The sequence below is a fragment of the Carassius carassius genome, chromosome 32 (genome assembly GCF_963082965.1).
Source record: "Carassius carassius chromosome 32, fCarCar2.1, whole genome shotgun sequence".
NCBI lineage: Eukaryota > Metazoa > Chordata > Actinopteri > Cypriniformes > Cyprinidae > Carassius > Carassius carassius.
Genome location: NC_081786.1, coordinates 25527355 through 25671533, shown reverse-complemented (window position 1 = coordinate 25671533; position 144179 = coordinate 25527355). Strand labels below are relative to the sequence as shown.

At 37.7% G+C, this 144179-nt stretch overlaps 1 protein-coding gene across 3 annotated transcripts; it reads right to left on the bottom strand.

Moving 5' to 3' along the window:
- Positions 1-61912: 61912 nt before the first annotated feature.
- Positions 61913-143067, bottom strand: mthfd1b (methylenetetrahydrofolate dehydrogenase (NADP+ dependent) 1b). Of its 3 annotated transcripts, none has more exons than XM_059520833.1 (28): positions 142889-143067; positions 130688-130772; positions 122606-122665; positions 100075-100128; positions 99829-99965; positions 98992-99092; positions 97157-97293; positions 93903-94014; positions 93461-93588; positions 90946-91043; positions 90416-90589; positions 87614-87750; positions 87343-87389; positions 81875-81982; positions 77991-78065; positions 77760-77862; positions 77514-77590; positions 75594-75734; positions 75437-75505; positions 75121-75232; positions 74413-74552; positions 74249-74290; positions 73905-74005; positions 71298-71475; positions 71006-71113; positions 69887-70039; positions 62489-62588; positions 61913-62395 (listed from the first exon to the last, which is right to left on the bottom strand). In XM_059520833.1, the coding sequence occupies exons 1-27, from the start codon at positions 142924-142926 to the stop codon at positions 62499-62501; spliced, it is 2805 nt and encodes a 934-aa protein (XP_059376816.1). In that variant the 5' UTR covers positions 142927-143067; the 3' UTR covers positions 61913-62395; positions 62489-62498. The 3 variants fall into 3 exon arrangements, with proteins under 3 accessions (XP_059376816.1, XP_059376818.1, XP_059376819.1); XM_059520835.1 differs by having other exon boundaries at positions 61913-62388; XM_059520836.1 differs by lacking the exon at positions 130688-130772 and having other exon boundaries at positions 142889-143026.
- Between the last annotated feature and the right edge of the window lie 1112 nt (positions 143068-144179).

Sequence of the window (144179 nt, the reverse complement as noted above, 5' to 3'; positions counted from 1 at the left end):
GGTAGGAGGTTCCCCCATGTCTTCTCTGATGGGACTCTGTGGGATATGGTCGGCGATGTCTGGTTTGGCTGAGCTGTCACGGTTCAGAAGTTCTTGAAAGTGCTCCTTCCAACGTGCGTTGATGGAGTCATTGTCTTTTAAAAGAGTCTGTCCATCTTTTGGGCGCAGGGGATTTAAGCCACGGTGGCTAGGGCCATAGACAGCCTTAGTGGCACTAAAAAAGCCTCTGGTGTTACCTGAATCTGCCAGTCTCTGGAGTTCTAGAGACTTTTCTGTCCACCATTTGTTCTTGAGCTCCCTCGTTAATCTCTGAACATCAGACTTGGCTCTGGAGTGTGCTGCCCTTTTGGCCTCACATGTTAAGTCATTTTGCCACTCTCGGAAGGCTTTTCGTTTTCTGTAGATAAGTTGTTCTATCTCTGTGTCATTTTCATCAAACCAGTCCTGATGTTTTCTGGACTGATACCCAAGGGTGGATTTGCATGAGTCATGGATGGTGGATTTGAGAAGGCCCCAGTGCTCTTCAATGTTATCAGGATATTCTTGCTGAAGACTTTTCTCGAGAGAGTCCTGTAGTAGCTGCTGGATGGCAGTTTCATTCAGGCTGTCAAGGTTCAGTCTTCGCCGTGTCTGCTTCTTCTGAATCCTCCTCCTTTTCTTAAGTTTGATAGACATTGTGGATCGGATAAGGCGGTGGTCTGTCCAGCAGTTGTCAGAGTCTATCATGGCCCTTGTGATGTTCACATCACAGCGGTCCCTGGCCCTTACAATGACATAATCAATGAGGTGCCATTGCTTGGAGCGAGGGTGTCTCCAAGATGCCTTGAATTTGTTTTTCTGTCGATAAAGAGTGTTGGTGATGACGAGGTTGTGCTGAGCGCACTTACTCAGAAGCAGCACTCCGTTGGAGTTGATACTCCCGATGCCCTCCTTGCCAATAGTGCCCTTCCAGAGATGTTGGTCCCGGCCTACCCTAGCATTGAAGTCTCCAAGGAGGATGATCTTGTACTCCCTGTGGATTTTTGACAGGGTTTCTTCCAGGCAGGCATAGAAGGCTTCTTTTTCTTCCATGTCGGAGTCTAGGGTAGGGGCATAGGCGCTCACTACTGTCGCTGTCTGGTTGTTGGCCATCATCAGACGGATTGTCATGAGGCGCTCGCTGATCCCCACAGGAAGTTCGGAGAGGTGGTTGACAAGCTGGTTTTTGATGGCAAGTCCAACTCCATGGTTTCTAGCCTCATCGGCTGGCTTTCCTTTCCAGAAGAAAGTGTAGCCACCTTTCTCCTCCTTCAGCTGCCCTTCACCTGCCCGCCGGGTTTCGGAGAGAGCAGCTATATCAATCCGGCATCTCTGCAGTTCTTTTGCTATGATGGCGGTTCGTCTCTCAGGTCTGTCACTGGAGGTGCTGTCCATCAGAGTGCGCACATTCCAGGCTCCAAAATTAAATTTCTTTTGTTTCTGACCGCAAATGGGGTGTTCCCTCTGGACGCGGTAATCCAGTCGGGAGGTATGAGGCAGTCTATTTTTAGGGCAACTTTTCTAGCCCCTTCCCCATGTGGGGTAAGCAGAGCGGATCCTAAATAGGACTGCTTAGTCATGGGTGTAGCTGCCGAAGAGCTCTTCTGCCTCGTCCCGAGAGCCCAGCAACTGATTCTGACACCCATCGCCTGATGTGCCAGCTCATGACTAGGGGGTTCCAGACTACACAAACCTGCCCCCGTCGCCACTTGCTGGTCGCCATAGGACTTTATCCGGGGCGGTAGGGTGGATTCCCTTTTTTTGGAGGACGCCTGTGCGTGGCGTTGTTTAACGTGTGGAGGCTGGTGCACAGACAACCACCACACGGTCCTTGGATGGTCTGGGTCAGGATCCAGTGGCACGGAGTCCAAGACGACTGGGGACTCATCACTGCTGCAGCCTTCATCCGCCTTCCCAGCCGTTGTGATGCTCCACTTAAGTCAGCCATCATCCTCCGCCTGTTCCGTCATTGAGGTCTTTTGTCTTTTTTTCAGGGTTTTTCCCTTAGCCTTTGCCTCTATAGCAGTGGGACTATTTACCCATAGCTGGGGCTGTGGTTGGCGGGTGCCAGGGCATGTCCAGTGCTTGGTGGGCCTGCACACCGCGCCTCTGGGGCCCACTGCTGCTCCGAGATCCCCTACAGTTCAGCCTGGGTCCGCTAGGGCCCAGTTACCGTGTGTGGCCGCAAGGAGGCACTGTAGGAGTCTTGGCGGTGGAGAGGCTATGTACCAACAGGAGGAGACTTACGCACTTGGCTCCTCTTTTCGCCCTTGCACAAGGGCTAGTCGATGGCAGTAGCTGTAAGCAGAATGTAGCAAGCAGAAGCAGCATGCAATATCTACTAACCTACAGGCACTACTATCCCAGTACTACTGCACTGACGCATCACACACGCCCTGTGTGACAACACACACATCTGATTGGCTAAAGAGTACGACAGACCCACGTGGGAAGAGAGCTCTGCCAGGAAAGTCTCAAAAACACACACACACAAATCCGAGTGGATTCGTAGTAAATGACGATTTGTACATTCAGACACTCGTACATTTTAAACATTCAAAGGTTTTTGTGCACAGTTGTATATCTACAAATTGGTGTTTTGCATTTGTGAAATGTATTTTATAAATATATAATTTTATTTTGTGCTTGTGAATTGCTTTTTGTGAATATATATTTTTTTTCACGGACGTGAATTTTTTTTGTGTGTACATGAATTAGGTTTCATGCATGTGAAATTGTCTACGCATGTGTGAATCGTGTTTTTTGCGTGAATTATATTTGAGACTAATCTGCTTCTATAAAAAAGGGTTTTAAGCCAGTTATTTATATCTTTTGCTGTAGTGTGTCAGAAGGAATTATCACTTTGCAATTTTAATAATAATCTAGTGCGATTTTGAATGCACAAGCAGTCTGACAACGGCAAAATGAATGTTAGGAAATGTAAACTGATATTTTCTACTGACACACTTCAGCAAAATATATAAATTACTGACCAAACACCATTATTTTGGGTGAAAATACTAACGCGACTAAGACTTTTGCACAGTAGTCTATGTATAAAGTACGTATGATTAAATTAAGTATATTTAAATAAGTACAATTTAAGTATGCGTTCGTTCATATGTGTTAAGGGCTCGATTGTCGCTGGATGAAACAGCTGTTTGTGATGAGCGGTGAACAGCGAAAACTTTACAGTAGATGTGAAACCGATTGCTCCCTCGTGACCTTTTGTAAACTGTATTTGTGACAAAGAACTGCACAGATACAGATATTCTAACAATCTATCGATCAACACACTGCTTGTGTCCTCTGTTTGTGTTTAAGTGCGCTTGCGCTGCTCCGTTCGCGGTCTGCAGATTGAAGAGCGCGCTGAAAGACGGAGAGGAGACTGGTCTGATGCCTTTTTCATATGAAATTTAAGGGGACTTACTCTGAGGCGATCGCGAATTTGTATACAGTTTATGGATCTAAAAGCTATAGCCCAGCTAAAAAAGCCTAGCGATGCCCCTGCTTCTTGTGTACATTTCGGAGAACCAGGACAAACATTTCAATCGATTGCTCAGGCATTTATGAGGCACCGAAATGAGGCACCAAAATCTGCGTCCTTTTCGGTTGGGTCAGAGCCTGTCTACGGAGAGCCTTCCCACTCCGTATTAAGTCCTATTGTACCGAATTTTGGTTGCAGTACCACCAGAGTTCCACTGGGGGCGATCGCCATGAGTGCAAAATGAATGGGAGTCTATGGGGCTAGACGGCTAAATTTGACCCTTTCACCCGATTGCCATTGAGAAATCTCAGATCTGAATGTAGGTTTTGCAAGTTCACATCGGTTATAGGTCAAAAGTTGAATGAACGAGTACTTATGTCCTTTCGATTTCTTACAGGTTGTGTTGTTGTTGACTCTAAAAAATCTAACACCCAGCAATGTGTAATTTCTTTGCATCTCCTTTCGAATACAACATTCAAATTACTAGACAAAAAAATTATATCTTGAGAAAAGTGGATTTTGAGGGGTATACCGCCATTGACATCCATTCATTCTGCACTCCTCCTTTGAGCACCCTCATATGGAATCAGAGTGGAACTGCAACCAGTTCAGAAGCCGGAAGTGTAGTGAGAGTGAAAATTCTCGCCATATTAGACATTCTCTGGTTAGGTGTATACCGGTTCCATACCCAACCCTACTTTTAAGAAATATATTTTTTGATAAACGAACCCAACACTGGCTATGGTCAGAGACAATTTATAAGAGACTTGCCACTTCCTCCATCCTCAATACAACTATATAAGGAAAACCTTTTTTTTTTTTTATCCTTTATTAAATCTTTACGATACAAACAATAAGAACACACAAATAGAGTCATTAATACAGAAACAAAAATATATATAAAAGAACAGAGCCAGGGGAGTTACATAAATACATTAAAGATAGAGCATAACTGAATGGTTTTAGCAGCCTTCTTATTTTTTGAATCATGGATTGAATTGATGTACTGTTCCGTCTCCTTACCAAAAGCAATAAAAGAAGGTTTAGAATTACTAAATTTCGCTTTGTGAATATGATATTTCCCTAAAATGATCAATAGACTAACTAGGTATATTTCTTTCTGTTTTTTACTCTTGTTATCATGGACGCCAAACAGTAAATTTTTCCAAAACAAAGAAAAATCAGCAATAAGATTAACAGTAATGTATCGGGACAGATCTTTCCAGAATGTGATGGCATAGGGACATTGCCAGAACAGATGTACCATTGTTTCTGGACATATTCCACAAAAAGAACAGTTAACACATATGTCAAGCTTAAACCTAAGGAGATAATGCTTAGCAGGATAATACCTATGTATGATTTTGAAATAGACTTCTCTTACTTTATTCGTAAGGAGATATTTGTAAGGAAGGTTCCATATATTCCCCCAATTCAGGTTGTTAACAAAGTTAGACCAATAAGGAACAACATTAGGTATGCTGGTAACATCTTTCTGGAATAAAGAGCGAATATTACGATTATTATTCCTCATTGTGGTTGCGAAACATATTTTACCAACTGAGGTCAACTTAGGGTCCAAATCTGGTAGGCAATCTGGTTTTCCAGCCCCTTTTAAGAGAATTAAAATACCAGATGGGATGGCATCCATAACAATTGCAAACTCTCTTGGGGTAACTGGAATGCCAAAAGTGTTAAGGAATTCAGAATAAATCATCAATGATCCACTATCATTTATTAGTTGGGAAACTAGAATAATGTTGTTATTGAACCATGTCTTAAAAAAATAAGGATTTTTTCTTGAATTTAATATGCCGATTATTCCAGATGAAGCACCTATGTGGGGAGAAATTATGTTTGTAAATTAATGACCATGCTAAGAGCATTTGTTTATGGAATTTAGATAAAATTAAGGGAATTTTTTCTATTTTATAATCACATAAAAGTAAGAATTCTAGACCACCAACCTTAGAGAAGATATAGTTAGGTATAAAATTCCATGTAGATGTGGGATTTTTTTAGAAAATGCTTTATCCAATTAATTTTAAAAGTATTATTAAGGGTTGTAAAATCAAGAAAGTTAAGACCACCACGATCAAAGGTGTTCATGATAACAGATTTTTTCACATAATGAGTCTTGTTTTTCCAAATAAAATTGAAAAGTGACTTGTCAATAGAATTAGAGAGATTTTTGTTGACAAACAAGGGGATAGCTGCATATGTAAGACGGGATAAACCTTCTGCTTTTGTCAACAATACTCGTCCTTTCAAGGATAAATCCCTCTGCAGCCACTGATTTAGCTTTTTCTTTGTCTTATCACTAATCAAATTAAAGTTTACAGAGCATCTCTCCTCTTTTTCATTATAATAATCCCTAGATAAGTAATCTTATCTTTGATTGGGATGCCATAGATCTGGGAGGTGTCGCTTTCTTTAAGGGAAAAAAGTTCACACTTCTTCAGATTTAAGCAGACTCCAGAAGCTGCTGAAAATAATTCTATTGTTTTGATAGCGATTGGCACTTGGCTGGCATCTTTTAAAAATAGTGTAGTATCATCTGCTAGCTGGGTGAGGATAACTTCTCTTTCTGCAATTGAAATTCCTTTTAAAGTACTATTTTTAATATGGGTGGAAAGAAGTTGAGAACATAAAATGAATAGATATCAGGAGGCAGGGCAGCCCTGTCGGATGCCTCTTTGCAGCTCAAATCTAGGTGATGTCCCATTTTTAAGTCTGATAGAGCTATTGCCTTTGCAATACATTGTTCTAACAGCTTTACAGAAAAAAATCACCAAAACCAAATTTCTCAATAGTTTGAAATATAAAGTTATGTTCTACTTTGTCAAAGGCTTTATAGAAGTCCAAGAAAAATATATAACTATCATCAGGGCATAAAAATGAATAATCAATTATATCTAAGACAAGCCGAATATTGTTTGAGATGTGTCTTTTTCTCATGAATCCTGATTGGACTTAATCAATAATAGAGTCTAAAAAATTTTTTAATCGTTTTGCAATAATTGAGGCAAAAATTTTGTAGTCGGTGTTCAGTAATGAAATAGGTCGCCAATTATCTATAAACAGTGGATCTTTATTGGGTTTGGGGATTAACGTAATTAAACCTTGGGTCAGCGAAGGGGGTAAAGAACCCTTTTCAACACTTTCTAATATTACTTCAAGTAGAAAGGGAGCTAATTCTTGTGTAAAAGCCTGATAAAACTCTGCAGAGAGGCCATCAACACCAGGAGATTTGTTAGTTTTACAATGTTCAATTGCAAATGTAATTTCCTGCAAGGTAATAAGGTCATCACAGAGTTTCCTATCATCTTGAGAGATTGGAGTGATGATAAGAGAGTTCAAGAATGTAGTGGATGATTGATGGCAATATTGAGATTTGTATAAATTACTATAGAAGTCCGCACAGAAAACAGCTATGCTCTTCGGATTATCAGTTACAGTATTGTTGATATTAAGTTGCTGGATTAAATTACATTTCCCATTATATCTTTCTAAGCCAAAAAAATAGGCAGAGTTCTGCTCCCCTTCATCAATCCACCTTTTCCTTGACCTTATAAAGGCACCTTTTGCTTTGTTAGAGAAGATCTCATTTAGTTTAAGTTGTTCTGAAATTAAAGATAGTCGTTCCTCTTCTGATATATCAGCAGGGTCCTTCTGGTACAAGGAAATTATTTTAGAGACCACTCTTTCTTCCTCCAGTTTACGTTTTTTTGATAAGATACTACCATAATTCCTCAAATTAATCGGTTAATGGGGTTATGATGATTTTAACTGATATTTTATCAATATTCAAATTATCGGAAACTAACCAATAGTCCAATCGTGAACGTCTTGTGGCACTTCTATTACTCCAAGTAAAAGCACTTATGTTAGGGTTGTTAAATCTCCATACATCAATCAAGTTAAATTTTTCCATAAATAATGTTAAGTTATCATTTACTGCAGTGGAAACACGTGGAGGCCAACAGTCAATATTGTGATCCAGAATCATGTTAAAATCCCCACCTATTACAATACCTGAATTTGGAAAGTTATTAAGTGTATTTTGTATATGCTTCTCTAAGGTTTCAAGTAATATGTCGTTCTCATGGTAAGAATTATATCCATATATATTAATAACTATCAAAGTAAAATTTTCAATGGTTAATACTTGAAAAATAAAATGACCTGATGTATCACTGACAGATAAAAGAACAGTCCCTGAAAAATTATATTTTAGAGTCGCAACACCAACAGAATGTTCAGACCCGTGAGCCTGCCACAGATCATTCCCCCATTGGGATCTCCAAAATCTACCATCGTCCGGAACGGAGTGTGACTCTTGAATAAAACAGAAATCAGATTTGTGCTGCTTGACAAACAAAAATAACGCCTTGCGTTTAACAATATTCCTTATCCCCCTGGCATTGAGAGTAATGATAGATAAAGACGTATTAACAACAACTGATAGAACAATATGAGGTAAAGTTCGAGAGAGAAAAAATTAAATAAAATAAAATAGACTTTAACCTTACTGTAAGGAGCTGCACCAATAAACTTGAAGGTACATAGCAAAACTTAGTGAAACACTGAAAACTAATGAGATACCTAGGTTCTCAGTCGACAACTTAATAAATACCATATATTAGCAACTAATAGACATAAAATGCTATATAGAGCACTGCAAATAATTGAACAGGATGTAATAGACGTTGTCTTATAATCAGTTGAGTGTCATTAAAGAGCTCAACAACCTTTATTAAAACAGTTGAAAAATTAAGTGTATCTCAGAACAGAAAAATATACACCCATTGAATAATGAGCATTTAGGATATTATAGCTTAACTCAACTTAAGGCACATATTGACAGGTGTGACGTTTACCACAGTCAGGTCTCTGGAAACAGTTCAGCCCCGTTAGCAAAGGCTCGACCTCCAACGAAGTAAGCAGCTTTCCCTTGTTCTCGTGCTTTAGCCACCAGTGGCCACAGCTGCATCCTTCGCTCTCTGACTGCTGGGGACAAATCTTTGGCAAAACGTAGCTTGTTGCTTTGCAGGAAAGTAGACTTCTTTGCGGCCTTCCAAACAGCGTCGCAGTAAATACGAGCACTAATCTGCATAATTATCCCTCGAGGCTTGGTGGCACCTTTCTTTAATTGGCCAAGACGATGCACTGAGTCAATAACATCAGGGAGTTTGTCCTTGTGTTCAGGCAGGATGGACTGACAGATGTGTATAACCTCTTGGCCGACGTTCTGGTCTTTGTTTTCAGCCACACCGAAGAGTCGCAGGTTCCACCGTCGCGAATAGTTTTCCAGCTCAGTAATTCGTTGTTCCAGTAGGCTCGTCTTTTTCTCCGCCACGCTGACACGGTTATCAATGTGTGTCACTTTACCTTTCACTTCACTGATCTCAGCGCAGGCAAAATCAACAGTCTTCTTTAGCCCCTCAATCTTCAGTGTATTGTTGGAAATCATTTTCTCCACACTTTTTTCCAGGGAGTCAATTCTCGTGTTGAAGATGACTGAGATTCTCTGCACAATACCTTCACTGTCTATATCTACGGAGCGTTGCGGCTTCATTTTTTTGGTGCAGGAGGTTTGGAGGGAGTTGTGGAAGGAGTTATGGGGAGAGGGGGGAAATCAGAGTCCCCGAGGGAGATAACAGGAACATCTGCCATACAGTAGTCGTGTAGGTTGTTCACAAGCGGATTGTCCGTCGATACCTGCATGCTGCCATAGTTGTGAGATGCTAGCTAGTGATGCTGTTAGCCGAGGTAGTTCCCCACGTGCTTCGTTAAAAAGTGAAAATTCTATACAATACAAGCTTACCAATAAAATGACACGGTGCACTTAACTCTGCATTAAGGCATCTCCAAAATATACTTTACTTAACTATGAATCACTAGTATGCAAGTCTGAAGGTGAACAGCTCCGAAACTTACACGCGCTTACTCCGCCATCTTGTGCGAAAAAAAAAACTATAAGGAAAACCCGTAACGGCTGGACATCCAAGTGTGACGTCACAGACCACGCCCATGTCAAAATACGTCACATTCTCATTCATTTTGAAACAAGAAGCATCGATAAGAAGATATGTATTGTTTGCCAACCGCTAAAAAAGAAGCTGTTTGCAGGTCGGTAAGTAAAAAAAACAAAACAATCTTTGGTCTTTACTAACACTTAAAACGTTGAGAACTTTAAGAATGTGTGTGTCGTTGTGTGCATGTGCATAAACAACAGTATTTTTTAATTTCAACTTCACACAGGCACGTTATTGTTTTAGATTAGGGATGCACTAGTTGACCGGCCATAAATCGGAACCGGCCGGTTTTAGCTTAAAATACGCGATCGGTTTTTGGTCTTTTCTCGGCCGATTTTTCCAGAAGTGCGCCCGCGTGCACAGACTACATAGTAATCATTGTTATGTCATATGTGTGGAAGTATTTCGAAATCTGTGCGCAGGACACGGACAGCCGTTCAGCACTGGAAGGGCAGAGCTACATGTCTGAGCCGGTCTGAGAACAGATAGCAGGAAGCGATCAGCCGTTGGTGTACTGACGCACAAATAAGAGTCCCTTTCCTGCGCGCACTGAAGCTGCGCGAGCGTATACTGTACCGGTCCGAGCCTCGAACACGAGTAGACCGTGAAGAGATGTTCAGATCAACTTCTTGCGTGAGAAATGAAACGGACTAAACTGTGACAAAACTGAAATGTTTGAAAAGCCAGAACTATTTTTATTTTACCTTATAATTACATCGACTCAATTTGATTTAGAAAGCACCTGCTGTAGCACACTGAAAAAAAGTGTTTCACTCATCCAATTAAAAAATTTTAGGGTAATGATTCACATCTATATTTTTTTACTTAAGACAATAGTTATTTATTTTTCATTGTCTCAAGTAAAAAAAAAATATAGATTTGAATCATTACTCTCATTTTCTTTTTTAATTGGATGAATGAAACACTTTGCATCTTTGTTTTATTCGCACCAACATTATTTGATTTTAACATTTTGGAATAATGTATTTATATAGCATACTTTTATTTACTCTCACTGGTAAAGAGCTTTTTTTTTTTCATTTAAAACCAAATTTAAAAACTAAAACAAATACTGAATGCTGATTAAGAAACATCTTATTGAATGTGTGTTGATTGTGTTGTTTGGATTGTAGAAATATGCAGTTATTGCCTTTAATTTCACATGGTTACGTTAATCTTTTAATTTAAGGCCAGTTCTCTGTAGTTTCAACCCAATTCAAAAACAAAAGCTAAATGCTAATGTCTGTACAATCTATGTTTGTATTGAATGTAGGCTACTTACTGTGCAGTTACTGCTGTTAATTTCAGATGGTTGCAGTTATTATTTTCAATAGCCAAAAGCCACTTTGGCCTATTAAATACCAAATAAAATCTTGTTTATGCACATTTTCATTCTTTCTTGTTTGTTGTTAAAGAAAAAAGAAAAAAAGAAAAACAAAAACGGAAATCGGTATCGAAAAATCATGATCGTGCATCCCTAGTTTAGCTAGCAACAAATATACTTGTGTGTGTGTGTGGCGGGGGGGTGGGGGTGTGTGGGGTGTGTGAGATGAGTGCTTTTATGATGGCGGGGGGTCTATCTATCCACACATGCATGTATGTATGTATGTATGTATACATGTGTATATAGACAGACAGATAGATACATAGAAGGCAGAAGTCTTACAACATAAAATCAATTATGAATCAATGTGCAATATTTTTTTATACCCTGCCTCCCACACATAACACTTATCTCACCCACTCAGACACACACACTTCATCCCTCTCACACATATGTACTTACCTGGCCCACCCACCATCACACACACACACAAAACACTCACATACATATGACATCTTTAATGATATACCCTGATCACAGTACCCATGCACAGTAACTTGGTTGGGCAACCACATCATTTCACCATGTCTTGCTGGATAACTCTGTGTATGTCACAAATAATTTTTGTATTCTTCTATATTAACGGAAAGATCACATAATGTTTGTTTGTCATGTTTTACAGCATTCAACACATTTCAGTCCAAGCCTGATGCAGGGCAGTTCTCCCAGTTTCACCAGTAAAGAAAATTTCTTGTTACAATTCACTTGAAGGACCACATAAGCCATGCAGTGGTGCATGGAGGTATGGTTAGAGCATTTCTTTAGATATTGAGTGATTTTTGTAGTTTAAAATCATAAATATGTTTATGTAGAATGATGAGGTAAATAATTTTTTGTTGACACATAACCCCAACACGTATGTATTCCCTTTTTTTAACCAGGAGCGCCAAGAGGACATAAAGTGGAAGTTTGCAAGGGACATTGGTCCAACGTGGTACAGAGTCATCGTGGGTTATTCTGTGGGGAGGTGACAGGGCCTGCCTTTCTCACGATGGACAGTAAAAATCAACAGAGTGCCATCAAAAACTACCTGGAGGGAGGATATATTAAAGCAAGGAATCTCTCTGTGTAGTCTATGTATGTATGTGTGTGTACTGCATGTCAAGAACTGTTTATCTGATCATTCAGCTGTTCATTCAGCTGCTCAGACTTTATAATATTTGGAGCATACATTTTGTTAATCACAACCAGTCAAAAGTTTTTGAACAGTAAGATTTTTTGTTTTTAAAGAAATCTCTTTTGCTCATCAAGCCTGCATTTATTTAATCAGAAGTACAGCAAAAACAGTCCAATTTTAAAATATTTGAATAATATTTTTGCTATTTAAAATAAAAAATTGTCTATATTTCTATTCAAATGAAATTTACTCATGTGATTTCAAAGGTGACTTACTCCAGTCACATGATCCTTCACAAATCATTCTAATATGCTGATTTGATGCTCAAAAAAAAAACATTTTATTATTATTATGTTAATACACTGAAGACTGAGTAATGATGCAGAAAATTCAGCTTTGATCACTGAATATCACGGAATAAACTGCATTTTAAAATACATAAGTTGTAAAAATATTTCACATTACTGTTTTTTCTGTATTTTGCATCAAATAAATGCTGGCTTGGTGAGCAGAAGTGACTTCAAAAAGTAATACAAATCTTACTGTTCAAAAACTTTTGACTGGTGGTGTATATTATTTTTTTTGTAAAATTGTACATGTAATTATTTTTGTAAACTAGTAAATATAAAAATACCCAATGAAACAATGGATGCCTTTTTCATTCATCTTTAAGTATGTGTCCTGGACACGTTTCATATCAAGTTGTGATGAACAAGGCCTGAAGGTCAATGTCATGTTACTTATATAATCTATCAATGCAATCTTTATTCAGCCTAAGTATGTGTAGCCTACTGCATATGGGGAACTGTTGATTCTGTCATTCAAATGTTAACACTTTATGATAAGTGGAATACATTTTTAGAAAATTAAATGACAATTATACAATACCAATACCAGTCTTCTAATCGCTGTGCCAACAGAAATCTGAATCACCCGGGGAGGCCAAGATGGCAGCCGGTGCGGTCAAAGTTTTATGCAGCTGATTCAATTTTACTTTCCATCCCCTACATTTGAACGCTATTTAAACCCGGATGCATCAAAACATTCGAATATGCATTAGGGCACTTTTCTGTTTTGTTTAAGCGAAGTAACTTGTTATTTAAGTAAGTTTAATTTCCTCCTTTCGTTGGCGATCGTTAACTGATCTCAAACGCACATGGAAATCAAGGATAATACGATGAAACGCAAAGGAATAAATAAGAATTCTACTTCCAAGTTGCTTACAGAAGAAATGGAATTAGATGTTCCTGTTGCTGTTGTTGGGTGTGCTGCACAAATCGAGATAGACCATCAATACAGCAAAAAAAGTCCCCCTGTCACCCGGTCTGAAAGCCCAAGTCTCGAGATTGTCCATGACCTAGATACGCCTGTGAAACCTCAGCTAAAGAAATCTCGAGGTAAAATTTTTCTGACGGAATTGCAAGATAACGTCATTGAGGCATTGACATCCAGGATTAAAGAAAGTGCAAACGACCTCAGCAAAATGATTACCAGCAACACGGTGAGCATTTAGGGTCTTAAGAAATCAATTGACTTTGTGTTTGAAGAAGTAAACACTTTAAAAACAGATTTGAAAAGTTGCAAAACTACCGCCAACTCAAACAGCACCAAAATCCACGAACTTGAGCAGAGACTGAACGATGCCGAACGCTATCGGCGGAGATGGAACCTCCGTTTATATGGTATTCCTGAACATCATGAGGAAAACATCAAGCAAAAAGTCATCGCCGTTTGTGTCTCAGTTGTTCCTGACTCAAACATTTCTTTCAAAATGACATAGATGTAGTGCATCTAAAAAACACATTTTCGGGGGAAATTTTATTTTCAGAGCGTGATCCCTTTGGTCATTTCATCATTTTAGTTATTAAAGTATATCTGGTGACTGATTATTGTTAATTTTTATGGGTACAATTCTAAAATTGAAAATGATGCTTCATTCAAAACTTTAGAGAGTCGTATTACACATTTTTTTTTAAAAATTCCCAAATTCATCTGTTCTGATAGGAGGAGATTTTAATATCACTTTAGACAACTCCCTTGACCGATGGCCACCTCGCAGTGTAAATTATCATAACTCCACACTAAAGACCTTTATGCAGAAATTTAGTGTAATAGACATTTGGAGAGAGAAATTCCCTGGTATTCACTCTTTTACATGGAATAATAAGTCCTGTACCATTATGTCTCGTATTGACTACTGGTTAACACAGTGCAATTTACACAAAGAAGATATTTCTGTTAATATTCTTCCCACGCCATTAACAGGCCATTCGGCAGTTTCTGTTAACATTTCTTTACTTTCTTCTCCTTCCTCTAACTACCATAACTCTTATTGGAAGGCCAATAAGTCATTATTGGAACATGAATTTGTTAAGATGACCATTCGTAGTTTGATTGCACAATATTGGAATATAGCTCAGATTAGTAATAACTATTGCACTAATTAGGAGTTGTTTAAATTTGAAGCTTGTAAATTTCTTAGAAATTCTAAATTTGGTAGTTTATTATCTAAAGCTAGAAAGTTTGAAGAGGAGCTGATCATTTCTAAAATTATGTATTTTACTCATAAATCACCAAACTTGTCGGATAATGAATATCTTGAATTATTCACACTTCAAAGCCAATTAGATGATATTTATAAAAGGAGGGCAGAGGGTGCCTTCATTAGATCTAGACAGAGATGGTTGGAAAAAGGTGAACAGAATTCAGCATTTTTCTTTAATTTAGAAAAAATCCATGCAAAAACAAATACAATTGTGCAACTGAATATTAATGATACAATAACAAGTGATTCAAAGGATTCACCTTTTTTAGCACTCTCTACAACTCAGGATTTAATTAGGATAATTCTTCTGTTTTTATAGATAGTCTTACTAATTCGAAAACTATAAGTGAAGATCAAAAAGAACATTGTGATAGTCCTATATGTATAAATGAAGTCCTTCAAGCTATTACAGAACTCAAGTTGAATAAATCCCCTGGTATAGATGGTTTAAACTCTGAATTCTATAAAACCTTCTCAGAAGAACTTGCTCCTTTTCTTTTAAAACTCTTCTTACAGTCTATTGAGTATGGTAAGCTCCCGCCTACCCTGACACAAGGTCTAATTATCTTAATTCCCAAACCAAAAAAAGACACTTTAATTTTAGACAATTGGGGACCAATTTCCTTACTTAATAATGATTATAAAATTTTAGCCTCTATATTAGCTTCTAGAATTAAGACAACCCTGGATTCCATTATCGATGACACACAGTCAGGTTTTATGCGTAATAGACACATTTCAAATAACATTCGCTTGGTACTGGACCTCATCGATTACCCACATCTATATCCAGATGAGAGTTTCATTCTTTTTTTAGACTTCCATAAGGCCTTCGATACTATTGAACATCATTTCATATATTCGTCCCTAAAAAAAATTTGGTTTTGATGATTTCTTTATTAACTCCATTAAAACTTTATATTATGATGCAAATTGTTCAATCAAACTGCGTAATGGCACCTCACCCAGATTTAATCTCAGTCGTGGTATCAGACAGGGATGCCCTATTTCTCCATATTTATTTTTACTTTGTTCACAACTTCTTGCAGACCATGTTAAACAGAGCCCTTGAAGAGGAATCACTGCAGTTGGCAGAGAAATTACCATAAGTCAATTAGCAGACGACACTACCCTTTTTATAAAGGATGCAGGAGAAATACCTTTAGCCCTTAATGTTATCGACACGTTCTCTAAAGCTTCAGGGCTTTACTTGAATTTAAATAAGTGCAAATTAATGTCTCTTAAAAACAGTAATCTTCTGTCAATTTGTAATATTCCCATTAAAGATGAAATCACATATTTAGGCATTAAGATTGTAAAGAATGAAGAGGAACGATGTAAACTTAATTTTTCACCAGTCATTGACAAAAAGAAAAAGTTAAATCAGTGGTTACTAAGAGACCTATCCTTGAGGGGGAGAGTACTGATCACAAATGCAGAGGGCATATCGAGACTTACGTATGCAACGCTATCCCTAGCAGCAGAGCCGGATTATCCATAAGGGCACTTGGGCCAGTGCCTAGGGGCACCAACCATTCACAACAACTAGGGGGGCACCACTAGGGGGCACCACTTTTCGTAAATTGTTTTATTATTAATTTGAAATTCTTGAAAGACCATACATAACTCGTTTATGAACACTAACTTAACAATAATAATAATAATACATTATAAACAAATGAAGATAACATGACCACTATCAGTCCCCCCCTTCTGTCCCCAATCTGTCAGAGTTGAGTTGGTCCACAACAAGTACGCGCAAATGTGTAATTTTTTTAACGGCTACAGAAAATGAATCAAAATGGACAGATGTCAATTGAGTGGTTTTGCAAAAAGAAAGTTAAAGAAAGACAAGGAAGCTAGACGTTTAGCTACAAATCAAAATGTTCCAGGGATCTGAAGTTTTTTTTTTAAACGAGTGAAGAATGAGCTATGGACGACAATGACACAGAAGCGATTGACTGCACTCTCCCTGTTTACCATTGAAGTTAAATTTGAGGTATAGTGCCCAGGGGCACCACACTGTCTTAATACGGCCCTGCCTAGCAGTTAACGATAATACTTGTAAAATTATTGATAAAGTGCTATTTAACTTCTTATGGAAAAATAAAACCCACTATATAAAGAAATCTGTGGTTATGAACTCAACTGAAAATGGAGGCCTGAACTTCTTAGATTTTACCACCCTTAATCTGTCACGTTTGGTTAACCATGATCTCTGGGTTTTGCACTTCGTGGGTGTAGTCTGTATGTTACGTGTCAGCACTGATTAGTTTGTGGGCACTGATTAGTTTGTGGGCGTCTCCGTTAATTGTCATCAGCAACAGCTGTCACTCATTACTCATCCCTATATATTGGCTTGTCTAGTGTCTTGTGTTCGTGAGAGCGTTGTTTCATGTTTATGACCTATGCTTTGCTTTCTTGTGTGTTTCTGCGTTGGATGTCCGTCTCTCCCCGGAACCCCGTCAACTCTACGCAACCCACCACCAAGCAACACCACTTACCTTCGGCTCGCTTCCCCGCAGTTCCTGTGTCACCCTCTCCTGCTGCCTACTCCCCTCCACCTTCCGGAATCGTCACTCATCACCACCATCTTGGACTGTGCATTCCTTTAATTTAATTTAATTTAATTTAATTTAATTTAATTTATTTTAGGACAGTGCACATTAATCAACATTACTGTAAATGTGCCAGTGTTAGCCAGCAGGCTAATTTTCAACTGTAGTCCATTGGCAAGATGTTATACTAGGCACAAGATAACTAAAAAAGAACATATTAAGTCACACAACAATTGATATACAACAATAAAACATAATGCCATAGCACAGGCTACATTAAAATATAAAATCATAAAACATATAACCATACAGCCATACAACTGTTTGGAATTTATAAAGAACCATCTATCCATCTATCTATCATACATATACCATAGGTTACAGGACAGTTAAAGTTTAGAGTCAGACATACATTAATTATTATGAGAGGTGCTCACATTTTTGTATGCTCAAAAGCCAGTCCTTAAGATGGTGTGTAAATGTATGGTGTGAGGTGGAATTTCTAATGTCTACTGGCAATTGGTTCCATAATTTAGAGGCTCTCACAGAAAAGCATAATTGGCCAAAGGAACTGGACCTAAGAGGGACTACACAGTCCCCTCTAAAGGCAGACCTTGTGGTTCTGCTGCTAGATGACTTCTGTTGTACAAAAGTGCAGAGTGGTGGGGGAGCCTTTCCATTAATAATCTTAAAGATTAGGCATGCATCACTGTATTTTAAAATATTTTCCCAACTAAGGAGGTTATATTTGTTAAGAATGTTACAATGATGGTAAAGTTTGGGTTTTTTGTCCAATACTTTAAGTGCTTGTTTATGAAGTGATAAAATAGGCCTTAGTGTTGTGCTACATACCTGGGTCCAGCTTGTTATACAATATGTTAGGTGAGGAATTATCATAGTATTCATGTATAGCTTTGCTACAGGTGTTGTCAAACAGTTCCTTATATACCTAAAATTTGCTAGGTTATATTTGGTTATTTGCACTACCTTTCTCACTTGAGGTTTAAATGATAGAGTAGAGTCAAGAATAATGCCTAGATATTTAAAATGTGTAACTGTTTGAATGACCTCCCCAGACACACAGACATTGGACTCACAATGAGATACAGTGTTGCTTTTACTAAAAAACATACAGACTGAATTCTTAACATTGAGATCCAGCTTTGAGCCAGTAAGCCATTTATGTACATGTACCATTGTGTCACTGAGCTTGGCAGAAGCTTGAGCTTTAGTTTTCGCATGAACATATATGAATGTATCATCAGCATACATCTGCACTTGTGCAGTGCATGTACAGTTCTCTCTCCACCCTCAATACCACGACTTAGGTGCCCTTGAGCAAGGCACCGAACCCCCAACTGCTCCCCGGGCGCTGCAGCATAAATGGCTGCCCACTGCTCCGGGTGTGTGCTCACAGTGTGTGTGTGTGTTCACTGCTCTGTGTGTGTGCACTTCGGATGGGTTAAATGCAGAGCACAAATTCTGAGTATGGGTCACCATACTTGGCCGAATGTCACTTCACATCCAGTGCACACTAATGGCAGGTCATTTATGTAGATGCTGAACAGAATAGGACCCAGGACAGATCCCTGGGGTACACCCAGTTCGTTCCTCAGGGGTGGTGATGTCTCACCATTAACTCACATACTGAACTCTTTTTGACAGGTAAGATCTCATCCACTCAATAACATTGGTTGAGAAATTAAAATAAGACATTTTGTGAATGAGTATTTCATGGTTGACAGTGTCAAAAGCTTTTTTCAGATCTAAGAAAATTGCTTCAACTATGCCTCCTTTGTCCAATTTTGACTTGATATTTTCCACAAAGAAACAATTTGATGTCTCAGTGGAGTGATTGGCTCTAAAGCCAAATTGCATGGAGTGAAGTTTAAAAGGACTACTGTTAAGATGCTCAATCAATTGCTCAGCCACACATTTTTCAGAGATCTTAGTCAAGATGGGTAAAATACTAATTGGTCTATAATTATTCATATTAGTTGTATCTCCTGTCTTATGGACTGGTACAACAATGGCTGACTTCCAGGCATTTGGGAATTTTACCTCCTTAAAAGAGGTGTTTATGATTTTAGTAATAGGCCCTGTGAGGGAGGCAGCATGTTTCTTTAAAAACATACAGTCTAGTCCAAATATGTCTTTTGATTTGGAATTCTTAAAATAAGTAATTATAGACTTAACCTTAGGTTCAGAAATTTCAGTCAGAGTGAAGACTGGCTGTGATACATCAATTGGTAAGGAGTGTAGTGGACCACTTATGGGACTATGCACAGACAATCTCACAGAATTGACAAAATGGTTATTAAGGATAGTCACTATTTCAGCTGGTTCCTTATATAGGATACCATTATCTTTGCTGCATTGTTGCTTTATTATGTCCTTTCCCTGTTAGTTTATGCAGACTTGTTTATGATTACCCTTAGCGTCCCGTATGAGGTCAACAAAGAAGTTAGATTTAGCTGCCCTGATTTCCTTTATTACTCTATTCCTCAAGGACACAAATATATGCCTGTCAATCAATGAGTTGGACTTGAGAGAGAGCTTTAAAGCATTATCTCTCTCCTTCATTAATCTCCTTATGTCACTAGAGATCCAGGGGAGGGTATATGTACTATTCCCTTTAAATTTGCTTTTCTTGAGGAATCGCTTTGTTATGTTTTGGATTGTGGACATGAGTACATTTGTATCATTATCCACATCTACACCAGATTTGATCCCAGTTAATATTTTTGATTTCTCTGTCAAATTCATCAACATCACACTTGGGTATTCGTAACTGGCTAGATTTGATGTTAGGTTTTAAATGAAAACGGGATTTAGTGAGCTTTCTGGCTATAAGAGTGAGGTTATGGTCAGACAGACCAGTGACCATATTAAAAGATTTTGACACCCTTTCAGGTTTGTTGGTGAATATCAAGTCAATTTGAGTTTTTGAGGATGAGGTTATTCTAGTGGGCCCGTTAATTACTTGTGTGAAATCAAATTTATTAGAGACCCGTTGTAGTGCTTTACTAGTGCCTTTGTCCTCCCAATTAACATTGAAGTCACCCATTACTGGTATTTCCTGCCCTGACCTGCATTCCTTTAAAACAGATTCTAATTTGTCAAAGAAAATAGCTTTTGCAGATGGAGGTCTATACACTCCAATGAGAAAGAAGGACATTTGTGGTGAAAGGCTAATATTAAGGCAAATATACTCAAGCTCATTCACAACTGAGCCTTGAACCTCTTTACATGATATATGGTCTTTAATATATAACAGTAACCCACCACCTTTAACAAACTTTCTATCTTTCCTAAAAGCATTATAGCCAGGAATATGTAGGGCTGCAGATGGGGAGTTTTTATTCAACCAAGTTTCAGATAAGCATAAGTCCAAGTTAAAGTCCACAAGAATATTTTTTATCTCATCACTTTTAGAAATCAAACTACGGATATTCAAATGACCACCCAGTAGCACACTGGGTTTTGTTTGAAGGTCCCACAGAACTTTGGCATTGTTCACTGTTTGAAAAAGGTTAAATTTACGCAGCTTTAAAATTGCTGGATTTAGTCCTGCTACTCTCCGTTGAGTGGCGCGAACTCCTATTCTACGAGGATTCTTGATTGGCCCACGCTTACCTGGACCATGGAGAGTGTAGACGGGAAGAGTGGAGTTTGTTGGACAGAGGTCAGCTGTTGAGCGCTGCCCGAAGACTGACCAAGACGAGGGAACCCCTCCGGCCCCGTAGGAAGAGATGTAGTCATCCACGCGATGGATTTGCTGCCTTGCACCTTCCCCAGAGCTTTGCGAAGATGCACACCGCATTGATGAACGTCACCAGCTAAGAGCAGACAGAAAATTATGAGAAGCCGTCCCCATCTTTGATCCGTCTTGGTGAATTGTTTGTCAGAGCCCTGCATTCCCATGCCAGGGTGGATAAAGGTGTTAAACAATGCGAGGTGACCAAGTCCAAACTGCTTTTGCAATGTTTGACTATTTGTCAAAATTAGGTAATTTGGTTCATACAGATGATTAGCTCCCAGAAAGTTTGTTATAAGTGCGTAGAGCAGCCCCACTACCATCACTCCATGTCTGCACGCCATCTTGACTCCTGCCAGCGTTGTTTGTGTCTCAAGTACTGTCTGTATAATTGTCTTCATTAAATATCATTAATCTCGCACTTGCTTCCTGCCACTCCTTCACCCAGTCGTTACAGAACGCTCTCACCAAACATGGAAGCAGCGAGCACCACTTCACTGTCTGAATTCATTCACCACAGCGTCAACCGCATGGATCAGCAGCAGGAGAGCATCTTGAACACCGGACGCGCAATCCAAGCGCTGGTGACACAGGTGTCCAAGCTCACCCAGCGGATTCATCAACTCACCTCTCCCACTGCACCCACCGCGCCGCCTGTCACCCGGGAGACCTCCCAGGACCACTTCCGGCCAGAGCCGTGACTTCCGGCGCCAGAGAGTTACTCCAGTGAGCCAAACCTTTGCAAGACTTTCCTTAACAAATGTTCCATGCATTTTGCATTGCAGCCCCACACCTTCGCGACAGAGAAGTCCAAGGTTGCGTTTGCTCTTACCCTACTCTCTGGCAGGAACACCTTATGGCAGCTTTAAAATTGCTGGATTTAGTCCTGCGACTCTAACTCCTAACTCTAACTCTAACTTAGCGGCGCTAACTCCTATTCAGAGGTGGAAAGAGTACAAAAATATTCTACTCAAGTGAAAGTACCATTACATTAATGAAATTTTACTTAAGTACAAGTAAAAGTACCAGTCTAAAAATCTACTCAAGTAAAAGTAAAAAGTAGCTCATTTAAAATTTACTCAGAGTAAAAATTACTTAGTTACATTTTAACAGTGGGAGGGAGTCAAAAATGGGACAGGCCAAGTTTGCCTAACTCAGTTCCTGGAGGGCCACAGTCCTGCACAGTTTAGATATAACCCTAATTAAACACACCTGATCCAGCTAATCTAATCATTTAGGTTTATTTGAAAACTACATGATATGTGTGCTGGTGCAGGGTTAGAACGAAACTCTGCAGGGCTACGGCCCTCCAGGAACTGAGTTTGACACCCCTGGGATAGGTCTATTAATCTCAAACTACAACCCGAATTCCGGAAAAGTTGGGACGTTTTTTAAATTTTAATAAAATGAAAACTAAAGGAATTTCAAATCACATGAGCCAATATTTTATTCACAATAGAACATAGATAACGTAGCAAATGTTTAAACTGAGAAATTTTACACTTTTATCCACTTAATTAGCTCATTTAAAATTTAATGCCTGCTACAGGTCTCAAAAAAGTTGGCACGGGGGCAACAAATGGCTAAAAAAGCAAGCAGTTTTGAAAAATTCAGCTGGGAGAACATCTAGTGATTAATTAAGTTAATTGATATCAGGTCTGTAACATGATTAGCTATAAAAGCTTTGTCTTAGAGAAGCAGAGTCTCTCAGAAGTAAAGATGGGCAGAGGCTCTCCAATCTGTGAAAGACTGCGTAAAAAAATTGTGGAAAACTTTAAAAGCAATGTTCCTCAACGTCAAATTGCAAAGGCTTTGCAAATCTCATCATCTACAGTGCATAACATCATCAAAAGATTCACAGAAACTGGAGAAATCTCTGTGCGTAAGGGACAAGGCCGGAGACCTTTATTGGATGCCCGTGGTCTTCGGGCTCTCAGACGACACTGCATCACTCATCGCCATGATTATGTCAATGACATTACTAAATGGGCCCAGGAATACTTTCAGAAACCACTGTCGGTAAACACAATCCGCCGTGCCATCAGCAGATGCCAACTAAAACTCTATCATGCAAAAAGGAAGCCATATGTGAACATGGTCCAGAAGCGCCGTCATGTCCTGTGGGCCAAGGCTCATTTAAAATGGACTATTTCAAAGTGGAATAGTGTTTTATGGTCAGACGAGTCCAAATTTGACATTCTTGTTGGAAATCACGGACGCCGTGTCCTCCGGGCTAAAGAGGAGGGAGACCTTCCAGCATGTTATCAGCGTTCAGTTCAAAAGCCAGCATCTCTGATGGTATGGGGGTGCATAAGTGCATACGGTATGGGCAGCTTGCATGTTTTGGAAGGCTCTGTGAATGCTGAAAGGTATATAAAGGTTTTAGAGCAACATATGCTTCCCTCCAAACAACGTCTATTTCAGGGAAGGCCTTGTTTATTTCAGCAGGACAATGCAAAACCACATACTGCAGCTATAACAACAGCATGGCTTCGTCGTAGAAGAGTCCGGGTGCTAACCTGGCCTGCCTGCAGTCCAGATCTTTCACCTATAGAGAACATTTGGCACATCATTAAACGAAAAATACGTCAAAGACGACCACGAACTCTTCAGCAGCTGGAAATCTATATAAGGCAAGAATGGGACCAAATTCCAACAGCAAAACTCCAGCAACTCAATGCCTCAATGCCCAGACGTCTTGAAACTGTTTTGAAAAGAAAAGGAGATGCTACACCATGGTAAACATGCCCCGTCCCAACTATTTTGAGACCTGTAGCAGAAATCAAAATTGAAATGAGCTCATTTTGTGCATAAAATTGTAAACTTTCTCAGTTTAAACATTTGCTATGTTATCTATGTTCTATTGTGAATAAAATATTGGCTCATGTGATTTGAAGGTCCACCTTCAATACCATGACTTAGGTGCCCTTGAGCAAGGCACCGAACCCCAAACTGCTCCCCGGGCGCCGCAGCATAAATGGCTGCCCACTGCTCCGGGTGTGTGTGTGTTCACTGCTCTGTGTGTGTGCACTTTGGATGGGTTAAATGCAGAGCACAAATTCTGAGTATGGGTCACCATACTTGGCTGAATGTCACTTCACTTTCACTTTCACTTTCACTTTCACTTTGAAAGTCTTTTAGTTTTCATTTTATTAAAATTTAAAAAACGTCCCAACTTTTCCGGAATTCGGGTTGTAGTTGTTTTTAATTAAAGGAATCAGTTATTTAGAATAATAATACATTTGGGCTGTTGCCAGGGAAATCAGTATCAACAAACTCATCTTTTAATGTAGAGGAAATGCAGAAGATTCATTGGAAGTGGCATTTAGATGTATTACACTGTTTAGTGCAGGACAAGAATGCATTTAACCTGCAGTTACAAATGCATGAATAATGTTTTGATATACAAGACATAAAATGTTGAATACTCATTTGAAATGATAAGAAATTAATTATTTAAAAAAAATCAAAAGATACTTTAAATGTGAAATTAAAATGGCCAGTATGTGTCAGCAAGTCACTGTTAATAAGTGAGTCATTGCGATTGAACCGAATCATTTAAATGGTTGATTCATTCAGAAACGAAACACTGTCACGTTGCTCAGAGACGCAAAACTGTGCTTTGGTGGCTGTGTTTGGAATTATTTTCTGTTGTAGAAATAGAGCTAAAAAGGCAATATGGTGTCTAAAACGCAAGTCTCTTAATTAACTTGTTTACTGAACTGTTATATATATGTATGTATATATTCATGATGATTTTTGGAGGAAAAGATGACATTCTTTGTGTGATTTTGATTTAATATATGAAATTATATAAATATGTGAATTTTCTGCCCCTATATCTTCAATTTTGTGATCATTCTAAATGCATTTTAGGAGACTGAATCACAAAGTGAAAGAACGCACTATAAATGCGCGCGCACATCATTAAAACAAAAATAGCACACTCCTCACCACTGTCTTTTTGGCTAATTTGTGCAAAACCTCTTGCTAAAATGTCAAAGCTTCATTTTAACCACCAATGCAACGATGCAATTATTTAGCTTACCTCTTCTTGCGAAGGGTTGATGTCTTGTCGAGATTTTATAAGGTTTGGTCTTCCTAGGCAAGTACAGCTTACACTGCATAATAGAGCATACATATGGCCAGGGGTTCACTTCATTTCCTTCGGGTTCAACTTCAGAATATGACGGGGTTTCGTTTTCAGCGGTGTCTGCACCACTAACGCCTGTTTTGTCCGTCTGCATATTTCTTGTGATTTTAGCGCCTTTGCCCTCCTGCCCATTATTTACTGCCGTAGTTTACAGGGAGCGATTTTTTTATTTTATTTTATTTATTTTTTTTTACTCAGTAATTAATGTGTTTTAAAATGTAGCGAAGTACAATACTTCAATCAAAATATACTTAAGTAAAAGTAAAATTACAAATTAAAAAAATTACTTTAAAAAGTATTAGTACACAAAAAAGCTACTCAATTACAGTAACGCGAGTAAATGTAATTCGTTACTTTCCACCTCTGCTCCTATTCTACGAGGATTCTTGAGTGGCCCACGCTTACCTGGACCATGGAGAGTGTAGACGGGAAGAGTGGAGTTCGTTGGACAGAGGTCAGCTGTTGAGCGCTGCCCGAAGACTGACCAAGACGAGGGAACCCCTCCGGCCCCGTCGGAGGAGACGTTGTCATCCGCGCGATGGATTTGCTGCCTTGCGCCTTCCCCAGAGCTTTGCGAAGATGCACACCATATCAGCGATCGCGGCTCTCCCGCTTCCTCCATGCCAAACATCCCCCGCAATTCCGCCTGAGCGACGACTGCAGCCGATACACTCCTCGAACCATCAAAGGAACAAGCACGGCAATTAGGTGGGTAATCCAAACTTTTTTGTACAACGTTAACAGCAGATAGTATCTGTAGGCCAGATGACTGACTGGTTGTAGTCGTGTCAGGTTTTGGTGATTTGTTTGCAAATTCAGTGTGGAACATTGGGCCAGGGCATTGATGAACGTCACCAGCTAAGAGCAGACAGAAAATTATGAGAAGCCATCACCATCTTTGATCCGTTTTGGAGAATTGTTTGTCAGAGTCCTGCATTCCCATGCCAGGGCAGATAAAGGTGTTAAACAATGCGAGGTGACCAAATCCAAATTGCTTTTCAATGTTTGACTATTTGTCAAAATTAGGTAATTCGGTTCATACAGATGATTAACAGATGATTCACCACAGCGTCAACCGCATGGATCAGCAGCAGGAGAGCATCGTAAACACCGGACGCGCGATCCAAGCGCTGGTGATACAGGTGTCCGAGCTCACCCAGCGGATTCATCAACTCACCTCTCCCACTGTGCCCACCACGCCGCCCGTCCCCCGGGAGACCTCCCAGGACCACTTCCGGCCAGAGCCGTGACTTCCAGCGCCAGAGAGTTAATCCGGTGCGTCAAACTTTTGCAAGACTTTCCTTAACAAATGTTTCATGCATTTTGCATTGCAGCCCCGCACCTTTGCGACAGAGAAGTCCAAGGTTGCGTTTGCTCTTACCCTACTCTCTGGCAGGGCCGCCTTATGGGGGACTGCGGTGTGGGAGAATCAATATCCGTGTTGCGCCTAGTTCCACGCCATCTCCAAAGAGATGAAACGGGTGTTCGATCGAGCCGCGGCCGGCAGGGAGGCCGCTCACCATCTCTTGGACCTCAAACAAGGAGAATCATCGGTGGCAGACTATTCCATTCAGTTCCGCACCCTGGCGGCCGCGTGCCAGTGGAACGAGGCGGCGCAGTGGGATCGATTCCTGCATGGGCTGGCCGACCGTGTTCAGAAGGAGATCTACCTCCTCGAGCTGCCCCCAACGTTCAATGGTCTAATCGAACTGGCACTCCGGGTGGACGCTCGGATTAACCGCCTGGGTAGACAAGTCAGTCCTACATGCCATTACGTCTCTCCGGAAAGGGGCCGCTCGAGTCGAGAGAACATGGTCTGTCCCGTCGACAATCACGAACCATGCAGGTGGGTAGAGCTCGGCTTTCTCGGAGGGAGAGAGAGCGGCGGAGGTCCCAAGGACTATACTTATATTGCGGTGGCTCGGAGCATTCAATCCATTCCTGCCCGGTAAAAAGAGCCAGCCCGGTAGTAAGTTTGAGGCTACTATCGGGTGGGATCTCCGCCGGGAAGTCCTCAACAACATCTTCGACTCTCCTTCCGGTGAAACTGCGGTGGGAGAACCACACTCATGACTGTCACACCCTTCTGGACTCTACACTGAACCCATAACTCTGCTCACCTCAGGCAACCACAGTGAAACCATATCCTTTGACCTCATGGACTCCCCTGTAGCTCCCATTGTTTTAGGTCACCCCTGGTTAATCAAACATAATCCACGAGTGGATTGGGGTTCCAACACAGTCACCTTGTGGAGTGAAAGTTGTCATGAGTCTTGTCTGGTTTCTGCTTGTCCTGTTGTGCCTGTTTCTGTCTTTCAGAAAGAGACCATGGTGTTATCAAACGTGCCCGCAGAGTACTTGGACCTGAAGGAGGAGTTCAGTAAGTCTCGTGCTGCTTCTCTTCCTCCGCATCGTCCCTACGACTGTGCTATAGATTTAGTGCCAGGTAAGTCTCCGCCTAAAGGCAAGCTTTACTCTCTTTCTATTCCGGAGAGGGAGGCCATAGAGAAATACATTTCTGATTCCTTGGCATCGAGGTTCATCCACCCTTCCTCTTCTCCAGCGGGGGCGGGATTTTTTTTTTTGTGGGTAAGAAGGATGGTTCTCTGCGACCTTGTATTGACTACCGAGAGCTGAACAACATCACGATAAAGAACACCTATCCATTACCGTTGTTGTCTTCAGCTTTCGAGATGTTACAGGGAGCATCCGTAATTCACAAAATTTGATTTACGTAACGCTTATCATTTGGTCTGCATCAGGAAGGGGGATGAATGGAAAACCGCCTTTAACACCCCTAGAGGGCACTTTGAATATTTGGTGATGCCTTTCGGGCTCTCCAACTCACCAGTGTTTTTCCAAGCACTCGTTAATGACATGTTGAGAGACATGGTAGATCAGTTTATATATGTTTACCTGGATGACATACTGATTTTTTCTTCATCTCTCCAGGAACATGTTCAACACGTCAGACGAGTGCTCCAGAGGTTACTCGAGAATGGGCTTTTTGTCAAGGCGGAGAAATGCGTATTCCATGCACAGTCTGTCCCCTTCCTAGGGAATATCGTCTCATCCAAGGGAATACGTATGGATCCTGACAAGGTTAAGGCTGTGAAAGATTGGCCATCTCCAGATTCCCGTAAGGCCCTACAGCGGTTTCTGGGGTTCGCCAATTTTTATCGACGTTTCATTCGTAATTTCAGCCAACTAGTCTCACCTCTGACGGCCTTTACCTTCCCCAGTACTCCGTTCAGGTGGTCGGATGCAGCCGAAACTGCATTTACCAACCTCAAGAGCCGCTTTGTTTTGGCTCCCATCCTTGTAGCTCCTGATCCCACACGGCAGTTCATGGTGGAGGTCGACGCATCAGAGGTGCTTAACACTCAGACACCACAACACTTAACACTCAGACACCACATTTAACAGAACAAATTACTTCCAACCAATCTACAGTTAAACAACAACAACAAAAATAAATAATAATACCTATATAGAATATTCAGTAACAGATGCATATTCAGTACAGAATATTCAATAACAGAAGTAAATATAGAATATTCAGTAACATGTGAATATTCATAACACATTAAACCTTCTGATGGCCGCTGGTACAAAGGACTTCCTGGTACGTTCAGACTTGCACTTTTGTGCAATCAACCTATGGCTGAAGGTGCTCTTATTGATCAACCCCAGCACATGGATTGGATGTGAGGAATTGTCCATGATTGATTTTAGCTTAGATAACAATCTTTTCTCAGCCACGTGCTCGATCACATCAAATTCAGTCCCCACAACCGATCCTGATTTCTTAATCAATTTGTTAACTCGATTTAGATCTCCCATGCGAGCACCCTCTCCCCAGCACACCACAGCAAAGAACAGAGCACTTGCCATCACTGTCTGATAGACGTTGCACAATAGAGGACGGCAGATGTTAAATGACCTCAGCCTTCTTAGAAAATAAAGTCGGCTTTGACCCTTTTTATACACTGTCTCCATGTGGCTCTTCCAGTCCAGCTTGTTTGTATTGATTTCTGGGCTGCTGAGGATAGGAACAATAAATCTGTGGATGTCTTGGTAATCACAGATCATTTCACCAAGCTAGTGCATGCCTTTCCTTGTCATAACCAATCCGCTAAGAGTGTTGCTAGGAAACTATGGGATGGATTCTTCTGCATCTATGGCTTTCCTCAGCGTCTCCATTCAGATCAGGGAGCCAGTTTTGAGAGTGAGCTGATAGCAGAACTTCTCGATCTTGTCGGTGTAGACAAATCACGAACCTCCCCGTACCATCCAATGGGAAATGGAGGAACAGAGAGGTTCAACAGAATGTTAGGTAACATGCTACGATCCCTTCCTCCTAGATCAAAACAAAAGTGGCCACAGTTAGTGCAAACAATGACATTTGTGTATAACTGCACTGCCCATGAGACAACTGGGTTTGCCCCTTTTTACCTGATGTTCGGGAGGGTGCCGAGATTACCTGTTGACCTTATGTTTCAAAGTGTCCTTCGTGATGAGTCCATTTGTGATTTCTGCACTGAGTCCCTTTCTGCACTGTCTCTGCATGGGAGAGGTGGGTTTCTAATGAGCTCTAATGAATCCATTTACATCTTTTTGTTTTTAAATACTTTTGTATATATGGGATATTATTATTCATGTATATTTGATTATTTTCATATTTTCATCAAGTTTGAGCACTTTTCTGTCCGATGTGAACTCTAAGCACATGCAAATTGCATTGCATTCTACATTCATGTTACAGAAACGAAAGAGGATGAATTCACACGGTCTAAAAATAATATTGTGTCTTATCAGGTATGCTGTTTTGTTACCAATGTTTTCAAATACATTTAATTTCATAGTTTGAATGTTTTATTTCTCTCTTCTCCGCCCTTTCTGCACTGTCTCTGCATGGGAGAGAAACGAAAGAGGGTGAATTCACACAGTCTAAAAATAATATTGTGTCTTATCAGAGATTAAAGGAAAAGTTGAGCCGTCATCTGATGTCCGACTGGTCATTTCATAAAAAAGTACAACGCAGACTACACCGGTTACACACGCTCGCCTTCTCTGCAAGATACGGTGGGTGATTAAGATGGCACAGCGATTAGAAGACTTACAGGTTTCTCACGTGACATCTACGTCATCAAGCTCAGTTTGAGTCTGCGCAGTACGCCCGACCCCCAGGAAGTGCGTGCTTCTAATTGACTTCATTTTTCTCTGTTGAATCCAATGGGGTCGCTGTGTCCATTTCTTTTACTGTCTATGCCCTGGAGCCCTACTTGGCAAAGATGGCGGTTGTATGCACATGTCCTGCCCCTCCCGCTGAAAAGTAAATCATCTGCTTTTAACAGTCAAGCCGGGAAACATTTAAGCCTATCGTCTGGTTCCACTGACGTATGCGCACAGTTGAGGTTTTGTGACAGCGGAGACGATTTGGTGACAGCGAGTTGTGTTGTGTGCAAGATCTGATGGATTCCACATGGAAGAGGGTGATATCGCGTAGGCACTGGACTACCAGTTAAAGCATTTTATATCAACCACAAATATGTTACCTTACATTCTAAGTAAAAGACACTGGCATTCTGGATAGAAGTAGCTAAATGAAGTTGGTGTCGTGAACCCTTGCGCATTCGTAGTAAAAGTATTACCTGTGGGGGAAAAGGCGTTTTAAACCTTATTTTGGGGCAAAGTCATCAATCTTTTTCAGCGATTTTTATCATATTTCACTGCTGTTTCTGTACATGCAGTTTTTATGTCCCGGTGACCAGTGAAAGTACAGTTCTGACTCTCTGCCCATTCATATAGGAGCCTGGTCTTGTTAGTCTGAAATAGCTGCCCGGAGGCGTTGTCAAGATGACGGCCGAGTGGCACGACTTGCCTAAAAGGACTTTGATATGGTCAGAGCCTGTCTACAGAGAGCCTTCCAAATCCCTATCAAGTCCTATTGTACCGAATTTAGGTTGCAGTACCACCAGAGTTCCACTGGGGGCGTTCGCCATGAGTGCAAAAATGAATGGGAGTCTATGGGGCTAGACGGCTAAATTTGTCCCTTTCACCCGATTGCCGTTGAGAAATCTCAGATCTGATTGTAGGTTTTGCAAGTTCAACATGGATTATAGGTCGAAAATTGAATGAACGAGTACTTATGTCCTTTCGATTTCTTACAGGTTGAGTTGTTGCCCATAACATGCTAGCATTCTGCTAATGAATGTGAATGTGTATGACGTCATTGACAAAAGACTTTTTAAAGCAAATAAGTGACTCTAAAAAATCTAACACCCAGCAATATAATTTCTTTGCATCTCCTTTCGAATACAACATTCAAATTACTAGACAAAAAATTATATCTTGAGAAAAGTGGATTTTGAGGGGTATACCACCATTGACCTCCATTCATTCTGCACTCGTCCTGTGAGCGCCCTCATATGGATTCAGAGTGGAACTGCAACCAGTTCAGAAGCCGGAAGTGTAGTGAGAGTGAAACTTCTCGCCATATTAGACATTCTCTGCTATGGGCCTTGCAGGAGTGTGATGTGATTTGTGTCATGTGCAGGTGCGATGGATCACGTACAAACCAATTATGGAATCAGATTTGTGGCAAATAAAACGAACGCAACTTTGAACGAAAACGAACAAAAAATATACATTGATAAATGAGAAAAACACTCTGAAAATAAAAACGATAAACTAAATAGCAAAAAAGTAACAGCGTCTTCAAATAAACTGCATTCTTTGTTGATTTCACCTTCAGCTTCACATTTGCTGAACGCAGTTTTGAATGCGCTGCCAGTGTTTTCGTTTTCGCTTTCCAAGTTTTTGTTTTCGCTTCGCAGATTTACATTCGCCATTCTGACACAAAACTTATATATACCATACTCCTTTGTAGATATAACCTAAAAATCACATAATGTAAATAAGTTGTCATAAAATACAAATGTGAATAAATAAATTTGGACAAAAATGTGAAAGAAACCTTATAATTCCAAGGTGATGATGATACCTAATATATTCAAGGATGTCGCGTGTATTTTTTAGCAAAGATCTCAGACTCAGACTGATCATAACATCATAGAGCTGCTTAACACTCAGGGGTGTCAGGGTCAGGGGCTGCGCTTGCGACAGTGTCCACCTGTGGAACAAGTTTTTTTTACATGATTAAAATAGAAAACTTATTTGAAATTTAAATGAGACAATATATGTTTTTACTGTAAATGTACCCTTGGTGATAAGTGACTGATATCCAAAACATTAAATGTTTCCAACCTTTGACAGGTACTTTAATGTACAGGAAATGGAAAGAGGAAAAAGGTAAAGACACGGCTTTGTTAATACCATTTGTTCTAATGTTAACCTTATCTGTAAACTTCTGTAAACCAGCAGTTAGTTATAAACTAATTGTACATTTTCAAATGTCTTGAATGATTATTGTACTATATGATGTCATTAAATGTCTTAACCCTTGTGCGTTGTTGGGGACGTTTTCGTCCACTAGGGGGTAAAGTTGAGTCTTATTTTGGCCACAACTTTCTCTGTGTTTGAGCTAATGGAATGATTTTTGGTGACAAATCTTATTTTGACCCATATTTTGGGAAAATGCTTTGAAATTTTTCAAAAACTTAACAGAACACTGTAGGCAAATTCACTACCCTTTCGGGATGTTCGTGGATGAAAACATCCACTAAATTAAACTGCTGTAAAAATGTATCAGAAAAATATTTTTTTCAATTGTTTTTGCATAAATCTATTAATCAACCTCAGTCCTGATCAAAACTACCAAATTTAAAAAAAAATTCCAAGATTTTAACTTTTTAATTACCAAGTTCATAAATGATGTCACTGATTTGGGGGAAAAAACACACAAAATTACATATTTTCAATATAAAAAGTGATTGTGGACTGGATTTTTTTTTACCTTTTAATCACAGTCTTGGGCATGTCAAAGATAAGTAACAAGATTGGCTTTGATGCATTGTTAGTTTTTGTGCAGCATTAGATTTTAATTTTTCTCCCTAATTTGCTGTTGGTGGCTGTTTTTGCCCCATTGACTTCCATTATAACGACATTTTTTGATTGCAAAGCCATGACACCATATAATCATGCATTCTTGATTGTTTGTGGTTTTCACTTTTGGGAAGAGGTAAAAACATTTATTTTTACAGTTGATCACTAGGTGGGACCATTAACCCTTTAAATAGGCCTGTGCAAAAAAGGCTTGGTTTCTGGCTTGTATATGGAGTTATATGGAGTATAACAGTAAATTATAGTGTTTGTATGTGTGTGAGATTCTTGATTGTTGGTGGTTTTTCCCTGTTGGGAAGAGGTAACATTTGTTATTTTTTACAGTTGATCACTAGGTGGGACCATTAACCCTTTAGATAGGCCTGTGCAAAAAAAGGCATAGTTTCTGGCTTGTATGGAGTTATATGGAGTATAATAGCAAATTATAGTGTGTGTGTGTGTGTGTGTGTGATAGAGAGAGAGAGAGAAAGAGAGGGTGTGAGAGAGACCTTTGTGCACTTACCTTGGTGTAAAGTATTTGAAAAAATCAAAATATGCACCTCATGCTCTCAGAACTACATGGAGTAAACAATAAAAAAAGAAGTGTGTTTATGCACCTGCTTCCTTTTGATGGTGAAAAGTACAGATGGCCTATAAGTGAAATGCTCCTCTTTTCTTGATGGTAAAGCCAGTTTAAAACCTTAAAATCCTTTAAAAAAATCTACTTCGCATCAAATTTATGAACATAATGTACAGGTCCTTCTCAAAAAATTAGCATATTGTGATAAAGTTCATTATTTTCCATAATGTAATGATAAAAATTAAACTTTCATATATTTTAGATTCATTGCACACCAAATGAAATATTTCAGGTCTTTAATTGTTTTAATACTGATGATTTTGGCATACAGCTCATGAAAACCCAAAATGCCTGTCTCAAAAAATTAGCATATTTCATCCGACCAATAAAAGAAAAGTGTTTTTAATACAAAAAAAGTCAACCTTCAAATAATTATGTTCAGTTATGCACTCAATACTTGGTCGGGAATCCTTTTGCAGAAATGACTGCTTCAATGCGGCGTGGCATGGAGGCAATCAGCCTGTGGCACTGCTGAGGTGTTATGGAGGCCCAGGATGCTTCGATAGTGGCCTTAAGCTCATCCAGAGTGTTGGGTCTTGTGTCTCTCAACTTTCTCTTCACAATATCCCACAGATTCTCTATGGGGTTCAGGTCAGGAGAGTTGGCAGGCCAATTGAGCACAGTAATACCATGGTCAGTAAACCATTTACCAGTGGTTTTGGCACTGTGAGCAGGTGCCAGGTCGTGCTGAAAAATGAAATCTTCATCTCCATAAAGCTTTTCAGCTGATGGAAGCATGAAGTGCTCCAAAATCTCCTGATAACTAGCTGCATTGACCCTGCCCTTGATAAAACACAGTGGACCAACACCAGCAGCTCACTGACTGTGGGTACTTGACACTGGACTTCAGGTATTTTGGCATTTCCTTCTCCCCAGTCTTCCTCCAGACTCTGGCACCTTGATTTCCGAATGACATGCAAAATTTGTCCAAAAGTCCAGTGCTGCTTCTCTGTAGCCCAGGTCAGGCGCTTCTGCCGCTGTTTCTGGTTCAAAAGTGGCTTGACCTGGGGAATGCGGCACCTGTAGCCCATTTCCTGCACACGCCTGTGCACGGTGGCTCTGGATGTTTCTACTCCAGACTCAGTCCACTGCTTCCGCAGGTCCCCCAAGGTCTGGAATCGGTCCTTCTCCACAATCTTCCTCAGGGTCCGGTCCCCTCTTTTCGTTGTGCAGCGTTTTTTGCCACACTTTTTCCTTCCCACAGACTTCCCACTGAGGTGCCTTGATACAGCACTCTTGGAACAGCCTGTTCGTTCAGAAATTTCTTTCTGTGTCTTACCCTCTTGCTTGAGGGTGTCAATGATGGCCTTCTGGTCAGCAGTCTTACCCATGATTGCGGTTTTGTGTAATGAACCAGGCTGGGAGTTTTTAAAAGCCTCAGGAATCTTTTGCAGGTGTTTAGAGTTAATTCGTTGATTCAGATTATTAGGTTAATAGCTCGTTTAGGGAACCTCTTCATGATATGCTAATTTTTTGAGATAGGAATTTTGGGTTTTCATGAGCTGTTTGCCCAAATCATCAGTATTAAAACAATAAAAGACCTGAAATATTTCAGTTGGTGTGCAATGAATCTAAAATATATGAAAGTTTAATTTTTATCATTACATTATGGAAAATAATGAACTTTATCACAATATGCTAATTTTTTGAGAAGGACCTGTATTATGAACCAAAATGCAATACCAACTTCAAATAAGCTGCAGCTCACTGGAGGGGTCACGCTACATAATAATTTCTAAAACTTTGGTTCAAGTCAAGCCCTTTCTCGTGTTGCTTGTTGCTCTTGTCACCATTAAATATCCAGCATGATGGCATGCAAGTGTTTAAATCCATGTACTTTGCTTTTGTTTAGTCTATTCACTTGTTAAGTCTGACGTCACGTAGCAGCGCTTCCGTGTCCAAACGCTCTATCAGTTAACAGGAGAACACAACAAAAGGTGCTAATATAAACTCACAATGTGATAGAATACTAGCGAAAAAGTTATAATATTAACCTTTAACTCCATACCGAAATACCAGATAGCCAGACAATGAAAAAATATCTAAAAATTATTTGTGTTTGGGACGCTGTGAGCACGGAGACTGTAGTGTATATCGTAAGTTTGAAAGCGTTTAACTTAAATTATCAATATGAATAAACCGTGCTCATAAACGGCTGCTGAGGTCATATTCTCAAGTGAAGCGAGTTGAGGCCTGGACCCGGAAACAGTGCTTCTTACGTCATCACTTAACAACCGAATACTTTCACCACCATTAAAAGGCAGCAGGTGCATAAATACACTGTTGTTTACTCCATGTAGTTCTAAGAGCTGAGGTGTACATTGTGATTTTCTGAAATACATTAAGGTAAGTGCGCAAAGGTCTCTCTCACACACACTCTCTCTCCCTTTCTCACACACACACACACACACTCAATATAATATGCTGTTATACTCCATATAGCTTCATATACAAGTCAGAAACTAAGCTTTTTTTGCACAGGAGTAGTAATTATACTATTGCTTCTGTCAAGATGATTTATGACTTTGACCTTTGACCTTTTGACAGGTTGAACTTCCGGTGACCTTATGATGGATGGGTTGAACTTCCGGAATGAGTTCATGGGCTAACCATGACCCTTTCCCACGCATCGATCATGTGGTTTTGACAGAAGCTTTTACCCTATTGACCTAGTTAGTTCTAAATTATATTTTTTGACGGCTAGTTTTAACGCTATAGGAAACACTCCCCACGCATCGATCATGTGGTTTTGACAGAAGCTTTTACCCTATTGCCCTAGTTAGTTCTAAATCATGGTTTTAGGAAACCCTCCCCTACGCTGTTTTAACTTTGTGTCAGTTAGCTTGTTTGAAGTCTGTGCCAGTTAGCTTGTTTGAAGTTTGTGTCAGTTAGCTTGTTTGAACTTCATCCCAGTTATACGGTTAAGTGTGTGTGTGTGTGTGTGTGTGTGTGTGTGTGTGTGTGTGTGTCTCCCCGTCCCATTACATTCCTGAGCAGTGTATAAATGGGATCGGTGTGTTCTACATTTATATAAAACATTCATATATAAAACATAATCTAAAACAATTAAAGGTTGAAAAACATTTCTGTTATATAATTTAATTAATAATATAATTAATTATCATGCTAAAGTTGAAAAAACATTTTAGTTATTTCATATGTGACATTCAGTTATTTCACATTTATATATAAAACATTCTATAATTTATATAATATTTATATAATTTATATAATATAATTAATTATCATGCTAAAGGTTGAAAAACATTCTGTTCTTTTAAAAAATATACTGAAACCGACTGTTTCAGATAAAACAAGATCCATCTCCAACATTTTTTTTTTTTTTTAAGAGAGCTTAAGGAGCTGTTTTCACATCGCCTTTGATCCTGACCCACAGTGCTCCCAGCGTCTGCGTCTGCACGCTACAGTGCACACTCGTCGGAATTTACTAACCAATCATAATATCTTTAAAGCCATTTTTTAATTAAAACCAAACGTATCTCACGCGGGAGTACCATGTTTTTGGCAGTTTTCTGACGGTTCACCTATGAATTACGGTTGGTGCGCGGCTACCATCTCCTGTAACGTTACCCCTCTCTCTCCCTCTCCCTCTCATTCATTCATTCGTCTCCAAGTCTTATTTTCTTCTTTTAATGAATATAAACACATTATACATTCGCAAACAATATAAAACAAAACATTTACATTAGTTTTAGTCATCGCTAAAAATATACATTTTATCAGGATCGGGGAAAAAATATATAATTGAACAGAATGACGAATATGGTCTAATTTTTACAGTCTATGTCACGGTGTCTTTAAACCATATTACATGTCATTCCTGTAATTTTCTTTATCTTATGCAGATTATGCAGTCATCTGCTGATAGAGATATTTTTTAACACAATATTCATAAAGTATGTGTTATTTGACTTAATATCAACGCGTCTAATGTCCCAACCACCGCAACAGTGTTTGTATGAAAAAATACTTTTATTTTGAAAATATGACGACGTCCTGTGAAAATACTTTTATTTTGAAAATATGACGATGTCCTGTTGACACGTGCTTAGCTTTAGCTTGACAAATTCAGTTTGCTATGTATTTCAGAAAAAACAATTCTCGACATTTTGCCACCACGTTATCCGTTTGTCATCTATGAACACGACATCGCGGGGGTGTAAGCGCTCCCGGTTAGGAATGCACGGTTCTACCGGTCTTAGTGAAACGGCTTCCTCCTGTGGAATTCATACGCACGACATATTAATGATTATTGTATCAGCCCTAAACACTGTATTCTGATAAACCATATAAACAAGCGGACATACGCATGAACATATCAAGTTAAAAAGAGACGTATCTCTATTTTAAACAATATGAAAAAAAATAAAATATAAAATTATATATGACAACGTGTTATTAAACCAGAACATACGTTTTAAACAAGTATTTATCATGTTTATAAAACACATTGCAGTAACAGACATGTTACTAAACCAAACCAAATCATTTATCATACATTTTTAATCATGTATTCAACATATACTTATACAACATATACAAACACGTTTTAAACATATTTTAAACAAAAACTTATCATAAACGCCGCCTTCTCAAAATTACAGTCATGTACAATCATGCTGATCACATATTATGGATATTCAGACTTTTAGCCGTTAATACGTTTTAGGATAATGAAAAAACACCAATGTCTGGGGGCTGCCAAAATATCTTCAGTCCCCCAAAACCCACTCAGACTCCAGGGGTTAAAGAATATGGAAATAAATAATTATATAATGACATCATCATCCTAAAGCAATTCATTAAACAAAAAAAAGTATAACTAAAAAAAAAAAGATAACTTATTTTAAATGTGATAGCATAGTATATAAAATAAACATTTCTGATGATACATATAAAAAAATATTCCTTACATTTTTTTAGACCGGTGAGAGATGTCCAAACATGAATGAAATATCCCCAAAATAAAATAATACGACTTAAAAAATAAAGTAAAATGTTTAAATCATAAACAGAATCTCACAGGCCCTAGTCCGGGTATTCTCCTGTATGTGAGTCCTGAGGGGGTGCTTCACACACCCCCGCGCGCGGCGAGGGTGGAGTTCCAGACCCCATGATCTAAGCCAGAGGGGTACATTATTTCAAAGCTAACATTAATGTAATGTTTGAATAATCAGTACCCTCACTACATCTGATGTAATTCATTACATCTGTTTAAATGTTTCTTAATTCAACAAAATGATGATATATATTACCTAAAATATTTATATTTTTATATAATATTATATAATTAATTATTATTTATATCATATCATATATATAATTATATTATATTAGATGCGTTATGCATTAATCACTTTAGATTCTTTAAAGTTCTTATTTTTTGCACGATCTTCAAAGTTTTTAATACATCTCTCACTCTCCCCCTCTCTCTCTCTCCCTCTCTCTCTCACACACACACACACACACACACACACACAATGAAACATGATGCCAAAGTCTTTCTGTATGTTTTAAAAATAAAGGTAAAAATATTGATTTTGCTTTAAATGTATGCTACATTTGTTTGTCACAGCATAGACTGTGAAGTTTAGATGAAGTTGATTTATCTTTTAGAAGAATTCTTTCAGAGAAAGACCCTCGATCGTATTCACCCATTAAAGATGGTTCAGGACAGATGGGGGTTTGCGGACCCGCGCATCCTAGAGATGTAATTTATGCGCGTTGCTACGGTCGTAAACCTTTCACATTTCTACAGTACTTTCAGACACAGAACAGGAAAGACATTTGCAAGGCCTCTGTTTAACCGTTCCAAAATACCTCCACTTAAAAGCAAAATTAAAATCTAAAAATGACCGCCTGTACATCTAACGGCTGTAGTTCTATTTTATATTAAAAGTATCCTTACTATCCATATTATATTCTTTATTTAAAACGATATATTTAACCGGCAGTATCCCCCCAACATGTGTTTTCCATCAGTTGTTTGGCCTTTGGGCTTTTTACGTAGTGCTTTTCAGTTACTGTAAGATCGCTTTACACTAGTGTAATGAAAGTTAACTTTTCTTAAAGTTTATAGTTGTATTTTACTGTATCCGCATCCTTCTATCCTGTAGATTGTATGCGTACTGTAAAATAACAAATATACATTTTGCTTAAAGTCAGTAAAATAATTACACCTACAATTTTAAACATGTTTAAACACATTGTGTGTCACTAAACCAAGGCACGCCGTCTATCGTCTTATTTTTTTTTAAATAACCTGATGAGCAGCATTGTTTCTGCATATAATTTATGCACCCGAGTGCTTTTCTCACACGAGTAGAAAACCCTTTCTCTTTGGATGTGTTTGGCAGAAAGAATTTCTACATCAGAAATTTTTTTTAAATGTACGACTGAACTTCTCTCATTCGACAGAAATACTATTTTCAAATTATTTACCTGGCCTATGACACCCGGTGTAAATGTTCTTACCTAGAACAGAAAAGATACGCTTTGACTATTTTGTAGGCATTGTGTAATGTTAAATGGTTTACTAAAAAAATTAAAGCACCGGCAGCTGTGATTTTCAAAATGAAAGAAATGTACGAGCTAAGGATGTGTCAACTATTATCATCATTTCCTTTTGACCCAGATAAACCGGTGATTAATTTTCTATGCGAGTGACACAATATACAGTTCTCATACTATTGGTGTAAATAGCCGTGCTAAAACATTTATGACTATTTTTGCAGGCCAGCAGATCATGTCAAGGGTGTTTCACATCTAAGAATCACAATGTTTTGTAAATTACATTTTTCTTACACCTCGAGATTTAACCGTATCAAGATTTTGGACAACCGTTCGCAATTTGTTTTTCGGGCCGTACGTTTTTAGGTGATCTTTGTGTGGCGTCATCGTAATAGGAATAAATGAAAATTAAGAAATGAAGTTACAGTTTTTCTCTTCGAGATATTTCTTTTAGCGCAACTTTGTGTCTGTCCAAAAAGTGTGATCGCATGAAGCATCGACGCAAAAATGAAGTCTAGCTGTTTTACACTTAAAACTATTACAACATCAAACGTTACACTCATTTAAGTTTCCACACTCTTGTTGAGATACATTTTTTATCCATAACCTTTCGTGTATTCGAGCGACCAAATCACTAAGAAAGACAGTATAGCAAGAAAACTAACGTTTACAACGCATATAGAATTCAGAATACAATTGTTAAAGTTTTTTTTTTTTTTTTTTTTTGATTTGTAAATGATATTTTTATTACTCCGTTAGTTCATGACTCCTGTAAGTTCATGCTAACTCTCGCATGGGAAAGAGAGCGGGGTGAGCGCATTCTATTCATTTAAGAAAAATTATACATTTGCCCGAACTTTTTTATTATTTTGACAAAACACAACAACATTAAAGAATGTTATCAGTTCCTACGGCCATCTTCTTTGATTCAAATAAAGCAACATCTCTGGTGTACGTGTGTATGTGCTAAACATCTTTGCTTCTCCACTTCTGACAGATTTGTTAGATGGGCTACCGTTGTAATACAAACACATTTGAGAACTACGATGTTCTCACTTTTGTAACGGTTATAGAAAAATGCCGTACACACTTTTGCATTTCATAATTCAGTGATTTTAGCTGTAATGAGCACATGAGACAAAAATTGTCAATGTGTGACTCGTAAACATGAATAATTTTATTTATTTTTACCAGAGATAGTCGACTGAACTGTTGACACGTTGTTTTGCAGTTTTCTCTGACTTAGTCGACCGATCTGTTGACACGTTGTTTTGCAGTTTTCTCTGACTGTAGTCAAAGAGTTTTCTCTGACTGCGGTCAAACATACAGTCCCTGTTCATAGGAATTTTTACAGCATAACTACGGCATAAAAATATTGCCCCTACATCTAGAGCTCTTGTTGTACTCCCCTTCGGTCGTAAGCATTAGCATCTACCGTGTGCTGAGATTTTTCTGCTTTGTCCACTTTTGACGGATTTGCTAGAGGGACTATGTCAATGTCAATGTCAATGTGAAAGCTAACACCATGTTTCCTGATGATATCTCCCAAGGGTAACATATAAAGCGTGAAGAGTAGCGGCCCTAGTACTGAGCCTTGAGGTACTCCATACTGCACTTGTGATCGATAGGATACATCTTCATTCACTGCTACGAACTGATGGCGGTCATATAAGTACGATTTAAACCATGCTAATGCACTTCCACTGATGCCAACAAAGTATTCAAGTCTATGCAAAAGAATGTTGTGGTCAATTGTGTCAAACGCAGCACTAAGATCCAATAAAACTAATAGAGAGATACACCCACGATCAGATGATAAGAGCAGATCATTTGTAACTCTAAGAAGAGCAGTCTCAATTACTATGATACGGTCTAAATCCTGACTGGAAATCCTCACATATACCATTTTTCTCTAAGAAGGAATATAATTGTGTGGATACCACCTTTTCTAGTATCTTGGACAGAAAAGGGAGATTCGAGATTGGTCTATAATTAACTAGTTCTTTGGGGTCAAGTTGTGGTTTTTTGATGAGAGGCTTAATAACAGCCAGTTTGAAGGTTTTGGGAACATGTCCTAATGACAATGAGGAATTAATAATAGTCAGAAGAGGATCTATGACCTCTGGAAGCACCTCTTTCAGGAGCTTAGATGGTATAGGGTCTAACATACATGTTGTTGGTTTAGATGATTTAACAAGTTTATACAATTCTTCCTCTCCTATAGTAGAGAATGAGTGGAACTGTTCCTCAGGGGATCTATAGTGCACTGTCTGATGTGATACTGTAGCTGACGGCTGAATGGTTGCAATTTTATCTCTAATAGTATTGATTTTAGAAGTAAAGTAGTTCATAAAGTCATTACTGCTGTGGTGTTGGGAAATGTCAACACTTGTTGAGGCTTTATTTTTCGTTAATTTAGCCACTGTATTGAATAAATACCTGGGGTTATGTTTGTTTTCTTCTAAAAGAGAAGAAAAGTAATCGGATCTAGCAGTTTTTAATGCTTTTCTGTAGGATATGTTACTTTCCCGCCAAGCAATACGAAATACCTCTAGTTTTGTTTTCCTCCAGCTGCGCTCCATTTTTCGGGCTGCTCTCTTTAGGGTGCGAGTATGCTCATTATACCATGGTGTCAAACTGTTTTACTTAACCTTCCTTAAGCGTAAAGGAGCAACTTTATTTAAAGTGCTAGAAAAGAGAGAGTCCATAGTTTCTGTTACATCATCAAGTTGTTCTGAGGTTTTGGATATGCTAAGGAATTTGGATACATCAGGAAGATAACTTAAAAAGCAGTCTTTTGTGTTAGAAGTGATGGTTCTTCCATACTTGTAACAAGAAGTAGAATTTACAATTTTGGCTATATGAATTTTGCAAAGAACTAAATAATGATCTGAGATATCATCACTTGGCTGAATAATTTCAACACCATCAACATCAATTCCATGTGACAGTATTAAATCTAGAGTATGATTTCGACAATGAGTAGGTCCTGAAACGTGTTGTCTAACACCAATAGAGTTCAGAATGTCTATAAATGCTGATCCCAATGCATCGTTTTCATTATCAACATGGATATTAAAATCACCAACTATTAAAACTTTATCTGCAGCCAGAACTAACTCGGATGTAAAATCACCAAACTCTTTAATAAAGTCTGTATGGTGCCCTGGTGGCCTGTATACAGTAGCCAGTACAAACATAACAGGGGATTTATCATTAACATTTGTTTCTTTGGATAATGTTATATGAAGTACCATTACTTCAAATGAATTATACTCGAAGCCTGCCCTCTGAGAAATCCTGAAAACGTTGTTATAAATTGAAGCAACACCTCCACCTTTGCCTTTTAGACGTGGCTCATGTTTATAACAGTAATCTTGGGGGGTGGACTCATTTAAAATAATGTAATCATCAGGTTTTAGCCAGGTTTCTGTCACACAGAGTACATCTATATTATGATCAGTGATCATATTATTTACAAAAAGTGTTTTCGTAGAAAGGGATCTGATATTCAATAAGCCAAGCTTTATCATTTGTTTATCCATATTGCTTCTGTTTTTTATTTGTTGAACCTCAATTAAATTGTTAATCTTAACTTGGTTTGGACATTTTTGTATTTTCTAGTTCGGGGAACAGACACAGTCTCTATAGTGTGATATCTAGGTGAAAAAGTCTCTATGTGCTGAGAATTAGCTGACCTCTGTGACGGGAGGCAGCTAGCAGACGGTCGGTTTAGCCAGTCTGTCTGCTTCCTGACCTGGGCCCCAGTTAGTCAAGTATAAACACTAAGACTATTTGCCATATTTCTAGAGAGAAGAGTGGCGCCACCCCAGGAGGGATGAAGACCATCTCTTTTCAACAGGTCAGGTCTGCCCCAAAAGCTCGTCCAATTGTCTATGAAACCTATGTTATTCTGTGGGCACCACTTAGACATCCAGCCATTGAGTGATGACAATCTGCTATGCATCTCATCACCACGGTAAGCAGGGAGGGGACCAGAGCATATTACAGTGTCTGACATCGTGCTTGCAAGTTCACACACCTCTTTAATGTTATTTTTAGTGATCTCCGACTGGCGAAGTCGAACATCATTAGCGCCGGCATGAATAACAATCTTACTGTATTTACGTTTAGCATTAGCCAGCACTTTTAAATTTGCCAAGATGTCAGGCGCTCTGGCTCCCGGTAAACATTTGACTATGGAGGCTGGTGTCTCTGTATTCACGTTCCGTACAATAGAATCACCAATAACTAGAGCACTTTCATCAGGTTTCTCAGTGGGTGCATCACTGAGTGGGGAGAACCTGTTTAATGTTTTGATCGGAACAGAAGAGCGGTGTTTTGACCCACGACTACGCTGCCTCACCGTCACCCAGTTGCCCTGCTGCAGGGGCTCTGTTTCCTGAACCGAACAATGTACAGGAATCCCTGAGCTAAATGCATCCAAAGTTGTATCTAGAGCCCTAACATTCTTACTGTCCTCAATTAAAGTTTGGATGCGTGTCTCTAATTCTGAAATCTTCTCTGTCAGCCTAACTATTTCCCTGCATTTATCACATGTGAATCCCTCATCAGCGACAGAGATAGATAAACTGTACATGTGGCAAGAGGTGCAAGAAACAATGATAGGAGAATCCATTACTCACCGTGCTTGATGAAAATTCTTACTGCGGTTGTTTGATGAACTTGTGAAAAACTGGAGCGAGGGAGAGGAGAAAAGAAAACAGCGATAGGTTCGAATGAAAACGCTAATGACAAGCTAACGAGTGCTAACCAATAAGTATAAACACTAAGACTATTTGCCATATTTCTAGAGAGAAGAGTGGCGCCACCCCAGGAGGGATGAAGACCATCTCTTTTCAACAGGTCAGGTCTATGTCACCTCGTTGTAACGTGATTACGTTTAAGATCCATAAGATTGCTCTACATTCACCTGAAAAGGTTATAGACATACTCTTATACAGGAAATGTCTATCAGAATAACAAATACCTAATAGTGAAATCCACTCTTCTAAACTATTGTGAAAGTTTTAATGCAACTCTGTAAATAGATTTTTTTTTCTACTACTGTATACATTATTGTTTGGTTGTCTTTGTACAGTATTTCAATCAATAAACCGCTGTTGATAAGTCGCTCATTTAAGTGAGAGGCGGGATGATTTTGACTGTTTTAGTCATTCATCGTGCTTAAGGTTTGATTCGGGAAACCGCACTACAACTGGAACTGCGCTTTGTCACGTCTAAATAACCCGTTGTTCTTTAAGAAAACACGAGGCGAGCAGTTTCTGACATCTATTAATTCACTTCATTTTTTCACAACCGCAAATGTTTTGTTTAGCATACATATTAGTTTTAGTCAGTTACATAGGCCTCACGCATGAATTTTATAGTTATTTCAAATAATTATGATAGAGTTACAGGTTTAGGTTAGTGGGGTGGCTGTAAGCGGTGAAAACTTCAAGCATCGTAGACGACTGTGTTACTCAAACAGCCCATAGCATTATCTTTTAACAAACTATTGTATTGCGCGTTACTAAGACAAAATCTGTAACAGCGTTCATTAATATGTTGAAATGAAAATAAACATACAAAACTTTATAATGATCGTGAGTTTAATATAGCCTAACACTGCATAGACAAATGTTTGTTCTAACGCTTTTTCGCCCTAAAATTGCGAGATTTCTTGACTTTGCCGTGTTTAACGGACGCTAGATCTCATCACGCCGCAGCGAACTGTAAACCACACACTTTCTCATCGCATTACGCTAAGAAACTGCACATGGTTAAAGCTATTACACCATAAACTGTCTAAAGTTGTTAATGTACAAGCACAGTAAACTATTTCTACAAAAAATATCATTGCACTACTGTTTTTTTTTTTTTTTGGCGTATAATACATCGTTCAACAATACATTTGCACACTCATTCGACTGTATTTATTACCGCCGTTCTCACGTTCCTGCTGTTCATTATGTATATATAATCCTTCATTGCTCTGTTCATAATGTACATACAATCCCTACATTGCATTCATATTTATATTCTGTATACACTCTGATCGATATTGTACGTATATAGCAACTACACTGTACTTTCTGTATATCATAGCTTTACTTACTCTGCACTTTTATGTATATAAAACACTATATTCTTGCGCTTCTGGTTAGATGCTAACTGCATTTCATTAGCTCTGTACTTGTACTCTGCATAATGACCATAAAGTTGAATCTAATCTAATCTTAACAAGTACAATCGTACGCTTCGAGGACTTTTCTCATTCTTTCTGTTTAAATTTGTTTAAACGGACTTTCACATTCTTATTTTCACCAACTAAGTGTAATTTCCTAGGCCTCGCGGATTGTTTTTCTAGTTTTGCCGTCAACCTCTTTGTTCATACGCCGCAATATCTCTGTGATTTCAGAAAATATTTGATCTTTTACGTTATATCATTATACTATCCTAGTTTATATCAGATACAAGTTTGTTTCTTCATATTTCTCACAGGTCAAACCCTAACCAGGGCCCTTCACCCTCCTCTGCTTTTTGAGTGCAACGCCTCCAACCCATTTTTATTTTTTTTGTTCGAATGTACAGAAGATCCACCACTACTTCCTCGTGACTATGGCTAGTCTTTATCCCCTGTGAACGGCTGACCTCATAAACTCTGCAGTTATTGCAGGTTTTCTTATGATCTGCGAACAAGGGTTTTACAGCACGGTCGACGGAGCTACTGCAACATCTTTTCAATCAAAACATTATCTACGTGGACTGACAGAATCGGCTTCAACGATCAAATTTGTCTGAAACTGACACACTCTCTAATTTTTCAAATAATAAGGCTTCGACGGATCTGAACCATAAACCAGAAATTGAAACTGAAAATGCGCAAGGCCTGGACCGTCGTGGATTTTAAAAACACTCAGTTTACGTCTTGGAATAAATTCTGAAAAGGATGTCTGCCACTACCAGCGCTGCTGCGGATGAGCGAGTGGAGTGCGGCTGTCCCGAAGGAAAGATGTGTACGATGGATTCCAAGCGCGTAACAAATCTCAAGAAAGAAATGGACGTTGTAAGAAGCCTGAAAAATAATCCATGGCCCGATTTGACGAGCTTGTATACGACCAGCAAGGCGCCATTTTGTGTAACGACCAGAAAAATTCTGTATGTGACGGCCGAATGTAGCGACGAGATGTACATTAACGAGACTCTCTGTCTGTGTACGTGCATAACGGATTTGTGTGTGATGTTAGTCGCTAAACATTATGGTTTCGCGATACATGAAATTATTGAAACCGTCGTCAATTTCATAATAGAACAAAACATGAGGGCCTGCCGAGATTTTCTTTTCTGGTTAGATAACCTGTGATGTCATCCCTATTGTTTGTAGCGGCAATTTGATCATTTTCTTCGCTACTTCAATGTATGCATGTAAATTCAACACTGTTTTGTTGAAATAAAAGTTTGAATCCCTTCACTGGATATTCTTTCTCAGAGTTCATTTTTTGGATTTTAATGATTTAGCATACGTCTTTATCCAAAGTGACCTACAATGAGTATGACAGAAGCATAAAAGTCGTGGATACTCTAACGGGGTAGAATGGACGGGAGTAGATGTAAGAGAAATATGAAGAAACAAACTTGTATCTGATATAAACTAGGATAGTATAATGATATAACGTAAGAGATAAAATATTTTATGAAATTAACAAAGAGGTTGACGGCCAAAACTAGAAAACAATCCGCGAGGCCTAGGAATTACACTTAGTTGGTGAAAATAAGATAAGAATGTGAAAGTCCGTTTAAACAAATTTAAACAGAAAGAATGAGCAAAGTCCTCGAAGCGTACGATTGTGCTTGTTTAGATTTAGATTAGATTCAACTTTATGGTCATTATGCAGAGTACAAGTACAGAGCTAATGAAATGCAGTTAGCATCTAACCAGAAGTGCAAGAATATGTGTTTTATATACATAAAAGTGCAGAGTAAGTAAAGCTATAATATACAGAAAGTACAGTGGAGTTGCTATATACGTACAATATCGATCAGAGTATATACAGAATATAAATATGAATGCAATGTAAGGATTGTATGTACATTATGAACAGAGCAATGAAGGATTATATATACATTATGAACAGCAGGAACGTGAGAACGGCGGTAATAAATACAGTCGAATGAGTGTGCAAAAGTATTGTTGAACGATGTATTATACGCAAAAAAAAAAAAAACAGTAGAGCGATGATATTTTTTGTAAAAATAGTTTACTGTGCTTGTACATTAACAACTTTAGACAGTTTATGGTGTAATAGCTTTAACCATGTGCTGTTTTCTTAGCGTAATGCGATGAGAAAGTGTGTGGTTTACAGTTCGCTACGGCGCGATGAGATCTAGAGTCCGTTAAACACGGCAAAGTCAAGAAATCTCGCAATTTTAGGGCAAAAGAGTTAGAACAAACATTTGTCTATGCAGTGTTAGGCTATATTGAACTCACGATCATTATAAAGTTTTGTATGTTTATTTTCATGTCAACATATTAATGAACGCTGTTACAGATTTTGTCTTAGTAACGCGCAATACAATAGTTTGTTAAAAGATAATGCTATGGGCTGTTTGAGTAACACAGTCGTCTACGATGCTTGAAGTTTTCACCGCTTACAGCCACCCCACTAACCTAAACCTGTAACTCTATCATAATTATTTGAAATAACTATAAAATTCATGCGTGACGCCTATGTAACTGACTAAAACTAATATGTATGCTAAACAAAACATTTGCGGTTGTGAAAAAATGAAGTGAATTAATAGCCTCATGTTTTCTTAAAGAACAACGGGTTATTTAGACGTGACAAAGCGCAGTTCCAGTTGTAGCGCGGTTTCCGGATCAGACCTTAAGCACGATGAATGACTAAAACAGTCAAAATCATCCGCCTCTCACTTAAATGAACGACTTAACACCGGTTTATTGATTGAAATACTGTACAAAGACAACCAAACAATAATGTATGCAGTAGTAGAAAAAAAAAAGCTATTTACAGAGTTGCATTAAAAGTTTTCACAATAGTTTAGAAGACAGGATTTCACTATTAGGTATTTGTTATTCTGATACACATTTCCTGTATAAAAGAGTATGTCTATAACCTTTTCAGGTGAATGTAGTGCAATCTTATGGATCTTAAACGTAATCACGTTACAACAAGGTGACATAGTCCCTCTAGCAAATCCGTCAAAAGTGGACAAAGCAGAAAAATCTCAGCACACGGTAGATGATAATGCTTACGACCGAAGGGGAGTACGCATAGGTCTACTCTTTAATGTCAAGTGGAAATGTTGAAACAAGTACGACGAGTAAAATGTGAACGTCGTCATCGGCTATATGAACAAGAGCTCTAGATGTAGGGGCGATATTTTTATGCCGTAAAATTCCTATGAACAGGCAGTGTATGTTTGACCACAGTCAGAGAAAACTGCTAAACAACGTGTCAACTGATCGGTCGACTATCTCTGGTAAAAAATAAATAAATAAAATTATACATGTTTACGAGTCACACATTGACAATTTTTGTCTTATGTGATCATTACTGCTAAAATCACTGAATTATGAAATGCGAAAGTGTGTACGGCATTTTTCTATAACCGTTACAAAAGTGAGAACATCGTAGTTCTCAGATGTGTTTGTATTACAACGGTAGCCCATCTAACAAATCTGTCAGAAGTGGAGAAGCAAAGATGTTTAGCACATACACACGTACACCAGAGATGTTGCTTTATTTGAATCAAAGAAGATGGCCGTAGGAACTGATAACATTCTTTAATGTCGTTGTGTTGTGTTTTGTGAAAATAATAAAAAAAGTTCGGAGCAAATGTTTAATAATTTTTCTTAAATGAATAGAATGCGCTCACCCCGCTCTCTTTCCCATGCGAGAGTTAGCATGAACTTACAGGAGTCTTAAAACAAAATGTGAATTGTGTCATCGGCTATCCGAACACGATGACTAAATCTAACGGAGTAATAAAAATATAATGTACAAAATCAAAATTTAACAAAAAAAAAAAAATACTTTTACATTTGTATTGTGAATTCTATATGTTATTCTATAACGTTAGTTTTCTTGCTATACTCTCTTTCTTAGTGATTTGGTCGCTCAAATACACGAAAGGTTATGGATAAAAAATGTATCTCAACAAGAGTGTGGAAACTTTAACACGCTCAAACTTAAACGAGTGTAGTTTGATTTGTTTAGGTTGTAATACAACCCGAATTCCGGAAAAGTTGGGACGTTTTTTAAATTTTAATCAAATGAAAACTAAAGGAATTTCAAATCACATGAGCCAATATTTTATTCACAATAGAACATAGATAACGTAGCAAATGTTTAAACTGAGAAATGTTACACTTTTATCCACTTAATTAGCTCATTTAAAATTTAATGCCTGCTACAGGTCTCAAAAAAGTTGGCACGGGGGCAACAAATGGCTAAAAAAGCAAGCAGTTTTGAAAAGATTCAGCTGGGAGAACATCTAGTGATTAATTAAGTTAATTGATATCAGGTCTGTAACATGATTAGCTATAAAAGCTTTGTCTTAGAGAAGCAGAGTCTCTCAGAAGTAAAGATGGGAAGAGGCTCTCCAATCTGTGAAAGACTGCGTAAAAAAATTGTGGAAAACTTTAAAAACAATGTTCCTCAACGTCAAATTGCAAAGGCTTTGCAAATCTCATCATCTACAGTGCATAACATCATCAAAAGATTCAGAGAAACTGGAGAAATCTCTGTGCGTAAGGGACAAGGCCGGAGACCTTTATTGGATGCCCGTGGTCTTCGGGCTCTCAGACGACACTGCATCACTCATCGGCATGATTGTGTCAATGACATTACTAAATGGGCCCAGGAATACTTTCAGAAACCACTGTCGGTAAACACAATCCGCCGTGCCATCAGCAGATGCCAACTAAAGCTCTATCATGCAAAAAGGAAGCCATATGTGATCATGGTCCAGAAGCGCCCTCGTGTCCTGTGGGCCAAGGCTCATTTAAAATGGACTATTTCAAAGTGGAATAGTGTTTTATGGTCAGACGAGTCCAAATTTGACATTGTTGGAAATCACGGACGCCGTGTCCTCCGTGCTAAAGAGGAGGGAGACCTTCCAGCATGTTATCAGCGTTCAGTTCAAAAGCCAGCATCTCTGATGGTATGGGGGTGCATAAGTGCATACGGTATGGGCGGCTTGCATGTTTTGGAAGGCTCTGTGAATGCTGAAAGGTATATAAAGGTTTTAGAGCAACATATGCTTCCCTCCAAACAACGTCTATTTCAGTGAAGGCCTTGTTTATTTCAGCAGGACAATGCAAAACCACATACTGCAGCTATAACAACAGCATGGCTTCGTCGTAGAAGAGTCCGGGTGCTAACCTGGCCTGCCTGCAGTCCAGATCTTTCACCTATAGAGAACATTTGGCGCATCATTAAACGAAAAATACGTCAAAGATGACCACGAACTCTTCAGCAGCTGGAAATCTATATAAGGCAAGAATGGGACCAAATTCCAACAGCAAAACTCCAGCAACTCATAGCCTCAATGCCCAGACGTCTTCAAACTGTTTTGAAAAGAAAAGGAGATGCTACACCATGGTAAACATGCCCCGTCCCAACTATTTTGAGACCTGTAGCAGAAATCAAAATTGAAATGAGCTCATTTTGTGCATAAAATTGTAAACTTTCTCAGTTTAAACATTTGCTATGTTATCTATGTTCTATTGTGAATAAAATATTGGCTCATGTGATTTGAAAGTCTTTTAGTTTTCATTTTATTAAAATTTAAAAAACGTCCCAACTTTTCCGGAGTTCGGGTTGTAGTTTTAAGTGTAAAACAGCTAGACTTCATTTTTGCGTCGATGCTTCATGCAATCACACTTTTTGGACAGACACAAAGTTGCGCTAAAAGAAATATCTCGAAGAGAAAAACTGTAACTTAATTTCTTAATTTTCATTTATTCCTATTACGATGACGCCACACAAAGATCACCTAAAAACGTACGGCCCGAAAAACAAATTGCGAACAGCCGTCCAAAATCTTGATACGGTTAAATCTCGAGGTGTAAGAAAAATGTAATTTACAAAACATTGTGATTCTTAGATGTGAAACACCCTTGACATGATCTGCTGGCCTGCAAAATAGTCATAAATGTTTTAGCACGGCTATTTACACAAATAGTATGAGAACTGTATATTGTGTCACTTGCATAGAAAATTAATCACCGGTTTATCTGGGTCAAAAGGAAATGATGATAATAGTTGACACATCCTTAGCTCGTACATTTCTTTCATTTTGAAAATCACAGCTGCCGGTGCTTTAATTTTTTTAGTAAACCATTTAACATTACACAATGCCTACAAAATAGTCAAAGCGTATGTTTTCTGTTCTAGGTAAGAACATTTACACCGGGTGTCATAGGCCGGGTAAATAATTTGAAAATAGTATTTCTGTCGAATGAGAAAAGTTCAGTCGTACATTAAAAAAAAAAAAAAAATTCTGATGTAGAAATTATGTTTCTGCCAAACACATCCAAAGAGAAAGGGTTTTCTACTCGTGTTAGAAAAGCAATCGGGTGCATAAATTATATGAAGAGACGATGCCGGTCATCAGGTTATTTAAAAAATAAGCCGATAGACGGTGTGCCTTGCTTTAGTGACACACAATGTGTTTAAACAGGGTTCAAATTGTAGGTGTAATTATTTTACTGACTTTAAGCAAAATGTATATTTGTTATTTTACAGTACACATAACAATCTACAGGATAGAAGGATGCGGATACAGTAAAATACAGCTATAAACTAAGAAAAGTTAACTTTCATTACACTAGTGTAAAGCGATCTTACAGTAACTGAAAAGCACTACGTAAAAAGCCAGAAGGCCAAAAAACTGATGGAAAACACACGTTGGGGGGATACTGCCGGTTAAATATATCGTTTTAAATAAAGAATATAATATGGATAGTAAGGATACTTTTAATATAAAATAGAACTACAGCCGTTAGATGTACAGGCGGTCATTTTTAGATTTTAATTTTGCTTTTAAGTGGAGGTATTTTGGAACGGTTAAACAGAGGCCTTGCAAATGTCTTTCCTGTTCTGTGTCTGAAAGTACCGTAGAAATGTGAAAGGTTTACGACCGTGGCAACGCGCATAAATTACATCTCTAGGATGCGCGGGTCCGCAAACCCCCATCTGTCCTGAACCATCTTTAATGGGTGAATACGATCGAGGGTCTTTCTCTGAAAGAATCCTTCTAAAAGATAAATCAACTTCATCTAAACTTCACAGTCTATGCTGTGACAAACAAATGTAGCATACATTTAAAGCAAAATCAATATTTTTACCTTTATTTTTAAAACATACAGAAAGACTTTGGCATCATGTTTCATTGTGTGTGTGTGTGTGTGTGTGTGTGTGTGTGTGTGTGTGTGTGAGAGAGAGAGGGAGAGAGAGAGAGGGGGAGAGAGAATGATGGTATTAAAAACTTTGAAGATCGTGCAAAAAATAAGAACTTTAAAGAATCTAAAGTGATTAATGCATAACGCATCTAATATAATATAATTATATATATGATATGATATAAATAATTTATTATATAATATTATATAAAAATATAAATATTTTAGGTAATATATATCATCATTTTGTTGAATTAAGAAACAATTAAACAGATGTAATGAATTACATCAGATGTAGTGAGGGTACTGATTATTCAAACATTACATTAATGTTAGCTTTGAAATAATGTACCCCTCTGGCTTAGATCATGGGGTCTGGAACTCCACCCTCGCCGCGCGCGGGGGTGTGTGAAGCACCCCCTCAGGACTCACATACAGGAGAATACCCGGACTAGGGCCTGTGAGATTCTGTTTATGATTTAAACATTTTACTTTATTTTTTAAGTCGTATTGTTTTATTTTGGGGATATTTCATTCATGTTTGGACATCTCTCACCGGTCTAAAAAAATGTAAGGGATATTTTTTTATATGTATCATCAGAAATGTTTATTTTATATACTATGCTATCACATTTAAAATAAGTTATCTTTTTTTTTTTTAGTTATACTTTTTTTTGTTTAATGAATTGCTTTAGGATGATGATGTCATTATATAATTATTTATTTCCATATTCTTTAACCCCTGGAGTCTGAGTGGGTTTTGGGGGACTGAAGATATTTTGGCAGCCCCCAGACGTTGGTGTTTTTTCATTATCCTAAAACGTATTAACGGCTAAAAGTCTGAATATCCATAATATGTGATCAGCATGATTGTACATGTCTGTAATTTTGAGAAGGTGGCGTTTATGATTAGTTTTTGTTTAAAATATGTTTAAAACATGTTTGTATATGTGGTATAAGTATATGTTGAATACATGATTAAAAATGTATGATAAATGATTTGGTTTGGTTTAGTAACATGTCTGTTACTGCAATGTGTTTTATAAACATGATGAATACTTGTTTAAAACGTATGTTCTGGGTTAATAACACGTTGTCATATATAATTTTATTTTTTTCATATTGTTTAAAATAGAGATAAGTCTCTTTTTAACTTCATATGTTCATGCGTATGTCCGCTTGTTTATATGGTTTATCAGAATACAGTGTTTAGGGCTGATACAATAATCATTAATATGTCGTGCGTATGAATTCCACAGGAGGAAGCCGTTTCACTAAGACCGGTAGAACCGTGCATTCCTAACCGGGAGCGCTTACACCCCCGCGATGTCATGTTCATAGATGACAAACGGATAACGCGGTGGCAAAACGTCGATTTAACGGACCAGAATTGTTTTTTCTGAAATGCTATACATAGCAAACTGAATTTGTCAAGCTAAAGCTAAGCACGTGTCAACAGGAAATCGTCATATTTTCAAAATAAAAGTATTTTCACAGGACGTCGTCATATTTTCAAAATAAAAGTATTTTTTCATACAAACACTGTTGCGGTGGTTGGGACATTAGACGCGTTGATATTAAGTCAAATAACACATACTTTATGAATATAGTGTTAAAAAATATCTCTCAGCAGAAGACTGCATAATCTGCATAAGATGAAGAAAATTACAGGAATGACATGTAATATGGTTTAAAGACACCATAACATAGACTGTAAAAAATTAGACCATATTCTTCATTCTGTTCAATTATATATTTTTTCCCCGATCCTGATAAAATGTATATTTTTAGTGATGGCTAAAACTAATGTAAATGTTTTGTTTTATATTGTTTGCGAATGTATAATGTGTTTATATTCATTAAAAGAAGAAAATAAGACTTGAAGACGAATGAATGAATGAGAGGGAGAGGGAGAGAGAGGGGTAACGTTACAGGAGATGGTAGCCGCGCACCAACCGTAATTCATAGGTGAACCGTCAGAAAACTGCCAAAAACATGGTACTCCCGCGTGAGATACGTTTGGTTTTAATTAAAAAATGGCTTTAAAGATATTATGATTGGTTAGTAAATTCCGACGAGTGTGCACTGTAGCGTGCAGACGAAGACGCTGGGAGCACTGTGGGTCAGGATCAAAGGCGATGTGAAAACAGCTCCTTCAGCTCTCTAAAAAAAAGAAAAAAAAAATGTTGGAGATGGATCTTGTTTTATCTGAAACAGTCGGTTTCAGTATATTTTTTAAAAGAACAAATGTTTTTCAACCTTTAGCATGATAATTAATTATATTATATAAATTATAGAATGTTTTATATATAAATGTGAAATAACTGAAATGTTTTTCCACCTTTAGCATGATAATTATTATATTATAGAAATCATAGAATGTTTTATATATAAATGTGAAATAACTGAAATGTTTTTTCAACTTTATCATGATAATTATTATATTATATAAATTATAGGATGTTTTATATATAAATGTAGAACACACCGATCCCATTTATACACTGCTCAGGAATGTAATGGGAGGGGGAGACACACACACACACACACACACACACACACACATAACCGTTTAACTGGGATGAAGTTCAAACAAGCTAACTGGCACAAACTTCAAACAAGCTAACTGGCACAGACTTCAAACAAGCTAACTGACACAAAGTTCAAACAGCGTAGGGGAGGGTTTCCTAAAACCATGATTTAGAACTAACTAGGGCAATAGGGTAAAAGCTTCTGTCAAAACCACATGATCGATGCATGGGGAGGGTTTCCTATAGCGTTAAAACTAGCCATCAAAAAATATAATTTAGAACTAACTAGGTCAATAGGGTAAAAGCTTCTGTCAAAACCACATGATCGATGCGTGGGAAAGGGTCATAGGTTAGCCCATGAACTCATTCCGGAAGTTCAACCCATCCATCATAAGGTCACCGGAAGTTCAACCTGTCAAAAGGTCAAAGTCATAAATCATCTTGACAGAAGCTAAAGTATAATTACTACTCACAGGCTACTCACTACTCTAAATGGTTAATGGTCCCACCTAGTGATCAACTGTAAAAATAACAAATGTTACCTCTTCCCAACAGGGAAAACCACCAACAATCAAGAATCTCTCACACACACAAACACTGTAATTTGCTGTTATACTCCATATAACTCCATATACAAGCCAGAAACTAAGCCTTTTTTTGCACAGGCCTATCTAAAGGGTTAATGGTCCCACCTAGTGATCAACTGTAAAATTAACAAATTTTAGCTCTTCCCAAAAGGGAAAACCACAATCAAGAATGCATGATTACATGGTGTCATGGCTTTGCAATCAAAAAATGTCGTTATAATGGAAGTCAATGGGGCAAAAACAGCCATCAACAGCAAATTAGGGAGAAAAAAAATTAAATCTAATGTTGCACAAAAACTAAAAATGCATCAAAGCCAATGTTGCTACTAATCTTTGACATGCCCAAGACTGTTATAAAAAGTAAAAAAAAAAAAATCCAGCCACAATTACTTTTATATTGAAAAGTCATTTTGTGTGTTTTTTTCCCCCAAATCAGTGACATCATTTATGAACTTGGCAATTAAAGAGTTAAAATCTTGGATTTTTAAAAAAAACATTTGGTAGTTTCGATCAGGACTGAGGTTGATTAACAGATTTATGCAAAAAAAAAAAAAAATGAATCTGATACATTTTTACAGCAGTTTAATTGAGTGGATGTTTTCATCCCGAACAACTCGAATGGGTAGTGAATTTGAACAATCCACAAGGGTTAAATACATATTGTATATTTCACTGCCTTAGATGGCGATACTCGGGATGAGGAGGCACTCTCTGTCCCACGGGTGATGCAGTGGCTGACTCGTCAAGCACATAGGCACCTGCTTCTGTCAAAGACAAGCCTTTAAAATAACTGTTGAGTTTGATCACACATGCACCCAAACCATTACATTTCTCACTGCACATCTGTCAGATTTTAATGAATTTTAAGAAAGCAACATGGTGCTTGCTTTTAGTGTGGATTTCAAAACGAACTTGAATGTCTAGACCATGTTCTTCCCAAAAGTTTTAATTTCTTTTTTTAAATTCATAGATACTGTTCAAAAACACTTGTTAATGATTTTACATGCTTTTGAATGGTTTACAAAGTCTTAAATACTTTTGTTACAGTATTTCACAAAAAACATTATTGTTCAAAATAAATGAATGGCAATTTAAAGTGATTTTCTAGTGAATTATTATACACCAGAAAATAAAAGATGGTAAAATGTCTTGGTCATGTGACTCCTTGGCAAAAGAAGATGTTTAAACACCAACAGATAGATAGTGGTTTCTAATCTAAATCATTCATGTGCCGATAACATGCGCAACATCTTGCATTGCACTTGTCCATAACATTAAGTTACGTTGACTCTTCAAAGCACAGGCTGACAGACACAGTGAGAAGGCACAAGATATCAAGATAAGTTGGCAGCATAACGTTATCAAGTGTTGTCCTGAACAACCCCGTAGATGCATCTGAACACAATGAGAGGGGAAGCCCAGCAGTCAGAGCTGCCTCCATTGTGATTTCAGGTTGGAGATTGTTTCAAAGAAAGAATTCAGCTGTGAACCAACTTCTGCCTTCTTTAACCCGTATGACTTTCACAAGTCAAATGTTAAATAGAGCACAATCTTTGGATGACATCAAGTGTCTGTAGATATAGAGCCCGGTCATTGATGCCAAAGGATTCATCATTCCTTGCAGGACAGTAAGTTTTTGGTCTGATAAAGGACAGTAGATCTCTGGCACAACCACACCATCATCCTCTGGGTCATTGTCAATAGTTTCCTCTTGAAAAAGTTGCTCCACCATCTAAAAAGAAACAATTAGGTAGTTTTACAATACTAACTGCGCTGATCTCACAAAAGATAAGCATGAACTATGTTTAGTTTGATAAATTGCTAAAGGATCTTACATAATCCCAAAGTAACTATATTCAAGTACATGAATAGGTCACGAATGAAAATCCTGAACTTTACTTCACATCGTTCCAATCTCATGTAACATAGGCCCTATTTACACATAGCATTGAAATGAGTCTGAGATCACTTTTACTTTAAGGGAAAGGGGACATCATACTACCCTTGCTATGACAAGGAGTAGCTTCATGACGATAGTGCAAAAAGTGGCAAAGAAAGAAAGAATTATATATTAAAGTGTTTGTTTATTAATAGTTCAGAACCAAGCCAGCTACCCAGTCTATAATCATGAATAAAAATAAAAGATGAAAAATTATCTATTATTTGTTGGTAGTTTATATACACAGAACATGAATTGGTAGAGTGCCTACCTAGAGAAGGGACATCTTCGGTCCTGATAAGTAATATATATATATATATAAAAAGAGTATTAGATATTTGTTTTTGTATGAAAAAACAAAGATAGAATTGTTTTCTTAACCAGATTAATGACGGCGTTAAATACAAAATAAGACTATTTCCAATTAAAGAAATATCAAGAAACGTTGTGTTTCACATATCCATTTTAAACCTAAAAAATATGCCCAAGTAACATTATAACAACTTACTTTGGCACCAATGGTTTCTAACGTAACAATCTTAGCTTGCGATGCTTTTGAGAAACACAGTTAAGTTCATATAAGTAACAAACAATGTAAATAAAGAACAACTGTTGCATTCTGCACAGGAATAACACTTGTTATATCTCGATTTCTCTATTTATTAACGTTATATTAGTTACAACAAACTTACCTCAGGCTGCCTCGAATTTCCTGCCAAGGAGGATGTTGACGACGCTCTGTGAGCCTCCCGATTTCTCATCTCGAATAAGCCTATACTTCTTCCGATGTGGAAAATATCCGTGTTTTATCATTGATGTTCTTTAATATCCTCTCATTACATCTCCCCACACGCGCCCGCGCCACTAAAACACTACTTCCGGTTCAATGAGCCGCCGATCAAAATCTCACGAGCCAATCAGAGCGAGCTGCTAAGCCCGCCCTCACGAAAGGTTTGTGTCAGAATGGCGAACGTAAATCTGCGAAGCGAAAACAAAAACTTGGAAAGCGAAAACGAAAACACTGGCAGCGCATTCAAAACTGCGTTTAGCAAACGTGAAGCTGAAAGTGAAATCAACAAAGAATGCAGTTTATTTAAAGACGCTGTTACTTTTTTGCTATTTAGTTTATCGTTTTTATTTTCAGAGTGTTTATCTCATTTATCAATGTATATTTTTTGTTCGTTTTCGCAAAAGTTGCGTTCGTTTTATTTGGCACAAATCTGATTCCATAACCAATAGGGTGTCGGAATGGTACATGTTCTTCTCATCCAATCACAATCCAATTCAATTCATCCGGATGGTGCGATTTATCTGGATAGTTTTTTTTTTTTTGAATGATGACAAGCTGGAATGAAAACAAGCCAAAATTAAATAGCAGAAACGAACCTATTTTTAAACTGTAAGGAGTAGAAAGTACAGATACTTGCGTGAAAATGTTAAGGAATAAAAGTAAAAAGTCGGCTGAAAAATAATTACTCAAGTAAAGTATAGATACCCAAAATTTCTACTTAAGGTAACAAAGTATTTGTACTTCGTTACTTGACTCCTCTGGTTTTTGAATGGAATTAGTGAAATAAATCAATTTTTTGATGATAATCCAATTACATGACAAGCACCTGTATCTCGAATCCAAGATACACTGCAGCGATCTACAGCAGCCATCCATGTCACAGTTCATTGTGCCCCAGACTACTACATATCCATTCAACCACCCTTAACGAAAAGCCATTACAGAATAGTGATGGGTCGTTCGCGAAGAGCCAGCTCTTGTAGGTGAACGACGGAAGCTGGCTCGCATATCTGAAGAGCCGACTCTATTTAAAAAAAATAATATAGCCTATAGAAATGAAATCATTATGTAATAATGAAATAATGGATGCATTTTATTTTATTTAAAATAATTGACTAATTCAAAGAACAAAAAAAATATATATATATTTCGACTGTCTGATCAGCTTCACATTCTGTTCCTGTCAATCATACACGAGGTGTCAACCAATTATACGGTATGAGGGAGGGGCCAAGACATCACACACACACACACACACATGCAGTGTCAAACTCGGAGAAGAGGAGAGGAAAAACACAACAGCTTTTGAAAACAAAACAAAAGCAGGAAAGTGAGTCAGAAGCACAGCAGCATTTGGAATCATTTTAATGATCTTCAGCCCCTTGCATTTCTGAATGCAAATCTCTCATAAAATTAAAATATGATCAGCATTGTGTGTGTGTTCATGCTAGTTATACAAAACATAACTATTGAGATAGTTCATGCTGACTATATAACATGCCAAAAAAGAGGGACCAGTTTAATCCTCAGTTTAATTCAGTTATTTATTTTTCTTTAATATGGGTTCTATTATGTTGTTCAGATTCAGATTGTATTTGTTTTGTAATGTTGTTTTCTATACATTCAAAAGTTGTAATTTAAATGCAAATGTTTAATAGTATTCTTTTTTCATAACAAGGGGTTATTATGCTTATTATTATTAGTGCCATTGCCTTGGCAAACCTTAGTTTCTGTAAATGCAACACATTTTAGACCGTTTCAGTTCAAATGAATTAGACAGGTTGGATTATAGATCTTAGACTCAAAACATTTAGTGTAACAATTTAATTTTATTTTCAGATATTAATGTAGCACAGATATGCATATGATTCATATATAGCAAATGTATAATAAGATACATAATTGTAAACAAGTTCATCTTTTCTGTGCAAAAATAAATATGTATCGAACTAAATTTAACTACTTATTTTAGTACTGTGACTTGACTTGAAACTGATCAGGAATTGACTTGCTTAGGGTGAACCCTTAACTTGACTTGCTTGATTTATATGAACTGTGACTTGAGACTTGACTCGAGACTTGATGGTTAAGGCTTGAGACTTGCTTGGACTTGACCCCACCTCTGGGCTGTATAAATACGTAAGATAAACTGAACGTTAGATCCTTCAACTATATTTTTTGTGTGCGTGTCAAACGTAAGTTTATTGAATCTCAAATGATCTTAGCACTTAATTTAGGTAACTACAAGTACTAAAGTGAAAAATTAAAAACAGGAATGAAATCTCTTCCATGAATGTTTCTCCTAGATGATAACGAGACTAAATAGAAAGTAAATGGAGACTTTTTGTAAAACGATTTCTTTTCAGATTTTTATTGTAAGGAAAACATCCCAAATCAGAAACCGTCGTTACAAACACAGATTAAGTATACTGTATCTGAGGCTCAGAAACAATTTGTTTGAATTTTGTATTCACAAGGTAAATGCATTCAAACAGAATCAAAAATATGTATCTGACAAATGTTAGTATAGACTTAGGTTTTTTTCTCAAAGTCAGTTTTTACTCTCGTTTGGCACTTGACAAGTGAAAAAGAAATGTTAATAGAAACCCTATAAATTGAAAACCGTTATTAACAAATAGCACAAAATTAGTTCAGAAATGACAATTAATAAAGAAAAAAAAATTTACTTTTGGAATTATTTTTTTTGCTCGGTGTAGTGTAGTGTAGTTTAATACAAATATTCAGACAAAGGAAAATAGACAAATGTTATAGATCAGAATATCAAAAGTTATGACAGCACATCTGTTCTGTTAGAAATAACAACCTCTGATCGAAGAGGAAATTAAAGAGGGTCTTTAATCCAGTGTGGACTGCCACAACCTGTAATCTTAAATGAGAAAATAATTAATTACAGCTGTATTAAAATATGTAAAAGATACAGGCACAATGAATTACATTTAAAAAACAGATTAATACATACCCCAAAAAACTTAAAAAAGTCCATGAACCTCTCCACTCTCAGTGTCGAGATCTATGTCATAAAAACATGGACGAGTAGGAAGGCCAGGAATCGTTGGCATCTGCAAAAAATAAAAATAATAATAATGAAAGTAAGAACTTTAATATTAAATGGTATTAATCACAGTTACTACTCTCTTTTTTATGTTCAGGTGCTGGTCATATTAATTAGAATATCAAAAAGTTGATTTCACTAATTCCATTCAAAAAGTGAAACTTGTATATTATATTAATTCATTACACACAGACTGATATATTTTTAATGTTTATTTCTTTTAATTTTGATTATTATAATTGACAACTAAGGAAAATCCCAAATTCAGTATCTCAGAAAATTAGAATATTGTGAAAAGGTTCAATATTGAAGGCACCTGGTGCCACACTCTAATCAGCTAATTAACTTAAAACACCTACAAAGGCCTTTAAATGGTCTCAGTCTAGTTCTATAGGCTACACAATAATGGGGAAGACTGCTGACTTGACAGTTGTCCAAAAGATGACCATTGACGCCTTGCCCAAGGTGGACAAGACATAAAAGGTCATTGCAAAAGACGCTGACTGTTTACAGAGCTCTGTGTCCAAGCACATTAATAGAGAGGCGAAGGGAAGGAAAAGACGTGGTAGAAAAAAAATCAGGGTTCCCACGAGTCCTGGAAAACCTGGAAATCCTGGAATATTAATGACCAATTTTCCAGTCCTGGAAAACACATGGAAAATGGGAGAAAACCTAGATTGTCCTGGAAAAAATTTTGTTGTCCTGGAAAATTATTACTTTTAAATGTTCTTGATGATTAAAGAATTGGCCGACAACTGGTTGAAACAATTAATGTAACAGAAAGCGCTCTGTTCAGGGATGCTGAGTTTTGACACGTGAGCTCACGCTGTTTAAGCCCCCTGTGACGTATGATGCGGTCTCGTGTTGGCGGTTTTCAGGTGCTAGAAATTAAGTGCTCGAATGTTTGCAGCAAATGTTCACTGGAATGCAGGTAATATTTAATTATATGTTAATATTATTGTAAAGTAATTATTTTAATACGCATGTGCAAGGGGTCTGCATGGCGAATTACAGCATGAGTGACGGCATTTGCCTGAGAAAAGGTTATCTTATGGCTTGACTGGTTCACGTTTGCGTGAACAACCAATGAACGTCTGCGATCTGAAGCGGGAAAAACGTTCCTTTGTCTCTGGGGAACCACCCCCTCGCGTGAGTTATAGCTGACAGAATTGAACATTTTTCTTAAGATTGTATTTCTGAAACGATGCATCTTTTTGTAATTTGTCGTCGAGATTCGACACAGTCGGATTTTTACGATTATAAAGATACCAGAACTGACATATATAACTGATAGAAACACGACGTTACATTCATATGCAGAATTACACACATTTAAAGTTTGATTAACACCATAAAACTGCAGATACTCCAATTTATATGGGGAAACATCTACTGCACAATACTCAATACATTTAGAATACATTGAGAAGATAAAAGGGTACTATTCTCTTTTCTAAGAGTTAGCTTTCCTGTCCTGTTTCCCATAGGTCGTAAAGTTTTATGATCTGGTCAGGAGTAGGGTTACAGAATCATGACTCTTATTTGAGAACATTAAATTAGGAGAAGCATTTCCAATTTACAAGTCAGCAACTTATAATCCTCGCATAACAGGATTAACCATTCTATGCAACACACAAACCTATTCAAAATACATATTATTAAGGACTTACATAAAGAGCGTAAAGAAAAGTTTGTGTGTGTGTTTAGGAATGTGGGTGTTTTGTTTCTCCTTTGAGGCTGCTCACGTGACTGTGGAATTTCTCGTCCAGAGTGTCGTAAATAATTTAAATCCAGCCAGACTGGCGCCAGGCATTTAGTTTAGAGAGAGTTGGGTTTATATGCCTGAATTCAAAATCTAGAAGCTTTGGGTTTGCATTGTTTTAGATTCAACGAACCGTTATTCATTAGTTCAGAACCAATTAATCGATGAACTGCAAATCCGTTACAGAGGTATCAGGAGATGTGCAAAGGACATATTGCAAGTTTTGCAAGAAATCCTTTGATGTTGGTAACCTGGGTCTCTCGGCACTCAAAGAGTCATGAACGAGGACAAGGCCATGTAAAGGTTGCTACACAAATGAAAAAGGAGACAAAAATTACACATTTTCTCAGAGAAATTACTTCTGAAGGCAGAGGACAGGACATTTGCAGACAAAGCAAAGACTTACAGGTAACCACTGTAGATGTAGAAAGTGGCTGTCAACAAGGCAGCTCAACACGGTCAAAGTTCTTTTCAAGCCAAGCTGTGCTTGAAGCTGAGATTCGTTGGGTAATCAAAATGGTCAGGTCACACTACTCATTCAACTCCAGCTCTGATGTGTCAGTCATTTTTAGTCAAATGTTCCCAGACAGTGAAATTGCCAAACGGTTTGCATGTGGTGCAACAAAATCTGCTTACCTTTTATCCTTTGGCTTGTGCCCATATTTCAAAGTGGATCAAAAGATGTTAGGAAGGCACAATGTTATGTTGTGTCATTTGATGAATGCTTGAATAAAGTGACACAGAAGGAACCGATGGATATTCTTGTCCGTTACTGGTGTGATCGTGAAGAGAAAGTAGCTGTGCGCTATTTTGATTCAGAGTTTATGGGACATACTCAGGCAGAGAAACTTTTGGAGAAAATTAAGAAAACCCTCTCACCACTTGATCCCAAGAAGCTCCTGCAGATCTCAATGGATGGCCCTATGGTCAATTGGAAATTCTTGAAGCCGTTTCAAGAAGACAAGAGCCAATCAGACCCTGATGCATCAAAGTTGCTAAATTTGGGAAGCTGTGCTTTGCATGTTGTGCATAGAAGCTTTCAAAGTGGAGAGAAAGAAACAGGTTGGAAGGTGGGAGATGTTCTGAGGCCTCTTTGGCAGTTGTTCCATGACTCACCAGCCAGACGTGAGGATTTCATTGAGATGGCCAAAACATCAACATTTCCTTTGAAGTTCTGTGCTCATCGATGGGTAGAAGACTTGGCAGTTGCAGAGAGAGCAATCGAAATTTGGCCCGCAGTGCAGACGTACATCAACAGCCACAGGAAACTTCCGAAAAGTAAAGTTCCATCATCAGCATCATACTGCACAGTAAAGGAGGCTACTGCAGACCCTCTTTTTGTTGCCAAGCTCCATTTTTTTGCATTTGTTGCTAGACCGCTGTAGCCATTTTTGGAAAAATTTCAGACCGATGCTCCAATGGTCCCTTTTTTAGCAAAGGAGCTACAGTCAACCATGAGAGACTTGCTATCATGCTATATCAAAAGGGAAGAACTGGAAAAGTTAAAGACACCTCTCGACCTGCTGAAACTAGATCTTCAAGACAAAGCAAACCATGTATCACTCAAACAGCTTGACATTGGATTTGGTACAAAGCAAGCTTTAGAAAAAGCATCTGAAAACCTCAAGGAACATCCTGTGAAAATTCAGCTGTTCAAAAAATAATGTGTCTCCTTCCTTTACAGTACAAAATGTTTTTAATACACGTCTACACACACCATAAAGCAGAATTCCAAAATTTTGCTTATACTTCCAGGCTGCACAAGTTTCTTGGAAATCTTGTCAGTGGCAGAACAGAATATACAGCCTTGTGGGACATGATTAAACATCTGCTCACACTCTCTCATGGACAAGGAGCAGTGGAACGAGGATACTCTATCAACAAAGACATGTTAGTTGAAAACCTTAAGGAGAGGTCTCTCGTAGCACTGTGCATGGTTCAGGATGCAATGGCAGGACAGCCACTAGATGAAGTCCTGCCAAGAGTTATTGATGCACACTGCAAAGGAGCAAGGATGAGATATGTGCAGTACTTGGAGGATGAAAAGAAAAAGAAAGACCAAACTTGCAATGAGAGGAAAAGAAAAGACCTGCTCCAAGAAATTGCAAATGTCAATGCAAAAAGACAAAAAATAATACATAGCATTGAAACCATGCAGAAAGAGGCAGATGAAATGGCCGTCAGGGCAGAGAGAAAGCATGACTTCACCTTACTGTCAAAATCAAATGCCTATCGCAAAAGTGTCGCAGACAAAAGTGAGGAGTTAACAGCTCTAAAACAAAGCTTGGAAAAGTTGCAAGAGAGTTTGAGCCAACTCAAACAGTAAAAAAAATTCACAAGGATACTGTGGAGCTTAATGCAGTAAACATTTTGGACAGACATTTATTTGTTGTTTAGTCTGTTTGGGACAGATGCTTTTTGCAAAAACATTTTTTATAATGCCTTTTATTTCTTTGGAGACTGCAGTTGGGGGAAGAGGGAAGGGGAAGCTTAACAGGAAGGGCCTAGGCAGTCGTTATAATGTGTTCATTAAATTAAAGTGTAGAGTTTACCTTCAGAAGCTCTGTGAGTGTGAGCGTGTGTGACCAAATGGTCCCCACAAGGATAGTATAACCTGAGATAATCTACATTGTGGGGACCAGCCAGCAGTCCCCATGGGGCAATTGGATTAATAAACATACTAAATGTTTTTTTTGAAAATGTAAAAATGTCAAAGGTTTTCTGTGATAGTGTAGGGGGATAGAATATACAGTTTGTACAGTATAAAAACCATTATGTCTAAGGAGATTCTCTAGCAGGATAGTGAACCAGACGTGTGTGTGTGTGTGTGTTTATTTGGTGCATTTCTGATTTTATAGTTGGGTTATAGCCATAAATTGTATGCTTTTTTTAAGAGAGGAGAGAGGAATATATTACTTTAGGCTGTGATTATGTGATTCTTATATTTTATTCCCATCATTATGAAATTTGAAATGTCCTGGAAAAGTCCTGGTAAATGATCTGTGAAAAAGAGTGTGAACCCTGAAAAAGTGCACAAGCAATAGGGATAACTGCACCCTGGAGAGGATTGTGAAACCAAACCCATTCAAAAATGTGGGGGAGATTCACAAAGAGTGGACTGTAGCTGGAGTCAGTGCTTCAAGAACCACTATGCACAGACATATGCAAGACATGTGTTTCAGCTGTCGCATTCCTTGTGTCAAGCCACTCTTGAACAACAGACAGCGTCAGAAGCATCTAAACACAAAAAGGACTGGACTCCTGCTGAGTGGTCCAAAGTTATGTTCTCTGATGAAAGTAAATTTTGCATTTCCTTTGGAAATCAGGGTCCCAGAGTCTGGAGGAAGAGAGGAGAGACACACAATCCACTAGTGCTGGGCGGTTTGAGCAAAATTGTATCTCGTGTTTTTTTTCAAAATTATACCGGTTTTCCGGTTTATGACGTTTTTTTTGTTTTTTTTTCATGCATAACAAGGTGTACAATACATTTTCTGCTGGTTGATATTCCAAGACGTGCTTGTGGCTAAGGTGCTGGAGCAAATTGCTCGTGTTGCCGCCTTTGGCGACAATTTTAGCCCGACAGCACTTGCATAAAATGGATGTTTGGTCGACGTCGGATTTTTGGAAACCAAAAACCTCCAAACAACAGACCAGGCTCCTCTTTTTGGCTGTAACGCCTGTTTCACACATAATCTGGCTGCAGTGCATATGCAGTCCACAGAACGGACTCATGCTTTCATACAGGACGCGTTTGCAGGTCCGCTACTGATCTGTGTCAGTTTAGTCCACAAATACAAAATTTCTTCATTGTTTTGATTTCATATGTAAAAAAACCAAAAAAAAACAATGATATATATATATATACATATATTTTTTTTTCTTTTTTTTTCTGCATTGTAAGTCTCATCACAGATCAGTAACAATCTTTCATATAGACATTAGTTTAAACTCAATAAATATAAACAACGCATTCATGCATTTTACTTCTAGGTTTGTATAATAAGCTGCTCAAGCAAGCGGCAAAACATTTAAACAATAAATAGCCTACTTTTCTTGTTAAAATATTTAAAATTAAAACACCACAGACAGAAACAGTCTCGTGCATTTTGCATTTAAATCTTTATCACAAGCAATCCCACGGGTCTTAATGAACTTTGTTTTTCTGCTTCCATAAGTGAACATATATATAGTTTTCCTCCTTTATCTAAAAGTGCTCTTTTTCTTGTTTTAAACCTAGCCAAAAACCCATGTGACTGTGTTTCCATGTCAATCTACGTTCACTTTTCCCGCGAACAATGTGCTTTCACTTTAATTCGGCGCCTGCAGCACAGCAAAAATAGACTCTGTACATTAACAATCGCTGCACTGATGCAGACGACGCACCGCTCCTTGAACGCGCTGATGGACCGCAACCTCGTGCAGCTGAAATCCCATAATACGCACTGCAGGGTCCGTCTGAAACAGTGTCGCTCGGCCACGGCGCAGCATAACGTTCATTCCGAATGCGGAGTAATTAAATACACCGGTATGGCGGTATATTCCAAATTAACATCATAACGAAAATATACACCAGTTTTCGGTATGAACCGGTTTACCGCCCAGCACTACAATCCACGTTGCTTGAGGTCCAGTGTAAAGTTTCCACAGTCAGTTATGGTTTGGGGTGCCATGTCATCTGCTGGTGTTGATCCACTGGGTTTTCTGAGGTCCAAGGTCAACGCAGCCATATACCAGGAAGTTTTAGAGCACTTCATGCTTCCTGCTGCTGACCAACTTTATGGAGATGCAGATTTCATTTTCCAACAGGACTTGGAACCTGCACACAGTGCCAAAGCTACCAGTACCTGGTTTAAGGACCATGGTATCCCTGTTTTTAATTGGCCAGCAAACTTAACCTTAATAACAGACCCTAACGCCATAGAAAATCTTGTATTGTGAAGAGGAAGATGTGATATGACAGACTCAACAATGCAGAAGAGCTAAAGGCCACTATCAGAGCAACCTGGGCTCTCATAACACCAGAGCAGTGCCACAGACTGATTGACTCCATGCCATGCCGCATTGCTGCAGTAATTCAGGCAAAAGGAGCCCCAACTAAGTATTGAGTGCTCATACTTTTCATGTTCATACTTTTCAGTCGGCCAAGATTTCTAAAAATCCTTTCTCTGTATTGGTCTTAAGTAATATTATAATTTTCTGAGATAATGAATTTGGGATTTTCCTTAGTTGTCAGTTATAATCCAAATTAAAAGAAATAAACATTTGAAATATATCTGTCTGTGTGTAATGAATGAATATAATATACAAGTTACACTTTTTGAACGGAATTAGTAAAATAAATGAACTTTTTGATGATATTCTAATTATATGACCAGCACCTGTAATTGCTGATTCTTTCTGGAATGAAATGATGAAAACAAGTTATTTCAACAATCAGAAAAAATCATTTGGTGGTACTTTTTTTCCAATTATTATTTTTAATTCAAAGAAATGGCAGTATACTTAATAGGTAAAAATGTGAATGTTCATATTACGCTACTTACTGTGCCAACCAGTGGGTAGAGAAAGCCTGCCCCAACACTGGCACGAATGTCACGAATTGGAAGAACAAATCCAGTAGGCACACCTTTCTTTTCAGCATCATGTGACAGAGACAGATGAGTTTTTGCCATGCATATGGGTAGACTTGCAAAACCCTTGATGGAGACAAAAAAGCTTTATAAACAATGGCAACCTTATATTTAAGGATCTGTAATGAGAAAAAAATACACCCACACCATTCCTACTTCCACTATCCAACCCGTTTATTAGCCATGATGGGGGTACAAAATGGGATATAATAAATCCTTAAAAACTAAAGAAAAATTGTAGTGCTCCAAATAGGATAAAAGCAATCCTTTTACTTCAGGTGCATAGAGTCAAAGGAATACCTGAAAATGAACAAGGAAGGACTGACTTCTGACTGAGCATGTGAGTGAGAAGACACATTTGAAGTTAGCTTCCGAGCACTTTGTCGTTCTATTATATCTCTCAGGCTGCTTGAAACTTTAGGCACCCTTGGTGGTTTATTTTTCAAACTACTTATTCGACGATTGTAGCTAGGAAGGATTTATGGCTTCTGAAAGGCAACGGAAACTTAAATCTTCAGCTACCATGACAGAGAGTCAATGGGACAAGCTGAATCTGGAAAATCTCTGTCACTCTGATCTCCGAGCTATCATCTACCATCGCAGAACAGGTGAAATCAGCCATTGACTTTGCTCTTGCCCCGGTTGTTGTGTCCTTTGAGAGTTTTAAATCGAGCATTAAGAGGAGGGAAGCATTTTCAACTGTGAGAAACAACCTGCGTGAAAAGAAAGTGACATTTTTTCCTTAAATCCCCCGCTCGCCTGCTGATAGACCTTGGCGATGAGAATTTTAAATTTGACCGTCCAAAAGAAGCACAGCAATGGTTCAACGAACGGTATTCAACTTCCTATGTATTCTGTAGAGATAAATATGCAAAGGAGACTATTTTATAAGCAGTTGTACTCTGATAATTGATAACGGTTAACCAGGTGTGTTTAGATAAATGTTTTTAGGTTGCCTGAAATAACTGTTCTTGTTGCTTCATATGTTCGGGAGTGACTTCATACAACATGGGTGTGATAATCAACTCATACCTGTTTGCTGTACAGGTCCACCTTATGTTGGGCCTCTGGAAGAAGTTCAATGTCATCTGCACCATAGATCTTCTGTGCAATGATTCTGATCTTGTCTACAATAGGTAACTGTAAGATAGATAATAGTTAACTGTAACAAATGAATTGTATGAATGTGTACATCTGTAAAATATTACTGCAGAGTAAACCCTCTATTATTGTGTGAAACATTTCTCTGCAAATTAAAACCAATAAATGTATTATAGAAATGACAATGCAACCCCACTAACATTCATTTTTTTATTTTTTGTACCTCAATGTCATAAAGAAATCTGAAGCTGTTAGGCAAGTCTGCTGCTTTTTGCACTGCTCTAGCCAGATCTGCAGCACCAGCGCCTCCATCAGCCCAGTGAGAACAATGCACAGCATCAAACGCTCCTGCCTCTTTGGCTAGTTTACAAATCAGATCCAGTTCAGCCTTTGTGTCTGTCCTGTATACATGAGATGGCAAGATTCAGTTTGAATGGCACATGAGCTAAACGGCAGTTTGATTAACATGGTCTAGAGTTCGCAAATGATACTCTATATCTCTCCCGAGCACTTTACTCAAATGAATCTAGACACAGAATAAAACATGTTGTTGGCTAAGTGATAGGGCTATCAATGGATTACAAATTTTAACATCACGTGGCCTTCAATCACATATTTACTGAGAAAATATTCCATAAAATAATTAAAAGGACATTATATTATTGCGGCATTATTCTATCTGTCAGTCTGTCCAAGGTAGAATGGAGCATTTGCATGACACTTTCTTGTCTGCAATTTTTATATTTTTGCATATGTCTCATTGGCCATCATGTCTTGACATCCACCCATCTTGATAGCTCTCCTTGAAGCATTTATAGGAGTAACAATGTCCATTTAATGACTTTTGTTTTGACTCCAGGTTGATTGGTTCACCAAAACCATCTGAACGATTCAACTTATGAATCAGACAGATATGATTCTAAATGACCCAATGATCCCAGTGCAGTGGTTAATGGCCTACCGACAGTATAAAATCAACAACTTATTTTTATAGTTTTTTTTTTTTAATTGGGGAACAAATTCACTATTAAAAGAGTTTTCCCTCAATAAATTCCTAATTATGTTATGTTTAGGTTGTAATATGCATGTTAATAAGCAACTAGTTAATAGTAAATAGTGTTCACTAATCTAAAGTGTTACTAATTTATTTTCCTCACAATTTATTGTAAGTTTTTAGAAGACTTCATATTGGCTTACATGTAAATACTCTTGAAGTAGTTAAAAAAACTGTACTCAACAAAACTATCTTGAGACCACTACATTTTATACTAGACAACCACTGTGGTTTGAATGCAAGAACATGCCCTGTGGGAATGGCTCTATAGTTATTCTGTTGCCCAATTTCCTTATGTGTTTAAAGGGGCGTAGTGCCTGTGGTAGCAACTGACGTTGTCCTGACATGCATCACAAAGGTTGTCATTTAAAGGGCACCTTTTACAAGATGTAAATCTCAGGTGTCCTCAGAATGTGTTGTGACTTGCTGCAGACGACGCACCGCTCCTTGAACGCGCTGACGGACTGCAACCTTGTGCAGCTGAAATCCGTTAATACGCACTGCAGACGGATTGTGTGTGTAACAGGCATTATAACGAAACACCAGAGCACTGCTTAGTTTACCCTCACAACGCCTCGCAGTCGCTGCTTAGAAGTGCAACATTGTAAAGGGTCCGTCTGAAACAGTGGCCGACCCATTAAATATAACTATAAAAAATGAATAGTTATATTATTGCACTTTATTTATTTAGTTTTTTTAAATAAAATGATAGTAAATAAACTAAAAAATAGTGTGTGATAATATTATTAAAAATAAAAGGCAGTCCTAGTATTAAATACAAATACATTTATTTTATAGTAAACTTAAAAATAAAATGCTAATATTTACTACTACTTTTTGTTCGCCTCTAAGAAGAATTGCTTTATGTATTCCCCAATTTTAAGAAGCTTTGGATAAAAGTGTCTAAAAATAAATAAATAAAAGCGTTTTCATCATATTCAAACGTAAAATCAGCAGGTTTTTATTTTGGCAGGTTGCCGGCAAGTATACGCGCTTCCGGATTTAGCGCTGCTGCTGATTAAAGAGCGTTAGTGGAAAGTCACAGTTTTGCATTGTGCTTTAAAAACGACATGGCATAGCCCAGATTTATGTCTTCAGGTTGAAAATAAAACGTATATAGTACAGTTTGTGATCTAAAATGGTAATTGTGTATTAACAGCTGTCAACCATGTCGGTACTCAAATGTGCTTTCAGAACATTTATACAGTATAACGCATTTTTTATTTTGGTCGAACATGCGGTCCTGCAGACCACTTATGTGCACCCCTGCCTATACTGACTGCTATACTGTTAACAAGACCCAAACAATAAAATAAAAGCAGAAAAATCACTCACTGCTCTGGAACAAACAACTTCTATAGCTCTAATAAAAGGACATTTCTTCCTTGAATGCTGCTTTTAAATGCTCTGGCATGAAAATAAACATGGCAGACAGTGTGTGTGGATCATTTAGGGCAGGGTCACAGCTAAAACAGCCGTGTCAGTCAACTATCGTGGGTGGGGTCACATTTTACATATTCTGTGAACAGTAAGCTCTGGGACACTGCTCATGATTTATCGACCACCACCCCCGCAAATTACTTACAATACTTTTTTTTTTACTACTGCTGTCTATCAAACACTATTGTATAATAGTAATAGTTAGTACACAAAGCTTTAGGAATTTTGATAGACATTATAAACCCTTAACTTGCCCTACTCTGCATAAAGCTGATGTATTTTTATTTATTTTTTTAATCTGTATTGTGCAGGTTTAATCAGCAGGTGCCGTCTTACTTGAAAGCATTGACAGCCACAACTACTGGAACCCCAAAAAGCTGAGCATTCTCCACTTGCTTCCTCATGTTACTACAGCCGGCTTCCAGCAGTGCCAGATTCTGCAAGAGTTCAAAACAACATTATCAGTACTACATTGAGTTTTGGGAATGTTTCTGGAGTGACTCCTGTGATTCACTTTTAGTTAAATGCAGCTGCAACTCCCAAAACTTTATTTATACCTATAGCAATACCAGTGAAAAAGTTTTAGAACACTACATTTTTAGCTACTCGCATCACTAGACTACATTATCTATATAAAATCACAGACTAGCAAGAAAAACTACTAAACGATCTTAGAGTACCTCTTCAATATATTCTTTTGGCAGAGGTGTGCCTGCAGTGACCTAAAGAAAAGATGCAATGCATATTTAATCAACTCCCTGTACAAATTTGTGTGTTTAAGTGGAAGAAAATGACAATCTACATGAAAAAGTAAATAAATTACTGGCTGTATTCTCAGACTCACCGTTGGACCACCTCCATGCATCTTAAGTGCTCGAACTGTGGCAACCAAGACCACAACATGAGGCTTGAGACCAGAGTATCGACACTTTATATTGAAAAATTTCTCCATTCCAATATCTGCTCCAAAACCTGCTTCAGTGACTGGCAGAAAACAAAAATAAACCCTTTAGGAATTTACACTGATGGGATCAAAGACAATCAAACTATTAAGTTTTGCACAATTTTGTAAATATTAATGTCCCACAAGCACTTTAACTCCCTGTCTCTACCAGTTGTGAGTGGCACTGCACCGTGAGTCACTGACAGTAAACAGATACCTCAGTAAATTTCTGACTTGTGCTTGCACTAGTTCCATCAGGACAAATAGATTTGAAAGATTTGCTTTATACAAATGTGGTGTAAAAAACAACTCAAGCATGTGTATACTTGCATACAATATACTTAAGTCTCTAAACTGTTTTGAAGTCATGTGGGTGTTTATTTGCATGTTTTTTTTGTAAAATGTTTTTTTTTTATATAAACAAATTATAGAATTATGAAAATCAATAAACAAATAATTTTCATAAATTAATTAATTTTGAAACAAAATCGTTATCTTTTTAGTTAAACAAAATTAGTTACTGTAGTCTAAATTATACTGGCACTTCACTTTACACATAGATGTAAATTATGCCAATAACAAAAATGTGTCTTTAATCGTTTAACTTACCCACAAATCCCTGAGGTCCAACTAGTTTCAGAGCAATTTTATCGGCCAAGATTGAAGAGTTTCCATGTGCAATGTTTGCAAACGGTCCAGCATGAACAAACACAGGGTTTCCCTAAACAATTTTCCATACAAAGACTTAAGACAGACATCTAACGCACCAAAGAAAGAAGTGACAAGAAAACCGCTGGGAAACTGATTTAAGCAAGTTGTGGAGCTGGTCATGAATAAGGAATAATTTATCTATGAAGGTCTATTTAATATCTAGGTGATTTGCAAATTAACTTGAATATACACATCCCAGGACAATTCCTCTCACCTCAAGTGTCTGCATGAGGTTTGGCTTGATAGCATCTCGCATGAGTACTGCCAGAGCTCCACACACTCCCTAAGACACAAACACTACAGAATCAACACAGGATGAACACCTAGATATTTTCATTTGAGATAAAATGAGACATATGACAGCAGCACACCAAATCCTCAGTGGTGACAGGCTGACCACTGCGACTGGTGGCCACCACCATTTTTGCAAGTCTCTCCTTCATGTCAGCCAGACTGGTGGTGAGAGCTAAAACTGCCATAATCTCACTGGCTACAGTGATGTCAAACTGGGCCTGCAAAAAAAATAAATACATAAATAAATAAATAAATAATAATAATTCAATAAATAAAAAATGTTGCTGGGCATTGCCTGCTAACAGAATAACATAAAATGCTTTGGTTTCCTTGTCATTACAGCTTATTAAATATGCCATGTTTTGTCTGTCCCAACGGTCAACTCTGTTTTATTTATACCATCAGGGAACACAGAATAGCAAGGTAAAAGATTCCTGAAAGTTCAATGATAAGTTACCAATGACTGGTAACATCTGATACCGCACTGTAATTCAGAAAGACAAGACATTTTCCCATGTCCCACATGGGAAAGAAATAAACGTTAACTTGTAACTCCTGAGCCATTCAAAAGATAATAAGCAGGGCATAAAGGATTTCCAATGTGCAGCTTTTGGCTGTGGAAAAAAATTATCCTACATTTAAATAAAAATTTAATATCTTATCACTTTCGAATTCATGAGTTCGCTAACATTACTAGCCAATCAGAATGTTTTGCTCTTATAAACACGAGATGCGCATAATAGTATCCAACTGCAGAGGCGCAGCCCTGATGAATGGAGAAGCGCGACAAAAGGCTGCGAGGCGCAATGGTCAAAGATGTCCATCTAGTGAATATTTACATAGAAAAGCTAATTATAAAGCAGCGGAGCTTTGTAAAAAGCTCAGAGTAATCATGCCATCTCCATAAGAATGATATGATTGCCAGAACAAATTTACCAGAATTTTTGAAAGGTCCTGTTCACAAATGAACTATTAATTGTAACTTACCGGTAATTTACCAGTAAAGACTGTATGAAAGGGGCTAAACTCTTCCACTGTATATTCCATGAATTTGAATTAATGTTCATCTGGAAAAACAGTGTGCAGTATTTCACTAGATTTATAATGCAAATCATTTATAAACCTATGCCAACACAGGAAAATACATCAACTCAATTATGCCATGTATTGTACATCGCGATAAAAGTTTCTGCATGTGGCCAAATATCACAATTTAATGGATTTAAACATTGTTTAATCACACTATAAAGTGAAATGTCATCAGGCCATTGGCGCCCTCTGCAGGTATTTGTTTTAATACATAATGTGCTTAAGTTGGTTGTGTTCATATGTTTAGGTATTAAATATTTGAACAGTGTTGTTCAATACAATCAATACAATCATGTTTTTCTTGGTTTTGATATTTTATTTGAGCTAACTATTATTGCCTCATCGTTAGTTTATATATATAGTCATACTAAAGCCTGGTTTTCACTTACGTGTTATTGTATTACTAAAAAATATAAGATTACTCAGTTGTCAAAATAATCAGTAGACCAGTGATATAGCCCTTAATTTTCCAAGTGTATGATACAGCTTTTATTTTTTATTTCAACCATATATTCATTTTTATTTAGCTTTAACCCCTGAATAAGTGCTATGAACAAGAACACAAAAACATTTCTTCTGCTGCATATGGTAATCAGGTGGACATCTTTGGCCATTGCAGTCTTGTGGCACGAGTGCCATGTCTAGCTAGACAAACATAACATTTGAACAAACAATATTTGAACAATGTTTGTGCATAAAGTAATTTACTTCTAACAACAACAAAAAAAATGTTATAATGGCCTGAATCATTTGCCTATTAGAAGCTACATCCATATCTGGCATTATAAATGGTATCCAGTTCATTTTTGGACATGCTTCATAAAATTAAATAATCAAGTCTCTTGAGTCTACTTATTCATAAGTATGTAAAGCATTTAGTAATATATGGTAATGTGTGTGATGCTTACAGTTCTGGTGAATCCCTTCTCAGTTGGTGATTGGCCAATGGTGATTTTTCTCAAAAAACGATCATTTGTGTCCAGCACTATAAAAAAAAATATATAAGATTTACATTGCATCCAAATGTGTATATACTGTACAAATGTACCATTATATTATCTAGTATTAAAGATTCACTTTGCTTTTACTTAATTTTTTATTTCAGATAATTCATCACTGTAGTATAATAATAATGAAAACAACAATACACATGCCTCGCTGCCAAGTTATGGACTCAGGGTCAATATCCAACCTGACGAAGCATGCAATCTCCTCTTCTGTTAATGCGCTGGGGTCCACTTTCTTTATACCTAGTTTCTATCAGTACAAGGAACATAAAAAATATAAAATTGCAGGAATCATGACAATGCAAGAGCAAAACTAATGTAAATCTGCGAAAAGAGTATATAAAATTACAAAAACAAACAAACAAACATCATTCTTACTTCAAGTCTGTAGATCTGAACTGGGGAAAACTTCCTCTGACCTCCAATCAAGGGTACCAACCGATTAAATAGAGCCTAGTGTAGTGATAGAATGCTATCATTATGATATCATTAAAAGAAAAAAATTCAAACACATACACATTGAAAAAACTGATTTGGAGTTTTACAACTGTATTTGTTGTTTTCCAGAAAAATGAAAAAAAAAAAAAGCAAGTTTCTAGTCTCTTACTTGTTCTGCTTTTGCAGTAAGACAAAATACTAACATCATTTCACTGATTCTTGAGCAGTGTTGGGCAAGCTACTCTGAAAATGTACTCCAGTTACTGATTGCTCCTTTTAAAAAGTAATCATGTTACTGTTCTGATTACTTAATTTATAAAGTAATTAGTAATTAACGTATTTTTCGGACTATAAGTGAAAATGAGTATAAGTCGCATCAGTCCAAAAATACGTCATGACGATGAAAAAAAACATAAGTTGCACTGGACTATAAGTCACATTTATTTAGAACCAAGCACCAAGAGAAAACATTACCGTCTACAGCCGCAAAAGGGCGCTCTATGCTGCTATGTGGTAGACTACAGGAGCATTGAGCAGCATAGAGCGCCCTCTCGGGGCTGTGGATGGTAATGTTTTCTCTTGGTTCATTTCTCTCGGTTCACGTCAAAATAATTTTGATAAATAAGTCGCACCTGACTATACAGTAAGTCGCAGGACCAGCCAAACTATGAAAAAAAGTGCGACTTATAGTCAGGAAAATACGGTAGTTACATTACTAGTTATGCAACCTTTTAGTTAGTTTCATGCCACAAAGCTTCTCTTAAAACCACAGACAGTTGACAGACTTGTGTTCTTAGCTTAAAAACTTTAAATAAAATACTTATCCCAGTTGCATAGTTTAAATTGTGAATTGCATGCACTAAAAAGTTGACAGAATGCACTTTCTGTAACTGTTACTTAATTTGCACTGCTTCAGTTACATATAGGCCTACATGTATTCATTTAATAAAAAGCAGTAAGTGATCTCTTGGTCTAGATTTTTTAACTGCTTAAATTAGCAGTTTAATCTATATGTTTTTTTTTTTTTTAATGGGCAAAAGAAAATCATGTTTTATTTTTTATTATTTAAATGCAAATGCAAACATATCGAGATATATATCGAATATCGTAAAAAATTTGACAATGTCGAGATATCATTTTTTTTTGTATATCGCCCAGCCCTAATTTGGATTCCATAAATTTTGGTCAGCACTGCCTGAAGATGATCTGGTTAAATTTTCGTGTAAATCGGACAAACCGTCTAGAACTAGTTCGAAAAAGTAGGTTTTAAAAAAACATCAAAATGGCAGCCATATTTCTATGACGGAAAATGATTTCATAGGGTGCAATCGAATCGTCATGAGCTCAAAAAAAATAAATTTGGTGATTGGCCTTACGGTTCAAAAGTTATTAACAAAATATAAGCGAAACTTTCGACAGTTGGTGGCGCTAGAGGCAATGACTTAGACACACCAAAATTGGTGTACTAAATGTTCGCACTTTCCTCTATCAGAATGTCAAACCATTACAACTTTCCCGCAATTGGTTCTATGGGCTGCCATAGACTCCTAGTCGGAAGAAGGAAGAATAATAATAAGAACGGGAACAAATACAATAGGTGCCTACTGTACGCACCTTCGGTGCTTGGCCCCTAATAAATTCAGGGTTTATCAGGGGTAGCTGTCCTGTCACTCTAAATGACCCCTTTGCCAAATTCCACCTTTGCAGAGTACATCATTGTCAGACAGGCTCTGGTAAGAATATCGTTTTTTAATATTGTAAATCCTAATGTGAATATTTCCTGTGTCACAATTATGATGTGTTAACACCATCCTCCAATTTCTCAGGAAACTATTTGAAATATTTAGATAATTTTACTCTCCTGAAGCAGGTTACAGTATATTAGCATCTAGCAACAACAGAAAAAACTGAATGGCTACTACATGAAAAACAAAAAACTTTTGACTTTCAAGTAATTTTTATTGATATTAAATAAAAGCGTAAAATTTTTCTAATAATGTACAAATCCTGAGGCTGAGGCAACAACACTGGATAAAACATTTATACATAATAGAGCTTTAATCGGGCCTTAAAAGTTAGGCCTGACAGGACCCGAGCCCGACAGGTTTCGGCTCGAGCCCGACAAGTACATTTTGATTGACAGCTTTTTAGAAGCCCGAACCCCGTTTACAGCCCGACATTATTCAAATGTGCGCGCACACACAGCTCTTTTTCCTTGTCAAAAATTAGTCATTTATACATGTTTTAACAATTTATTCATAACTAACGTAGACTAGGCCACTTGGAAGTTGGAATAAAGAAATAAAATAAATCCAGTAACATCGTAACATCTCAGCACTCTAAATAGACATAGGCTCATTTAGCCTATAAATAGACTAACGCACCAATAAAAACAAGTTTTTTAAACAAATTAAATTAATATAAATTTTAAATTAAGATTTGTATATGGCAATAACGAAATTAAGATAAAGGCTCCGCCGGATTTGATTCGCCACTAGCAACTGACATTTAATAAAACAATAATGCCAACATTATTGTATATACTCTGTCCACATTATGCATGTAAGACTCAATGAATATTTATTTATCATTTGGAAACCTTTTCTCACAGAGATTAGACTAAGCCTACATGTGTTTACGGAGGAAAATGATTGAATCCATTGTAGATGGCTTCAGCGCGTTCCTGCGCTCACTGACGGTGCGTCATTATTCACTCATTATTCTCATTATAAACATGGTCAAAACTTTTCCACACCTCAGACTTTGCTTTAGTTGCTGGTGCAACCAAAACGTAAATCACCAGAGGCAAGCCTCATTTCACCTACTCTGCATCCATTTTCTTTCTCTATCTATTTCTTTTCTATCTTTCTCGCGCTAATCGAAACACATCACATGACCGCTCATTTACCTCGCAAACCGGAGCGCAAGCCCGAGCCCGACCCCGCGTAAGATGATATAAATTAAGCCCGAACCCGTCGGGTCCCATCGGGTCCCGTCGGGTTCGGGCAAAGATCTTCAGCTCTAATACATAATACAGTTTTGTTTGTATTTAGATCATATGAGTTCTGATAGTTTTTGGATCATTTGTTAAGTTGCTTAAATCTTAATTTTAAGATCCTGTTAAATGTAAATGGACAGAGGTAACAACTAATTGTTTTATTTGTTCATTTAACTGTTTTTAAGTTAACCTTAGCAGATGCACTGCAGACATACTGTTCTGAGATGAGAGAAAATAGATCATTTGTGTTCCAGTGTGTTTTGAAATGTTAAAAAGCATCTTGATTGCTGTTAAAGTAAAAATTATATTACACAGTTCAAGGTATAACGAAAAATTTTAATAAAAAGAGAAAAAAGTTGGGATGTTTTTTAAATTTTGCACCGTTTTGTCCCACTTCCCAGGAATCAGTGATTTATTAGTATAATAATATTTTAATAGCATTAAAGATTCTCTGAAAACTAACCATCATATCCAGTATCTAAAGTAAATGTATCCTGTTTAAAAATTAATCAAAAAACTCTCATTAGGAATATAATTCTTTGCAGCATACTGACTTTGCATTGTTGCAGACAGAAATGCTTTTGTCTGCAAAAATGTAGTATTATTGATTTATTTTTTCAGAGCATGAGTTTTATCTGTAAATATACACACACACACACACACACACACACACAATTAATAAGATTAATGTTTTGTCTAAATAATTATATGCTAATTAACTGACAACCTGACAGTAATTTTTTTATTAAAAAAAATAAAAAAAATTCCCTGATCACATCAGAATGCAATATCAGTGATCCAATAAATGAATGGACATAGACAATACCTTATCAGACTGTGTGGCTTCATGGAACATACGAGCATCAATTGCAGCAGCTACCAGGTTATTGGCTGCTGTGATGGCGTGAATGTCACCAGTTAGATGGAGATTGAACTGAGAAGAGAAGACAATCACTAAATATATGTTCTCTTACGAGAGTTCTCTCGTACTGCGTCTTCGCTATGACGATGCGGGAAAAGTCTCTTTTCACGATACACTGAAGCAAAAAATTATCCTTAATTTTGAATTATTGTAAAGCGCATTTGCAGCAGCACACAGCCATAGGCGAGACGGCTCGCTCGCTCATTGGCTGCTCTGCGGCAACTGCATAAGCCTATCGAGCACAGGCTGATGCAACATCAGACCAATGAGGGCGCTCGAGCCCTCCATGCCACTTCCCGCCGAAACGGGTGTGGCCTAGCCCTATAAAGGGAGCTCGAAAAGGCTGACTCACCTGATTTTTCATCTCTTCAGCGAACCTCACGCATCATTGGATCACGAGAGGAAGCAAGCGTCGTCCGATAGCATCTCAGCGGGATTAGCTATTCCTGAAGCCGCTGGCCAACGCCGCCTTCCACTGCCGTTCCTGCTGTGCTTTCCGGTGCCTATATCCTTTTCATTCGTTATCCTCGTGTGTGTGTTCGCCCTGCGACACACACTCGTAAAAGAGCTGCGTCTTTTTAAAGATGCCTTCTTGCGGCTCATGCAGAGCCCCACTCAGCGAGGGAGACAGTCACGTCATCTGTGTCTCCTGCCTGGGTGAAGATCATGCAGCGCTCGTGCTCGCTGACGGCGGCTGCCCTCACTGCGAGCTGTTGCCAATGGTGACTCTGAGGACTCGCTGGGCATTTTTCTCCGAGCCTGCATTCCCCGCTGCGCTGCAGCGCCGTATAAAGCGCCGCTCCCAGCAGATTCCGGAACCTTCTCCAGCTCGACCGAGCTCGCCGGTTCGCCCTGCTTCACCGGCCTCCCCTGCATCACTTCCCGATGGTCAGCGCCCACTGTCTGCCGCCGTGTCTTCCGAGGAAGTTGATTTTAGGGCCGCGTCGGGGGAAGAGGACACGTGCTCACTGCTAGCTTCGGGCAGCGAAGGCTAGGCGAGCTCCGGGGATCTCGCGCTTTCTGCTCAGAAGCCCAGCAGTCGAGCTGACATAGAGAAGGAGTTTATGCGAGTGCTCACGCTGGCCGCTGCGAGCCTCGGCCTCGAGTGGTCTGCACCAGCGCCCCCCTCTCGTTCCCGGCTGGATGGTAGTTTTCTTCCGGGTGTGCGTACTTCTTAGAACTCAAAGCCCGCCCCATTTCTTCCTGAGCTTCACGAAGAGGTGGCAAAGGCTTGGAATGCTCCATATTCAGCACGAACTCGTTCGTCTGTCTCACCAGCATTCTCCACACTGGATGATGCTAAAAACAGAGGCTACCAGTCACTTCCGCCGGTGGAACAAGCGATAGCGACGCACCTTTGCCCGCCCTCTGCTGGACGGCGGACGAAAGCGGTGTTGCCATCTAAAGCCTGCCGCATGACGTCATCTCTGCTTGCGCGGATCTTTTCTGCTGCTGGGCAGGCAGCATCTGCATTACACACCATGGCCACGCTGCAGATATTCCAGGGTGATCTCCTCCGTAAGTTGGACGAGATGGAACCTGAGGCTATCTGTCTCGCGGATTTGAGGAGCGCTTCGGATCGCTCTCTTCGCGCTACTAAGTCCGCTGGCACAGGCCATGGGACGAGTTATGGCTTCCGCTACTGTGGCTGAGAGGCATCCCTGGCTGACGCTTTCAGACATGGCAGAGTCTGAACGCACTGCGTTCCTCGACGCCCCGCTGACTCCCGCTGGCCTCTTCGGATCTTCTGTCAACGAGTTCGTTGAGAGATTCGTCGAGGACCAGAAAGCGTCTCAAGCATTTAAGCACTTCCTCCCGAAGTGCTCCGGTTCTGCAGCGAGTAGTGCTAGACCGGCTCCGCAAAGCTCTCAGTCACACTGAGGCCGGAAGCCCTGAAGTCATCTTAGCAGTCCTAGGAAAGCGCCGGTGTACGAGTCCCGCTGCGGCCGAACTCTCACCCAAGCGCGCCGCTGTTTCAGTTCCAGGAATTGTGACTGTCTCAGCGTCTTCTGCAACGCGCAAGCCTGTACAGTTGCCCGCTTGCCTGCACACAAAAGCCGTTATCACGGCTACCCAGATATTTCCCGAAAAGAGTGTTATTTCTGGTGTCCCGGCCACGGCCGATGGTGCTATAAATGTAGTGACGATGCCCACTGCTCAGTGCCCATCTCCACATATAAGCACAGCCCTTCACACAGGGCTCGCGCCCATAAAAGCGACTCATGTCAATCGCGCACACTACATAGTAAACGTGCCCACTCCTCAGTGCCCACAAACACTATGTCACACACGTCATGTGGTTTCTGTAAAAACGAAACCCGTGCACGTTCGTTCTGCCCAGGCAGACAGCGAGTCAAAAGCAGTAAATGTGCATGCTTACAGCCCACAGTTACTCACAGACAGCACGAGTCCCACGGGACTCGCTCAGCCCTCCCTCACTCGGTTAAGCAACGTGGCGGGGTCGAGGACGAGCGATCTGCCCGCTGTGGTCAGCGCGCTCCCCGCCTCAAATGTCACTGGCATAACGCCCAGGTTACAGCACATCGAAGCACTGCCGTTGCCCAGCCAACAGAGCGCGCTTCGCATCCAACCCTTAGCCATTCATGCAGACGCATGGTCAGCGCTTCCAGGGGTTTCGGATTGGGAGCTAGACATTATAAGCAGAGGCTACTCGCTACAGTTTTTTCGACGCCCTCCGCGCATTTTAGCGCGCGTCGAAACTACGGTCAAGACAGAAGTAGCACACCTACTTCGGGCCGAAATATCAAAACTGTTGAGCAAAGGGGCTGTGGAGCCTGTATCTCAAGCTCAAAGCGAAGGGGGGCTGTACAGCAGATACTTTCTGGTGCCCAAGAAAGACGGGGGTTTCAGACCCATACTGGATCTAAGACATATTCGTAGAGGAGACTGGTTCATGTCGATAGATCTGAAGGACGTGTATTTTCAAATACAGAAAGCGTCACGTCACAGGCGATACTTGAGATTCGCCTTCGAGGGCCAGACATACCGGTATACAGTCCTGCCGTTTGGCTTGTCCCTGGCTCCTCGTACATTTACAAGGTGCATGGACGCAGCGCTAGCTCCTCTCAGACTCAGAGGCATGCGAGTGCTGAACTATTTGGACGACTGGCTGATTCTGGCTCAATCACGATCAGAGCTCGTGGAGCACAGGGCCATCTAACGCGATCACCTCGAGAAACTCTGTCTCAGTGTCAACTGGACGAAGAGTTCGCTGAACCCCAGTCAAACGATACTGTTTTTGGGTATAGCTCTGGACTCACAGTCCATGACGGCGCGGCTGTCGCCACAGCGCGCGTTGGGCATTCAGCGCGCAGCGAGCTCTCTACGCTGCGGCGCGACCGTCTCGCTCAGAGGTGCTAGGTCTCATGCCTTCAGCGTCACCAGTTCTTCAGTTGGGCCTGCTACGCATGTGCCCCTTGCAGTTCTGGCTGAAAGCGCGAGTACCGCGCAGAGCGTGGATATCCGGCCGGTTGCGTCTCAAGGTCAATCAGAGCTGTGTTACAGCCTTGAAACCCTGGACAGCAAACGACTGGTACCAATCAGGTGTAAGCCTGGGGACTTCCTCGAAAGTGAAAGTGGTGTCGACGGACGCCTCCACTTCGGGATGGGGAGCGCTGCTCGAGGGCAGACCGTTCTTTGGCCTGTGGGCAGAACAGGAAAAGTTCCAACATATCAACTGTCTGGAAATGCTGGCAGTGGAGAACGCGCTGACGCGCTTTTGTCCCCGAATCAAGGGCCACCACGTCTTAGTCTGTTCGGACAACATGTCTGTGGTGTCCTACATAAATCGCCAGGGCGGTCTCAGGTCCCGAAACCTGTACAGGTTTCCCCCCGTCTCCCTCCTTCCGCAGGTGATAGAACGGGTGAGGGAAACGAAATGCTCAGTACTGCTTGTAGCACCACTTTGGAAGATCCAACCATGGTTTCCAGATTTGATGCAGTTAGCAGACACTGCCCCGTGGCCAGTGCCGTTGAGGAGGGACCTCCTCTCGCAGGCCAGGGGCTCGATTTGGCACCCTCAACCGGAGTTGTGGTCCCTCCATGTGTGGGCGCTCAACAGTTACCCGCTGATCTCTCAGTGGGAGTGCTAAGTACTATCACTCAGGCTAGAGCTCCGTCGACTCGGCGGCTGCACAGCTCGGGGGGGTGAATCCACAGCTAGGAGGCTGAATCCTCCCAGACCTCCTTCAGTCCCTGTATGGGACCTCTCGACGGTTTTGGAGGCAATGAAAGGTTCCCCTTTCGAGCCTATCCAAACGATTAGCCTCAAACATCTGTCATTCAAGACAGTGTTCTTGTTGGCTCACGCTTCAGTGAAGCGTGTGGGTGACCTGCACGCGCTCTCGGTGAGCCCGACGTGCTTGGAGTTTGGGCCTAATGACTCAAGAGTTATTGTCAGAAGAGGATGGAGACTCAAGTCTTCTTTGCCCCGTTAGGGTTTTAAGAACTTATGTGTCTCGCTCTGCTGTCTTCAGACAGACTGAGCAGCTGTTTGTCTCGTTCAGTGGACGTTCCAAGGGAATGGCTGTTTCGAAACAGAGCCTATCCAGATGGATAGTTGACGCCATAGCGTTAGCTTACACTTCCAGGGGCCTTCAGTGCCCACTGGGTGTCAGAGCACACTCCACAAGGCGTGAGGCGTCGCCTCATCGTGGGCGTGGTCTAGTGGGATTTCCTTACAGGATATATGTATGGCGGCAGGATGGGCCTCGCCGTCTACATTTATCAGGTTCTATAACCTAGAGGTTCCCGCCCTGCAAGCAAAGCTGTTGTCGGTATAGTTGAATCAGTGTCCTGATTGGAACTCCGAGATCGCAAGCGCGATGCGCTGCCGACTGTTATATGGGAAGTATTGCGTAAGACCCACATTCCCATATTGGTCAGGCCTTGCCTTGAATATGTGATGTCATATTGTTGCATTGTGGGTACGATTCACTCTGGTTCGCTTCGGCGATGAAATAAATCAGGTGAGTCAGCCTTTGAGCTCCCTTTATAGGGCTAGGCCACACCCGCTTTGGTGGGAAGTGGCATGGAGGGCGCGAGCGCCCTCATTGGTCTGATGTTGCATCAGCCTGCGCTCGATAGGCTTATGCAGTTGCCGCAGAGCAGCCAATGAGCGAGCGAGCCGTCTCGCCTATGGCTGTGTGCTGCTGCAAATGCGCTTTACAATAATTCAAAATTAAGTATAATTTTTTGCTTCAGTGTATCGTGAAAAGAGACTTTTCCCGCAGCGTCTTAGCTAAGACGCAGTACTCGTTCCCTCTTCTAGAGAGAACCGAGGTTACGTTAGTAACCTCGTACGTTTTATACAGCTTTATTAATCAAACTAAAATCTGATGTAAAAAGAATACCTCTTCCATGGGAATAACTTGCGAGTAGCCCCCACCAGCAGCACCACCTATATATAGAGATAAGGTAGTAACTTAATTTTCTGTAGTTGCTCTCATTGCTATGAAAATTGGCAAAAAAAGAGAAAAAAAAGATCACAATTATACTTCCTTTGCAAAAGTTTAGTAAACAAAACTTGTTATTCCATACTTTTTTTTACACACTGTTTGATATAACATCACTTTAGAGGTAACCAATCACATATGGTATTACTATTGTCTTAGTATTACTTACCTTTGATGCCAAATGTTGGACCTTGTGATGGTTGGCGCACACAGGCAAACGCATTAAGTTTCAGATGAGCCCCAAGTGCTTGAACCAACCCTATTGTAGTTGTACTCTTTCCTTCACCCAGAGGAGTTGGAGTGATTCTACATTTAACAAAATGTTTCTTAGCACAAGTATCAATAGCTTACAAGGTGTTAATTTCATTTTCATCTACCGGTGCATCTCAATAAATTAGAATGTTGTGGAAAAGTTAATTTCAGTAATTCACTCATGTATTAAATAAATTCAGTGCACACTGACTGAAGTAGTTTAAGTCTTTGGTTCTTTTAAATGTGATGATTTTGGCTGACATTTAACAACAACAATTCACTATTTCAACATATTAGAATATGGTGACATGCCAATCAGCTAATCAACTCAAAACTAGGGCTGTGCGATATTGAAGAAAAATGCGATATGCAATATCTTGCTAAATAATGCGATATTCGATATGCGATACGATATTTATTTTTCTAAAATCAATTAAAATTGTATTAAGAGAAATAATATAATCAGAATTTCAAATTATTTAGGGGAAAGAAATCACTACAACTTTTGAAAGTGAACAACAGCAGTTTTTTTATGTTGCATTAACACAAATTACATTTTAACATTACATTTAAATGTTAAAATTACATTTTAACAATGTAAACAAACAGAAAATAAAAATATCACTAATAATTTGCTCCACTATATAGTTAGGCCTACATCAACCTGAAAACATGAACATTCAAGTAAACAAAAACACTTGAGAAACAGTGGAGTTACTTCTTAGCTCTCTTTTTGTTTTGTTTTTGCCAAGTCAGATTTTAACATTCATGCTAAAATTGTTAAAGATTTTTGGACAAGAAAACCAGCATGTCCACTTTGCTTGGTTTCAGGGATGCACGCTGACATGTAACTACATTGCCTGATGTGCTGAAAAGTCTTTCAGATTGTGTGCTAGTGGCAGGCACACAAAGCACGTCACTCACTGCGTGCTGGTTTGTTGATGGTCAGACGTCAGAGCAGTGAGCAGCTATGCGCATGCACACACACAACTAACGTCCGCGTGTCAGATGATCTGTGTCGTAAAACTATATAGCTTTGTATTACTTTGTTCATTTATCGCAAATCATTACGATGTGCATATCGCGATATGCAAATTTGCGATATTTCGATATATCGCACAGCCCTACTCAAAACACCTACAAAGGTTTCCTGAGCCTTCAAAATGGTCTCTCAGTTTGGTTCACTAGGCTACACAATCACGAGGAAGACTGCTGATCTGACAGTTGTCCAGAAGACAATCATTGACACCCTTCACAAGGAGGCTAAGCCACAAATATTCATTGCCAATTAAGCTGGCTGTTCAAAAAATGCTGTATCCTAACATGTTAACAAAGTTGAGAGGGAAAAGTGTGGAAGATGCACAACCAAATGAGAGAACTGCAGGCTTATGAGGATTGTCAAGCAAAATCAATTCAAGAAATAGAGTGAACTTCACAAGGAATGGACTGAGGCTGGGGTCAAGGCATCAAGAGGTACCACACACTGACATGTCAAGGAATTTGGCTACAGTTGTCATATTCCTCTTGTTAAGCCACTCCTGATACACAGTTTTGTATTTCATTTAGAAACCAAGGTCCTAGAGTCTGGAGGAAGGGTGGAGAAGCTCATTGCCCAAGTTGCTTGAAGTCCAGTGTTAGGTTTCCACAGTCTGTGATGATTTGGGGTGCAATGTCATCTGCTGGTGTTGGTCCATCATGTTTTTTGAAAACCAGAGTACTGTATTTTACTTCAAAGTAAAAAGAAACATAAGTCGCACTGGACTATAAGACGCATTCATTTAGAACCAAGAGAAAACATTAACGTCTACAGCCACAAGAGGGCACTCTATGCTGCTCAGTGCTCCTGTAGCCTACACTGAAAACATAGAGCACCCTCTCGCGGCAGTAGATGGTAATGTTTTCTCTTGGTTCTAAATAAATGCGTCTTATAGTCCGGTGTGACTTATGTTTTTTTTTACTCATGACGTATTTTTGAACTGATGTGACTTATACTTAGGTGCGACTTATAGTCCGAAAAACTTCACCCGTTTACCAAGAAATTTTGAAGCACTACATGCTTCCTTCTGCTGACCAGCTTTTTGAAGATGCTGATTTCATTTTCCAGCAGGATTTGGCATCTGCACACACTGCCAAAAACACCAAAAGTTGGTTAAATGACCATGGTGTTGGTGTGCTTGACTGGCCAGCAAACTCACCAGACCTGAACCCCATAGAGAATCTATAGGGTATTGTCAAGAGGAAAATGAGAAGAGACCAAAAAATGCAGATGGGCTGAAGGCTACAGTCAAAGAAATCTGGGTTTCCATACCACCTCAGCAGTGCCATAAACTGATCGCCTCCATGCCACGCCAAATTGAGACAGTAATTAAAGCAAAGTAACAGTAAATTAACATACTTTGCAGAAGGCCAACAATTCACTAAAAAAATGTTTTTATTGGTCTTATGAAGTACAGTATTCTAATTTGTTGTGATTGATGAGAGATGAATTAGTGGGTTTTTGTTAAATGTGAGACAAAATCATCACAATAAAAAGAACCAAAGATTTAAACTACTTCTGTCTGTGTGCAACGAATTTAATACACAAATTTCACAATTTGAGTTGAATTACTGAAATAAATTAAATTTTCCATGACATTCTAATTTATTGAGATGCACCTGTATATGAAATAGAACACTTGATGGAGACAGAAAAAGAGATACAAGGAGGGGAAAAAAATACCCAGTAACAACTACATATTTGCCATCAGGTTGAGCCTGCAGTCGATCAATCGTTTTCAGTTGGATTTTGGCTTTAGTCCTGCCATAGAGCTCAACCTCATCCGAGAAAAGACCAACTTCCTTAGCAAGGCATTCAATGGGTTTAGGTACACAGGAGCGAGAGATAGTGACATCACTGGATAATGAAAAGTGAAAAAAAACAAGCCATTACAATTGCAAGAACAAAAATTATACTATTGAAACAGCTGTTTACTTTTAAGAACTGGTCATAATTGAAAATCCATGCCAAAAATAATCAGAACGTAGAGCATACAATTTATGAACCACTTATGAGTCTTCTGAGGCCATGCAACTGATTAGTCTGAGGAGCTAATATATGGTTTTAGTAAACCTTTTTTTTTCTGAGCTTGACAGTGCACGGTGACTGTAAACTATTATCAGATGTCATGACACTTACTGAACCACATTGGCTGCGGTTCCAATTTTTTGTTTTTTTATTTTGCATAGCTAAAAAGAAAAAAATAATCTAACCTTGGAACAGGCCGTTGCAGGTTGAGTTTGGTGTAAATTATATTCCACTTCCCAGGTTCTTGTGCTTGAAGGAAATGCTTGGCACTCAGAACTGTGTTCTGAGAAATTAAAAGCAAACATTGAATTGCCTAGGAATTGCTAATTTAAAATATTTCAGATTATTTTGTGTAAAATCTCCTGAGAACTCAAAAGTAAATAATATGAGGACAATTTAATGATGAATGGTTTGTGGGGATTACCCCTTCCAGAAATAGAATTTTATTCATATATATATATATATATATATATATATATATACAACCCGAATTCCAGAAAAGTTGGGACGTTTTTTAAATTTTAATAAAATGAAAACTAAAGGAATTTCAAATCACATGAGCCAATATTTTATTCACAATAGAACATAGATAACGTAGCAAATGTTTAAACTGAGAAATTTTACACTTTTATCCACTTAATTAGCTCATTTAAAATTTAATGCCTGCTACAGGTCTCAAAAAAGTTGGCACAGGGGCAACAAATGGCTAAAAAAGCAAGCAGTTTTGAAAAGATTCAGTTGGGAGAACATCTAGTGATTAATTAAGTTAATTGATATCAGGTCTGTAACATGATTAGCTATAAAAGCTTTGTCTTAGAGAAGCAGAGTCTCTCAGAAGTAAAGATGGGCAGAGGCTCTCCAATCTGTGAAAGACTGCGTAAAAAAATTGTGGAAAACTTTAAAAACAATGTTCCTCAACGTCAAATTGCAAAGGCTTTGCAAATCTCATCATCTACAGTGCATAACATCATCAAAAGATTCAGAGAAACTGGAGAAATCTCTGTGCGTAAGGGACAAGGCCGGAGACCTTTATTGGATGCCCGTGGTCTTCGGGCTCTAAGACACTGCATCACTCATCGGCATGATTGTGTCAATGACATTACTAAATGGGCCCAGGAATACTTTCAGAAACCACTGTCGGTAAACACAATCCGCCGTGCCATCAGCAGATGCCAACTAAAGCTCTATCATGCAAAAAGGAAGCCATATGTGAACATGGTCCAGAAGCGCCGTCGTGTCCTGTGGGCCAAGGCTCATTTAAAATGGACTATTTCAAAGTGGAATAGTGTTTTATGGTCAGACGAGTCCAAATTTGACATTCTTGTTGGAAATCACGGACGCCGTGTCCTCCGGGCTAAAGAGGAGGGAGACCTTCCAGCATGTTATCAGCGTTCAGTTCAAAAGCCAGCATCTCTGATGGTATGGGGGTGCATAAGTGTATACGGTATGGGCAGCTTGCATGTTTTGGAAGGCTCTGTGAATGCTGAAAGGTATACAAAGGTTTTAGAGCAACATATGCTTCCCTCCAAACAACGTCTATTTCAGGGAAGGCCTTGTTTATTTCAGCAGGACAATGCAAAACCACATACTGCAGCTATAACAACAGCATGGCTTCGTCGTAGAAGAGTCCGGGTGCTAACCTGGCCTGCCTGCAGTCCAGATCTTTCACCTATAGAGAACATTTGGCGCATCATTAAACGAAAAATACGTCAAAGACGACCACGAACTCTTCAGCAGCTGGAAATCTATATAAGGCAAGAATGGGACCAAATTCCAACAGCAAAACTCCAGCAACTCATAGCCTCAATGCCCAGACGTCTTCAAACTGTTTTGAAAAGAAAAGGAGATGCTACACCATGGTAAACATGCCCCGTCCCAACTATTTTGAGACCTGTAGCAGAAATCAAAATTGAAATGAGCTCATTTTGTGCATAAAATTGTAAACTTTCTCAGTTTAAACATTTGCTATGTTATCTATGTTCTATTGTGAATAAAATATTGGCTCATGTGATTTGAAAGTCTTTTAGTTTTCATTTTATTAAAATTTAAAAAACGTCCCAACTTTTCCGGAATTCGGGTTGTATATATATATATATATATATATATATATATATACACACACACACACACACACACACACACACACACACACAGCTTGATTGTGCCATCCCAAAAAAGCACAGTCACTTTTACGGACTTTTAAATTAAATGTTCCCTTCTGGTGAAATGACCTCCCCAACTCAATCGAAGTCCTTAGCCATCTTCATCTCTTCCATCTTTATTTAACATTAGCACTCACCATTCTAATTCTATTCTTAAAGAAAAAAAATATATAAAATCTATCTACCTTTCTAATCTTTTTTTATTCTATTTTTTTCTAAAAAAAAAAGACCTCTAACACTAGCTTGCTCTATACTTTTTTTATTCTATCATTTTTTTTTGTATTTATTATATTATTTAAAAGCCCTTGCTATGTGTACTGCATTTTAAGGTAACAGAGACCTGCTATAGCACTTAAATATCATTGCACTTTTGTTGTTTTTGATTGCTTCCATTGTCCTCATTTGTAAGTCACTTTGGATAAAAGCATCTGCTAAATGACTAGATGTAAAATGTAAATATATAAAGTAAACATTACAAGAAACAAAACAAAAACAACAACAACAAGCATCACTTCCATTAGAAACAGGAATAATGTACCTGCATGAGCATGGCTACAGTCATTGGACCGACTCCTCCAGGCACAGGTGTAATAAATGCAGCCTTATCTTTAGCAGAGTCATAGTGAACGTCTCCAACAATTCTCTTCCCACTTGGCCTGCTGCTGTCTGAGATGAAATTTAAGTGACTGAATGACTGTGTTTCTGGACCATGGAGCTTTGCTTTGGATGTACATTATCCCGTTACATATCATTGTGTTTACCATACCGAAAGTCTTGTATTCGTTCTCAACATGTATTATGCAGTATTAACATAAAAATTAAGTCAATTAATCGTTTAAACATTTTAAGAAAATTATTATTTCTTCCTTAATATTCCTGTAAACTGACATTGCAAAAGCAGGAAACATCTAACCGAAAAAATAATATCTTTGTAAATTAAGTTGTAATCATGGCATACTCCTACTAAAAAACCTACATACCTGTGATGGTGTTAATACCACAGTCAATGACAATGGCATTATCCTTCAGCCACTCTCCGCGAACCATCTCTGGTTTACCAATCCCAGTCACCAATATGTCTGCCTTTCCCACCTACAACACAAATCAGGGCTCTAAACAGATTCAAGGAACAAAAACTAATTTTTTTTTTTTACAGGAACAGAACCAGAAACAAAATCAAAAATTTTAAATGGCCCTTAATCGGTTAATGTTATTTTATTGTTTCATTTAATATTTGAAATTTGCTGTCAACCAATCAGGAATTGGTTATAAAATACAAGTAGTAGGCTATGGCCTACAAACATGCATCCAGCGAGTGAAATGCCAGCCCGTGCGCTCAGCTGTGAACTCATCATGTATATCACAAGAGTTTATCCGAGGATTGTGTAAGATGGATTCAACAGATCACACGCACCTGCAGCGATTCTGTGAACGATAGGCTTACATAAAAACGAACATATAGGCATATAAACGAAATATTTCACTTAAAACATTGACAGATTAACAAAACAAAAGAAAAAATTTTTTTCAGTTCATTGACGCTATTCAAAGTGAAATACAATTTTTTTCTGTATAAAATCCAGAAACGTCAGAAATACATTAAAGAAACGTATTAAAAAATGACACTGTTGTACAATCTTGTTAATAACAAGAAGCGTTTAAAAATGCAGCAAACATTTTTAATCTTAAACAATACTTAAAAAAAATCTAACACTTTCAATTTATTAGTTTTGTTTAGTAGCCTACATTTGGCCAAACTCTAGATAAGATGATGCTTTATTTGCTATGACTAAGCAAAGCGGGTTAAGATACCAGATAGTGGTGGGCCGTTATTGGCGTTAACGTGCCGCGTTAACGGGAGACTCTTATCGGGCGATAAAAAAAATATCGCCATTAATCTATTCTCAAAGTTGGGTTGGGAGCTACGCGAGCTATGATGACTTTCACCTAGATATTTTATATAACCGACTGGCTGAGGCCAGCCTAAAAAGATGCTCAGGACAGTTGACGGGCCACTGCTGCGCATCGTCACGGAAGCTTATCTTTTTCACGTGTTTTTAAGCCTTACCGCTTGTCGATTTAAACATTAAAGCATCCAAACACAAGACGCGGAAAAGCTGAGAGTAGCTGGTTACTCGCGCACTGTGTTCGGTGCGCGCGCGGAGAGAGAGCCGCGCATCACAGACACCAAGCTCTCTTCTGCAAAGTTCTCCTCAAAGTCCCTCCTGCAACGAACAAATACAAATCGCAGTTTGAACAAACAAAAAGATGTGAAAGAGCCCACTTCAGCACCACGGTGTTCTGGTGTTCAGGGCTCACGCAGAGAAAGGCGTCTCAAAACACTTGAACATCGAATTTGCTTATTTTTGCTCTTGTGCCGACAAATACATACAAAATATGTCAAAATATCCACCTTGGAAATTATGCTCGAAAAAAACTCAGTTATTTCTTAAGTGAAAGTAAACAGTTGAGGAAATAATGGGATGTGTATTATATTGGATGTGTTCATCGTCTCTTAAAGTGACCGCGCTTAATTTAGCTACTAGCTGCTGTAATGTTAATCCAAGAAAATGAAAATCACTCACTGCTCTTGACTGAATTACTTTGTAGTTTTAACAGTCAAACCAAAAATTATTCAGACACCAGATATAATTTTTGATATAGCAAATAAACTGTAATAAAGTGAGAAATGTTGAAGGTGTCTGAATAAATGTAGGTTTGATTGTATATTTCATTTTTACATTTCAGACTATCCAGTGCTATTTTACATTTAATTATTTGGTTTCTGTACCTTGACACCTACAAACTTGAAAAAAAATGAAACATTGTGTAAATAGCACAAATAAATAAACATAAACGAACATACAAATTAAACAATTTCAAACAGGGCCCACTGGTACAACCTTCACCAGGTCCCCGTTGACCCCAGCTACGGCCCTGCTCACGCCTGTTTCACACATACTCTGTCTGCAGTGCGTATGCAGTCCGTGTGCGTTACGTATGTGGTGCAGCACATGTGCTTTCACACAGGACGCCTTTGCAGTTCGCTACTCGGTACGTAAACGATCGCTGCACTGCTGCAGTCAAGTCAAGTCACCTTTATTTATATAGCTCTTTAAACAAAATACATTGCGTCAAAGCAACTGAACAACATTCATTAGAAAAACAGTGTGTCAATAATGCAAAATGATAGTTAAAGGCAGTTCATCATTGAATTCAGTGATGTCATCCCTGTTCAGTTAAATAGTGTCTGTGCATTTATTTGCAATCAAGTCAACGATATCGCTGTATATGAGGTGACCCCAACTAAGCAAGCCAGAGGCCAGCTGGAATCCGGTAACATGGGTGCGTAAAAAAATATGCAACATACGCACTGCAGATGGAGTATGTGTGAAACAGGCGTAAGGTTGTTTGCACCTTGTGCAATGTGGAATTAGTTTACAGCTTTTTCAAGCACTTTGTGATGCATTTTGGAAACAGGAGATGAGCCCCTTTTCTAATGCACCACCTAGCTTGATAAACGACTTCTCAAAGACTTACTGTTTGTCAATTTTATTTGGGTAGTACACATATTCTGAATGCCTTCGGCAGAATTCGAATGAGCCATTTTAATCTAGATTAATCTAGATTAATTTCAAGATCACAGTGAGATTAATCTAGATTAAAAAAATCTATGGCCACCACTAATACCAGATTTTTTTTCTTTTTCTTTTTGAGAAAAGAAAATGCTGTACTTTATTATTATTAGTCTATTATGGGCAAAGAAGCGGTGTTAGCGGTGTTATTTCTTCTTGAACCGGTTTTAGAATGGTAATACAGAGGAATGCAGGAACAGAAACGTTAAAATATATATTCTGCTCAGATTAAAAAATAAATAAATTCAAGTCCTGACACAATACTGTACAGTCCACAACAATTTTTTTGTTCCATAGCACTGCCTATCAGCCACTGAGTAGCAAGCATGAGTAGCAAATCTCACCAAGTTTCATGTCTCTAAGCCTTACAGTTTAGGCTTTGTAATTTTTTGTAGAGAATAAAAATAATAAAGTATAGTCATAAACAACAACTATCTGACAGTTAATTTTATTTAATAATTTTCATATTTAGTATCCTAAAATGTGGACAGTGTGTTTACTTATTGAACTTGTGATTTTTGATTAGCTAAAATAATGTTTTCACTTCAAGTTTACATATTTTGCAGAACGTGTGTGTAAACAATGCTTAAACTCCGTACCTCAGAGGCCAAGTCTGCAGTCTTTGAATGACAGGTCAGTACAGTTGCATGATTCCAAAGGAGAAGGTCATGCATTGGTGCACCTACAATCTTGCTGCGGCCAATTACCACAGCCCTTTTTCCTGCCAGTGACACACCTAAACACAAGACATTGTGGAAATGCAAATCATGAATAATCACCATCTGAAATATATAATATATGTAACTGTTACAATTCATTTAAGGTAGACCAATGGTTCCCACCAAAAATTAAAAGTCTGTCAGCATTTGATAACCCCTGACATTAAATTTTGGAACACAAAATTAGATGTTTCAACAACGTCTAGACAAAAACAGCTGAAACAATTATAAAGTCAATGGGGTATAATGGTTTCAAGCTGCAAAAAGACAATAAGGGTACTTTAACGTTAATCCATAATTTTTTTTTGAAAGTGATTGACTGGTTCTTACATTTGATTTGGACTTTGCATAAACGAGATGACCATTCAAAGTGATAGTATCTCTTCAAAGAACAGGGAGGTGTATGCCAGTAGGGAAACCATGACTCTTGAACCTAGGCCCTCTTCCCGTATCCTCATCAGGGTAAGAAAAAAAAGTAACTACCAGCCTAGCCTTTAGTGTGTTCTCAAGTCATATTTAACAATTCCTAATCCAGCCTTAAGGTGGTCACACACTGGATAAGCAGCACAGTGCTATGCCTGCAATGCACCTTATTTTTAAAATTCAAACGCATTGTTTTCTATAAGTGTAGGCAGTGCTTAATTCGTAAATTTATTATTGGCTGATCCAAAACAGCAGTTAAAAGGCGATGTAATGAAACTGACAACTTCAGTTTTCCTGGATCATTCAATGATTTCTTTAAATGGTGATGCCACAACAATAGTTGTTTTTGCATGGACCTAACTACAGCCTTGGGCATGTTTTCAAGCCCTAGGTCAAAGATGGGTTGCCAGGATGATTTAAGAAAAATGCATATGCAAGTAACGAAAATACAAAAATTATCTTAAAAAAAATACAATGGTCTATACATATGTAGAAAAGACATTTTCTGTGCCATTCTCTTAACCAAGATTTCTGTGGAGACCAGAGGTTAAAAGGACCCCCCCCCCCCCCCTTAGGAATTTCAGTCTGGTTCTGCTGGGGGAAGTCAATCCAAAGGATCTTGTGTAGTACTCTCATGGGTTTACATGTGACGTCTGGCGTTACATCCCAATTACTTGCCCCAAATTTGACAATTTCTTCTCAGAATTGAAATAGTCAATAATTGTTCTAGTGGTGTTAATGTTGAAAGCTGTTCTGTGAAAGAGTTGGTTGGTTGGTTATCTTGCTTGGGACTTGTGGCACGGAATGTTTTATGACTTCCTGTTGCCTTTCTGAGGAATTCGCCTCGTGTTTCAACCTCAGTCCTAATCGACTCTTTAATTTGTCTGATTCGGGTCAGATCCGCTACACATATTAATGGCTTATTCTGCGTGACCATATTTTAGATCCTGTAATTCTACCCCATACCCAAACTTAACTACCTTAATACCAATTAATAAGTAGCAAACTAGAAGTTTGAGGCAAAAGTTGTAGTTAAGCTGGTCCCCAAACTAAAGTGCAGCCAGTTATTGACACACATCAAGTGAAAGCAGTATAATAACTTCCCACACACACAAGCAACAGACCCATAAATGCACACAGCAATCCAGAAATACACACAAAAGATCCACTCATGCACAATTCACACATCTCAGCAAATAAATGAATTATTGAGCATACATAATAAATTTGATTATTTGTTTTAATCAACTGACAGCCCTACCCTGTCTGAAGTATTGAGGTGTTTGTCTCACCTGTTTGTTTGATGAGCTCCATACATCCATTAGGAGTACATGGGATAAAACAGTCTCCAAGATCACCACGTGCCAGTTTCCCTGCATTTATACTCGTCAGTCTGAAGCAAGCAGAGACAGACTTTCTTAAGGGGGTAAGTTCACTCACCCTCATGTCGTTCCAAACCCAAGACCTCCATTCATCTTTGGAACACAAATAAAGTTATTTTTGATGAATTCTGTCAGCCCTCTGACCCTCCCATAGACAGCAAGGGTCCTTACATGATCAATTTGCAGAAACATAGCAAGGTGATTGGTAAAATAATCCATGTGACCATCAGGGGTTCAACTGTAATATTACAAAGCTATGATAATACTATTTGTGTGCTAAAAAAACAACAACAAAAAACCACTTTATTCATTCAACAACTCTTCTCCTTAACGTCATCCTAGTACCATTTTGGAGAATATCCACTGAACGGAAACGGTGTTCGCTGTTCTGTGTAAGCTACGTTTATGACTGTTTTATTACAGTTGGACTCCTTATGTAACGTGGATTATTTCACCGATCTCCTTGCTACGCTTCTGGACGTAAATCGTGTAAGGACCCATGCTGTCTATGGGAGGGTCAAAGAGCTGTCAGAATGCATCAAAATTATCTTAATTTAAGAGGTCTGACAGGTTTGGAATGACATGAGGTAGAGTAATTACAGAATTTTCATTTTTGGGTGAACTATCCCTTTAATAATTTAAACGCGTTTCATTATTGAATGGATCACAAAACAATCTGTTGAAAGTAATGTTACATCAGAATAACACAATTTAATGGCATGTTCAAGAGTGAATTATTTTCTTTACCCATCCACATCTTTCTCTGGAGCCACACTGTTGATAATCCTTTCTGTATTAATAGTGTGGACGGAGTCAAGGGGCAGCTGGACAATGAGCCCATGAATTTTGGAGTCCTCATTAACTTCCATTACACGGTGCATAACCTTCAGAATGTGTAACAGTTAATCATAAATGACAAAGTCTGAAACCGGTGTTAATAGCAAACATAAAACGTGGATTAACCGTTAATGACTCCAAGTGAAGCTGTCCTACCTCATTTTCAGTTGCAGTCCGTGGAAGCTTCACATGTACAGCACTGATCCCGATCTAAAAATCAAGAAAGTAATAGTCATTAAAGGGCTCATAAGATGCATTTTTTTATTATAATTTTGTATTCGTCGGTTACTCAAATATCCAGAAACATACAGTCATATGTATGTGTGTGTGTGTGTGTGTGTGTGTGTGTGTATGTATATATATATTTATTATATATATTAGTGAACAGCTCTCAACGCTGAGTGGATGGTTAGATGCATGATGGGCTAGTATTAAATAAATAAATAAATAAAAAGAATAAAAAGAATGCTTTCCAGCATTAAGGTAATAACATTACTGTTTTTTTTAAATCATCTTGTCGCAGTTATAAATTTGCCTGCTAAGTGAATGATAAAGAACTATACTAAAACTTTTGTAAAATTTCTTTGTCATTTGAATATTGATTTAAAAATCGGTTTAAATCATAAATCAGATTTTTTTTTAGGCCATATGCTATTGCCCAGCCCTAAAACCAAGTAAAGAAGGCTCCCTTTAAAAATCACTTAAGTTGTCAATTACTAAAGCTCTTTTTTACATCGTGTGAATTTTGTTGATTATAGTGAGAGAACTTGAGTTTAATCGAGAGGGCGTTTTATTAATACGTCCATTCTTTAGAGTTTCAAAGATTTAGCTAAATCGTGCAGGTTTAATTTGTTTCTTGTTTTAGGCTAATTAGGCCTAAATAATGGGAACGAAATTATACAGTGCTTCACGTTTTACTAAACATGCAACAATTTCTTAATCAGTTTACAGACAAATGTACAAATGTTAAAATAAATTAAAATATAGGCATACTATATGAAAAAATTTACATTTTGCATATTTATCCATGTAGCCCACCCCCCTAAAATAGGCTACCACTTTTAATGTTCCGATGCAAAGTAAACCACAATTTCTTTTGAATATTACACATAATTAATATAATATAAATAGCACTGCACACCTTTTAAATGGGTCAAATCTAAAATATGGTTTAATACCATGTAGCTTAGAGAAAATAGGCACAGGCTCAGGCACAGACTTGACATTTATCCTGCTTGAATTCGTTCTAAGAAATGCACATAACTTCATAAATACCACACTTTCATCTGTGAATATTAAATATATTAAATATTTTAACTATAGTGTTTTTCTGTCATTTTCCGTGACTGAAGCAGTCAAATGTAACATCAGCGAGGCAAAACTGATGTCTATTTGCGAAAATGTGGTGTGATGCGCTTGTTTGGTAACTTGTGGTTAAAGCGCCACTCAGCAGTCAAAAGCTGCAAATGCACTTTACAGATGCCGCGGCGCTAAAAGGGTTCTTTTGGATGTCTACCTACTGTACATAGATTTCTACTCTCACACACACATACATTCTCCTTTCACATACATACATATAAACACATACATATAGAATGTATGTATGTAAGAAGTAAGTATGTAAGAGAAGAATGTATGTAAGAGAGAGTGTATGTATGTATGTGCGAGAGAGAGTATAGTGGAAACGGAAGGCGTTTAGTTGACTAGGAAGGCAGGTTAGGCACGATCAGGCTCACCGGGACAGGTCTTCATAAGCATGGCTGAGGCAGAAAAGGTAGCCGCAGAAGTATTTCAGCAAGCTATCTGGGTTTTAAAAAATAAATAAATATCGTCACAGTGAAAAGGTTACATGGCCTCATCCTTTGAGCGAGTTGTGATTGAGGACGCGAGCTCAGCCTCAGTTGTGTTGCCAGATAGACGTATTATAAGCGTCCAAGGTTTTTTTATTTTTTATTATTTAATTTAGGAAGTGAATTAAGTGGGAGGTTGCAAGTTAGGGACAGCGATATCTTTATATTATTTAAATAACTCAAGACTCATTGCGGTTTATTTATTTTTAGAATTTTATTTACTTATTTTTAGAATTCAGTGCTAGACTACGGTTCTATAAGCACCACCTGCTGTCAGAGATTGAATAAGCATTTTCATCAGAATCAGAAAGAGCTTTATTGACAAGTGTTTACACACAGAAGAATTTCTACAGGAGCTTCCAGTACAGAAAGTACAAACATAGTGCAGACACGCATATAATTAAGGAAATAAAATAATAATAAATAGTAATAATAAAATATTAATTCAGCCCATCTGATGTTTTTGTTTTGTACACTTCATGTTGCATATATTTTTTTTTGTTTGCTTGCTCAAGGTTAGTTTGGTCAGTAACAGAGCAAAATAAACATTTATTAAATGTAGAAAAAAAAAGAATAAGAACTAAAACTGGCAACGAGAATGGGAATCGGCTCATTTGATTGTAAAATAAATAAAATCCTGATCAGTGCATCCTTAACTGGAATAGTTAGGCCTACCTGAAAGACCTGAAAAAGAATGGTTTATTTCAGTTTTATATTTGAACTATTGTACCTATTTGGGCAAAATGGTTATTATTTACTACAATATTACAAGTCCTGTGAAAATTTTGCCAGGGCAATTAAAAAAAAAAAAACCACTGGCTGAACCGGACCAGTAGAAAATTTCCTTAGTGTTAAGCCCCCTTAATACGATCAAAATCAGTTTCTTAACACTTATACACCAGGCATGTGCAGAAGTGGGGGCTTTAGGGGCTCAAGCCCCTGCCCTTTTTCACAATTATTCAAAAGTGCCACTCTCAGACAAATAGCAAATGATATTGTGGTCAATAAAAAAAAAGCATTTTAATTATTAACCTGACAATGTGTACAAAACCATAACTAATCACTAAAAAGTCTGAAAAATCCAGTTTATTTTTAGATATCTGTTTATCTGAGGCATTGCTATGGGTTGCGTGCCTTTTGCTTGACTGATATTCCACAGTCTGTTCAGAGGCAGAGGCTCTATACATTTTACTATTTCATGAAACTATCTTAATAAAGCCCAAGTACCACCTACAGGCCTGTTCTGGGAATTGTAGGCTGACGAAATGGTGGCGTGAAGGACTTTATTACTGCGTGTTACTATTTTTCAGAATCATTAAGCCTCCTCCGGACTTCAGTGCATGCTCCTTCAGAAATCATTTTAATATGCTGATTTATTAGCAATTTTGGAAACAGTTGTGCTGCTTAATTTTTTTATTTTATTTATTATTATTATTTATAAATTTCTTTACTATACTTTTTGGGGTTCACTGATAAATAAAACGTTAAAAAGAACAGCATTTATTCAAAATAGAGATGTTTTCCAACAATGATAAATATCAAAATCAAATATATTTTAAAGTATATACATTTTTTTATCAAATAAATGCAGGTTTCATGACCATAAGCGACTCCTTGCAAAAAAATAAAATAGCAATGTAAAATATATATTTACATTGCCTCTATTTTACATTTGAGCCCGTGCCCCTGAGGAACTCTCTGCACGTATCTGTTGTACACAGATCTGTAAAACAGGTAGGTTACATAATGATATGTTCAAGTTAAAAACTTAAAATATGTACTTGAAAAGAAAAAGGATGACTTTGAATAGCATAACTGTAAACTTGTGAGGAAGAGCTTATCAGGTCTTGCACATGCATTTCCTGGTCTGAGAGTGAATTCCTGCTTAAATAGGAAGTAATGGATACCAAAAAATGTAGAAATATAGGTATGTAAAAGGAGAATGCATGTGTGTGAAAGCAAAAAAAGTATGTATGTGTAAGGAGAATGTCTGTGTGTGAGAGAGTAGAAATGTATGTATGTGAAAGGAGAATGTAAGTGTGTGAAAGCAAGAATATATGTATGTGAAAGGAGAATGTAAGTGTGTGAAAGCAAGAATGTATGTATGTGTGTGAGAGTAGAAATATATGTATGTGATAGGAGAATGTAAGTGTGTGAAAGCAAGAATAAATGTATGTTACATTCTCCTTTCACATACATTTATTCTTGCTTTCACACACTTACAATACATACATATATATATATTTTAGGGGTGTGCACCGATAGTCGAACAATCGAATATTCGTTCTGCTCTAATTATTCGATAAATAAAAATGATATTCGAATTTCGCTATATTTTTGCTTGCCATAAAAAAAATTTGGTCACTTTATGTGATTCTCCACGGCATATTTGAAGATGTATGCAAGCAAAAAATTATTAATGAATGAATAAGAACTGCTGTCTTCTACAGTACTTCAAATGTGCCATGGAGAATCACAGAAACTGACCGAATTCAAGAATATTGTTGAGTCATCTCTCAAGCAACGAATAAACACCGCTAACTGGGAAAATGCAGTGAAAACTCCTCTTCTCGCGTCCGCCCTAGACCATCGGCACAAACATCTGAGGTTTTTCGATGAAAACATGAGAGAAGAAAAAAAAAACTTTTTTGAACATTATCAGAACATTTTCCTTGATGCGAGTGGTGCGGATGCAGCCGCCGCCACCAACGATGAAGAGGATGCAATGCCCACTCGTCGGAAAAGGCTGAGCCAGTTCTTCAGCAATGAGTCCAGCTGAGACGAGTGAGAACAGTTCTTGCTGGAGCCATGTATTCCACCAGATGAGGATCCCATTCAGTGGTGAAACGAAAACACGAAGCGCTTCACAAAACTTATTCGCTTAGCACACAGTTATTTGTGAGTCCCACCAACGTCTGTGCCGTCAGAGCGTGTTTTCTCGATCATGTTCACATGCCTGTGTTTCTTAACAAGAAAAAAAGTTTCTGACAGTTTCAAAGTTGCTTTTAATCTGTACTTTTGTTTGTTTGCACGCATTGTTAAAGGTTTTCAGCTACAAAACACGATGGGTAATGTTCAAGCTTATTGTGTGTAAGCTTGTTAAAAAATGACGGAAACAATAAATGTTGCTGAAAAATAACATCTGTCTCATTAAACTTAATTTAAATAAACAAATATTCGAATATCCGTTTTTTGTGAGCTCAAATATTTGAATGTGATATTTGCGGATAATGCCCATCCCTAATATATATATATATATATATATATATATATATATATATATATAACACACACACACATACATACATACACACACACACACACACACACACACACACACACGGGGGGCTGTACAAGCCATAATTCATATATACATTCTCCATTCACACACATACATTCTCCATTCACATATATATTTCTATTCTCACACACATACAATCTCCTTACACATACATACATTTCTACTCTCACACACATACATTCTTTTTACACAAGTTTTTTTTTTTTTGCTTTCACATACATGCATTCTCCTTTTATGTACATATATTTCTACCTTTTTTGGTATGCATTACTTCCTGTTTAAGCGGGAAGTCACTCTCATACCAGGAAATACATGTGCAAGACCTGCTCAGCTCCTCCTCACAATTTTACAGTTATGCTATTCAAAGTCATCCTGTTTTCTTTTTAAGTACATACGGTATTTTAAGTTTTTATTTTTAACATTATGTAACCTACGTTAGGGCTGCACGATGTATCGATATCGCGATGTACGAATCCACGATAGTCACATCGCAGGTTGTGCGATGTAGGCTGTCATAGTTGATCCGTTATTCATTAACTGTATGGGTCAGCTGCTCCCCGGCCCTTGACTAATGTGATTCGCGGATTAATTGCACAGCTTAGCCATCATAGAGTGTTTTTAAGTCCTGTCAGTTTAACAGGGCAGAGAGAGAGAGAGAGAGAGAGAGAGAGACAGAGCCAGAGAGAGAGCGCGCGAGAGAGAGAGCGAAAGAGAGCAAGCGAGCGAAAGAGAGCAAGCGCGCGAGAGAGAGCGAATTTTGAACTGACTGTAGGGACGAATTTTGAACTGACTGTAATAAAATGAGGGTTTGTAAACGAAGATGAAAGGACAAGTAAAACATCAATAGCATTATATTATAACATTTTAACATCCTTAACTACTATAAAATTTAAAGTAAGAGTTAATTTAAAAACGTGGGATAGTTTTAGGCTGCAGTAAAAATGTAAAAGAAAGACCTTTACACAAAGCCTTACTGCATGCTATTGTCATTAAACAGTCATTACTATATATATATATATTAACTGCTATTGTTCTTGATTTTTCAAACTGTCTCCAATTATGCCTTAACAGTGTGAGCAAAAATTGAGTATGGTATATTTCAGCTGTTTTATGCGCTGGTGCCTCACGCGCACAGCGAAGTAAACAGCGAAGTTCCGCATGAGCAGCGGTCTACTGTGGCATATTTTTGCTCATTATAATATTTTTCCGTCGATACTGAAACACACGTGAACCACAAAGCCTATTTTACCTAATAAATAATTTGGGTAAAACATTTGGATGTGTCCAGAATGAGAGAGGTAAACCCAACAGGTAAGCTAAGTGGATATACTGTATATCAATTTATTTTATTTACTTATTTCGTGTTTATCCCATTTTTTTTCATTGCATATGAAAATTTAAGAATAAAAAAAATCCTCCTACCCCCTAAAAATTCTCTTCACATTCACTTGTGCGCTCTTGCGCAATACCTTCCTCTCGTGTTGCTCAATTGTGGACGACATAAAAGTGTTTGATATAAAGGTTGCTGTCCTATTTTATACATGAATTTGTTAATTAAAAAAAAAATCGAATTATTCTGTTAGTTTCATGGTAACATGCAATCAAGGTCTTCTGTTATATAGGCTATATTTAATATTCACGGTGGCATTTTCACCCGTTTAAACTTAAAATTCCATGAGATTTTAAATTCAGTTTAATAGTATTAAAACATCTGATTTAAACTAGTATAAAAACGTATTAAATTGCTTAAATTATTTCTATAAGTTCTATAATCTATAAGTAGCCAACCTTAAACATGTGTTGTCATGACTTTTTCATCGTATTTTTTTTTACAGTCTGATAACAAGCTGTATTCGTTTTCCTTTTATTATTTTTGTTTTAGTTTATTGAAAATAAATTAGCTAAAATAGAAGCAGACACGTTTAAATTAAAACAACCACAAAAACATGAATAGTCTTGAGGGAAATATAGGTTTTATTATTTTTATCAAATCGCAGATCTCACAGACGAACGTCTTAATATGATCGCACATTAGAAATGTTTGGGGAGATAAAATGTGCACGATAACGTTAAGCAAATCTCTTCGCCATCGTCACTCTTTATTATAAAGCAGGAGTTTACGTACAGTAAATGCGTGTGCGTGTGCCGCCCTCGTTGTGGTGTGTGTGTGTGACTGACAGACAGCCTCCGCGGCGCACATGAGAGATCTCGCAGATCTCACAGACAAACGTCTTAATATAATCGCACATTAGATATGTTTGGTGAGATAAGATGTGCACGATAACATTAAGCAAAAATACATAGTACATTATTTTTTCCCCCTTGTTCCAGTACCGAAAGTGGAACTGATAGCGTCAGATCTTAGCCTACTGATACGGTCTTTCATAATTTAGCCCCGGGGCCAGTTTAATACCGGGTTTCGGTACACATCCCTACTTATACCTGACTTATATTTTTTCCTCTCACAAACTCTGATTTATTTTTTAGCGTGTTAAAAAAAAAAAAAATGCAGCAAACAGAGAATAGGTGATGAATCCGTTAAAATGCAACTATAGACGACTTATATATTTTTTCCTCTGACAAACTTAATTTATTTTTTAGCGTGTTTAAAATATAAAATAGACATGCAGCAAATGAAAATAGGCGATTAATCCGTTAAAATTGTATACTTCAGAGCAGAGCCTGGGCCTAATATAGGCTATCCAGGTTTTTTTTTTTTTTTTTTGCATTGCACTGCATCTGAAAATGACTTGATCAGCCTCCCGCGATGCTCAGCTGTGGACGATTTAAAAATGTTTGATATAAAGGTTGCTGTCCCATTTTATACAGGAATTATTCATTTTAAAAAAATCGAATCATATTGTTAGTTCGAATTATATTGTTAACACAAGATCATTTAGACTATTTAACATGCACTGTGACATTTTATCCTTTTTTACTTATAAACTCCTTGAGAATTTAAAGTTAGTTTAATAGTATTAAAATTCAAGTTTAAAAATAGGTTTTAACTGCTAAATACCAACAACCATACTGCATGTGAATAAATAAAATGCATACTTTTCATAACATTTCATTATTCATAAAATGCATAACGTTTCTGGTGTTTGGATTTGTACTTCAATATAATGAGCTCTAAGTTTAATAGCCCTAGACTGGTTCTCTCTCTCGCTCTCTCTATTTAACAGCATTAGCTCAATGAAATACGTCTTCCTTCAGGTAGAATGAATGTTTTCCTGCTTGCTAAATGTTGGTCTCATGATAAATAAGTTGTATCCGCCTCAATCTGATTTAGTAAATTCAAACCGCAGACAGTGAAGCTGCATCACTGAGTGTAAGTCCCACGCGCTGTGAGGCGGGAACAGAGGATTCCGCTTGGTCTTAAAGCCTTCCTCAAACATCCACGATCACAAATAACAATGATTTTCGTAAAATTATTAATTGATGATTTGTTATTATCATTATGGTCTTGTGAATATATATATATATATGGATAAAAAGCTAAATGTTTTCATTTCATTTTCATTTCGGTTCATTCTTGGTTTAAAAAAAATCTTCAGGTTCCATATGCAGAGCGAAATGGGAACGGTCCAGCAGAGAGAGAAAGAGAAAATTATTAATTTATTTGTTTGTTTTACATTAGGTTACAATTATCGCACTTATATCAAAAGCATTTTTTTACCCACTCCATTAGTATAAATTTAAATTCACTTTAAATTTAGAATAAAAATTCCCGCCCGGCCGCGCTCTATTAGTATATGCGTGCAAAATACTTTAATGTATATTCAAAAATGTCAAAATAAATAAAATTAGGCTATCTGGTCATGAGTAAAAAAGACGACCGCTTTTAAATGAGAAACAATGAGGCTCCTTTTTTAAATTCATCGCATCCGTTCTGTGAAAGAGCACTTTTCGCTGCTTCGAGACCATGGGCGCGTATTTGGATTTTAAAATGACATCGCATCTCTCAAAGAAAAGGAGAATACAATAGTTCTTCAGGATTGCTTAAGACTCTTCAGGATTGCTTATGGAAAAGGCCCTGACTCATGGAGACTCGTGGGACGTTGATGGGCATGAATTGTTCGAAGAGCTGACTGCTTTGGGCAGACGCCTGGTTGCTGGAGCCTGGTTGCTAAACCACTGGATGCGCTTAAATTCATCTGTGAAAAAGGGATGGAATAAATTTTTCCAAATGTTTTTGTAGCATTGAGAGTGCTTCTCACGGTGATCTCTGGAGAACGCGGTTTCTCAAAGCTTAAACTGATTAAAAATTATCTCCGACGTACAAGTTAAACTCGAGGACGCAATCAAAGCATTTGTCGCTGCGAAAGCCTGACCCGCACGCTTCTGAAATGTAGGCTAGTTGTGTGAATGTGTGTTTGTGTGTATCAGTCAAGAAAAAAATCGAAACCTCCAGTACTTATGAGCTAAAAAGTTGTGTGCATATGTTTAGTTTTATTCTATAATAATATGAGCTGTGAGAATAAAATGAATACAAAGAGTAGTGCTGCTGAGTGCAGGCATGTTTCAGCCCAGTAACACACCGTTCCTCAGAGCCAAAACACAGACTGAATTCTGTTCAGCTGGAGGGGGTTGGGTTTTTGGGGTTAGTTATGTGTAGCTTGTGGGGGTCGAGATAAAGGTGTGAAGTGCTCTTTCATATGGACAGTGTCTTATGAGGCTTTCAAAGTTGCTGAACCGGTTTATATAGGACTGTTGTTTTGGTTAGACAAAAAAATGGTCTGTCCCCAAGTAAGATTTTTCTAGTTCTAGTCGTTCATTTGTTATATTCAACTAATCAGAGGTTTATATTAAATTTATATAATCAAATCTTAATATATTCCACACTCAAGCACATCCATTAAGTTTGCCACAAAGTACATGCAGAAGTAGCCTAATAATTGTGAAAAATGAGACATTTTAATTATTTATTAATAAACAAATGTTTTCTTGTCTGCTGCAAGATGAAATTCACAGTGCTGGCTCTCTCCGACAGAGAAATGCAACATTCACAGATTGTTGAATGTTGAATATTAATGCGCCCTGTCATTAATGTGAATTAATAATTTTTGCACAAATACTTGCATATGAATATTAATTCACATTTTGCATTACAACTAATGAAGATAAAATAAATAAGAATAAAAGCTGCATTTCTACCATCACACCTGCAGTGCAAATCTTGCACATATTTTACACACCTGCATTTAAATGCAGCTGCATTTTTTTTTTCATTAAATAATATGAAAGCAAGTAGGGCTGGGTGATAAATCAATTTTATCAATTAACTCGAATTTATAATTTACATCGGTTTGTTTGAATGAAAATCGGTTTTCTTTTTAACATCCACCGATGCACCACTCAGGCTCCCGTAGTTCAGAGTGGCTCAACCCTCCCCCGCGAGTCTGACAGAGACACGCCGCCGAGCAAAGGATGAGCTGAGCGGTGTGATTCTGACTGGAGCCCATAATATAACTGCATATTCAGCAAGAATTCATGTTAAACATATTAAGCTATGGCTTGTTTAGGTTATAATGACTGCAATAGTCGAGCGGGATGTTAAAGGCTATATGAGTTTGTCTGTTTCTTTTACTGATTATTTTTGGGTTAAAGCATGATTTAAACAGATAAAGCACATTCACACGCAATCGCTTTAGCAATAATGTAATAATAGTGTTCCTGTAGCTCAATTGGTAGAGCACTGCGCTATCAAGCGCAAGGTTGGGGGTTCGAATCCCCAGGAACACACGATAGGTAAAAATTGATAGCCTGAATGCACTAAGTCGCTTTGGATAAAAGCGTCTGCTAAATGCATAAAATTTAATTTAATTTAATAATGCATTCAAACAAATGTAATCTTACAGTGCTACTACATTATCAGTAGGCTATTTGATTTTGAAACCTTGAATTAATCGATCTGTTTAGATAAAATAACTGACAAAAATGTACTGTTATTTTCCTCACAAACTAAATTTGCACAGCTGATGGGCTAGTATTAACAAAAAATAAATAAAAATATATAATAAAAAATAATAATAGAATAAAATAAAGGTCTTTCCAGCATTAAGGTAATAACATCAGTTTTTTATCATCTTGTCTCAGTTATACGTTTATAACTATATTAAAACTTGTTTTGAAAAATTTCTTTGTCATTTGAATATTGATTTTAAAATCGATTTAAATCATAAAATCAGATTTTTTTTAGGCCATATGCTATCGCCCAGCACTAAAAGCAAGTAAAGAAGGCTCCCTTTAAAATCACTTATGTTGTCAGTTAATGAAGCTCTTTTTTACATCATGTGTATTTTGTTGATTATAATAAGAGAACTTGAGTTTAATCGTGAGGACGTTTTATTAATCCGTCTTTAGAGTTTCAAAGATTTAATCGTGCAGGTTTAATTTTATTCGTTTCTTGTTTTAGGCTAATTAGGGATAAATAATCGGAACGAAATTATACAGTGCTTCATGTTTAAACATGCAACAATTTCTTAATCAGTTTACAGACAAATGTTTTTTCCCAATAAGTTAAAGGACAGGTAACGAATAACAAAAATGCATGTTTTATTAAAGGAAAAAATATATTTATATTGAAAATATAAATTAAAATATGAAAATATTGACATTTTGCATATTAATCCATGAAGCCAACCCCCCTAAAATAGGCTACCACTTTTAATGCTCCGATGCAAAGTAAACCACAATTTCTTTTGAATAATATAACACAATTAATATAATATAAATAATACTGCACACCTTTTAAATGTATCAAATCTAAAATATGGTTTAATACCATGTAGATTAGAGAAAATATAATCACAGGTTCAGGCACAGGCTTGACATTTATTCTTAAATAAATGTGCACTTCATAAGTACCAAACTTTCGTCTGTGGATATTAAATATAAAATATTTTAACTACAGTGTTTTTCTTTCATTTTCCCTGACTGAAGCCATCAAATCTAACACATCAGTGAGGCAAAACTGACGTCTATTAGCGAAAATGTGCTTTGATGCGCTTGTTTGATAACTTGTGGTTAAAGCGCCACTCAGTGGTCAAAGGCTGCAAATGCACTTTATACCGCCGCTGCGGCGATACGTGCAGCGGTAAAAAGGGCCTTTTGAATGTCTACTTAGTGTACGTGTTCTACAGATGTGTACAAGTGTTAAAGGGATAGTTCACCCAAAAATCTAAACTATGTCATTAATAACTCAGCCTCATGTCGTTCCAAACCAGTAAGACCTCCATTTATCTTCGGAACACAGTTTAAGATATTTTAGATTTAGTCCGAGAGCTCTCAGTCCCTCCATTGAAACTGTGATGTTTTTCTTACCTTTCTGGACATGGACAGTATACCGTACACAAAGTAGTCCATGTGACATCAGAGGGTCAGTTAGAATATTTTGAAGCATCTAAAATACATTTTGGTCCAAAAATAGCAAAAACTACGACTTTATTCAGCATTGTATTCTTTTCTGTGTCTGTTGTGAGACAGTTCAAAACAAAGCAGTTTGTCATATCCGGTTCGCGAACGAATCATTCAATGTAACCGGATCTTTTTGAACCAGTTCATCAAATCGAACTGAATCGTTTTAAACGGTTCGCGTCTCCAATACGCATTAATCCACAAATGACTTATATAGACTATAGTTGCAAAGACTAGAGTCTCAAACCCAAAGAGATATTCTTTATAAAAGTTAAGACTCATCCACGCCCTCATAAATGTCTCGTTTAAACACGCCCTCATGTCTACGTCACTGTGTGGGAAGATATGCATAACACCGCCCAAATGTTTATGCAAAGAAAGGAGGAGTAACTTTTATTCTCGCTGTAGTATTGTTGCAGCTGCCATGATGTGAAGATCCTGTTTGGCCTTCCAAAAGAGAACACAACCTGAAATCATTGGTTAAGTTGTATTTACAACATTGTTTTTGAACAGTGTGTGTGTGCAAGGCATTTTATGGACGATTCATATTAGATCATAAAAAATTTGCCACTGATGATTCAAACGTGAGTTTTGAGCAGTGTAAAGTAAACCTTGTTTGTAGTTTCTCCAATCACAGATGCAGACATGGTTTTATGTTTGTGCGGTACTGGATGCAACAAATGCCTTATTTATAATGGATTTTTATTGTTTTTGTCTCATCGCGCCAGGACAGGGCATCACAGTAAGGTAAGGGGCGTAACATTTCCGTCACACGCTTGAAGTATTTGCCAAGTATTTACGCGTTTCAGAAAGGTGGGGCATAGAGGAGAAATAATGTACAGTAGGGCTGCACGATTCTGGATAAATTGAGAATCAAGATTTTTTTTGGTCTCATCTAGAGATCACGATTCTCCTATGATTCTGAACTAAATAAAATGTGTTACAAAATGTTATTGCTGCAGTCTATTTAAAAGTGTCTAATTAATCTGAATGAATTAAACATTTTAATATACACTACCAGTCCAAAAGTCTTTAAACGGTGAGATTTTTTATTTTTTTATAATTCTGCTCTGCTCACAGAGCCTACATTTATTTTATCCAAAATACAGTAAAAGTAATAATGTTGATACATTTGTACAATAAAAAAAAACTGCTTTCTATTGGAATATATTTTAAAATGTAATTTATTTCTGTGGTCAAAGTTGTATTTTCAGCATCATTACTCCAGTCTTCAGTGTCACATGACCCTTCAGAAATCATTCTGATATGCTATTTTGCTGGTCAAGGAACATTTATTATCATCATCATCATCATAAGTATATAAATTAATACTTTTATTTTGCAAGGATTCTTTAAATTGATCAAGTGTGACAGACATTTATAACAAGATTTCTATTTCACATACATTTTGTTTTTCTGAACTTTCAAAGAAACCTGAAAAAAAAAATTCTACTCATCTATTTTCAACAATAATAATAATAAAAAAAAATTTTTTGAACAGCAAATCAGAATATTAAAATCATTTTTGAAGGATCATGTGACACAGAGGACTGGAGTAATGATGCTGAAAATTCAGCTGCACATCACAGAAACAGATTACATTTTAAAATACATTCAAGTAGAAAGCAGTTATTTCAAAACTTTACTGTTTTTGCTGTATTTTGGATCAAATAAATGCAGGTTTAGTGAGCGAGGAGACTTCTTTAAAAACATTACACATCTTACGGTTCAAAAACTTTTGACTAGTAGTGTATATATATATAATATATTTAAAACCCCAGTTTTTTATATTAGAATGATGAAAAAGTTGTTTAAATCACTGATTCAACGACTCACTCAAACCTACTTCGCTTGTTTAATTACTGGATGAATCAGCGTTTTTGAACGATTCTCTTGAATGAAAAATTCATTCATTGACAAATACATTTAAGACACTTGTCGCCACCTAGTGGCAAAACGGCACAATCGACAAACGTTATTTGAAGCGCAATACTTTCAAAAGGGGATTTGCTCTATTTTGATCGCTGCCAGATAGATATCAAGGTTTAAATCTGAACTATAAACTTTATTCCAGTATTTCTGTGATAATATAAATGACTAAGACAGAAATAATAATGTGTAGTTGAAAAGACAGTTTGTGAAGATGTTTCTTAACCAAACATGGTAAGAGCTCTCTCTGTGTCAGCGGCAGTGCGAATACGGATTTGAATGATCCGGTAAGACTTTGTCAAAGGTTTAACAGACTCTGGGAATCGTTGTAATTTAAAAATGAGATCGAAAGGGTGTCTGAATCGAGATCGCGATCTTTTAACGATTAATCGTGCAGCTCTAATGTACAGTTTGGGAAACATTTGTTTTTAAAACCTTATACTGCATAAAAGCATTTCCTTACACCAAATAATGACCTTTTTTAATAACATGTCAATTTATATAGGAATATTAAAAGGGAGAGCCATAGATTTATCTAAATTGATTTTATATGTAGATAAACTACTGATAAATTCCCATTAAACCCTGTGATGAAATAATAAGTGCAGAAAGTTTACATGTTTGTGTTAAATTTATTACATTTAAAAGTCAATGTTATCTGTGCCAAAAAGTGATTTTATCAATCCCGTCTAGTCAGGTTTAATAAAAGGTGGTATCACAGTTTCTAGCCTGCAAGCTAGTTTTATATTATTATTGGGAGATTTCTGGACAAAATATTTTACAAAATTCACATGGGAAACCATCAGGACCTTGAGATTTACTGAAGGGCATAGATTGAATTACACTAAAAACTTCTAGTGACACAGGTGAGTGTCTAGTGTTCTAGTGAGGGTAAGTCTATCTAAATATTTAGGCCCAATCCCAATTCTATTTTATACCCCTTCCCCTACCCCTCCGCCTACCCCTTCCCCTTATCCCTTGAAACAGAGGGTCAAGGGGTAGGGGAGAAAATATTCCCCTAAGGATTGGGACACCACTACCATGAGGTCACACGCCATCATTCGTCGTCTAGCTCTTACAATACACACATATACTGGTGTGCATTAGAGCCTTTAATTATCGTTCTGTATTAATGAGCTGCTTACTGACACACACCCATATCGGAAATCGCGCGGCTCACACATCCAGGAGAAGATAAACTTGTCAACGCTGCCCCACGACTTTTATCAAATACAGTTTAAATACTGAATCGCTACATTATATTTTCCAGCGACAAGAGGATACAATCGCTGTTTTTAAGTAAACTCACTCTAAAAAGATAAACGCACAGACGCGAATACACGCAACTTCCATTTCTCTTTCTCACTCTCTCTCTCTCTCGAATAGGCAATATTTGAGAAAATGGTTTAGCAATTTCTAATTATTGGGGGGATTAGTCTACGGCAGTTATCGCCCTGATCCGACATATGCTGTGACACATCATGCAGTCTGTAATGATATGACGTTAGCAAATATTAGCGATTTTTTGCAAACATTGAGTAACATGACCATTTATATGTACTCACAATTGAATGTAACAAAACAAATGATTACTTCTCCTTAAAATCTTTATTTATGCCAAAAAAGCTTACATTTATGTGTCTTTTTGTTCGCTGTAGCAGCCATGTTGCCGAGATAATTCATACCCCTTCGTCTGAAGTGTGGTCCCGAAAAATCTTTGTTTGGAGGGCTATCTGGCCCTTCCCCTTACCCCTTCCCCTCCAACCAAAAGAGAATCGAGACACCCCTAAAGGGGAAGGGCTAAAGGGTAGAATTGGGATTGGGCCTTAGTGATATCAGACTACTCAGCAGTAATTTGTGATTTTTATTATATATTAATTTTCTAAATAGATTATTAATTGAGTCTAATTAATTGAATTTAGAGAATTAAAAGATTATGTGACTGAGCTGTCTGGCATCTTCAATTATTTAACTGTTCAGCTCTGGCTCGCCATAGTTGGGTCCAAATTGTTTGGTTAGGGACTGTACTAGGACTGCACGATGTGTTATTTAAGCATCGATATCGCGATGTACGAATCCACGATAGTCACATCGCAGGATGTGCGATGTAGGCTGTCATAGTTGATCCGTTATTCATTAACTGTACAGGCCAGCTGCTCCCCGGCCCTTGACGAATGTGATTTGCGGATTAATTGCACAGCTTAACCATCATAGAGTGAACGTTTATCATTTGCATGTGTTTTTACGTCCTGTCAGTTTAACAGGGCGCATTTAAGATCGAGCAGAGAGAGAGAGGGAGCGCGGCGAGAGAGAGAGAGAGAGCACGAGAGAGCCCCGGCCGTGCGTGCGCTCACCTTCATCGTCTTCAAACAACACAAGCGTTGTCTTGCTCTCTCTCCCTCGCGCATATTAATAAAAATCAATTGACACGATGGTCAGCATTGTAAAAAAACTATCCTGTGATGAAATGTTTTTTTCTGTGTTGTCAAATCTTGTGCGATATCCTAAACTGCAGAGATAATTACACAACGCATGCAGTACACGTCTGATTCGCGAACTAATGATTCTTTTGAACCGATTCAATTTAATGAATGGTTTAAACAACTGACCTTTCCAACACTGAGCTCACGAGACGTCTGAATTGGTGTATAAAAAAAATCTGTTACACTTTACAATAATGTTCTATTCATTAAACTATTTAACTACATTATTTTACATTTACTATTACTAAACTGCACTTCCACAACATTGTTAATTTCAACATTTAGGCTATAGCCTTCATTGTTGAAATCAAAAGTTGTACAGTATTTGTTAACAGTTAATACACTGTAAAGTAACATTACCAAACAATGAACAGCTGTGTTTTTATAAACTAAGATAAGCAAAGATTAATAAATAGTAACAAAAGGTTGCACTTTATTTTACAGTATGTGTACTAACATGTACTTATAGTGTACTTAGTGTATTTATCCAAGTAAGTTCTGGTAATACAAGGTAACTACATGGGGTAGGGTTAGGTTTAGGGGTAGGTTCAGGGTTAGTACCTAGTTATTACATAGTTATTGTAATTACTATAATAAGTACATAGTATGTACATGAGAACAGGACTGTAAAATAAAGTGCTACCAAAGTATTGCTCGTGGTAAGTTCATGTTAGTTAATATGTTAACAACTCAAACCATATCCTAAGTTACAAACAAATAATTTCCTCTAATTTAAATAATACTCTGATGTTTAAATCATTTAAAATGAGAATGTAAGTGTGCTCACCCCATTTTTGTTTTTTAAGAAAAAATTTGATTAGATTTCATATTGCAATATATAATCGCAGAAAAATAAAATATTGCAATGTAATTTTTTCCCCAATATCGTGCAGCCCTAGACTGTACTATGTAAACTCTCTAATCTTTTTACTCCTCTTGCTAACTCTTGTCTTTTATTTTACCAAGTTTTCTTGTGTGCTTTAAACTCTTTTGAATGTTTAAATTTTCAAGGTTTAAAAACACCTGAAATTAATCTTTCGGGATGACGCAAAGCAGTGGCCCGTCAACTGTCCTGAGCGTCTTTTTAGGTTGGCCTCAGCCAGTCGGTTGAGCTCGCCGGGGCCCCCCCTCAACCCTGGGCCCCTATAATCATCACCACCTTTCACCCCACTAGCGACGGCCCTGCCAGCCCCCTCAGCCTAGTCACCAAACGACGAGACACACCTACAAAAAATAAATACAAATAAAATTAAAATAAAAACCTCAGGTCGCTGTACCCGACTGGCACTTAACATTGAATTAAGATACCATTACCAAGTGCTGATACGGAGTTAAACACTTTTGTGTTGCCATGAGGAACTTGCAGCTGCTATGTATGTGATATGACAGTAGTTTTCTCAAATGAAATGGTAAAATGCTAATGAAGTGAGAGATTTATAGTTTTCCAATAGCATTTCACCTGAGCATTGCGAATCACGTGTATGGCTTTGTTCTCAGTATCTTCTCCAAGATAAGCGCAGAATGAATGACAGGCTTTCTGTTGTAACATTGCACAAGGTAAATAAGGGTGATATCTAGTGGAGTAGAGTAATGATAAGATATCATTTTAAATGTGTGCTGAAATAAATATCGTAAAAGACCGATTTGAGGCTTTCGAGAATATCATTTAAATAAAAAGTATTAATCGGAAAAAAAAATTTTTGGCCCAACCCTTATAATGAGTTGGAAATTTTAGACAAATGCTTAATAAATGCACTGTAACTAAACCCATTAGGTTTTAGTAGACTAAATTTACTGTAGATTTAGTCAACTAAAACGAAAAAATTCAGGGGCCGGTTGCACCAGCTGGACGTAAACCCGGTCGTAAGACTAGGCTGGACGTAAAATACACTAAGTCGTGCATAGAATTTATACCCGTTGCACCAACTCAGCGTATTTGCATTGCATTGTAATTTATTATATTTTACTTAACCTTGATTTAAAACCGTCAAGGGAATTTGCAGGGAGACTTCAGATTTAAAAACGTGGACCTGTTCGGAAATGTTTACTCAATGAAATCATGGCGCGGTGGCTTCACCTGTTATGATGTCTTAAGCAATTCAGTTCTAAATAAGTAGTTGAAGTCATTGTAGCGTGAACGTCGTCTCAGATAGATGTATAACTGCAGAAGAAAGTGTCGCGTGGATGCATATTGTCTACGCCGGACGTAGTTGCGCCTGATCGTGGTGCAACAGGTGTAAATATTTATCGTAAAGCTGGATGTTGCAAAGCCCAGTGTAGGACTTACACCCAGGTTTTTTACGTCTAGCTGGTGCAACCGGCCCCTGATGACTAGGGCTGTACAAAAAAATCGAATGCGATTTTCATGCGCATCTCATCAGTAAAGACGCTCCTGTAATTAGAAGTATATCTTCAGCATGAGCGTTCAGATCAGGGTTGCCAGGTTTTCACAACAAATCCTGCCCAGTTGCTTCTCAAAACTAGGCCAAATGCGTTTTCCAGGAGGTTCCCCGATAAAAATTGCTTCCCGGGGTAAAAATATAAAAATTTTTGGCAGGGTTGCCTTGGTAAAATTAGCATTTTATGCGCTAAATATAACATTATTGAAATTGGGGTTGCTTCAAACCGCGGACATGAAAAACAACCGCAGACTTGGCACTGGTTCAGGTGGAGTGGCAGTTACTACACAGAGCCGTAGTCTACCGACAATTAACACAAAATCGCTTTCAAAATCGACAAAGAATCACCTGCGATTTTAAAATCGATTTTGTGTAGATTGTCAGTGAATTCCGACTCTGTGTAGTAAATGCCAACCAGTGTTGCCAAGTCTGTGGTTGTCGAAGCGACAATACCAATAACATGATATTTAGCCCCTAAAATTCGTATTTTACCAAGGCAACCCTGCCAAAAAACTTATATTTTAATCCCGGGAAGCAATTTTTATCGGGGAACCTCCTGGAAACGCGATTGGAATAGTTTTGAAAAGCAACTGGGCAGAATTTGTTGTGAAACCTGGCAACCCTGATCTGAACGCACGTGCTGGAGATATACTTCTAATTACAGGAGCATCTTTACTGATGAGATGCGCATGAAAATCGCATTCGATTTTTTGCACAGCCCTACTGATGACTAAAATATTCAAACTAAATGGCATTTTTAGTCAAAAGACTATGACTAAAACTCAGTATTTGTTGTCAAAATTAATAAATACTGCACTTAACTAGCAGTCCGTGGCCACAAAGAGGGAAGAAAAAAAAAAATCACATCAAGTTTCAATTAAATGTACCTCAGAATTTTCTCAAACATCAACAGCATAAAAGACTCCAGTATATAGAAGAATCAGCAGCATTTATTTTGGTATAGCCTATGTATTAGGGCTGTCAAAATTGCTAAAAATAACGTTTGAATATTCCCTCTAAAAAACACACAAATATTCGAACTATTCGAACATCTGGTTGCGCATGTTGTCAATGACGCACATTACGTCAAAAACAGGACAAAATAATACAAAGAGACATAACTACTTGTATAGGTAGTCTATTTAAGTTTAAACATATGACAACGTATTACCTACACAAAAACAAGGAAATCAACTAATGGCAAAGACTGCAGACCTCAAGCTCTCTCACCCTCACGTTCTCTGCGCATAATGGTTTAAATGAACAAACAAATTTTTGTGCAAGCAATTTAAGGTCACAACTGTTGTCCCAAATATAGCAGGCTTCATTCAGTGATTGAAACAAATATTATTAATATTAATTGAAGTTTTACAGCATATAGAACTGACATTGAATGCTCAGAGCAAGCTGTGCTGTGGTAAACATGGAACTTTTCCTTGACATGAAACGATAAATAATCAAACCTCGGATCCATTGCTTGACAGAACTCCCCGAAGCCTGCCCCATCCGCGATACTGATCGGTCTCATGTCCTTACAAATGAACGAAATTACTTTATCCGTTATGGCCTCTTGTCGTGTTTCAGACAAAGTGCTTGCGGCGGGCGATGCAAAGTAACGTTAAGTGTCAAGACATGACTGTTTAGCTGGAGTTCCACACATTATGCCATGCTCATTTGGGTGCACATTTTTGAGATGTGACATGTTGCTAGTGGTCGAATGGTATGCTAACTGTATCTTAAATAGCTTGCATACAACTTTATCTTGCGGGTCAACAATTTTACCTCACTTTCTCTGCTGCGGTCGAGTTGGGCTCTGCACTTGCTGGCATCTTCCATGAAGATGCGTCAACTTTCAGCAGTGATGCTGTGCCAGACAGTGCGACTCCTGTGACCTGTCCCTGAACCCTCAGACGCGCACTCGCAAAGCAGACAACCACGCCTCTACTACCGCGGGCATTTTTTCCACTTTTTTTTCATTCGAATATAAATTTTCACCTTCGAAATTCGTTTTTTTTTTACTATTCGAATACATATTCGAATTTAGAATATTCGTCGACAGCCCTACTATGTATACCAATTATATCTCTCAATCATTACTTAACTTCCAAAGTTTTATTAATTCGGTGATAGCCGCTGGAGAGGAAAACACATGCATCTCAGTTCCATGGAGACATTGGAGCTTAGCAGGATAGGCAAAGCCTCTGAACACATCACAGGCTGCGTTTTTTCTAGACATAGCCAAACTCTCTGCGTTTCTTCAGCACATCAGCAGATACATCCTGTAAAAAGCACAGTTGATTCCCATTGTAGCTGACATTGCATTTTGTTTTGCGCTGCTTATAAAATCGGCTCCTTATCCGCATATTGTAGGAAGTGTACCAGAACACTTCGTGCGGGGCAAATTTGCTCCTGGGAGGGGGCTGAGAGACATACGGGCTCTCTCAATCTCGAAATGTGAGTCAGGTGTATCGTCCAGCCATTTTGGCAGCATCTTTGTGAGAAATTGTGCATCAGACTCAGGACCTTCAGCTTTCTCAGGTAGGCCAATGATTCTCGGTTTTTTGTTTCTTTCTCCGTTCTCTAGGTCATCTACTTTGGCTCTAAGTAATGCAAATCTTTTGTCCAAAAATGCAATTCTGTTGTCGTGAGAGAGCATGCAATCTTCGGTTGCAGAGACTCTGCATTCAGCCTCAGATAAATGAGTCTCATTTGACGCCACTCTGCCAGACAAATTAGAAAGGGCTTCCTGTATTGAGGTAACTGAAGTAGAAATATCATCCAAACGTTTATCAAACGCACTAAACCTGCCGTCAATATCGAGAACGAGAACGGATTTCGGTCAGCATGACTTTGGCCTGATCTGACATGGTCTCCCCTCCATATTAGCGTGCTTTTTCTTTAAGTTTCTGGAAGGCCGAGAGAACATAGAGGAAACTCCCATGTTTTTTAGTGTGGGGGCATTATTAGTTATTGTTGGGACAGTATACTTTGAGTAAGAATCAAGAAAAAAAGAAGGAAAATTTCAAAAGAAAGGCAAATGGCATGGAGCTATCGAACTAAGCGGCCATTTTCAAAGAGATCACGTCACAAATTGCATCTATAATGTTGGCAAGACTTTCACATTAAATGCAGTTCTCTACTCCGTTTTTCCACTCTGGATTGAATACTCTGTTTAAAGGAATGTGTGTCAATGTAAATTTTAATATAAATGACTGGGAACCTTTTGTGTATGAATTAGGTATTATAATTAAGCACAGACATCTACACACCAAAGTAGCTGAATCACTGTGCTGAATGTGGTTTTACCTCAGCAGCTGCTTTTAGCTTCATGCTGATGTACAAGTTTGAGTCCTCTCGGTCTCCCACCTAGAACACAGCATCAACATTCAACATTCAAGCAATTTAAAACTTCCACACATTACATTTTTTGATAAATGTTTTTAGTAATTTCCTTTTTTCCAGTTTAAGCTTTTTAACTAAACATTTAAACAAAGCAATACACAAAAAAATATATGTAATTGTACAAAACTAAAAATGTACACAGATTAAAGTGCAAAAGAATTATAAAGACCAATAGGTAACATTTTATATTTAGATCCCATTAGTTAACCTTAGTTAATGCATTAACATTAATAATGAACAATAGCTACATTTGATACAAAGAGATATTAAATCTTTCTAAAAAAAAAAAAGAAAAAAAAATACAACTTAATGTAAGCTTGAATTCATTAAATTAACCCTCTGGAGTATAAGGGTATTTTTGGGGCCTCGAGAAGTTTTCTCATGCCCTGACATTTGTGCTTTTTTCAGTTTCTTATAAATATCTAAATGGTTAAAAAGTCTAATCTCACTGTAAACAGCACAAACTGGGCTGTAATAATATGTGAGCAGCATGTATGTACATGATTGTGTTTTTGAGAAAAAAAATGTTATGCGTGGTTAGTGAAAAACTAAAAATGTTAGAACACTTGAATAAGGCAAAAAAACACAAAGAACAATGGTTCCCGGGATTTTTGGGAACTGAAGCTTGTAGCCTAGAATTTTTCTTTTTAAAATCATCTTGTTTACTCACTTACAGAAAACAATATATTGATGTAAATTTTCTTGACACTTTTTGTTGGTAAAAGTCATATGCGAGTAGGCGTCAACTACCATGATTATCATTGTGATTTACACCTGAGAAGACAAAGGCCCGCATAATGAGCTGCATAATGAGCCTTTCAGTCATCTGTGTGGCTGAGAGGGAAGAGTTACAAGAAAGAATGAGAGGACAAAATAAATCTATATAATTTTATGTTTGTAGTTTATTTAGAATATATTTATTATCCCACAACATAATTTAATATCCACTTGGGGGAGCAGTTAAACAGTTTATAAGGAACAATCAAAGCTGACTTTCAAACAATTTTTTTGCACCATTAATCAAGTCACACAATCCATTAGAAATCCTTTTAACAATCTTATTTTCTACCAAAAAAAAGCATTTATTGTTATTATTATTATTATTAATGTTGAAAAGAGCTGAGAATATTTTTCAGGTTTTTTAGGGGGGATAAATTAAAAGAACACAATTTTGTGTTACATTTGTTACAGTTACATTTATTTGTTACATTTATATTATTTACATCAAGCTTTTGAATGGTATAGTATTGTATATTGTTATTGAAACTTCATAACATTTCACTTGATTATGCATTTAGTCAGGAATTATAGTTTGGAAAAAGTCTAACTAGTAAAATGTTTACACGTTATGTGAAAACTAGTACAAGTATATAAATAAATAAAAAGAGACTTACTCATGTTTATGATCTCTGCTGAATAAAGTGATCATTCTTTTTTTTCTGAGGAAATCCATTTCTCAAATCCTCAACTACATCACATCTTTTTGGGGTGAATTATGTCTTATTCCTCTCATCGCGAAGCAAGCAGTAAAATAAAAACTTGAAGAACAGTCTCGCTGCTTTTTCTTCTGTGTGGGCGTATTCAAGCCGCGCGCTTCAGTTTGAATCTGAATAGCGCGTTCAGCGCGGGGCGTGGTCACATTAGATATAATGAAGGGAGACATGAAAAACGGACATTGCGTTGTTTTCATATGGACTACTTTATCACAGAATATCTGTTTTCGGGGGCACTTGTTTAGTTTAAAAGTAGACATGTCAAGCTTTTTATAGATATCTCTCTCATGTCTCTTCGTTGAGTATTCACGGAGTTACAGTTCATTTTAATGACATGTTTGTAAATGAAGATCAGCGCAGACAAAGGCTGCAGACAGCACACCTTGTTTGTTATCTTTATTTTATAAGTGCACAAAGTTTTGTTGTTATGTCTGTATCCAAAAAAAAAAAAAGTAGACCCTTTACAGATTCGATTAATGTATTGCTCTTATCTGTACGATTAAAACTGAAAGTGTAATTTAAGTTCTTTTCGGGGTTATCAGGAGAAAATGACTCATAACGTGTATCCGCGTTAATCGACTCCAGAGGGTTAAAAAAAATAATAATAATAATTTGTGAAAAGTTGCAACTTTTGATTATAACAACTTGTTATTAAATACTGAATTTACCAGTGGCAAATGTAACGAAGTAATAATACTTTGTTACAGTACTTGAGTATTTTTTGGAAGTTTCGTACTTGAGATTTTATATTTCGGCCAAATTTTACTTTTACTCCACGACATTTCCTAATTAAAATGTATATTTTTACTCTGATACATTTCCTTGAAGCATATTCGTTACTTACTAGAAAATAGTCAGAAGTCAGAAGAACACGCACTGATGGAAAACAGGTTTGACGAATCAGTGGTCTGGTGCTTGCAAGTTAGGCTCCTAAAAGCACCTTTGCTCATGTGCAAACAAGTGCAGGCACAACCTCGAAATCCCAGGCGTTCTAAATTGTAGAAGGCAAAAGTGCTTCTGGATGCTTTTTATATTTATATAATTTAATATAATTAACTTAATCCAGATCACAGAAACAATACTGTTTTTCTGCAGATATACACATGGTAAAATTTTAATAATTTTATACAAGTTCAGTAAAGCAATAAGTGACATACATTTTAGACATAATATTGTTCGTTTTTGCTCAATTTTGTTAAAAAAAAAAAATTGTTTCATAAGACCAATAAGTCCACACAGCACTGTTTTGCATCTCTGAGCAATGCATGGTGTTTACTTATTGAATTAATCCGTTTTTGAACGAATCGGTTGATAAAATGATTCCTTTATTCACTCATTAAAGGGATACTCCACGCCAAAATTAAAATTCTCATTAATCAGTTACCCCCATGTCACTCCAAACTCGTAAAAGCTTTGTTTGTCTTCAGAACACAATTTAAGATATTTGGGATGAAAACCAGGAGACTGTCCCATAGACTACAAAGTAAATTAAAGCTGCAAGCAGCGATGAACGGGCCCTCGCACCCGGGCTCACCGCAAGCAAATGGCTTTAGTAAAAAAGTGAACGTCGAGAAATATGCATTTGAAGTTGTAAATATAAGTGAAATATGTCAAAGTGATTTATATCTGTCAATCTTCCTGCATGGTGTGTCCTATTGCCAACAGGTGGCGCTATGATTATAACTGAATACTGGCCTTTACACGTCTTCAGGCTATGACTTTCAAAATATCTGAAGTTTGGAGAAGATCGGACATTTTATGCCGAGTTACAACAACTTCTATTCCCATGGCGAGACATCAAATTTTGTCACAGCGCCATGGACACTCCCTTTAACAAAAACTCAAGATCTCCACAAATTAACATTACAAAGACCTTTAGATTAGACTGACCAAAATAAAATGTTGATGTCATTAAATTTCTAGGAGTAGTTTGTTACAACGTAAAACATGTCACTTCCTGTTGCCAGCAGGTGGCACTATGGCTATAACTGAATATTGGCATTTAGATGTGTTCAGGTCAAGAGTCTTATCCAATATGTGAAGTTTGGGGCAGATTGGACATTGTATGTCTGAGTTACAGCAACTTCCTTTTTCATAGCAAACATCGAAATTTGTCAGGCTGCCATGGACACGCCCTTTAATGAAACCTCAAGTCCTACGCAATTTAACATCGCAAAGGGCTTTAGATTACACTGACCAAGTTTGGTGTTGATCTGAATAAATCTCTAGGTTAGGTTCGTTAAAGTACAACCCCTGAAAATGGCAAAAACAACAATTTTGCAGGGAAATTCAAAATAACTGACTTCCTGTTGGGATTCGGATTTCGTACCAAGAGTCTTTTTTGTAGGTATTTGTGTGTTAGGCCATGTGTGTGCCAATTTTCGTGCATGTACGTGAAACATAGCTGGAAGGCTGTTGATTTTCTTAGTATAGGTGGCGCTGTCGAGTCATTTCGCCACACCCTCTTCTGAATCCTATATCAGACGTAAATTTTCACCAGGTTTGACGCGTGTGCAAAGTTTCATGACTTTTTGAGCATATTTAAGCCCTCAAAAATGCGATACATTTTGAAGAAGAAGCGGAATAATAATAATAAACGGAGCAGATACAATAGGGTCCTCACACCATCGTTGCTCGGGCCCTAACAATAATAATAAACGGAGCAATTCCTAGGACTTATCACCAATAATGATGAGACTGCATACAGACAGGAAGTTGAACATCTGGCAGCATGGTGTAAGGAGCATAACCTAGTCCTTAACACCAAGAAGGCCAAGGAAGTGATTGTGGATTTTAGGAAAAAATTTAGGCAATGCCTCTTCTACCTGAGAAAGCTGAGGAGAGCTTAACTCTCTAAGCAGCTCCTGGTAAATTTCTACCACTTGTGCTATTGAGAGCGTGCTGACCTATGGATTGTTGGCGTGGTTTTCCTACTACACTAAGGCCAAACATTAGGCACTCCAGAGGGTGGTGAGGACAGCGGGAAATTATTCTTAAAAACAATAATCGTTATGCCCTGTGGACTGGCAATATAAAAGTTTGCACTTTATGGACTATCACATTTATATTGTGGAAGCTTCTAATGTTATTTCATTGTTATTTATAACAATGACAAATAAAGAATAAAAGAAAAAGCTTTTACAGGTTTGGAACGACATGGGGGTTAGTGATTAATGACAAAATTGTCATTTTAGGGTGGAGAAACAATTTAACAGTCAAATGTTTTAATCCTGAATGAATTAGCCGTATGAATGAATCAGTTGAACCTCAATGACTCACTCATTAACAATCACTTGCTGCCACCTACTGGCAGTTTTAAATTCACATTGACTTTTTTTTTTTTTTCAAATATCAGCATTCAATTTTTTGTTGAAAACAAAACATTAGGCCTATTTATGCTTATGTTCCTGCAGTTTAAATGTATCCATGTCCCCTCTGAGATACATTAAACTGTGTAAATGCATCTAAATCCTATTTCAGATACAGATTCCAGAAATGATTTCTTGTGTTGGAATGAAAGACACAAAGTACCATATGAAGTGCTTATTCTAACCCAAAAAATACATAACGGAAGAAAGGGTTAAAAATGAACATAATCTTGCTACTCAAGCTGTGTATGATTTTTTGTTCCACTTTGCATTTACTTCTATTTTTAATTTGAATACTTCAGTATGTTTAAGATTAAGAATAAGAATAATTTTCATACTTAAGTACAATAAATAATCACATACTTTAAGACTTTTACTCAAGTAAAATTCTAAATGGTGACTTCAGCTTCTACCAAAGTCATTTTTACTTGTGTATGGCTTTCAGGTACTTTATACACCACTGGAAACTATGATTACATTAATTTTGAATGGAAACTTTTAAAAAAAATTTAATTGCCAGTTTATGATAACTAATGAATTAATTAATGGTAACTTAAAAAAAAAAATAATGTAAAGTTTGACTGAACAATAAAGAATCAAGACATTTTCACATATGATCTAGGGCATAATAGTTGAGTTATTTTGGCCACAACTTTCTCTGGGTTTCAGCTAATGGAATGATTTTTGGTGACAAATCTTATTTTGACACATATTTTGGGAAAATGCTTTGAAAATTAAAAAAAACCTTAATACACTGTGGGCAAATTCACTACCCTTTACGTTTGTGGATGAAAACATCCACTAAATTAAACTACTGTAAAGATCAGATGAATATTTTTTTCAAATTGTTTTGCATAGATCTATTAAATCAACCTCAGTCTTGATCAAAACTACCAAATGTTTAAAAAAAATCCAAGATTTTAACTCTTTAATTACCAAGTTCATAAATGATGTCACTGATTTGGGAAAAAAACAAAATGACATTTTCAATATAAAAAGTGATTGTGGACTGGATATTTTTTACCTTATCACAGTCTTGGCCATGTCAAAGATTAGCAACAAGATTGGCTTTGATGCATTGTTAGTTTTTTTGCAGCATTAGATTTGATTTTTTTCTCCCTCATTTATTGTTGGTGGATGTTTTTGCCCCATTGACTTCCATTATAATGACATTTTTTTGATTGCAAAGCCATGACACCATATAATCATGCATTCTTAACTGTTTGTGGTTTTCCCTTTTGGGAAGAGGTAAAATTTGTTATATTTACAGTTGATCACTAAGTGGGACCATTAACCCTTCAGATAGGCCTGTGCAAAAAAAGGCTTAGTTTCTGGCTTGTATATGGAGTTATATGGAGTATAACAGCAAATTATGCCCACGATAACAGTATCATGCACGTTCATTATCGTGGTATATCCCATTACCGAATACCGGCATAATTTAATTTGTATCTTTGATTTATTTATTCATTATGTGCTATTGCTTGCAGTTTGTTCTTATTTACTGACTGTTCATTTGTTCACATGGAACTAAGAATTGTAAAATTTAAGTGGTATCTAAAATGTTGGTGTCACATAAGATTTATTTATAAGAATATAAGATAGCATGGGTCAAAAACAATGATAACAGCAACCGTTTTATTATTATTATTTTATTTTTTTGGTAGGGCAAGTAAACATTTTAACCACTGGCCTGACGGGGCCAGCAGGAAAAATCCTTAGCGTTGAGCCCTGATTTGTCATGAAATGACAACAGCAGTTCACAATGAAATGAAATGGAGAAGCAAAGCAAGTATTCAAGCTTGATCTCAGTTCAAGGAGACCAACCTAGCAAACACAGTACATTCCGCTATCTTAACTATTTGGTTTCTGTTTGGTTATTTAATTTATTTGAATTTTTACTTTTCTTTTTTTGAGAACCAAATAAAAACATTTCAGGAAGGTTATTTTTTAGGTTTTATATTTTACAACCATAAAATAATATTCCCAAAATATTGCAGGGAGGTTATTCTTATTGTTAAGGCAATAAAAAGAAAATGAACTGTCCCATTTGCCTACAGCAATTAATCCTTTATTACTCAAGTACAAAATTACTTGTGTAAAACAGAACAATTTAGGGATGCACGATTAATCGTATTTTAATCTCGATAACGATATCCACCTTTCTCGATTAATTAAAAATAATCGTCACGATATTGGCCAGCTCGTTATGTATCCTGAAACATGTTTTTAATTTTGCGTTTGCATTGTCTTGCATTGCTAACAAGTCTTCACTAGCGTTCATGCTTGTGGTTGCCAGATGTGAAGAGCTTTAATCCCCAAAATAGTTTTCTCCTTCAAGGATACACTTAAAAGGAGTTTTTAAAAAATCCTGGCGTTTTATTTAATTTGTGCAATCTGGCAACCCTGTGCGCCCTCACAGATGGCAGAACAAGCGTTGATGATTATAAGAAAACATACGAGTTTAGCAATCTATTCACAGCGATATTCTGCTTACATGAAAGTCTCATAGACAATGTGTGCTTTTCACAAGCCATTTGTAATGCTTGTGTTACCAAATGTGCCATGTTCAAACTTCCACAGAGTTTCAATAATGGATCTATTGTGTTTGAGGAATAAATGTGCTTGTCCTACCTGTGACAATACAATGGGGAAAAATGTATATAAATTGGAATTGTTGGAATTTATATTAAGAGTTTCTAAAGTTTTTACCAGTTTTCGTGTTGAAAATGGCATGGCAATGTTAGTTTTCAGTGTGTATTAACGATCTTTGAACAAATTTACTGTGCGAGGCTAAAATGGCTAAAAAAGGCTAAAACCAGCCTAAACTGTTTTACTGATTTTAGTTGGTCATCCAGCCCAGTCTTTGCTGGTCAAAAGGCTGGTTTTAGAGGGGTTTTGACCACTTCCTTAGCTGGTCAGGCTGGGAGACCATCTAATTTTAGTTTGTTTTTTTCCCAGCAGGATAGAATAAGCTTTATTAATAATCGTGATTATAATTTTAATAAAAAATAATCATGATTATCAGTTTAACCAATTATAGTGCAGCCCTAGAACAATTACCATCATGTTCGTCAGTACTTCAGAAATGATTAACTGTCACTAATAGACAGGTCACCACTTACCTGTAACACCACAAGACCTGGTTTGAAATTGGGATGAGTCATTCTCATGCCTTCCACCTCTTCCTTCAGTCTCCCTCTTACCTGACTGAAGAAACAAGGATTCAAAATGAGTTTTGCAAGACATGGGTGTGAGAAAAGTAGACTATACTGACTTACATATGCATGTACTTATGATATCAAGTTGAGTTTCTTTCTCTCAAATCTATTACATCACACATTTTATATTAATTAATAATAGGGACATGTCAGACTAGAATATAAATAGTACAGCTGCTGATAGTTGGTTTTGAAAATACGCTATTAATAAATTAAAGGAGCATTTAAATCACAGTATAACACAAAGTCAACTAAACAACAGGGAAACCAATCTGTCCTATTAGGAAGCATAAATTTAAATCAGTTTCACATGATCTGGTGAAAATGAATGTGACAATGGGTACACTGGAGAGGAAACTGCAATTTTTCATTTGAGAGCTACTTAAAAATGACAAAAAAAAGCGGACTAAAGCTACACATGTTATCTAATACATAAATCTCTTAATGTGTCAATCCAGGTGTTATACATGATATAACATGGTATAATACACGTTAATGTGCTGGACACACAATGAAATCAAGTTTTATACCGAAAACCAACAAAAAGTTACATCACTTCTTGTTTGCATAAATATTCATTTTACATTTATTCATTTAGCAGACGCTTTTAATCGAAAGCGACTTACAGATGAGGACAGTGGAAGCAATCAAAAATAACAAAAAGAGCAATGATATATAAGTGCTATAACAAGTCTCAGTTAGGTTAACAGTACACGTAGCATGGGATTTTAAATAATAAAAATAAAAAAATTACCGATAGAATAAAAAAACAGAATAGAGCAAGCTAGTGTTAGAGATCTTTTCACATACACATACACACACACACACACAAACAATTGCATAATAAATGAAAAGAAAATATAATACAAAAAGATTAGAAAGGTAGGTAGATTTTTTTTAAGAATAGAATTAGAATAGTGAGTGTTAAAGTTAGAGGGTCAAATAAAGATGGAAGAGATGCGTTTTCAGCCGATTCTTGAAGATGGCTAAGGACTCAGCTGCTCGGATTGAGTTGGGGAGTTCATTCTACCAGGAGGGAACATTTAATTTAAAAGTCTGTAAAAGTGACTTTGTGCTTCTTTGGGATGGCACAATCAAGCAATGTTCACTTGCAGAACGCAAGCTTCTAGAGGGCACATAAGTCTGAAGTAACAAATTTAGGTAAATGGGTGCAGAGCCAGTGGTAGTTTTGTAGGCAAACATTAATGCCTTGAATTTTATGCGAGCAGCTATTGGAAGCCAGTGCAAATTGATAAACAGAGGTGTGACGTGTATTCTTTTAGACTCATTAAAAATTAATCTTGCTGCCGCATTCTGAATTTATTGTAAAGGTTTGATAGAATTGGCTGGAAGACCTGCCAAGAGGGCATTGCAATAGTCCAGCCTGGACAGAACAAGAGCTTGAACAAGGAGTTGTGCTGCATGTTTTGAAAGAAAGGGCTTGATCTTCTTGATGTTGAATAAAGCAAATCTGCAGGATCGGACAGTTTTAGCAATGTGGTCTGAGAAAGTCAGCTGATTATCAATCATAACTCCAAGGCTTCTAGCTGTTTTTGAAGAAGTTATGGTTGATGTGCCTAACTTGATGGTGAAATTGTGATGAAACGATGGGTTTGCTGGAATCACAAGCAGTTCTGTCTTGGCAAGGTTCCTGGTCCATCATCTAGGAAGAAATGTCTGTTAGATAAGCTGAGATGCGAATAGCAACCGTCGGATCATCAGGATGGAATGTGAGGTAGAGTTGAGTGTCATCAGCATAGCAGTGGTATGAAAAGCCATGTTTCTGAATGACAGAACCTAATGATGCCATGTAGACAGAGAAGAGAAGTGGTCCAAGAACTGAGCCCACTGAGAACTGAACTGAGAAATAAAAATGATATTCGAATTTCGCAAAAAAAAAAAAAAAAAAAGTTCACAAAACCTAATTGTCACTTTCTGTGATTCTCCACGGCATATTTGAAGGTGTATGCAAGCAAAAAAATAATTAATGAATGATTAAGGGGCCATTCACATATCGCGCCTAATAAGGCGTGGAAAAGGCTATGCGCTCCACTTTCTCCTTTCCAAAGCGCTCGGGCAGAAGTCCTCCTGAGGCGACGCGTTCTCTCCATGAAGAAGCTGAATGTTAAGTTCTTGTCACATGACCTGCGGTGCACTTGTGGCATTCTGAAAGTTGAGATGTTTTTAACTCGATGCTGTGCGGACGCGCCTGGAAAAAACGGGACCGCGTCGCACCGGGTACGCATCGCGACCGCGTCGCTTTCATTATGAGCGCGCATATAATTGGAAATAACGAACTTGAGCATGCAAAAGACGCGATATGTGAACGCCCCCTAAAAGAACTGCGGTCTTCTACAGTACTTCAAATATGCCGTGGAGAATCACAGAAAGTGATCCAAGAACATTGTTGCAGCATCTCTCAAGCAACGAATAAACACCGCTAACTTGGAGAATGCAGTGAAAACTCCTCTTCTCGCGTCTGCCCTAGACCCTCGGCACAAACATCTCCGGTTTCTCGATGAAAACATGAGAAGTAAGAAAAAAAAAAAACATTTTCCTTGATGCGAATGGTGCGGATGCAGCCGCCACCAACGATGAAGAAGATGCAATGCCCACTCGTCGGAAAAGGCTGAGCCAGTTTTCCAGCGATGATTACAGAGAGTCCAGCCGAGACGAGTGGAAACAGTTCTTGCTGGAGCCATTTATTCCACCAGATGAGGATCCAATTCAGTGGTGAAACGAAAACACGAAGCGCTTCACAAAACGTATTCGCTTAGCACACCGTTATTTGTGAGTCCCGCCAATGTCTGTGCCGTCAGAGCGCGTTTTCTCCGCGGCTGGCCTTATTGTTAACAGACTAAGGAGCCGACTTTCCCCCAATCATGCTTACATGCCCGTATTTCTTAACAAGAAAATTTGAAACAATAGAAAAAAAAAGCAAAAAAGATTTGCTGACAGTTTAAAAGTTAAGTGTAAGCTACATTCTGTACAATAGCCTAATTGCTGCAGGATGCTTTACGTTTTTTCTTTGTTCACTTTTTTTTTTTGCTTTTAATCTGTACTTTTGTTTGTTTGCACGCATTGTTAAAGGTTTTCAGCTACAAAACACGATGTGTAATGTTCAAGCTTATTGTAAGCTTGTTCAAAATGACGAAAACAAATGTTGCTGAAAAATAACGTCTGACACATTAAACTTAATTTAAATAAACGAATATTCGAATATTCGTTTTTTGTGAGCTCAAATATTCGAATGTGATATTTGTGGAAAACGCCCATCCCTAGTCAAAAGCAGCAGACAGATCAAGCAGGATAAGTACTGAAGATTTGGATTCTGCTCTTGCCAGTCTTAGAGCTTCAACAACTGAGAGCAAGGCCGTCTCAGTTGAATGCCCACTTCTGAAGCCAGATTGGTTGCTGTCAAGGAGGTTGTTGTTTGTGAGAAATGTAGAGACTTGGTTGAACACAGCTCGTTCAAGTGTTTTTGCAATGAAAGGAAGAAGGGAAACTGGTCTGTAGTTCTCTAAAAGAGATGGGTTGAGGTTGGGTTTCTTAAGTAGTGGAGTTATACGTGCCTGACTAAATGATGAGGGAAAAACACCAGTGTGGAGGGATGTGTTGATGATGTGAGTGAGTGCAGGTACAACTGCAGGAGAAATGGCTTGAAGGAAATGAGATGGAATAGGATCAAGCGGGCAAGTAGTAGGGTGATTAGAAAGGATGAGTTTTGAGACTTCTGCCTCAGAGAGTGAAAAGAAGGATGTAAATGAGTTTATGTTTGCTGGTGATATGAGCTTGACTGATTGTGGTGTGGAAAATTGTGCACTAATGTGTTTAATTTTATTAATTAAAAATGTTGCAAAGTCGTCAGCTATTAGAGATGAAGCAGGAGGTGGAGGAGGAGGACAAAGAAGTGAGGAAAATGTTTTAAAAAGCATGCGAGAGTTAGACGAATTGTTAATTTTGTTATGGTAGTATTATGTAATATGGTAATATTCATAACATGTTATCTACTGATGTACTGTTGAAATAAAGTTTTGACCAAAAAATAAAAAATTTAAATAGGAAATTTACATTGTTGTTTAGCACATGCTTTTATACAAAAAAGACTCCCAATGTGAATGTGCACAGCGATGCACAAAAGCCAGGCGTAAAAGCATAATTAAAAAAAAAAAAAAAACTGGCTGACCAATGGCACTTTTGTTCATGTGCATGGAGCTGCTGAAGTTACCGTAATACATGACAGTGGCGCTCAAGCACAAAATGGTCTTGCCGAGCACACATTGATACCTAATGATGAAGAGGAAGTAAGAAGATGCAGAGGCAAGATGAATGTAGAGCTTCTGGTCTCATTGGTGTCTGAACACAAAGAGCTTTATGACAAACATGACAGCAACTACAAAAATCTTGATAAGAGGGGGTTGTTATGGACAAAGGGTATAGAAGATCAAGAGGCGAAACTCTGTAGAACATTCTATTGCAACAGCGGTGCCCAGCAGCAGCCCTACACTTCCGCCATTTTGGGGTGAAAGCGACTCGGCAGTGCACTAGCTTCTACTGTAGCTAGATAAAGTTAGCAGGAGCACAAGACAGTGCTATGTCCCACTTAAAAACACACAATATTTTTACACTTTTGTGAATTTTTACCTATCAGGAAAACAATGAAAGGCAAGATTTTTACTGTGACACTGATAGTTTTTGCCCTGGATTGCCCAACATTGCATTCTTTAGTTCCACTTTGACCTCTTTTGTTGTTATTCTGTCTATTTCTGTGTATCTGTGCTGTTATCCAGTTGGAATTTTCACCCTAAAATGGCGTCCGTGCTATCAAAGGGCCACCTAGGGTCGATTCTTCTGTGTGACAAGTGAGTGTCAGAAGCGTAAAGTTGCACAGTGCTACTTTGTGTACCAGGGTTAAGGATATGCCAGTATAAATTTTTCCTGTTGCGATTAATTGATTATGCTTTTATCACGGTATACATGGTCATAACAGGTTAAAATAACTTTTTTCTTATAAAAAAATATCTGAACATTTAAATACAATAAATCAACACAGAAAAATATATACATTTAGTAGTTTTACACAGATTAAAGTGCAAAAGAACTATAAAGACCCATAGGTATCACTTTGAAAAAAAAAAACCTCATTAGTTAACCTTAATGCATTAAAATTCACAATGAGCAATAGCTACATTTGCTACAGAATATATTAATCTTTGTTCAAAAATACTTAATGTTAGCACATTAAATAACACAGTTGCAACTTTCAATTTTAACAAGGTGTTATTAAATATAGGAATACCTAAGATTAATAAATATTCAGAAGAATTTTTCATTGGCAGTTTATGTTAACTAATGAAGCTCTAATGTAAAATGTGAATGAACAATAAAGAATCAAAACACGTTCAAACAATATCTAGGTTATGTTGTAGTCCACATTAAAATGAAAAAAAAAAAGTTTAAAAAAAATAGCATTCTAAGTCAAAATATTTGGCACTGTGATGAACGCCATAGTAAATCCACAAATCTGAAAGGCTATAAAATCTTTAAAAAATATGTTTTAGAAAGTAGTGCAGCTGCTTTATTTATGGAGTTTCCAGGGTAAGGGCTGCATTTTCTGCAGTTTAGCACCATCTGCTGTCAGAGAGTGAATGTGCTTTCATTCAACGAGTCTCTCACGATCGCAAAAACGTTGATTAACAGGCTCAGGTGTGTTTGATCAGGGTAAAAATAAAAACAAGAAAGCATCTGCGGAACAAAAGGCTAAAGTCAATAAGGCAAGAAGTAGGACCTGTATAAATATCGGATCAGTTTTCCAGTGCTGGAGAGAACTCAAGGCCTGCTATCAGATCATTCAAAGCAAGCGCTGTGAGCAGCATTTCAGACAATGCGCGTACAGAGAATGAATTCATCTTTCGCGTATCGTAACTTCTGATTGAACACATACACACACACACACACACACACACACACACACACACAATTATATCAAAATAATTGTCTCTGCAAGTATTCTCGTGAACACAGTCGGTTATGTTTTAAGTGAACGTATACAGTGGCCTGCTGCTCAGAGAAATTTGCTGAACCGGATAAATCTGTCTCTCTCTCTGTGTTTTTTAAACGACGTGAAAGGGGGCGTGTTTCAAGATATGCAATGGAGTAGACCAAACTAAACAGGGAGGGAGGGAAAAACACTCATCCAAACAAATGTTTCATTAAATTGGTGGTATAGCCGGCTTTGGTTGCAATACTCTTATCACATATGTTGCACTTTGCTGACTCGGTATCCACTTTTATAAAGTGTAGCCACACTTTAGACCTCTTTGGCATTGTAAAATGGAAATGTTTTAAGAAAAAACAACTACACTTGTGTTGTGTGACTGCGAGTATCTTCAGAAATCCTCCCCGTCACGTGGTGGTGGACAGCCAATCACGGCAAATTTAGGTCCTTACATGAACGTATGCTACAAGCTCACACAGACACAGCCGCTTGGCAAAAAAAGAAAGAAAAAAAACGGCTGCTTAGCTTTTGGAACCAAAAGATAAATAATTTTTTCGATATTCATAGTATCAAAGTTTTTCGTTCGATACCATAAAGGCATCGAAGTTCGGTACCCAGCCCTACCTCCGGGCAGCTATTTCAGACTAACAAGACCAGGCTCCTATCTAAATGAATGGGCATAGAGTCAGAACTGCACTTTCACTGGTCACCGGGACATAAAAACTGCATGTCTAGAAACAGCAGTAAAATGTGATGAAAATCGCTGAAAGATTTTGATGACTTTGCCCCAAAATAAGGTTTAAAACGCCTAAACTCTCTCGGTTTAAATCTAGATTAAAAACGCATCTCTTTCGCCAAGCATTTGAATAATGTATCTTAAATTGTGAGTGTAGTTGCATCTGATCAAATGCACATTTTTATTCTTTAGCTTGGGTTAAACTAATTAGTTTTACTTTGTTGGATCAGCAGCTATGCTAATGATGTCTCTATTTACATCCCGTGGTAACTAGGATTTACACAAGCTCCAGTCTGGATCCAGAACACCTGAGAAGAGATGATGCTGACCCCTCAGAGGACCTCAGATGATGCTAACCCTGAATCAACAAACAGAACTAACAAATATTGCTACAAGTGTGACTGCATCATATGATAATTATTAATAATGTTCATCGTCTGGCTGACTACAGTACGTCTTGTATACATTTTTCTACAAATCCTGTCATACGTGCACAAACTGACAGTCACCACTTATAAGCTATTACTAAATATTTTAGAAACATAATTTTCTGTAAAGTTGCTTTGTAACGATTTGTATTGTAAAAAGCGCTATATAAATAAACTTGAATTGAAAAAAAATAATCCGGAGCGCCTTGTATATGGATCAAGACGCTCCGTTAAAATGTTGACAGTCCCTTTAGCACAGCTCCATCTAGTGGATGCATAACGCAAACCCAGTCAAATGTTTGACTGCAGTATCTTCTATTCTATGCGCCTTATAATACGGTGCGCCCTATATATGAAAACAGTTCTAAAATAGGCCATTCATTGAAGGTGCGCCTTATAATCCGGTGCGCCTTATAGTGCGGAAAATATGGTAAGTATTGTAAAATTACTTGTATATAAATTGCCTAGGCCTACATTCAAACGAAGACTACATTCATTCTTAAAAAAAAAAAAAAAACCTGTGACGACATCTGTTTACACGGATGTCACACTATGGCCTGTGCGTTCGCTTCGTCTCATACTCTCAGTCAGAGTCAACGGTTCGCGCTTGGTAATGATGGCTGCGGCTGCAGTAAACAAAATGTTTGCGGTCACTGTTCAAAGTCATACGGGTTCGGCACCATAATACATCTAAAAAGTTCATTGAAACAGCTCGACACCGCTTTAACTTGGCACGAAGTTCTGGAAAAACTGTGCCCAGATCTTTTTCCATCCCTTCTCCCATCTAGTCTAAAACCGTGACCGTGTCGACTGTCACTTTATGTTCGAAAATCTATTGCACGAATCAATTGGACCAACCATCACAAGTTTTGAAAACGAAAATAGGAAATAGGAAACACCCATCACACAGCAGTTGCAGCTTCGGACACACACGCATAACAGCAAATAATACTTACGCACAATGTTTCTCTTTTTACAACAGAAATGTGAATTCTGCCGGTATTCAGACAGTCTCATGCATACAGATTCGGGCTAGAATCGCCTATGCAATTTTTTCTTGTTGTTGACATTTTTAATCGTAAACACAGCCATGTTGAAGCCTGCAGTAAATGTTTTGCATTGTTATGGCAGTCCACTCTGCTTATTGTTTTTCAAGAATACTTTCAAACATATCTTTACCAATATATTGAACCTTTGTACCTAATTTTTTTTCTTCTCACCTGAAATTCCTGCAATTAATATGTTTTTGACAAAGATTTCAATTTGTTTGTGGTCTATATAGCCTGCATCAAAATGAGGTTTGCAATGATGCGCCCGAAGGCACGGGTTGAAAACCCAGTCAGTGATGTCACGATATGCTAATTTGTTTAAATTCATAACTATATAATCACCATCAACAAAATTTGACTTTTTTTTTTTTTACATTGAAATTTGAAAAAAAAAAAAAAAAAAATAGACCACCCTACCAAGCCTTTTTTAAATGTTTTTTACTGTTACTGCAAACCAAAAAATTTTTAAGGATGGCCTGATTGGCAATCCAGCGGGAGGGGCGGGACATGTACAACCGCCATCTTTGCCGTTACGGGTTTTCCTTATACAGTTGAATTGAGGATTGAGGAAGTGGCATGTCTCTTATAAATTGTCTCTGGCACAATCCACCTCCATCTCATCAGGAGCATGCCCAGGTCTGGCAGGCACAGAGACTCAGTGGGTAGAAGGGGTGTGCAATATTAACAAAAAAAAAAAAAGATTCTCATTTTTGGGACTTTTGTCAGTAAGGATAATTAGAAAATATTTTGCTGACTACGTTTTTGCACAGATTTAGGCCTGCGGTAAAATTAATGACAAATTAACTTTCCTATTACCAGGCAATATTTGACTCATTTAATTGATTTCGAAGGACAATTTTATTAGAGCAAATTTGTCTAACATTCACATCATATTTTTTGTGTAATTCTTTAATTTTATCAAATGACATAAGACAACATAATAGGACTGTTAGCAATACCATGCAGAGGTGATAAAGTAGCATCTGAAATGATGCATCTAAACCAACTTTTCATGCAGCTCAGAGGTGGCAATTTACACTGGAACTGCATAATAATAATTTCTAGCTCCAAACTTCATAGCACACCCTAAGTAGCACCGTCTCCGCAATAGAAGGGCCATGGCTCAGGCATTCTGTGTTGAGTTGTCCACATGTTGACATGGGTGCTCAGGTCTTTCCCCTAAAGCTCAAAAGCAGCTCAGGTGAAATGAAAACACATTGTTCAGACTGTCAGACCAAATCCCATTATTTGTTTATCCTACTGGAATCTGTTTTAAATAATTGACAGTCCATACTGTATTGTATTACAACATGTTGCCGTCCCACTGGATTATTACATATTATGAGGCAGCAGCAGAAATATACACAAATCCGACGAAACACGTAAGTAAAGCAGTGCCGCCATTACTGCGTGCCTTGCTGCTAAGGAAGTAGCAGAAGTAGCATGTTGGTCCAGTAGGCGGCTGTAGCAGATGTTAGCTGTACGAAAAGTTATTTTTACTAAAGTTTTTTTTAGTACGTATGCTTGTCCAGTGATGCCAGGAAGAGCGTGTTGTGTGGTTGGCTGTTTTAACAACAGCACAAAACTACAGGGGCCCGTTTCACAAAGGAGGTTAAGAGAAAACTTGGGGAGTATGTTAACCCTGAAATGAGGGAAACTCTAGGTTTTCTGTTTCTGAATGGGAGGTTTGACAAACCTGAGAAAGCAGGGAAAGTCCAGCCTGTTTCTGAAAGAGAGGTAACATATATTCCGAGTCAGTTACCGTAGTAACTTACTCTATGAACCTAACCTGGTCAGGAGCAGGTTTTCTTCGAAAAACCGAAGAGATTCTTTCGGTCTCCTCCCCCCTTTTTAAACACTTTATTGATGCACGCTGGAAAAATTCTCTTCTTACAAAGGGTTTTTCTTCTGCTACTTTTACATGGTAAATAGAATATATCACGATTTTCACTGTAAATTTTTTTTATGTAAATAGCATCTAGAGCTACTTGCACTTAGCCTACTGTAAATAGGATCTATCGCTAAGAAAGATTGTTAATTCCACTTAGTGTAAATAGCCACTGCCGTATTTTTCTTACTCTATTGGCAGATCACATGTAAAATAAGAAAAATGCACTTAAAATATTATTATTAATATTATTTTATATATATTTTTTGCCCATGAGATACCATAAAATGATTAACTATTAGTTCATTAATCTAACGTTCTGCCAGTTTTCACCTGTGATATTATAACACTGAGAAGAATTATATTTGTATCGAGTCTGAAGTATGCAGACGGCTTTTTGGCGGGAGCTGTTGCCATGGTGAATCATAATATCGGCGCTTCATTGATAATGGCTTTTTATAGTTGTGGTGCACGCGCTTAACTCAGAGTCAGTCAATTTAGAGTTGATTAAACCAACTAATTTCAGCTGTTCTGTAACCAAAAACTCAGAGTTTCTCATCTCAGAGTTCGAGTTTAAACTCAGAGTTGGTTGAACCTCCTTAGTGAAACGGGCCCCAGGCCTGAATAAAACTGTTTGTGAAATTCACAAACCTTTGTTGCACATTGACTGCCCATGTTTACGGCCATACGGATTACACAGAGTTCCTGGTTGAGCGGAGGAGTATTTATTGTTTGAATTTCGTAATCAAATTGACAGAATCTGAGAGCTATCATAAGTAACCTGCTCTGTCTAGTCTGTCGGTCTCCGTGTCCTCTGTGCTTTGCGATTTTTCTGTGCGTGAGAAAATGGATGTGTGGAGTGAGAGCATGTGAAAAGCGTCAATTGCGTGTACCTCACATTTTATTGCATTTGTATTAGTTGTTTGAAGAGTAAAAATAAATCAGTGGGTCTTAACGAAATTACAATCGCCAAGTCAGTCGGACTAAAAGGGGAAAAAATTATTAATTGGGTCAATCCTAAATTGACAGGGTCGGTCGGGTTATGGCAAACAAGAATATTTTCAAGGATGGCCTAATAGTTATTTGAAACTTGTGAAGCTTGTGAACATATTAGCAACACAGCTAGTAATAACAGCGTTCGGTTTTATTGCGGTCATCAATTAATACACTTCTTAACTACATTACATATTTTTACATTATTACATTATGTTGTCAATAAATTACCTTTATCAGTAAGTTTTGGCCACTGCCTGACATCATCTACCAAATTTTCCCTTGTTTACTTGGCATGAGAAAGTCTAATCAGAGTGGTCAGGCTGAATTGGATTTCCAGAAATGTCATGTGAATTCGATTTCAAACCACATATGAATGTGACTTGAAAATCAAATATGATTGGAAATGCACAGAAATAAGATTTGGACATACAATCTGAACAAGGCTGAAATTGCCCATAGATGTGAGTGAGAATATGACCGTCTCTGTCTTTGTGTGTGGCCCTGTGATGAACTGTCCATCTCTCTGGAAAATACTATACAGTACAAAAAAAAAAATAGCCATAAGATAAAGAAACATTTTAGATACTGTATAAAAGCATTCATGAATGCACTGCAAGTAACTAAATTGCTGATTTACTGACTTTGTCATTCTTTCTTAAGTAATAAGGGTCATGTGATGTTTGGTCTCCTTGAATGTATAAGCCTATTCAAAAAAAAAAAAAGCAAAGAGTTGTACTTTTTTTTTTTTTTTTATGTCTGCACCGGTTACATAATAGTCTTTTAGACTTTAACATCGATACATGCGATCAATGAAAACAAAGTCAACGTCTCGAAGTTCAATATGTGCCCAAAAAACCTTAAAACAATCACAAATTTTGGGGGCATGAAAAAACACATTCAACTTTAAACAGTAACGTTACGTGAGAACATGAAGCGTGTAAATAAAAAATGATTTCAAGGCTCTATCAACATGACATGAATAAAAAAACTCAGAAAAGAAAATAACTTACGCTGAGATCGTTTTCCCGCTGATGATTTGGGCTGGCATCGTAAGATTTTAAATGAGTTGCGAATTTAAAGTGAGATTAAGTTTTGTGTTCGGCAGTTTACACTGTTAACAGAGAGCACGTGTTGAACTCTTTTTCCACTTCTGTCTTGAGCTCTAGTCGGTGTGCGTCTGACGTTACGATTTGAATCCGCCCCTGCGTTTTTGAATATCATTAAGTGCGTATTACGTCAAAGATGTGTTGCTGGCTGCACCAATCAACATCCAAGAAATGAAGAATGCAACAAAGGATTATGCTAGATAATCTATCTAACAGTGTTATAGGAAGCTATAAATAGGTGGAAGATTGGTCAACAAGTAATTCATGCTGTTTAATTAATGCTATTTGTACAATAATAAAATTATATATATATATATATATATATATATATATATATATATATATATATATATATATATATATATATATATATATATATATATATATATATATATATATATATATATATATATATATTACTATTTAAAATAACTGCTGTCTATTTGAATATATTTAAAAATGTAATTTAATTCCTGTGATCAAAGCTGAATTTTCAGCATCACTATTCTACTCTATAGTGTCACATGATTCTTCAAAATTCTTTCTAATAGGCTTATTTGCTGTTCAAGAGGTTATATATTTTTTATTACTATTATTATCAATATTTAAAACAGTTGAGTAAATTTTTTTCAGGATTCTTTGATGAATAAAAATGTCCAAATATCAGCATTTATCTAAAAAAAAAAAAAAAAAAAAAAAAAAAAGTTTTGTAACATTATATACTATACCATTCAAAAGCTTGGAGTCATAATTTCTTTTTCTTTTTATATATACATATCTGATGGTTACCCAGAGGATGTAGTAGTAATCCCAGAGATCCATTGCCCCCATCAGACAAGAATCTTACTTTGCACACATCATCTTTGAATGACTGGGATCTTGATCTTCAGACACCTGATATTATGCAAATATTTTAATTTCTTTGGAGCTCTATATGAAAACACACAGTTCACAAGTAAACAATAGGTTGCACTTTATTCTTATTAGTCTATGCTGATCTTGGATTAGCATATCAACTGCATATGATTGCATACCAACAGAATATGATTGTTAACGGGATAGTTCACCCAAAAGTAAAAATTCTCTCATCTTTTACTCACCCTCATGCTGTCCCAGATGCATATGGAAAACACAAATTAAGATTTTTAGGAAAATAATCCATAGCATCTCAAGGCCATAGATACATAAAATAAGA

Coding starts and splice junctions, on each gene's coding strand:
- mthfd1b (XM_059520833.1), bottom strand. CDS start 142,926: ATGCCAGCCCAAATCATCAGCGGGAAAACGATCTCAGC. Junction 90,590..90,945: donor CTGCAACGGCCTGTTCCAAG/GTTAGATTATTT, acceptor TTCATTATCCAG/TGATGTCACTATCTCTCGCT. Junction 75,233..75,436: donor ACCTCATGCAGACACTTGAG/GTGAGAGGAATT, acceptor AAAATTGTTTAG/GGAAACCCTGTGTTTGTTCA.